The sequence below is a fragment of the Pongo pygmaeus genome, chromosome 11 (assembly GCF_028885625.2).
Source record: "Pongo pygmaeus isolate AG05252 chromosome 11, NHGRI_mPonPyg2-v2.0_pri, whole genome shotgun sequence".
Lineage (NCBI taxonomy): Eukaryota > Metazoa > Chordata > Mammalia > Primates > Hominidae > Pongo > Pongo pygmaeus.
In genome coordinates, this window is record NC_072384.2 from 123345910 (window position 1) to 123490088 (window position 144179).

Genomic DNA, 144179 nt, shown 5'->3' on the forward strand with positions numbered 1-144179 from the left:
CCTGCCTGATGAGGTGGACATCCTCTTTGCACTCTTCCATGTCCAGTTCCTTCATTTTTGTCTCCTTTCTGACTTCTCTTTATTCACTGGATTTTTAAATGTTGGTGATGCCCAGGGTTCTGTCCTTCCAACTTTTGTTCGTATTGTACGTTCTCCCTTGACTGATCCCATCCGTAAACATGGCTTCAGCTACATTGGCTTGAGGACATCTACATCTCTAGCCTGGTGGCTCCACTGAATTTAGATTCATCTATCCATCACAAATTTCCAACTGGATGCACCCAACCATAGTCATCACCTTTTTCCGAAACCTGAGTTTCTGTTTGAATAAAAACACCAACCAACCAGTCACCCAAGCCAGAAACCTGGGAACCCCTCCTAGAATCCCCCCTTTTCTCTTCTCTTTTCTTTTCCTGCACCCTACTTCCTTTTCCTGTCCTGTCAATAGTATCTCCTGTATGTTGCTAATTCAGTCCCTCTTCTCCACCCTCATTGTGCTTTAGTTAATTCCTCTTTATCAAAACTTACCTAGACCACTACAGGAGACTGTTTTTCTCCCTATCTCCAGTCTTAGTCTTCTGCAATTTTTTTTCTCTAAGGAATGCTTAAACAAACAAACGAAATTACATTTGGTCATACTTTTCTTCTACCTAAAAGTGACTAATGCTCAAGGTAAATTTCACAAGATAAATTTCAAACATCCAGGCTTGACATGGCTGACAAGTTTATTCATGTTCTTCATCACATGTTCTCGGGCCACTTTCCTACACACAACTTGAGCTGTAGTCATCCTGGCCGACTCGTAATTCTAAAAATATGCCATTGCCTATCTACACAAATTGTTCTCTCTACTTGGAATGTCCACCCACTCCCTTGTCCTCTATCTCTCTGCCCAACTTTTATGTGTCCTCAGGGACTTAGCTCAAACATCATTTCTTAGAGGTATGTTCTGACAACTGAGCTGATCTGGAAGCTTGTTCTTTGTAACCCTCCCAATTATTAGCCTGTGCAGAACTCTACTTACTCCTTATTACATGGATTTTCTTGTATGGTGCCTTCACTAGGCTAATTATTATAGATGAGAACTGCATCAAGCACTTGTCTGATACATAGGAGGGAATGAAAGACATGTTGAATCAATGCTTCCTGCTTAGAAAATTATTCCATCTCGGCCGGGTATGGTGGCTCATGCCTGTAATCCTAGCACTTTGGGAGGCTGAGGCGGGTGGATCACCCGAGGTCGGGAGCTCGAGACCAGCCTGGCCAACATGGAGAAACCCCCTCTCTACTAAAAATACAAAAAATTAGCCAGGCTTGGTGGCGCATGCCTGTAATCCCAGCTACTTGAGAGGCTGAGGCAGGAGAATTGTTTGAACCCGGGAGGTGGAGGTTGTGGTGAGCCAAGATCCTGCCATTGTACTCTAACCTGGGCAACAAGAGTGAAACTCCATCTCAAAATAAAACAAAACGAAATAAAATAAAATAATTCCATGTCAGTCCAAATCACAAGGAGTTGATAGACAACCCCTCCCAGCAACAACAGTAATGTCCTAAGGGCTCCTTAAGATGCCAGGGTTGAAGAGAAAAGACCAATAGATTGAGACCTGAAAGTCAGAGCTTGTTAGACAGACATTGGAGACATCAAAAGGGCAGTAATGACAATGAGCCTGGATTATTCAGTGCGACCACTCATCCCAGAAGCTGGTGGACATCCCTTGCTTTTGCCTCCCAGTGATACTTCGCCTTTCTTTTAGTAATGGTACCTTAGTATGCCTTAGAGATATCAACCCAATCCCTGTGGTTCATGTGGGGCTGATTCCAGGCTTTCACTCCCTTGATAAGTACAGGTCCTAGGTCTGTCAAATCATAACATTCCATTCCCATTGCCTCAGCAGTTGGTTCAGTGTTAGGCACATAACACAAGCCAGACCAACAACACTAAACACCCGGACATTCTCTGGAGCGATCTGGAAAGAGAGTTTCTTTTTCCAGTGGGGTTTTTGGTGGAAATATAAGGTGGAATTATAAGCCTGCGGTGACTAGTTGCCATTTTTGCCTACATCTGGAAGAAGATTTGAGAATGAGGCCTATGTAAAAGAAAGACGTCCTGAGAGGCAGGAAAACTCATTGCTGCTGGTAATGTTTTGAGTATCTAATCCAGCTTTGCATGACACCAAGCCTGTTTGTTTTGATTTTCTAGTTACATGATAAAATAAACCCCTCCCCCCCCCCTTTTTTTTTTTTTGAAGCAGAGTCTTGCTCTGTCACTCAGGCTGGAGTGCAATGGTGCGCTCTCAGCTCACTGCAACTTCTGCCTCCCAGGTTCAAGCAATTCTCCTTGCTCAGCCTCCCAAGTAGCTGGGATTACAGGTGCCCACCATCATGCGCAGCTAATTTTTTGTATTTTTAGTAGAGACAGGGTTTTGCCATGTTGGCCAGGCTGGTCTTGAACTCCTGATCTCAGGTGATCCACCCACCTTGGCCTCCTAAAGTATTGGGATTACAGGGATGAGCCACTGCTCCTGGACAAATTCTCCTTTTTGAATAAGGAAATTCAATTTGGATCTGTGTTGCTTGCAACCTAAAGAGTGTTTATTAATATAGAAATGAGAATAGCCAACACATCTATAGAAAAAATGTGAATACAGTTGTTCTGTGATCATGTGACATGGATGTGCTTCCTTCCATCCAAATCATCTCACCCAGTGACTCTCTGGGCATGTAGTACAGGAAGGGAGTGGTAGTCTCAAACTACTTTAACTGTGGCCCACTTACATGGAGCATACCTACTCCCCATTCCATTCACCATATTAAAAAAAAGAAGGGTTTTCCGAATTTATTTTGTTTTACATTTTTAATTACTAAGCAAAACATGAATACATTCTTGTTTGAAACATTATAGATAAAGGAGAAAGTCCCCTGACTTTTACTTGACCATTCCCTTCCAGAGGTCACTCTGCATCCAGCTAGTATCCTTTAAAACCTTGTAACTCAGTGTAGGAGCATATAGGAATGTAGAGGTTTGTGTGACATGGTGGCTGTGCAGGTGACAGTGACTGTGATTATGCAGGTTCTGCCCACATACACAGCAAGAGTAAAGTTGAATTAAAATGTCCCAGCCACAAAAAACACTTCCTGTCTTACTCCATCATCCAACCCCAGAGATACCTGAAACCGAACTTTCTTTTAAATCCCCTCTATGTGTTCAGAAATCCTCTCTAAAAGACTGCTATTTAAAACTTTCTTGGGAAGGGGAGGATAAGCTAAATATAATTTTTCTCATATTTTGTTTCACTCATTCAAAATAACTATATAGGTAATATATGAACATGTGCTTAATTAAGACAGAAATACATGGAACAAAAGATAATCTCCCTTTCTTTCTTTCTTTCTTTCTTTCTCTTCCTTTCTTCCTTTCTTTCCTTTCTTTCCTTCTTTCCTTCCTCTCTTCCTCTCTTTCTCTCTTTCTCTCTTTCTTTCTCTGTCTCTCTCTCCCTTTCTTTCTTTCTCTTTTATATTTTACTTTAAGTTCTGGGATACATGTGCAGAATGTGCAGGTTTGTTACATAGGTATACATGTGCCACGGTGGTTTGTTGCACCTATCAACTCCTCAACTAGGTTTTAAGCCTCGCATGCATTAGGTATTTGTTATATGGCATACTTTTCTAGTCCTTTTTGTATTATGTTGGTGCAAAAGTAATGGTGGTTTGCACCAACCTAATATGTACTTTTATTTTATATATGTAATGCAGCAATATATTTTAGAAACTTTTTCAAGTCCGTGTTATAAGATTAAAAGATTAAGCTGTGAAAAACAGTGAGTATGCCATTTGGTAATGACATACAGGATGGGCAAGTTTTGAAGGGCAGGAAGGGTTTAGGAATGGTTGTACCCAAGCCTAAATAGGGAAGGCTGGGCTGGGCCGTGTGGTGTGTTGAACATTTGTATGGGTGGAGGCACTCAGTGGGGCTGTGTCAAAAGCAAAGCTCACTGACTTTCCAATTTTTCCAGACCTGTTTGTCAAATCTTGAGCCTGGGAGGATGGCTGTGTTAGTGGCAGTAATGGAGCTCTAATTGTTTGTATTCTTACTTGCTATTAAAATTCAGAGTTTTTTTTCTTTCTTTCTTTCTTTCATTTTTTACCACAATGCTTATTGTTCCTTTTTTTCAGATAATTCAAGGTAAATACCTTTTTCCTTCCTATGTGGTAATTTCATAAACTGAATCTTTGAAGAATTGTTCTTGTTTTGAGTTCTCTTTTTTTTAATCTGGCAGAAATTTCCTCTTTCTTGTGCTCCACTTCCTTCTTAACTTCTTCCTCTTCCTCCTCTTTTTTTTTTTTTTTCTTGAGACGGAATCTCACTCTGTCACCCAGGCTGGAGTGCAATGGCACCATCTCGGCTCACCACAACCTCCGCCTCCCAGGTTCAAGCAATCCTCCTGCCTCAGCCTTCCGAGTAGCTGGGATTATAGGCATGCGCCACCACGCCTGGCTAATTTTTGTATTTTTGTAGAGACAAGGTTTCACCATGTTGGCCAGGCTGGTCTCGAGCTCCTGACCTCAAGTGATCTGCTCGCCTCGGCCTCCCGAAGTGCTGGGATTACAGGCAGAAGCCACCGTGCCTGGCCCTAATTTAGGCTCAATCTCATGATTACCTATCTAACATTCCAAATGTTTTATGCTGAGGTTCACAGAATGTTGAATACACTTCCAAGAGACTGGAGTATATGGGCTTTGGTGTGATATAAAATATACCACCAGATGGCTGGGCGCAAGACTTTGCCTCAGGAAAAAAAAAAAAAAAAATGTATATATATATATATCTCACCAGGATGGCTGACCATACTGCCTTTTTTTCTGGAAAGTAATATAGTGCCAGGGAGAAAATGATGGGCTATAGAAAGTTAGACAGGCCTGGGTGTATATCCAGGTTATACCACTCACTAGTTTCAAGATCTCAAGAAGGTACCTCACAGGTCTCAGTGTTTTCTTCTGTAAAATAGGGAAATGCCTGTTGGGGTAGTTGTCAGATTAAAACAAAATTATATATATAACACTGATTCAATAAATGAGTACTTCTACTAATTCCAGGAGATAAAGCAAAAAGACAATAAATGAGTCCTGTTTTCCCATCTTAGCATTTTGATTTTGAGAATAGTCTACGGAAATTTTATACTACCCACCAGTCAGCCAAGGCAGAAAAGGAGAGAGAAATTCAGTCAGATGATCTGTCTGAAAGAAAACACTGCTTTATGTTTCTCTTTTGCTGTATTCACTCAGAAACCTGAGCTTGCATGACCTAGTGCAGGAAGAAAAGGAAGCTCTAGAAATATGATTCCTGCTTTACAGAGACAGGATGATAGAATATCTGCAAAACACATACAGGAACTAACATAATGTCTTGCTAAATGTTTGTTCAGTAAAGACATTAACCCCAATTTCACAATGGTAACAACCTACCTTTCTAAGAGTCAATGAATTTCCTTTTAACATTCTCTCATTTTCCTGTTTGTATATATCAGGAAGTTTGAGTTATGAATGACCTCAAACTAGCTTAAATAAATGCAAGCACACGCACACCTTTCCACAGAGTATACTGAATCATGTTACGGGAAAGAATACGGGTAGGTGTTGACCTCAAGAACTACTAGATTTGGGGATCCACATACCCATCTCTTTGCTGGGCTCCACTCTCTGCTTATTGGCCAGATGGCTTCTGAGAGAGAGTAGAGATGAATTCAGTAAACTTGAAGCTTGGATATTCCAAATCAGCCTCTCAGGATACAGATGTAAAATGCCAGGGATGAACTCTAATTGGTCTTCCCTAGACCATCTGACCACCCTTTGAACCAATACCTGTGGTAAGGGGAGAGGGGACGTTTTGATTGGCGGGTTGGTTTCTGTACCCACTTCTGTGGCTAATGCAGATGAGGTTTGATGTCCTGCAGTTCCAGCAGAAACACACAGAATTGGGAGGGGCTATTTTCCAAAGGTAAGACATAGCTTTTAATATAAAAAGTAGGAGGGGGTTGCTGGGCAGACAATACAACCAGAGGTCCATGCTGGAGACAATCTTTTATAAATGATCGAGTAGCTGGAATTTTGTTGTGATTATATAGATTAGAGTTTTGAAATTTTATGTATCACGTTCTTTATTCCCTAGGAGAGTGTATTTGTCACATCATTACTCCTGATAAATGTGTCCTAATGTATTGAGGGAAATTATTATTTTTTAGAGATGCTTTAATAGTGGTAATAGGGAGGGCTATGATGAGGTATCTCACCAAAACCGAAAAATTCTCACTAATTGTTAATTTGGTGGTTTTCTTTCTGTACTTGCTAAAAGTAGCTGATTCAGAAGTGGATAGATGAGAATTTGCAATTTTGTAGTTAAAATGAATGTGTGATGAATTACTTTGATTTTCTTGAATTAATCTCACTGATATAAAATGAGGCTGGGAAGCATGTGACTTCGTTGCATACTCATTGTCATCACTCAGTTTAGTTCCATGACAGGATGGGAGTAGGGAAGGTTGTCTTTAAGGTTAGGTGACACTTTGGAATAAACCTGGTTCTTTTTTTTTTTTTTTTTTTGTGAGACAGAGTCTCACTCTGTTGCTCAGGCTGGAGTGCAGTGGTGTGATCTCAGCTCATTGTAACCTCTGCCTTCCCAGCTCAAACCATTCTCCTGCCTCAGCCTCCCTAGTAGCTGGGATTATAGGCATGCACCACCATGCCCAGCTAATTTTTGTATTTTTAGTAGAGACGGGGTTTTACCATGTTGGCCAGGCTGGTCTCGAACTCCTGACCTCAAGTGATCTACCCGCCGTGGCCTCTAAACTTGGTTCTTTAAAACAGCAAAACAGCCATATACAGATATATATATATATATATATATATATTTTTGGCTTAGCCCAGATGCTCAGGGGCTGGCAGGAGCTCCTGCTTTTTGGATGAGTAGTAAAGAACAGGTATAAACATCAGGTCTGTCTTCCTACCGCTCTTCCCCCAGGCTTTCCTCCATCTATGTGCAGAAAGCTCCACGAGGTCCCTGTTCAGCATGCCAAGGCACTAGAAATCAGAGCTCCTGTATCTGTTCTCTGGGCCTGTCATTTTCTTTTCTCTGTGCCTGGCTCTAAAGTAAGCGGCAAATATATCCACATTTGGTGGTAAAAGGAACTGACAATAATGTTGAGTCAGTGCTTCTCAAACCTTAATGTGCACATGAGTCATTTGGCTAAACTCTTGTGAAAATGCAGATTCTGATTCAGTAGATCTGGGCATAGCTCCGTAGTTCTGGGCTTAAGACTGCTTTTCTAGCAACACCTAAGTATGGCTACTGCTGCTCCTGGTCCATGAAACACATTTTAAGTAACAAAGCAGTAAAGTCACAGGGTTTCCCAAATTTTAAGTAAAGCTGTTTTGTACCTAGGTGAGGTAAATAGGTACTCTCGTTCGACTTTTAGTTAATCCTTTGATACTTCCACAATTTATGCAAGTTTGAGAAATATGCTCTTAAGCAAAGTGTGATGACATAATGAATACAAGATTGTTGTGGTTTAAAGATTACATAGAAAACATATAAAACAGATAAAATATACAACATATAAAATGTTTTCATATTTGTGTGTAGGTTCTAGAAATATTCCCCAAGATCATTAGAGATTCAATAAAAACAAGAATAAATTACTAGCAAGATGCATACTAATAACCTTTACAAGGAGTTTATTTTTTTTTTAGTTTTCTTTTTTTTTTTTAATTAAGTATTTATTGATCATTCTTGGGTGTTTCTCGGAGAGGGGGATGTGGCAGGGTCATAGGATAATAGTGGAGAGAAGGTCAGCAGATAAACACATGAACAAAGGTCTCTGGTTTTCCTAGGCAGAGGTCCCTGCGGCCTTCCGAAGTGTTTGTGTCCCTAGGTACTTGAGATTAGGGAGTGGTGATGACTCTTAAAGAGCATGCTGCCTTCAAGCATCTGTTTAACAAAGCACATCTTGCACCGCCCTTAATCCATTTAACCCTGAGTTGACACAGCACATGTTTCAGAGAGCACGGGGCTGGGGGAAAAGGCCATAGATCAACAGCATCTCAAGGCAGAAGAATTTCTCCTAGTCAGAACAAACTGGAGTCTCCTATGCCCACCTCTTTCTACACAGACACAGCAACAATCTGATCTCTCCTTTCTTTTTACCCACACATACCCCCCTTCTTTTCAACAAAACCGCCATCGTCCTCATGGCCCACTCCCGATGGTCGCTGTCTCTTCGGAGCTGTTGGGTACACCTCCCAGACAGGGCGGCCCGGCAGAGGAGCTCCTCACTTTCCAGATGGGGTGGCCGGGCTGAGGCGCTCCTCACATCCCAGACGATGGGCGGCCCAGACAGGGCGGCCGGGCAGAGGCGCTCCTCGCTTCCCGGACGGGGTGGCGGCCGGGCAGAGGCGCTCCTCACCTCCCAGACGGGGCGGCCGGGCAGAGGCGCTCCTCACTTCCTCCCAGATGCGGTGGCGGCCAGGCAGAGGCGCTCCTCACCTCCCAGACGCGGCGGTCGGGCAGAGGTGCTCCTCATCTCCCAGACAGGGAGGCCAAGCAGAGGTGCTCCTCACTTCCTCCCAGACGGGGCGGCCAGGCAGAGGCGCTCCTCACTTCCCAGACGGGGCGACTGGGCAGAGGCGCTCCTCACTTCCTCCCAGACGGGGTGGCGGCCCGGCAGAGGCGCTCCTCACCTCCCAGACGGAGCGACCGGGTAGAGGCGCTCCTCACTTCCCAGACGGGGTGGCCGGGCAGAGGGGCTCCTCACATCCCAGACTATGGGCGGCCAGGCAGAGACGCTCCTCACTTCCTAGACGGGGTAGCGGCGGGGCAGAGGCTGTAATCTTAGCACTTTAGGAGGCCAAGGCAGGCAGCTGGGAGGTGGAGGTTGTAGCGAGCCGAGATCACGCCACTGCACTCCAGCCTGAGCAACATTGAGCACTGAGTGAGCGAGACTCCGTCTGCAATCCCAGCACCTCGGGAGGCCGGCCGAGGCAGGCAGATCACTGGAGGCCAGGAGCTGGAGACCAGCCCGGTCAACAGGGTGAAACCCTGTCTCCACCAAAAATACAAAAACCAGTCAGGCGTGGCGGTGGGCGCCTGCAATCCCAGGCACTGGGCAGGCAGAGGCAGGAGAATCACAGGAGCCGGAGGCAGGGAGGTTGCAGCGAGCCGAGATCACCGCAGTACAGTCCAGCTTCGGCACCAGAGGGAGACCGAAAAAAGAAGGAGAGGGAGACCGAAAAAAGAAGGAGAGGGAGACCGAAGGAGGGAGGGGGAGGGGGAGGGGAGGAGGGGGAGGGGAGGAGGGGGAGGGGGAGGGGGAGGGGGAGACCGAAGAAGGGAGAGGGAGAGGGAGACCGAAGGGGGGAGGGGGAGAGGGAGAGGGAGAGGGAGAGGGAGAGCAGGAGTTTATTTTTAAAACATTGGTTGTGATGGCATGGTATTGCTTCATTAAAAATTTCTAGACTGGAAACTGTCCTTATAATGGTAAGAAAAATATAAATGATAAAAAGCTTTTATTTTCTTTTGAGACGGAGTCTCGCTCTGTCGCCCAGGCTGGAGTGCAGTGGTGCCATCTCAGCTCATTGCAACCTCTGCCTCCCGGGTTCAAGTGATTCTCCTGCCTCAGCCTCCCTGTAGCTGGGATTGCAGGCACACACCACCAAACCCGTCTAATTTTCATATTTTTAGTAGAGACAGGGTTTCACCATGTTGGCCAGGCTGGTCTCGAGCTCCTGACCTCAAGTGATCTGCCTGCCTCAGCCTCCCAAAGTGCTAGGATTACAGGTGTGAGCCACTGCACCTGGCTAATAAAGCTTTTCGATAGGCAAGATCTGAAAAAGCAAAAGAGAAAAATTAAAATGACTTATCTGTTTTGTCAGCACCTTTGCTGACAAATATTTTAAACATCCTTCCCCTCAAATGTACTAATTCAACAAACACATTGAGTGCCCGTTACACATCAGGCACGGTGCTAGGTGCTGGGTTACAGTGTGAGTGAAACAGACATACTTTCTTGTTTTCATGCATCTTATAGTCCAGAACTGAGCTGTTCAATACAGTAGCCCCTAGCCATATGTGGTGATTGAGCACTTGAAAAGTGGCTGGTCCAAATTGAGATGTGTTGTAAATATTAAAAAACCATGAGATTTAAAGGACTACCCCCCAAAACCTCACTAATAAGTTTTTATATTGATTACAAGTTGAAATGATAATATTTTGGACATCTTGAGTTGCACAAAATATATTACTAAAATTAATATCACTTGTTTTCTTTTCTTTCTTTCTTTTTCTTTTTTTTTTTAAAAGGCGGGGGTTTCCCTATGTTGCCCAGGCTGGTCTTGAACTCCTGGGCTCAAGCAATCCACCCACTTTGGCCTCCCAAAGTGCTCAGATTGCAGCATCATGCCCAACCCTTTTTACTTTTTAATGTGCTATCAGAACATTTTAAATTACATACTTATCTCCTATTCCGTCTCCAGTGAATGGTGCAGGTCTACAGCAGTTGGCTAGTGATTCTCAAACTTTCTTGTGTCTATAAATCAACCCGAAAATCTTGTGAAAATGCAGATCTGGGTCACATAGGCCTGGGTGGGGCCTGAGATTCTGCAGTTTTAATATGCTTCCAGATGATGCTAATGCTGCTGTTCCATGCAGCACACTTTGACTACCAAGGAACTAGGAGATTTGTGAAGATTAAACATGGATTGAAATATGTGATTATGGGCTAGGCATGGTGGCTCACACCTGTAATCCCACCACTTTGGGAGGTTGAGGCAGGCGGATCACTTGAGGCCAGGAGTTTGAGACCAGCCTGGCCAACATGGCAAAACCCCATCTCTACTAAAAATGCAAAAATTAGCTGCCCGTGGTGGTACATGCCTGTAATCCCAGCTACTTGGGAGGCTGAGGCACAAGGAGAATTGCTTGAACCTGGGAGGCAGTGGTTGCAGTGAGCCGAGATGGTGCCACTGTACTCTAGCTTGGGTGATAGAGTGAGACCCTGTATCAAAACAAACAAACAAACAAACAAAAAACTATCCCTCTGAAATATTAATAAGAAAAAACATATAGGAATAAACTCGTTGTAGAAAGAATAACAAACTGAAAACATCACAGAAGAAATCACTGAAGTATATGTAGTATGAGGATAGTTTTTCAGTTAAACTTTTAAGAAACAGTTTGATGTCTTGTGAGATATTTAAATGTTTAGCCAACATTGGTGTATGTACCCCTCTGAACGTGTGCTTGTATGCACAGTTTTCATAGTTGAATTCAACAACTGTGTATTGGGAGAGACATTGTACCCATCACCACATTGGATGGATCTTAGGGATAAAGAAATGAAAGTGATGTGCTCCTTGTTCTCAAACAGCTTATCATTGTGTTACAGAAGGAAATAAACACAACGCACAGTAATATAGCACAAGAAGTACTAAGCTCAGGGTGGTGCCATCTGATATTTTGTTCCACTTCACCTTTCTACTGATAACTGTATTTTTCCTGTGGTGAATTCACACCTGCCTCCCCAGCCACATTCCCTCTCTGTTTTGGAGTGTGGATGGCTGAATTCCACCCTCCCTAGAATCCAGTGGTGGAGCAAGTGAGTTAGGCTGGGACAGACAGAAAGATTGAGTGAGGGCTGGGTGTGGTGGTTTATGCCTGTAATCCCAGCACTTTGGGAGGCCAAGGCAGGTGGATCACGAGGTCAGGAGATAGAGACCATCTTGGCCAACATGGTGAAACCCCGTCTCTACTAAAATAAAAAAAACTAGCTGGGCATGGTGGTGCGTGCCTGTAGTCCCAGCTACTTAGGAGACTGAGGCAGGGGAATCGCTTGAACCTGGGAAGGGGAGGTTGCAGTGAGCTGAGATCATGCAACTGCCCTCCAGCCTGGTGACATAGTGAGACTCCATCTCAGAGGAAAAAAAAAAAAGATTGAGTGAGGAGGGACACATAATCTCTCAAGAGAAATAAGATTTCTGGGAAGAGACCCTGAATTTCCAGTGAGATAGGAGTCTGAAGGGGCTTCTAACCATCTTGCTGCCATGGGAACTTCAGGCTGGAGCAAACACCAACACCAACACCAAGGAAACCGACCTGTGGAACAGACAGACAAAACTGTTCTTTCTGATTATTATTATTTTTTTTTTGAGACAGAGTTTTGCCCTTGTTGCCCAAGCTGGAGTACAATGGCACGATCTTGGCTCACTGCAACCTCTGCCTCCTGGGTTCAAGTGATTCTCCTGCCTCAGCCTCCTGAGTAGCTGGAATTACAGGCATGGACCACGACGCCCGGCTAATTTTTTGTATTCTTATTAGAAACGGGGTTTCACCATGTTAGCTACGGCTGGTCTCAAACTCCTGACCTCAAGTGATCCACCCACCTTGGTCTCCCAAAGTGCTGGGATTACAGGCGTGAGCCACCATGCCCGGTCTCTCTTTCTGATATTTTTGAGCCCAGTCTCAAGTTTTCCCTGAAGGCAGATATACTGCAGGGCTGTTTAATTTTGTAAGCCAATAAACTCCATTTGCTTAAGCAAGTCTAATTTACATTTTCTGTTCCTTGTAATCTAAGGAGACCTAACTGATAACATGTTACCCAAACAATAGATAACTGATAACATAGCTAATAACTGAGAACATGATACCTAACCGATAGCATAAACAAAACACAGAGAATGGGACGAGTAGTTTTGCATGGGAGCCTCACAGACCACTTGATATTTGAGTTCAATGCCTAATGGATCTGTAGATGATAAGACTGTATTCCTTGTTACATTTATGGATTCTGCAAATAGGACAGGATCCCTAAAAATGTCAGGCCCAGTCCACAGGATACAAGAATATGTTCCTAATATCTGGGAGAGGCTCTCGAAAGCTGGAGGAATCTTGTTCGCACTATAAATATCAGCCACTTCCTCACTGGAGCTTAAATGTCACCTCTCCGATTTGTCCTCAGTGACCTCCCCACCCAAAATTGTCTCTATTCCTTTTTTCCGAGTCATCCTGTTTAAATGTCTGAAGAGCACTTTGATTCCGTAATTGTCTTTCAAAATAATATTGTTTGCCAGGCGCGGTGGCTCACGCCTGTAATCCCAGCACTTTGGGAGGCCGAGGTGGGTGGATCACGAGGTCAGGAGATCGAGACCATCCTGGCTAACATGGTGAAACCTCATCTCTACTAAAAATACAAAAATCAGCCGAGCGTGGTGGCAGGAGCTTGCAGTTCCAGCTACTCAGGAGGCTGAGGCAGGAGAATGGCGTGAACCCGGGAGGCAGAGCTTGCAGTGAGCCGAGATCACGCCACTGCACTCCAGCCTCGGCGACAGTGCGAGACTCTGTCTCAAAAAATAATAATAATATTTACTATTTTTATTTATTTATCATAATGATTTTATCTTAGAATATAAAATCCTTAGGGGTCAGAATCTCTTCAGTTTCCGTAAGTGCTATATCTGCAGTGTCTAGCATTCTTGTTGTCTGGTGGCACTTACATTTTGTTGAATTGATGTTCAATTAATTAGAACATTGAATCCAGGCTTGACTTCCAAATATTTTCATTGATATAGAGAAGCCACAGCAGTTCTAGAGAAAAGAGAAGTAAGTTCACTAAGGAACTTCAAAAGAAATTAATATGAATGATTTTGGAGAACACTCAGGAACTATTTATGTATTTCACAATTATATAAAGGCTCTTTATTAGAAAAATGTAAAAAAAAACAACAACTGCTCTGTATTGTCACAAACTTCTAAATCAAAGGGAGAAACAAAGAAGAGGACTTTCACTGGCCCTAAAGAAGAACTTGAACTATCTTCAGGTTCTGGGAAGTAGTATTTTCAGCGCCCAACATATTATGCCTTTCTTCAGCTACCCTACCTTTATCAAGAGGGCAGAGACTGCTGGTTGCTTACCCAGTAACTCTTCTCCCCTTCATGGTTAGTAACAGAACCCTGATTTTATTTCAGATGCCATTGTGTGCTTCTAAGAGATTGTATGTTCCAGCTTCCTTAGTATGTGGTGATATTCTGATCAATGTGATGTAAGACGGGGTGTTGCGTTGAAAAAAAAAAAACTCTTTAAAGGAATTACTAGGAATTGCATCCCTTTTGCATTGTCCTCTTCTTTCTTTCTGATGCCTGGAACACAGATGTGATGGCTAAAGCTCCAGCAGCCATTTTATGACTTTGGATATAGACATCAGACGCTAGTAAGTCACATACGGAGACTGGAAGAACAAAAAGAGAGAAGCATCTTGGGTTGGGTGCCTGATGATTTCATGGAGTTTCCATACTGGCCCTAAATTACCAAGTTCCAGATTCCTCTTATGTAAAATAAAAATCCTTATGTGTTTTAGCTACTATTATTTTGCATTCTTGGTTACATACAACCAAACTTAATTCTAATGATCTTGGTTTTCTCTTTTTAATCAAATATATAAAGTCTATATTATAAAAGATCTTAAGAAATAATAGAGAAACAGCTATTTTGGAGAGAAAATATTATTTCAGAAACTGCCTGAATTCAGGGTTCTTTACATACATACTTATAAAATAGAAAGGCCCAAATAAACGGATAAATTGCAGGGAAGCTTTAGTACGTATAATATAAAAGATTTTATATGCAGAGTCTCATACATAGAACGGCAAACAAACAAGTCCAACAAAAGATTCAAAGAGACTTCTACACACATAAGAGTGTGTAGCTCATAAATGTCCATTTCCTTAACTGGGAATTATTATCAATCAAAATGAAACAGGAATAAGAAAGTATGTGTTGTTACTTTAAAAAGCAAATGCATTTTTAGGATATTTTAATGAAATTCTGATGTATAAGGGCTGGGAATAGGCCCTTTTAATATATTTTACAATTGTCAGGTCCTTGGTTAAAATCTGGATATGCTATTTTATTCTCCAAATGATGAAAAGGGGAAAAGTGCACTAAAAATAATCAAAGGGATAGAAAATAGGTCATTTCGGAAAGACTTTTTTTCTAAAAAAAGATTTGTCTACAAACAAATGGAAAAACACTCTGTGCTCATGGGTTGGAAGAATCAATATTGTTAAAATGGCCATACTGCCCAAAGCAATCTACAGATTCAGTGCTATTACTATCAAACTACCAATGTCATTTTTCACAGAACTATAAAAAACTAGTCTAAAATTCATGTGGAACCAAAAAAGAGCCCAAATAACTAAAAGAATCCTAAACAAAACCAACAAAACCAACAAGGCTGAAAGCATCACTTTACTCAACTTCAAACTACACTACAAGGCTACAGTAAGGAAACCATCATGATACTGATACAAAAAAGACACACAGACCTATGGAACAGAATAGAGAACCCAAACATAAAGCCACACATCTATAATCATCTGATCTTTGACAAAGTTGGCAAAAATAAGCAATGGGGAAAGGACTCCCTAGTCACTAAATGGTGCCGGGATAACTAGCCATCTGTATGCAGAAAAATGAAACTGGACCCCTACTTATCACCATAGGCAAAAATTAATCAAGATAAATTAACAACTTAAATGTAAGACCTCAAACTATAAAAATCCTAGAAGAAAATCTAGGAAATACCATTTTGGACATCAGTCTTGACAAATGATTTATGGCTAAGTCCTCTAATCAATTGCAACAAAAACAAAAATTAACAAGTGGGATCTAATTAAACCAAAAAGCATCTGCACAGTAAAAGAAACTATCAACAGAGTAAACAGACAACCTACAGAATGGGAGTACTTGCAAACTATGCATCCAACAAAGGTCTAATATTCAGAGTCTGTAAGGAACTTAAAAAAAATTACAAGCAAAAGACAAATAATCCCATTAAAAAGTGGGCAAAGTCTGTGAACAGACACTTCTCAAGAAAAGGCACACAAGCGGCCAACAAGCATATGAAAAAATGTTCATCATCACCAATCATTAGAGAAATGCAAATCAAAACCACAATGAAATACCATCTCACAGCAGTCAGAATGACTATTAAAAAGTCAAAAAATAACAGATGCTGGCAGAGCTGCAGAGAAAAGGGAAAGCTTTCACGCTGTTGGTGGGAAAGTAAATTAGTTCAGCCACTGTGGAAAGCAGTTTGGAGATTTCTCAAAGAATTAAAAATGGACATAAAGAAGAGAACAACAGACACTGAGGATTACAGGAGGTGTGAGGGAGAGGACAAGGGTTGAAAAACTGCCTGTTGGATACTGTGCTTATTACCTGGGTGACATGTGCAATTATACCCCAAACCTCAGCATTACACAATATACCCTTGTAACAAACCTGAACATGAATCTAAAATAAAAGTTAGAAAAAAAAGTTTTGTCTAGCTTGGAAAATAAAAAGAAGACAAAGTATTTCATGAATGTGAAGAGTTATTAAAGAAGGCTAGTCAGTTTTTAATCATTAAAGTAGAACAGAATCAAATGACCTTAGGTTGAAGAAATTGCTTATTGATAGTGTTGACAAAATCTGGTGTGATTGAAGGTGGCAGAAGAATCTCAGTCCCTAGAGATCTTTATAAATCCTGGAGGGGATGTAGGAGACATCCCATTGTGATGTCTCGCCCCATGATCAACCATGAGCCTCACTCCTGAAGCTGAGAGCCTGTGTTGAAAAGAAGGACTTCCTAGAAAGACAGAGTGATGTTTGGCCACAGAAACTCTTAGAATTCTTCTCCTGATTCTTTCTTTGAAATTCAGTCACTGGAAAATTCCTTGAAATATATTCCTGGCTGGGTGCGGTGGCTCACACCTGTAATCCCAGCACTTTGGGAGGCCGAGGCAGGCAGATCACCTGAGGTCTGGAGTTCGAGACCAGCCTGACCAACATAGAGAAACCCCGTCTCTACTAAAAATACAAAATTAGCTGGGCCTGGTGGCGCATGCCTGTAATCCCAGCTACTCGGGAGGCTGAGGCAGGAGAATTGCTTGAACCCAGGAGGCGGAGGTTGCGGTGAGCCAAGATCGCGCCATTGCACTCCAGCCTGGGCAACAAGAGCAAAATTTCATCTCAAAAAAATATATATACACATATATATATATGTGTGTGTATATATATATAATATACATATATTCCAGTTTTTTAACATAAGGGGAAACGGCAGCCACTGTTTTTCATTTTTATTTTTTATTATTTTTGAGATGGAGTCTTGCTCTGTTGTGCAGGCTGGAGTGCAATGGCTTGATCTTGGCTCACCGCAACCTCCGCCTCCTGGGTTCAAGCAATTCTCCTGCTTCAGCCTCCCAAGTAGCTGGGATTACAGGCATGTGCCCCCAAGCCGGGCTAATTTTTGTATTTTTAGTAGAGACAGGGTTTCACCATGTTGGACAGGCTGGTCTCAAACTCCTGATCTCAAATGTTACAACTGCCTTGGCCTCCCAAAGTGCTGGCATTACCAGCATGAGCCACGGCGCCCAGCCTAGCAGCCACTGTTGATTGCCCACTTGTAGCAGAGGCTTTGGGTGCCCTGCACACATCCCCTTAGCGTTCCCATGTCTAGGATGTGCTGATGATACCTGTGACACCTCAGTGCCTCTACCAGTGCCTAAGCCAGTGATTTGTCCTTTCTGGGGATAGATCTGTAACCTTGGTGTGAGTTTGCTTTTCCTGCCCACTGATCCTTGCCAGTACCACAATCCGAGGGCTCACAAAATGTCTGATGTGCCATCATAAAATCCTGCATAGCATCATTCTGGGAGTGAGGGCCCACTTTATGGCAGAGGAGCAGCAATGAGCATGTGACAGTGGGACCTATGGGTCCTACCAAGTGCCTCATCACTGAGAAGTGCCACCCAATGGAACCCTTAGAGTCCCATTAAAAACCCAGCAAAGGAGCCAGCTTGAGGATGATATTCTATTGGAGTGGGGCCTTGGCATATATAGTACTTTGAACCAAAGATCAAATGTTACTGTGTCCCCAGTAGCTAGAATACCCTCCCCAAACCCTAGTAGATGATCTGTGATTGAGATAGATTTATCAGGGTAATTTCATTTGCCAGTGATTAGTTTAGGGGAAATGAGTTGAGTGCATCTTTGAAAGATGTAGCTGTTCAATAAACCCATACTGATGTGTAAGGAGAAACTGCTTTTCTCTTCTTGCTTTAGATGTGTTGTGTAAGATAACATTTGGAGCAGTGGCAGCTATCTTATCACCATGAAGAGAGACACAACATAGAGACTGAGAATGGTAGAGTGAGCAAAGAGACAGGAGGAGCTGGGTCTTTGATGACACCATTGAGCCTTTAAAGCAGCCCTGGGGCTGGGCACGGTGGCTCACACCTGTAATCCCAGCACTTTGGGAGGCTGAAGTGAGCTGATCACCTGAGGTCAGGAGTTCAAGACCAGCCTGGCCAACATGGCAAAACCTGATTTCTACAAAAAATACAAAAAGCAGCTGGGCATGGTGGTGAATGCCTGCAGTCCCAGCTACTTGGAAGGCTAAGGCAGGAGAATTGCTTGAGCCCGGGAGGCAAAGGTTGCACTGAGGCAAGACTGTGCCACTGCATTCCAGCCTGGGAGATGGGAATAAACCCTGTCTCAAAACAAACAAACAAACAAACAACCCCCCCAAAAACAAAAACAAAAACAAAAAGCAGCCATGGAACTGTTTCCTCTGGACATTTTGTTAAGTGAAATAACAGATGGTTTTATTGTTGAAGCCACTTTTAGTCCAAAATGGGTAATTTCAGGTGATATTCATGGCAGATGTTGCTAGTTAGGCTTTCCCACATTTATCCCTTCCCATGGCTTCCTTTGTGCTGATAGTGCCTCATTTCCATTCCAGAAGCCCAAAATGCCTCTCTAACACTTTCCCAGCCTCCTTTACAGATAAGATATGGATGTATGACGCAGTTCCTGTCAATGAGATTTGTGGAGGGGTCTGTTGTGAGCCTTCTAAGAAAGGATTTCCTCCTTAATAAAAAGTGACATTTAGGGAACATGCCCTTATTCTTTGGCCAGATGCTGTTGTGTGTTCATGTGATACTTGAAACTGTGGTTGCCATCTGTGACTATGAGTGGACAATCTAAGGATGAAACCAATATGCTGAGAATGACACAGTGAATGATAGGGAAAACCCAGGTCCTCAATGATATGCAGAGTCCTGAACTCACCTTGGGCTTGCCCTGCCTCTTTAGTTCTTTTAATATGACATAATAAATGTCTTTTTTTTTTTTTGAGACAGGGTCTTGCTCTATCGCCCAGGCTGGAGTGCACTGGCACGATCATAGCTCACTGTAGCATCGAACTCCTGGGCTCAAGCAACCCTCCTGCCTCAGCCTCCTAAGTGATTGGTACTACAGGCATGGGCCACCGTGCCTGACTAATTTTTGTATTTTAAAATATTTATTTATTTATTTATTTTGAGATGGAGTCTCACTCTGTCACCAGGCTGGAGTGCAATGGCATGATCTCGGCTCACTGCAACCTCTGCCTCCTAGGTTCAAGCAATTCTCCTGCCTCAGCCTCCCAAGTAGCTGGACTATAGGCGTGCACCACCACGCCCAGCTAACTTTTGTATTTTTAGTAGAGACAGGGTTTCACCATGTTGGCCAGGATAGTCTCCATCTCTTGACCTTGTGATCCGCCCGCCTCGGCCTCCTAAAGTGCTGGGATTACAGGTGGGAGCCACTATGCCTGGCCTATTTTTTTTAAAGATGGGGCTTCTCTGCATTGCCCAGGCTGGTCTTGAACTCCTGGCCTCAAGCAAACCTCCCACCTCAGCTTCCCAGAGTGTTGGGATTACAAGCATGAACCACTGCACCCAGACAATAAATGTCATTTTAAAAACTGTTTTTTGTTGAATGTTCTGCTTCTCAAAGCCAGAGTCATCTGAACTCAAACATGCAGTATCATATGCCACCTTAACTCCTGCCTTCTCCCCCTAAAATTCACCAGAAGTGAAAGAACTAAAAGATTTCTGTTAAAATTTTAAACATCAGCTGGTCTTGGTATTGTACTATAATGATTATGGAAAGTGCTCATAGTATTTTATTATATAGTCACAGACTATTTCTGCCACCCTTCACATGAAACACATCATTAGGTATTCACGAGAATTATGAAGACATCTCTTCTCAATGTCCCTGTTATTTGGACAAATAACAAAACTATAAAAGAACTGCTGTACTCCTATAGATGTTTTCATTCATTTGGACATAATAGTTTCTGAATTTAATTTTTGTAAAAAGTAGGAAAATATAGCCAAATTCTGTAATGCTCAAAAGCTGTCAATAAAAATATATTGAAAACTTTTCAAGAGAAAATCAATTGTACTCATGATTTTTTTAATTAAAAAAATAAAAAAATGTAGAAAGTAGAAATACTACAGGCATACCTGGTTTTATTGCATTTTGCTTTATTGTGTTTTTTACAAATTGGAGGTGTATTAGTCTGTTCTCACACTGCTAATAAAGATATACCCAAGATTGGGTAATTCATGAAGAAAAAGATGTGGCCGGGCACAGTGGCTCACACCTGTAATCCCAGCACTTTGGGAGACTGAGGCAGGTGGATCACGAGGTCAGGAGTTCGAGACCAGCCTGACCAACATGATGAAATCCTGTTTCTACTAAAAATACAAAAATTACCTGGGTGTGGTGGCGTGCACCTGTAATCTCAGCTATTCAGAGGCTGAGGCAGGAAAATCGCTTGAGCCCGGAAGCAGAGATTGCAGTGAGCCGAGATCACGCCCCAACCCCAGTCCCCAGCCTCTCCCTCTCCTTGGGCCTCCCTATCCCCTGAGACACAGGGATATTGAAATTAGGCCAGTTAATAACCCTACAATGGCCTCTAGGTGTTCAAGTGAAACGAAGAGTCACACGTCTCTCACTTTAAATCAAAAGCTAGAAATGATTATGCCTAGTGAGGAAAGCATGTTCAAAAGCCCAGACAGTCTGAAAGCTAGGCTTCTTGTACCAAGTCGTTAGCCAAGGTGTGAATGCAAAGGAAAAGTTCTTGAGGAAAATTAAAAGTGCTACTCTAGTGAATGCATAAGAAACCTAATTAGCCTTAATGATGATATGGAGACACTTTTAGTGGTCTGGATATAAGATCAAACCAGCTACAACATTCTCTTAAACTGAAGTTTATTCCAGAGCAAGGCGTAGCTCTCTTGGATTCTGTGAAGGCTGAGAGAGATGAAGTTGCAGAAGAAAAGTTTGATGCTAGCAGAGTTTGGTTCATGAGGTTTAAGAAAAGAAGCCACCTCTATAACATAAAAGAAGTGCAAGATGAAGCAGCAAGTGCGGATGCAGAAGCTGCAGCATGTTACCTGGAAGATCTAGCTAGGATTGTTGACGAAGGTGGCTATGCTGAACAACGGATGTTCAAGGTAGACAAAACAATCTTATATTGCAAGAAGATGCCATCTAAGACTTTTATAGGTAGAGCTGAGAAGTCAATACATGGCTTCAAAGCTTCAAAGGACAGGCTGACTTTCTTGTAAGGGGCTATTACAGCTGGTGATTTTAAGTTGAAGCCAACGCTTATTTACCATTCTGAAAATCCTAGGGCCCTTAAGAATTACGCTAAATTTACTCTGCTTGTGCTCTATAAATGAAATAACAAAGCCTAGATGACAGCTCGTCTGTTTTCAGCATGGTTTATTGAACAGTTTCAGCACATTTTTGGGAGTATTTTTCAGAAGACATGATTACTTTCAAAATATTATTACTATTGACAATGCATCTGGTCACCCAAGAAGTCTGATGAAGCTGTACAAGGAGATTAATGTTATTTTCATGCCTGCTAACACAACATTCATTCTGCAGCCCATGGATCAAGGAGTAGTTTTGATTTTCAAGTCATTTAAGAAATTTCATGGGGCCATGGCTGCCATAGTGATTCCTCTGATAGACCTGGGCAAAGTAAATTGAAAACTTTATGGAAAGGATTCGCCATTCTAGATCCCACTAAGGACATTCACAATTCATGGGAGGAGGTTAAAATACTGACATAACAGGAGTTTGGAAGAAGCTGATTCCAACCCTCATGGTTTACTTTGAAGGGTTTGAGACTTCAGTGGAGGAAATACCTGCAGATATGTTAGAAATAGCAAGAGAACTAGAATTAGAAGTGGAGACTGAAGATATGTCTGAATTGCTGTGTCTCATGATAAAACTTGAATGGATGAAGAGTTGCTTCATATGGATAAACAAAGTGGTCTTTCGAGATGGAATCTCTTCCTGGTGTAGATGCTGTGAACATTGTTAAAATGACAAGAAATGATTTAGAATATTACATAAACTTAATGGATAAAGCAGTGGCAAGGTTTGAGGGGATTTTTTTTTATTTTTTATTTTTTTGAGATGGAGTCTTGCTTTGTTGCCCAGGCTGGAGTGCAGTGGCGCGATCTCAGCTCACTACAACCTCTGCCTCCCAGGTTCAAGTGATTCTGCCTCAGCCTCCTGAGTAGCTGGGACTCCAGGTGTGCGCCACCATGCCCAGCTAATTTTTGTAGTTTTGGTAGAGACGGGGTTTCACTATGTTGGCCAGGCTGGTCTCGAACTCCTGACCTCGTGATCTGCCTGCCTCAGCCTCCCAAAGTGCTGGGATTACAGGCGTGAGCCATCGCGCTCGGTGATTTGAGATAATTGACTCCCATTCTGAAAGAAGTTTAACAGTGGGTAAAATGCTAGGAAGCAGCATTGCATGCTACAGAGAAATTGTGAAAGGAAGAGTCAACCTATGGTGCAAACTTCATTGTTGTCTATTTTAAGGAATTGTTACAGCCATCCCCACCTTCAGCAACCATCACCTTGATCAGTTAGCAGCCATCAACCCTGAGGTGAGACCCTCCTCCAGCAAAAAAGATTACAACTTGCTGAAGACTCAGGTGATGGCCAGCATTTTTTTTTGCAATAAAGTACTTTTAAATTAAGATATGTACATTGTTTTGTTAAATATAATGCTATTGCACGCTTTATAGTATGAACATAACTTTTTTTTTTTTTTTGAGATGGAGTTCACTCTTGTTGCCCAGGCTGGAGTGCAATGGCACGATCTCGGCTCACTGCAACCTTCGCCTCCCAGGTTCAGGAGCTCTCCTGTCTCAGCCTCCCGAGTAGTTGGGATTACAGGCGCATGTCACCACGCCCGGCTAATTTTTGTATTTTCAGTAGAGACAGGGTTTGATCATATTGGTCAGGCTGGTCTTGAACTCCTGACCTCAGGTGATCCGCCTGCCTTGGCTTCCTAAAGTGCTGGGATTACAGGCGTGAGCCACCACGCCCGGTGAACATAACTTTTATATTTACTGGGAAACCAAACAATTCATGTGACTCACTTAATTTTGATATTCCCTTTAAGTGTCAGTGGTCTGGAACCAAACCCACAATATCTCTGAAGTATCTCTATATATTTCTACTTAGCTTAAGCGTTAAACAGCAAACCAGATGAGAATTTAGAATTTTAATTCCCAGAACTATTTTCTTTTAAATGTAAGTCCATATCCATAATATATATTCCATAATATAGAGATAATGAAGAAAGATATTGTTGGAATTCTTCTAGTCTGTTTTAGGCTTACGGATAGATAAAAAGGTGCAATATTAGTTTTCTTCTCTCGGAAGAAAACCAGTATTTTCCAGAGGATTTCGTGGTTCTAGAAGTACTACTTCTAAAGCCTGCTTCTCTCTGCAGAGCTGCGAATGTCTTTTCAGATAAGAAATTCTGCATTCCATTTGTCTTCAGGATGTATCCTTTGGTAAGATTTCAACAGATTAATGAGCAACTGAACTGCCATATTTTGAAGTGGGAGAACAGTTTGCCTGAGTCAGGTATCCATCCCTTTAGGTTCTCAATTGGCCCTGGGCCCACGGTGAGTGAGCTCTCTTTGCTTGGTGCATCATCGCTCCACCTAGTTCAAGTTCTGGCGGCTTCCTGATTTTGATTCTCTTGGGAAATGAGCCCTGCTTTAGCCTGAGGCTGGCTCAGGAAGGCAACCTTTCACCTACTTAAGGAAAAGTTCACAGGCAAACTAAACAATATGTTGGGTTAAAAAAAGAGCCAATCCTACTACTACTGGGTTAGTGAAAATCTTCTCTCTTATAGTACATGTAGTTGTACTACCTGCACTGGATGCTTTCTTTTCATTGTTTAGTGTCTAAAACGAGAAACAATGGCAAACTCCTTAAACTACAGAACCACTGTGGATTCCTAAGAACGTTCAAAAACAATAACTTGGAGTAAACTTTATTTTTTGAAAAGAAATAGCAAATTTGCATGGTGAGTGCATTTAGAGGAAGACGGGTTATATGCTAGGTCAAGTGAGGCCAAAACAAGAGAAATGATAATGGATAAGCTTTGAGTTTTTGAGGCTCTTCTTGCCCCAGGCAGTTCCAAAAGCCATTTTATTTGGCAGGATTTGACAGCAATTTCTGCAAGAACAGGATAACTAATCCAGTTAAAAACGAAAAAGAATATGCATACTATTTCATAATTTATATTGAAATTTATACATTACAGCAATAATTGTGCCTCTGTAATTTTTTTTTTTTGGTGGGGGGGGGGGCTGTTTTTTCCTGGAGGGACAGAGCTCCTGCAGACCCTATTAGGCTAGCCTCTCCTCCCACGTCGCTGCCGCAGATCCCCGCTCCCCTCCCCCACCCGCGGTCTGTCCCTCCCGGTCGACCCCGTTCCCGCCCCCGCCCCCGCCCCGCGCAGACTGCAGCCAGGTCCGGTCCGCGGCGACTCCGCGGAATGACCCGTAGTAACCTCGCCCCGCCCCGGGCCGCTGGCGCCGCGCTCCCCGGCCCCAATTCGATAGGCCCAGCCCCGCACGCGCCACCGCTCGCGGGCCAATGGGCGGCAGCCTCTCTGCATATGCAACGAGTGCGGGCCGGGGGTGAGCGTCCCAGGCGGTTCCGCTCAACAGACGCTGCTGTGGCGGCGCCGGGCTGCGACACTGCAGTTGTCGACGCGGCCGGGGCCGGGACGAGGAGGCGTTGGACGGGGTCGCAGACGTTCATCCCCTCGCAGTGCGGCCCCGACAGCTTCGCCAGGATCCCCGGGCGGCGGCGCGGGGCGTGAACGCTCTGGGGCTCAGCCAGGCCTGCGCGGGCCCGAGGCCGGAGGAACCGGGATTCCGACGTAGCGGTGAGTGCGGCGCGGGTTGTGGGAGCGGCGGGAGCCGGTTGGCGGCGCGGCCTCCGCGTGCGGTTCGGCTGGGCCGGAGGGGTGCCCCAGCCTCGGGGCCCGGGACCCTGACGTCGGCGCCGCACCGGGCGGCTGGGTGTGCGAGCGGGCGGCCCGCGGCACCAGGAGCAGCGGCGCTCAGGGTAGGAGGCGGCCCGCTGGGGTCCGGGAAGCGGCTGACGTGGGGCCTCGGCCCTGAGCCCACGCGAGCCGGGAGCTGCAGCGCGAACGGCGTGGGGCGGCGCTGACCAGGCAGGGAGGATGCACTGCGTGCCTCCCGGCGCTGTGGGGAGGGGTGGGGAGGCCAGCCCCTTGAATTAAGGGGGCTCTGCCGCGGCAGCAGTGCGGTGTCCGTGGGAGGAGACTCAGCCCTGCGATTTCGGAAAACCCTTGTTTGGCGGGGCGGGAGGGGCTGTTGCTGCGTGGGGTGAGAAGAAACTGGGTTCGTGAGGTGGGTCGACCTTGGTGATTGGTTCTGGACACTATCGTGGTGGTGGGACTGGGATTAAGACTGATGTTTGGGGTTGAGAGTTGCAGGTTTGCTTTTCCCCAAGTGCGTTTTAGTCATACACTGGTGATAGGTTGGGTAACTCGGGGACTGCTTACTACCAGCAATCCTGTGGGGTAGGTGTTATCAGGCTCGTTTCACAGATGAGGAGCCCGAGGCACAGGTTTTCAAATGGTTTGCGCAGGAAGTCTTATACTAGAAAGTGTGCTCTAAGCTGTTGTATAAAAGACCCCTCAAAAATGAAAAGGCTGGAGAAATGTCTTTAAAATTATATGGAAGCTAGAAAGGCAATAGGCTTTGTGAATGAAATTATAGCTGAAAAGAATGACAAATAGCTGGCATTTATTGAGCTTTTATTACATGCCACGCACTGTTCGGAGAGCTTTATGTACAGTGTCTTCACACTGTTAACAGTCCTCTGGGGTGGGGGTTATTCCCATTTTACAGCGGGAGAAACTGCAGATTGGACGAATTAACTTGCCTCAGATCTCAGCTAGTAAGAAGCTGGGATTCAGACAGGCCTGTGTAAATCCAGAGCTCTTAAATCTAAGCACTATATTTTGCTGCCTCTCCTTGGTGGCTGGCTGAATAGTTTCCACAGTGGATTTTAGTCTGGGTGGCCAGGAGAGTTGTAGTTTGATGATACCTTCTTTCATGATCATCCACCTATTTTGTTTCCCCAAATTAGTTCTGAGAGTTAAGGGTGCTGCTGAGTTGCTCCTGAAAGTGTATTAGAAAGGTATTATAGGGGAGAGGTGGTGTGACATGGGAATCTTTTGCGCAGACTTGATTTTGTTGTCTGGCATTTTTCTGGGCAGTTCCTCACACTTGGGGATGAGTAAGCCTTCTCTTGTAATTGTCGCATGCGTTTTCTCTCTAGACTTTTCCTGGTTTCTCTTTTGTATAAAAAGTATTGGTTTTGTAGGATGACATTGGGTGTGGGGCAGAGTGGTCCATTGGACCTAAGGGTCAAGGTGACAAGTCACCTCGTATCTTTGGATCTCAGTTACTGAATTTGTAAGGCTTTAGACTCAGTGACTTAAAGCTTAAATATTCTGAGAGTCTAAAATGTTCTCCTTGAAGGAAGAAAGGAAGAATGGGAGAAATGAAGGACGCACAAATTATGAGGGGAAAATCATCCTCTGTCTGGTTTGGGGTGAGGGTCAGATCTTTAAAGCCTCGAGGTCTGTTTCATTTGCTTATGTGTTTCCCTGCTGTTTGGTTCCAGTTAAGTGACTGTTTCATTCCTCATTTGATTAATTGCATCACCTAGAGCCATTTAATTTTTGTGATATGTCAGGCACCTTATTAGGTGCTGGGAATACAGCAGTGAATAGAGGGAAAAATAGACAAGAAGCAAATGGTCATACAAACGGATAGGTGGTTGCAAGTTTGATAGGTACGATGAAGGAAAAGTATTGTGTGAATGTGGATTATGAGCAAGAATGTGATGTAGATGGAAATCTCGTCTAGGGAGCTGTTTTTTGAATTGACGTGGTGAGATTTTGCTAGAGGACAGTCTTGAAATCTGAGCCTGCAATTATGTACATAATGCAAGAGTTTGGGAAGTTGTCAGCAACAATAATTCTTTTCATTTCACAGTGTCTTTCATACTAAGAATGTCATCCCACCTCTCATTGCAAGATACGAAAATGAGATAGGCAACTTTACAAGTTGTCATTCTGTCTGCCTTCAGGGTACTTAAAGCTTAAATAGTCCTCTAATACTTTCTCCCACTCAAGATGAACTCTAAGGGGGAGTAAGACTCTTTTATGTGAGATGTGGGCTTGAATATGGGATTTAGGTTTTTTTAAGGAAAGCTAGGCCAAGGGTGATAGGCTTTTAAAATAAGGAGCATCATAATTAATCAAAAGTATCCATTGTAGCATACTCTTCACAGGGTCATTTAACTTAAAAGTCTGATCATCTTAGGAGATCATTTTTTTGATGGCTGGATTGGGAAATATAGATTGTTAAAAATACATAAATGTCTCAGTTGAACATGTATGAAGCCAATACAAATAATACATTGCAATATATTTACTTAATGGCCATCTGCATGCAAAACACTGTTCTAGGGGTACCATGTGGAATAAATAAAAATGAACTTGCCAAAGTTCCTGCTTTCAAAGAGATTTCAGTTAATGTATACTAATACCCAAATTTAAGTTTTTTTTTTTTCAAAGTGCTAGCATATGTTGGCTCATTTGACCCTTTTAAGAGCCATATATGATAAACAGAAATACTGAGAAAATGGAGATATAAAATTGTCAGGATATGGTGATAAATAGTAAATGGAGTGGGAGAAAGAGGTGTTAAGTGATTACTAGGTTTCAGACCTATGCAACTAAAGAGGTATGTGTGCTATTCACTGAGCTGGGGCTTACTGGTAGAGAACTAGGTTCTGGATATGGGAAGAGCATGACTTTAGTTTTGGAAGTGTTCAGTTGGAGCTGCCTTTGAGGCCTTTATTGAGGTACTGGTTTTTTGCTCAGAATTGGGGTGGCCATTTACTGTTTTGAAGCCCTCCATGTAGAGGCAGGAGCTCTAACCATGGGTATGGGTGAGATTGCCTGTGGGGAGGCTATAGAATAAGAAGAGAAGGAGGCCTGGGATGGAGCTGGGCAGAGGAGGTTGAGCTTGCCAAGGAGACTAGAGTGGCCAGGAAGGTCAGAGGACAGCCAGAAACAGATGTTCCTGCAGGGCGATGAGTCAGTACTGTGGAATGCTCCTATGAGAGAAGAATTGAGAACCATCATTGGATTTAGCAACATGGAGGTCACTGGTGACCTTTGAAAGAGATGCTGATCTGCAGGTAGGGGTGGGATGGGGAGCAGTGGGAGGTGAGGAAAACGGAGACAGAAACTGTTTCCAATAGGTTTGATTTCAGCATATTTAAATGCTGATGGGAAGGCTCAGTGGAGAGGGAGTGGTTGAATATAGACTAGAAAAGGGTTTGTGCAGAGTTCCTAAAAGGATGGGGTTGGGATGGGACCCAAAGTACAACTGAGGCCTGTGTCTTTGCTGGGAGGAGGGGACACCTTCCACAGTAACAGAATACAGGCGTGTAACTTATGGAGTCCTAAGCAAATGCCAAAAAATTGTCAAGAACTGTTAAATTTCTAAAAATTAGCCCAATTTTAGTTGACTCATGACAGTCTTTTAGAAAACTTTGTCGCAAGAGGATTGTGTGATTGATTTAAAATGTGGCTTAGTCTTAATTTCATCCCTCAATACAGTATATATTTTAATCCGACTTTTGATTGTAATTTATTTATTTTCTGAAAAAGGAGACATTGTGAATGTTAAATCCTGTGATGCCTTCCTTACATGTTTATTTTTGGTTTCATTAGAAAAAAGCTTTCAGATGGTTTCTGTTTTCCTGACATCATAGGTGCCTTAATTCTTTTAAAGTTTAGCTTCTGTTATTATTGGAATATGTTTACTTACATATTTTTGATGTTTCCCATTTTGAAGGATAAAGAATTGGATGATTCAGTAGTTTCAACTGATTTGCTAATTTTTGTTTAGAATTGAAGATACTTAAATAACCAACCTTTTGGATAAGTGGCCTCCAAATACAGCTTTCTGCTTGTTTGTGAAGGTATTTGTTATTAAGGATTCATTCATTCATGTATTTACTTAGTGTCTGTTTTGCAAGGTACTTGGAATTTGGAAATGATTGAGCGAGTTCCTACTCTTAAGGAGCTCACAGTTCACCACAGGAAAGAGGTGTATGAACAAATTACAGCATGGTGCAACAGAAGAAGGTATATGAGCAAATATATTACAGGATGGTATAATCAGTGCAGCAGTGGAATCTGCTAGGAAATAGAGAAAAAGTGCACAGCAGGCACAGAGTAGGGAAGGAAAAGGGGAGACTTCTCAGTGGAGATGATGGCTGAACTAGGTTTTCCAAGATGAACTGGAGTTTTCCCAGGTCAACAGGGAGCCAGGAAATGGAATGTTTTACCTTGATTTTGGATCCCGTGTGTGTGTGTGTGTGTGTGTGTGTGTATACACAGATGTGTATGCATTGGAGATGTTATAACACTACCAAAGAATATTGTTAGAAAAATTAAAAATTGCTTATCTTACTATCCTAACATTGATTGCTCAAGCTGTGAAAGTTGCACATTTTCCCCTGTCCTGTCATGGTCAACTTTTCTGTCTCCTATTTGATGCAGAAAGTAACTGAACTTAATTATATTATTTGGATACAAAGCCTAGTTTTTGTTTTTCTAAATGAATGGTCTTTGGAATAAGAATAATAGCCGACACCTTTATAGTATACTGTGGCCAAATGCTGTTCTAATTTTTATCTCAGCCTTGCAAAATAGGTACTTTTTTTTTTGAGGCGGAGTCTCGCTCTGTCCCCCAGGCTGGAGTGCAGTGGCATGATCTCGGCTCACTGTAAGCTCTGCTTCCCGGGTTCACGCCATTCTCCTGCCTCAGCCTCCTGAGTAGCTGGGACTACAGGTGCCCGCCACCATGCCCGGCTAATTTTTTGTATTTTTAGTAGAGATGGGGTTTCACCATGTTAGCCAGGATGGTCTCGATCTCTGACCTCGTGATCCACCCGCCTCGCCCTCCCAAAGTGCTGGGATTACAGGCGTGAGCCACTGCGCCCGACTGCAAAATAGGTTCTTTTATCATTCTAATTTTTACAGCTGAGGAAACTGAAGCACAGAGCAATTTAAGTGACTTGCGCGATTGTGTGCTAAATGTGTGCTGGATTTCATCCCAGGCACTTTGGTTCCAGAGTCCATGTTCTTAACCTGGGCGCTGCATCTCCCCTCTGGAGTGACAGTTGGAAGTTCATATTAACCTTTGAAGGCATGATTGTATAGGGAAAGGAGCTGTGATGACATTTAGGGGCAGTTTTATTGTCTGTTTTAATTACACAAAGTTGCTGCCCCAAATAAAACTGTCCCCGGCCCCCCCCCCCCCCCCCCGCCCCAGGGAAATCATAAGGAAATTGAGAGAATTTAACTAGAATTTTCTTTTTTTTTCTTTCTTTTTTTTTTTGAGACAGAGTCTTGCTCTGTCACCTATGCTGGAGTGCAGTGGTGTGATCTCTGCTCACTGCAACCTCCGCCTCCCAGGTTCAAGCAATTCTCCTGCCGCAGCCTCCCGAGTAGCTGGAATTACAGGTGCCCGCCACCACACTTGGCTAATTTTTGTATTTTTAGTAGAGATGGGGTTTCACCATGTTGGCCAGGCTGGTCTCTAACTCCTGACCTCGTGATCTGCCCATCTCAGCCTCCCAAAGTACTGGGATTGCAGATGTGAACCACCATGCCCAGCCTAGAATTTTCTTTTTGGACTTGAGCATAATTCCTCAGGATGCTTTCCCCTTTAACCTTCCTTCACAAGAATTGTTATTGACTTTTTAGATTGAAATATAAAGGAATTTGGGATCCCATAGTCTGCTAATTCCATTTTCTTTTCCTGTCTTTTAACTAAAATATAGGCACACTTTCTGTATGTTTGAAAAATATTTCATAAAATTTAATCCACTTAAAGAAACCCACTCCTTTCCCCCAAATCTTACAGCTAACCACTGCTCTGAATTGGGTGTTTATTATTCCTATGTATTTCTGTACAGCTTTATTACACATGTGTGTTTCCTTAGACAGTGTTATAGGATTGTTTTGTGTATTCTTAAACTTTATATAGATGGTACTGCATATATTCTTATTCAGCATACTGTTTATTTTACCCCCACTCAAAATCACTTATCAGTGTGGTTTCATGAATTGAGTTTCAACTCAATTCATCAGTGTGGGTTCATGTAGATTTAGGTCATTTATTTTTACTGTGACAAGTTAGTACATTTTAGGTCTATACCATATTTATTTCTCCTTTGCTCTATTGGTAGACTTTTAGGCTGTTTCCATTTTTTTTGTTATTACAAACATTATTACCGTTAAGTATTATTGAATACAAGTCTTTGTTTTAATTTTTGGCACTGTAGTTAACCTGTGCTCCTTTTTCTCTGTTCTTCACATTTTTGTCTTGGCCTTCCTCTAATCGTTTCATTATTTGAGCTAAGGTACCATTCTTTGTCCATTATACTTACAGTACAAAACTATAATGGGCACTTTTCCTCTAAGGCTCTTTTTAGTAATCTTTATTTTAGTTAACTTTCTTTGCTTTTTTTTTTAATAAAAATACCTTAAAATATAGAAATATCTTGTACATATTTTACAGATATATATTATTTTACTTGTAATTCCGTGCATGACTGTAGGGATAATTCACGTGTACCCTTTCTCTTGGGAAACGTTTCTGTGTTAATGTACATTTGATTTAGCTAATTCTGTATTTTAGTGTTTGTTTCCTTTAAATATTTTCCTCTAAATGTAGTGCACTTTTTTCATTGCAGTTTGGTGGGTAGGAACAGGAGCTCAGAGTTAAGATTGCTTGGATTGGAATCCGGGCTCTACTTTTTAGCTGTGTGTCTTTGGGCAGCGTATTTAATTTCTGTGTCTCAATTTCTTCATCTGTAAAATGGAGATAATAGAAATCTACCTGTAGATTGTTGTGAGATTCAGATGAGGTGAGTGTCTGGCATAGTCATTACTCAATACATATTAGCTATTTTTATTAGTTTTATTTCTTGTTAGAGTGTGCAGTATTTTCTAAGCCTATTTAGTTTGTGGGGTTACCTTCTTTTTTGAAGCAGCATTTTAACATAGACATCTATGCCTCAAGGAAATGTGTGATGTTTTATAACTGTTTGTTAGTGGAGATTGGGAAGAGATACTGTAAACTGTAGCAAACCGTAAGTTGTGGGACATTAACTAGATTTTGTTATATTTTAATATCAATAATTTAGGATTTGGTTGGGCGCGGTGGTTTATGCCTTTAATCCCAGCACTTTGGGAGGCCGAGGAGGGCGGATCACCTGAGGTCAGGAGTTTGAGTCCAGCCTGGCCAATGTGGCGAAATCCCATCTCTACTAAAAATACAGATTAGCTGAGTGTGGTAACGGGTGCCTGTAATACCAGCTACTCGGGAGGCTGAGGCAGGAGAATTGCTTGAACCTGGGAAGTGGAGGTTGCAGTGAGCCAAGATCATGCCATTGCACTCCATCCTGGGCAACAGAGGGAGACTCTGTCTAAAAAAAAAAAATTAGGATTTATCGTGTTTCAATTTTTTTGAAATACGTATAAAGCACATTGACAGTGAGTTGACATGGTGAAATTCTCAGATAATTACCAAGGGTCTACTCTTGTTAGTTTTAAATACCTTTTGTAATATGACCCTGATAATGATTAAGATGGTGTTTCTAAGTATATTATCCTATATCATCAACCTTGTGTTGTTCAGTGGAGAAGGAACCATTGCCATCCGTGTATGTAAAGCTTGATAGGTAAATTTGAGCGAGTGACTTAACCTTTCTCAGCCTTCCATTTCAATTTCTGTAACATAAAGATTTCAATTCTTACCTCACAAGGTTATCATGACTTATGTTAGTTGCTTCCTTCATCTCTCTGGCTCCTCTGTCTTCTCTCGTAACTTCCTTTTTTTGCTGTTTTCCCTATGTATATTCTTTCTTCCTCTTTGTCCCTTCTCTGCCCTTCACAAGTAGTTTTTTGGTAAATGGTAACAAGACATTCTGAACCAGTGTGTGAGTGAACCCATTATATTAATAAAGATACACATTATTTAAAGGGGACTAGGAAATGTTAATTCTGTAAGGACAAGAGGTTTTAGGCCATATGAAGTTACAGAGGAGATGTTGTAAGTGTTAAATGAGCAGTATAAAGGACAGAGAGGTCATGTTTTGCCAAAGTAGCCAGGGAATGGTCAGCTGAGCAAAATGAGACTAATGTTAGATTTGAAGAAAGATTTGTGAGGAAGGTATTCACATAGGATGTCCAGGGGGCAGTGGAGTTTGGAAGATTGGCAAATTAAAACTGAGCCATCAACTGCTTGGGAGGACTCAGGAAGCTGTGAGGATAAATCACATCCCATGGGGAAGAAAGGAACACAGACTTGGAGGACAAAAACAATTAAGACCTAGCATAACCTCTTTATTTATTGATTAAACTCTGAAAGTAGTTGTTGAATGAATTAAACCTTTTAGGAATAGGAAGGGAGAACTAGCAGCTAGCAAATGAAGAGAATTGAGTGGCTCTGAGTTGTTGCAGGAGGAGCTTTGAAGGTCTGGCCCGAGTTGTTTGTAACCCTGCCGTTGAGACTGGTGGTGTGGCATTGTCTGTGCCATTTAGTCTGACTGGACTTCTGATTTTTTTTTTGGTCTGTAATCCTTTCTTGCTTTTGGGGGACGGAGAGGGATCTGCTTCATCACTGTTCTTTTTACCTCCTTTCCCCCCTCCTTTACTTGACTCAGGATTTTTGTTACCTGTGCCATATTTATTTCTTAGGTGTCTTTGACTTTATCAGTTAGCTTTGTGCATTTCCCCATGTATTCACTGATGTGTTTACTACCTGGAATTCAATGGGGTATTTGCATGAGTCTCTTCCTCTTTTGACATCTCAATAAGCAAGATTCTCATGGAAACCATCTCAGAGGCAGTGGGCAGTAAATAGATGGAGGGAAAGATGAGGCAGAGCTGTTTCTCTGCATTCTATATTGAGATGTACAATTGGTTAACAAATAATTACAAAAGAAAATGAGTGCCATAAGAGAGTGCCCTAAGGGGTCAGCGGATGGATAGAGAAGTTCAGGCTGGGATTAGGGCCAGTGGAGGTCTGGGTATCAGAGAATGCCTAATCAATTTAGATGCTAAGAGATAACTAGACTTTGAATGTATGCAGAAGAATAAAGGACATTCCAGGTAGAGCTAACAGGGCAAAATGAGCAAAGGCAGAGAAGACAGGTAAGGGAGACAAAGAGGTGGATGGAATTGATTTGTTTGTAGTGTGTGAAGTAGAGAGTTGGAAGGTGAGAGTTGAAAAGTAAGCTGACTTCAAGTTGTGGAGAGTCTTAAGTACTTGGCAGATGAATTTGGAATTTTTTATTCCTTCTTTTTTTTTTTCCCCCCTTTTGGACAATGAGGAGGGAATTGAGATTCTTGAAGAGAGGATTGATGTGAAATACGGGCTATAAGGGAGTGGCAATGTCACACTGGCAACATGGATGAAGGATGCATTGATGGAGGAGGGGGAGAGGGGACTAGAGACAGAGGAATAGTTAAAGATACAGTTGAATTCTGCCAGGTGACAGGAGTAAGGACCTGAACTGATAAAGTAATGCGTGAGAAAGGGCAGGAGGCAGGGGATGACAGAGGAAGCAGAACCATCAGGACTTGGCAACTGACTGGATCTTTGCAGGACAAAGGGAAGGGAATATTACCAAATGCTTTTAAGTTTTGAGTAGGTTCTAGAAATGGGAAGATTCAGCTTTCCATTTGAGTTGGGAAAGGTGAAAAGCAGAGTGACAGTAGAAGATGTGGAAAGGAGAATTCAGTTAAAAAAATTTATTTTTAAAAATGCGAAGTGGGATAGCTGGGATCTACTCAGGGAAAGCCAGATGAGGGGTCATCTGGGTAGGCGATGGTGAGATCAGGGAGTGGCGGAGAGTGAACAAAGTTCTGGACTTAGATGTTTATAGAACGAGGTGAGAAGTCAGTGAAAGATGCGTAAAGTGCTTATCACTAGGGGCCCAGTAGGCATTGTCTAGGGAGGCCTCAGCTAAGGCTGGGTCTCACAAACATGTGGCATTGGTCCTGGCTGTGTAACTCTCCAGCTGGCAGCCTTGTGAGTAGGAGTGAAGAAAATGCAGTGAATCTGCAGAGAGCTGTTGTGTTTTAGAGCTCTAGGGATAGCAAGTGCTCGGGAGTCCTCCAGGAAGGACGTGGTTGTCACAGAAACATTGGTTCTTGGGACTAGGCTTTCAGGGGACAAGAGAAGCCACAAGGGAGTTGGTGGCCAAGATGGAGTGGGAGAGCAGGTCTAGTGGGTGAGGGGTTGTGGGGTTACTAACAGCCTATTCTCATTCTGTTAATTTTTAAGGCTTGAATTAGTTTTCTAATGATAGGAGTCTTGTTCCTTTGGGACCACAGATGTGAATGTTATTATTATTATTATTTTTGCTTCTCTGCTTTATCTGTGGCATTACTGCTCTTGTGGCATTCCCCCCCACGCCCGACTCCCTTGTTTTTGGTGAACATAGTAGTCACCATAAAAAAGATGTATAATTCTAGGGAAAAACTTAAGTAGGGCAAATGCTCAACAGGGAAAAGTTCACGATTTAGAATACAGGTGTGCCTAAGGTTATAAAATAGGTAATAGTACTAAGACAATTAATTTTTTGTTTTTTTTTTGAGATGGAGTTTCACTCTTGTTGCTCAGGCTGGAGTGCAGTGGCACGATCTTGGCTCACTGCAACCTCCGTCTCTTGGGTTCAAGTGATTCTCCTGCCTCAGCCTCTCGAGTAGCTGGGATTACAGGCGCCCACCACCACGCCTGGCTAATTTTTTGTATTTTTAGTAGAGACAGGGTTTTACCATGTTGGCCAGGCTGGTCTTGAACTCCTGACCTCAGGTGATCCTCCTGCCTCGGCCTTCTAAACTGCTGGGATTACAGGTGCGCCTGGCCGACAATTACATATTTTTTATAGAAAGAAAGTAAAAGTATCTTAGGAAAATTTAAATAAATTATTATTCTTAACATCTGTCATCCATCCGTTTATCTATCCATGTGATGGATGCTCCCACCGGGTACTTTGCTAGTGGACGCCAAGGATAGAATGATGAATAAGACAAATATGGGCCTTCCCTGGTGCATAGAGTAGGAAGCATTAAGCAGTCCCAGAGTAATTATTTAATTACAGCTGCAATAGGTCCTGTGAAGGCAAAGTTGTGGGGTGCCAAGGGTGGGGAACTGGAGTAGGCTGTCTTGAGAGGCTTCTCTGAGGAAGTGGCATCCAATTGATCTAGGAGAAGGGGGATGGTGTGTGGTGGGGCAGTGGGGCGGTGTGGTGGTGGGGTGACTGGGCCGCTTTCTAGGCAGAGGCTTGAAGCAGTGTGGGGTGGGGTGGGATGGTGACTTGGCTTTGGGGAAAATCCACAAGAAGGGCAGGAGTTTGTGCAGAGGTCCTCTGAGATGAAGCTGGATGCGAAAATAAATGGGCCACAGCATGCATGAGACAGGAATAAAAATAAAGCCGTCTCTTACAAGCCATCCATTGAGAGTAGACTGGGAAGATCAGGGAACTTGGAGGCTTGACTGTGCCAACTAGTTAGCAATATCTGTATCAAGTCAGCATATTTCTTTGGTCCTCAGTTGCTACAAAAAGTTTAAATTTTATTATTACAAAATTCGGAAACAGTTAACTTTTTATGATTTGAATTTTATGATTAGCAATGTTACAATTTACCAAAATTATCTTCAGCAGTATTAAAATGTCTATAAATATATATAACAATATACCTGATCACATATTATGTCGATTTTGGTATTGTTCACCTATTAAGGCCAATGGGAAACTTTTCAGCTAGATTGGATATTATTTCATAATTCCATAGAGTTGTATGTTTTGAACAGAAATATTTTTAGTGTCTTCTCTAAGTTTACTATTCAGTTTCTTGTTTAAAAGATCATAAATTGACCTAGTGTTTCAGGCATGTCAATACTGTTGCTGTATAAATTTGTAGAAATTATAATGAATTTATATATTTGCTTTAAGTTTTTCTTCTAAGAATGTGTGTTTGATGAGAAAGTTTGGAAAATACGTAAAAGCATAAATTCTGCATTCTAGATATAGCCAGTGCTGAGGTGCTTTCAGTCCTGATACCTATTTGTGTGTATGTTAACAAAAGTGGAAATATATTGTGTGTAAATATTTAATTCAGTCCTGATACCTATTTGTGTGTATGTTAACAAAAGTGGAAATACATTGTGTGTAAATATTTAACCTACTTCTTCTCATATATCATGAGCAACTCCCATGTTATTGAATGTTTTTGAAAATACTTTTAGTGGTTGTATAATAATCTACTATATGTACGTAATGTACTTTACCATTTCCCAATTATTAGATTTGCATATTTTCATTACCCATTATTATAAATAGCAAATGGAAATTCTCAAGTAAATTTGTTTTTCTTCATTAAATATTCACAGAAGTGGAATTGTTTGGTCAAAAGGTATGAAAAATTGAAAGGCTCTTAATAAAAATTACAGTTGCTTCCCAGAGAGGTTGTACTTATATCTGTGCCTTTTAGTTTGAGTGTGTCTTTCCATTGCACCTGTACTTGGATTTATTTTTTTATTTTTATTTTTTTTTTGAGATGGAGTCTCACTCTGTCACCCAGGCTGGAGTGCAGTGGCGTGATCTTGGCTCACTGCAACCTCCATCTCCCAGATTCAAGTGATTCTCATGCCTCAGTCTCCCGAGTAGCTAGGATTACAGGTGCACACCACCACACCCCACTCATTTTTTTGTATTTTTAGTAGAGACCAGGTTTCACTATGTTGGCCAGACTGGTCTTGAACTCCTGACCTCAGGTGATCCATCTGCCTCGGTCTCCCAAGGTGCTGGGATTACAGGCATGAGCCACAAGGTGCTGGGATTACAGGCGTGAGCTACTGCGCCCGGCTTTGTACTTGCATTTATATATTGAAAACCAGAAGAAAGATGTTGTTTCATATGAGTAATATTTTGTATAACTAAAAAAAATTTCTTGGCTGGGCGCAGTGGCTAACGTCTATAATCCCAGGACTTCGGGAGGCTGAGGAGGAAGGATCGCTTGCACCCAGGAGTTTGAGACCAGCCTGGGCAGTATAGGGAGACTTGGTCTCTATAAAAATAATAAAAAATATTAACTGAGTTGGATGCTGTGGTTCCAACTGCTTGGGAGGATTATTTGAGCCTGGGAGTTCAAGGCTGCAGTGAAAACTGTGATCAAGCCACTGCACTCCAACCTGCGACAGAGCAAGAGACCCTGTCTGAAAAAAAAAATTAACAACCCGAATATTTATTTTAGTTAAACCAGTCTTAATCTAGACCTGATTTAAATAAAAAGCAATAATTTTGCTTATTGGATATATCCTGCTGAAGGATTTGGAGAAAGAATAGAAATTTTATAGATTTACAGTTTTTAAATTACATTGGCTCACTACTGTAATCCCAGTACTCAGGAGGCAGAGATGGGAGGATTGCTTGAGGCCAGGAGTTTTGAGACAGCCTGGGCAACATAGTGATAACCTGTCTCTACCAAAAAAAAAAAAAAAAAAAAAAAAAGATATAAAAGTAAAAAATGAATTGAAGAATTAAAAATTTTCATTTATGTGAAGATTTGAATGGAGAGGTGAAGTTAGGAATAATTGTAAAAATTTAGCTTTTGATTTACTTTTTTTGCGTTATGTATAACCTGCTAATGTTAAAGAAAATATATACAAAGTGATCAGAGCAGTGCCTGGCACGTATTAAATGCTCAGTAAATGTACCTATTGTTATTGTTACTTTAAAAATTTCTCCTTCCAGCTCTCTGAGGATTAGCTCATATAATACAGTGTCTCTCAAAGTTTTTATCACTGATAAAACTTTATCACTGATCTTAATCACTGATAAAATCAAGAAGGTTGGGGGCGGAAGGAATGGGATTTTTGTTTTTTAATAAAAACCTTTGGAGTGGTGGGTTGGAGGGAGGAACCTCATATCTATTCGTCATGATTCAGATCAGGATAATAATGAGTTGATCTGTATAGTGCCAGTTGAAATCTTGATTTTTATTCAATGAAATACAAAAATTGATTGGTTTGGCTTTTCACTGATTGATTTATGTCCCATTCTGTATTCCTTTTGGTTCCTGGAAAAGAATAGGAATAATTTCTGTAAATTTGACCTTATTGGTATTAACTTTCATATGGCAATTTTAGAAAGAAGTGCCTATGGAAGATGACTTATTGGTGAGGCTTCTTTCCTCTTTAATTGCATTACATTATAGCGCAGAAATGATCACATCTATGAACCTACATGGCCTTAGTGATTGCCTCTTGACTGGTTGTTGAATGAGCTGATATTGACCAGAGTTTCTACCCCTCCTCCCCTCCCCTTTTGGGTTGTCCAGTTCAGTGTCATAAGCACAGACATAATTCCTTAGCTTATTGCTGGGTTTTTTTTGATGATGTTTCTTTTCGTTTTTCCCTGTTTTAAAATTTTATTCATAAAATCAGCCAAAATTTACTGAACATATACTAGGTAATACTTTGTAGGTTTCTTGGGGTTCATATTTCAAAGATGCATCATTAGAGTGTTTACCTCGTTGAAGTAGATAGAAAGTAAAACAGTAAACATACAATCCATAGTTAAAAGTGCTAATGTAGATGTATGTTCAAGGTGTTTTGGGTTCTTAGAGGGCTGCAAGTGGATATTAGAAGACTTCATAAAAGAGGTGACATTTGAGCTAGAGTTTGGACTGTTTCACCAGTATAAAAGTATTGGGATTAATAAGCAGGGGAAGGAGCAATAGTGTGTGATTTGTAAATCATAGGAGCAGCTTTGATTCTGGTACCCCTTCCCTACCCTCATGTGGGATAGCTTTTCTCAACAGATGTTTGAGCAAGAGCTAGTTATTGCCTTATGGGTTTTTTTTGTTTGTTTGTTTTTTGTTTTGTTTTGTTTTTTGTTTTTTTGAGACAGAATCTCAGTCCTAGGCTGAAGTGCCATGGCACAGTCATGGCTCACTGCAGCCTCAACTTCCCCAGCTCAAGTGATCCTTCCACCTCAGCCTCCCAAGTAGCTGGGACTACAGGCGTGTGCCATCATGGCCAGCCAATTAAATACATTTTTTTTTGTAGACACTAGATCTGTTTTGTCCAGGCTGGTCTTGAACGCCTGGACTCAGGCATTCCTCCTGCCTCAGCCACGCAAACTGTTGGGATTACAGGCATGAGCCACCATACCTGGCCCTACTTTATGGCTTTAAAATATTTTCTTTATGCCTATTTAAATTATAGCATATAAAATAGTATTTATAAAAGTATACATTTATTCATACCCGCTATGTATCACATACTCTGCTAGATTCTAGGAAAGCAGAGAAAAAAAAAGTCCTTGCTTCAAGAAGCTCACAGCCTATTGTGGGGAGACAGAAAAGCAAAGTTAAAATACAGTTGTAATAAGTTACGTTAATGGTATGCCTGAAGTGTTTTGGAAGCTCATAGGAAGGACATCTAACCCAGCCTTGATGGAAGAGGGGAGATAAATGATGGAGGTAAAAATAGATGGAGAGTTCAGTCAAAATCTATATTCTTTTACTTCTGGATAGAGCATAGTTTTTCTGAGTTAGGGGATTGGAGATGGGACCCAGGGGACATACCAAGCATAAAGGCATGGGACAAGAACACACATGGGGAATGCTTGGGGAACGGAAAGGGTGTGTTACAGGATAAGTCAATTAACAATAGAGATCAGGCAGGGGGAGATCAAGGGGATTGGAGTTGTGGATGAGGTCAAAGGATTGAAGTGAAAGAGATGGTGGAATAGGACTGGTTATGGTAAGAGTAGTTTTGGAGTTTTATACTTGAGAGATGGTTTTGTACTTAGATTGTTTAGAGGGTGTTTTTTAAAAGTTAGTTTTGTGATTTTCCTTGTAATGAAGAGGTGGAGCAGATGATAGCCCAGATGGAAAGTTCCGTGAGGGCAGGATCAGTTGAATACTCAGGGTCTGTTTATGTAAATCTGAACTTCGGTATTGAGAATGAAAAGCATAGCACATTCGTAGATTTACTTTTTTGGTGAGAAACATCTATATTGGTATTTGTTGTTTTTATTAGATACTAACTACAGTGACGGCTACATATACACTTATACCTTTATAAATACCTAGTTCAGAAATGATTTTGTAGGCATGTAACAGTTTCTGTTCTTTGCATTGATGTTTCTGGGGAGAATGGTGGACATAGTGTAAAACTGGCATATGCCTATATGTTATATACTACATCATGTGTTAGAAGATTACATGCTAGAAATTTGGATGGGACACTACCCAGAATCGTGAGTCACTATTTGGGAATTGCCCTTGATGCATGGATAATTTACCCATAGATAATTGGGAGCTGACTCTATGTATGTGTATTTAAGTTAATAAAATTTATTTGTATTATATGATGCCAGAGTATAGGCATGTTAACTATAGGTGATTACAGTTTTTGTTTCTTGTTATTAATTTCAAATAGCTTTAAGAAATAATTATATTTGCTGTCTTTCTTAGATAAGTCAAGAACATAATGTGTTTCTTTTGGGCTCCTTCAGGGAGAGTAAGTTTAATTTATTCTTCCACTAGAAAGAAAGATACTGTGCTTTATTCACTGCTGCACACCCAGTGCCCAGTGTATAGGAGACACTCACATTTGTTGAATGAATGAATCAGTCTCTGCATCCCTGCCACCTAGCACAGTAATGGACATGAGATACTGAGTAAGCATTTATTAAATTGAGTTGAAAGATTTGAATATATTACCAGAAAATTTTTGGAAGGCCAAAAATCTCACATCAGAATGCCCAATATATACTTATTAATGGAAGCTCAGGAATTCCTGAAGAATGGCTTTTCTGTTGATAAATATGTACTAACTGGTTGAGTAATATATGCTAATGTAATTTAAAAAAATTATGTGATTATGAAGGCAGGAAAGTGATGGATTGTTTCAGGCCAGGCCCACTGCTTGCTGTACTTTAATGTCATTGCTGCTTGTTGCCTTCTCTGCAGCCTTGTTGACACTCCTGACAACAAGTGTTTGTCTTTGGCTTCTAGGGCAGTGTTTCCTGTTCCTTTACCTTTCTTGTTTGTTCTTCTGGCATCTGCCCTTAATCCTTTATCCTACAATTGAATATACTGTTTCTGAGGAATTCTGTGTTCTATGAATAGAGTCAATGGTGACTGTGACCTCTGCATCTTCAGCTGTTTGGAGCCCCAGCCCTGTATTTCTAACAATATACTGAATCTCTCTTCTGGTCTTTCCCACAAACTTAACATCCAGCCCTATATTCATGCGCTCATATTTGTGTCTGTTCTTGTATTCCTCATTACATGCCACCATTCTTTCATTCTGGAAATGTAGACTTTTAATTTTCAGAGCCCTTACTCTATACATCCTACCTGACAGGTCCTACTAATTTTACCTCAGAGAAGCCTCTACAGTTGGTCCTGATTCTTCTGCGTCTACTGCCTTAAATTCTGCACTTCATTACTTGGGCTGTGGTAATAACCACATACCTGGAATCCCTTTCGGTTTATTTTCTGTGTTGACCCAAGTAATCATTATTAAAAAAACAACAACACACATTTAGGACTGGGAACGGTGACTCACACCTGTAATTTCAGCACTTTGGGAGGCCAAGGCAGGTGGATCACCTGAGGTCAGGAGTTCAAGACCATCCTGGTCAACATGGTGAAACCCTGTCTCTACAAAAAATACCAAAATTAGCCGGGCGTGGTGGCGGGTGCTTGTAATCTCAGCTACACGGGAGGCTGAGGCAGGAGAATCGCTGGAACCCAGGAGGTGGAGATTGCAGTGAGCCTAGATGGTGCCACTATACTCCAGCCTGGGGGACAGAGCGAGACTGTCTCAAAAAAATAAAATAAAATAAAAAACAAATTTAGTTAAATGCTTTACTTGAAAACCGATCTCATCCTATCTACAACATTTTCATTGCTAACTCCCCCCATATATTTCCTGTGTTCCAGCGATCTCAGGCTACTTGTGATTACTCACTCTGTGCTCACTCATGCCTCCCTGTTAGGCAGGAGCGAAGGAGGACTAAGAGCCTGGAGGGATTTATTCAGCTTTGTCTGTGGGTAATTATACTCATCCTGAATCTTGATAGATGAGTTTATTTTGACAGTCCTCTTAGCTGCTTCTGTCTCTCCAATTCCATACCCCATTCCAAGTTTTGGACAGAAGAGTATGATTGGACCAACACATTCATGTTTTTGATACAGGCTTCACTGGTCACAGGTCTGCTGGATACCTGTGGATGCCCACATTTGCCGTAGTCTGCGGTGTTGGAGATGGGGACAGAACAGTATCACATATGTGAAACAGAGCCAGTGCTTCCCTTCCCAACAGTCATAGGCCAGGCAATGTGGACTGTGGGTTGACATCACTGGAGACTGTTTCAGAATCAGAACAAAGACCAATAATAAACCTTTTTTTTTCTATTTATGGAATATGGGAGCTGTGGAAGAGAGGTATTACTAGGCTGGTTGTTTGCTTCAGCCTAGTAATACCTCTCTTGATGTATAATAATTAATAAATAATTAATCAATAATAACCAACGATTAATTAATAAATAATTTAGCAATAATGATTATTAATTAATTAATAATTAATAATTATTAACAATAATTAGTTAATAAATAATAATTAGTAATTATATATAACAAAGATGCTTCTCATCTTTCCAGGACTTAATTTAGCTACTACCTCAGTTAAAATTTTTCTTTGATGCCGTGCAACTTACTGAATAAGTTTTTACCTGCTGATCTGCAATGTCACTATTGCCATATACAAAAGTCCCATGATTATTTCTGGTTTTAAAATTCTGTATTAAAACAATTCGTGTTTTGATATGGAATAGGGCAAATATGTATTAAATATGCCGTTTCTCAAAGTTTTTTCTTCTAGATAAATGTTAGAATTAATATATCACATAAGCATACAAAACAAACACGTAAGAAAAATCCTAGTGGGATTTTAATTGGGATTGCATTTGGTTTATGGGTTAATTTTGGCAGAATTAACATTTATCCTTTCTACTCAGGAACAAGTCTGTCTTTTCATATATTCAGGGTTTTTTTGTGTGTGTCTGTCAGCATTTTACACACACAGACACCCATATGTAAATATGAATGTTATATTACATGACGAATTTTAAACTTGTGTTTGCTATTGTGACTGTATTTCCATTTCAATTTCTAACTGGTGATTAATAGTATATTAAAAAAATTGTCAATTTTTGGCCGGGCGCGGTGGCTCATGCCTGTAATCCCAACACTTTGGGAGGCCCAGGTGGGCGGATCACAAGGTCAGGAGATGAAGACCATCCTGGCTAACACGGTGAAACCCTGTCTCTACTAAAAATAAAAAAAAAAATTAGCCGGGCGTGGTGGTGGGTGCCTGGAGTCCCAGCTACTCAGGAGACTGAGACAAGAGAATGGCGTGAACCCGGGAGGCGGAGCTTGCAGTGAGCAGAGTTCACGCCACTGCACTCCAGCCTGGGTGACAGAGCGAGACTCTGTCTCAAAAACAAAAAACAAACCAAAAAAAAAACTGTCGATTTTTATTATTTACTTGGTATCGAAGTATTTTTGTGAATTCTCCCTCTGGTTGGATATTTTTCAAATGATTTCTTCAGATTTTCTTGTCAGACAGGCACTTATCTGCACACAATAACGACTCTGTCTTTTTCAGTATTCATAACTGTTTGTTTATTTTTTCATTGCATTGGCTGAAGTGCAGTGCTGTTCAGAAGACATGCATTGAGAGCCGTAAATGTAAGCCATATATGTAGTTTTACATTTGTAGTAGGCAATTGATTTCAATACATTTTATTTAATGTAATATATCCAAAATCTTATTTCAGTGTATATGTTCAATATGAAATTTATTAATTAACTATTTTATGTTCTTTTTTTACTACTAGGTCTTTGGAATCCCATGTGTATTTTACACTTAGATCACATCTCAGTTTGGACTAGCCACGTTTCAGGTGTGCAGTGGCGCTTGTGGTTACCGCATTGGACAGCATAGAGTTAGAGCCTTCTTGATGTATAATAATTATGATCATAGTTGGCCTTGTTGTCCCTTACTTGGATGGAAGTTGCTTTTCAGTATGATGTTTAATGTTGATTTCTGATAAATATACTGTTTTTAAGTTTAAGCAATTTTGTTTCTGAATAAGATGTTCCTTTAAAACTTAATAATTGATATTCACTCCCCGCCCCACCCCTGAGATGGAGTTTCACTCTTGTCGCCCAGGCTGGAGTGCAATGGTGCGACCTTGGTTTACTGCAGCCTCCACTTCCCGGGTTCAAGCGATTCTCCTGCCTCACCCTCCTAAGTAGCTGGGATTACAGGCATGCGCCACCACCCCTAGCTAATTTTGTATTTTTAGTAGAGATGGGGTTTCACCATGTTGGCTAGGCTGGTCATGAACTCCTGACCTCAGGTGGTCCACCTGCCCAAAGTGCTGGGATTATAGGTGTGAGCCATTGCGCCCGGCCTCACTTTTCTTAAATACTTAAGAAAATATATGGTGATGCTCACACCTTTCCCCTCCTAGTTAGCCTGTTAAATATAGAGAATGGTAATAATAAAGAATTCTCATGGTGAAGCATCTTTGCACTCAGAGTAAACAAACCATGCTTGGTTATGGTGTATCATTCTTTTAACTCAACTGGATTAGATGTGCTGACATTTTAGGATTTTTTCCCTCATATTCTTTAAAGAGATTGTCCTATGTGGTATGTCAGGTTTTGGAATCAGCATTATATTAGCTCTTGTAAACTAGGTAACAAAACTTCAGATCATTCTGGCTTAACAAAATTGTTTTAAAGCTTAAAGGAATATATGCACATGATTGAGGACTTTTAAATTTCTTGGCAAAATGTATTTGTGGAATGTAAATTTTCTAAGTCCTTGCAAGTCTGAAAATTTCTTTATTCTACTTGCAATTGATTGGGAAATTAGCTGAGAGTAGAATTCTAGGTTAAAACTTTCCCTTAAAACTTTTAAGGCCTTGTTCATAGTTGCCTACCTTCCTGTGTTTCTGAGACATCTGATGCCATTATGATTCTTACTCCTTTATAACAGCTGTCTCCAAGCTTTTTGGCACCAGGGACCCAGTTTCGTGGAACACAGTTTTTCCATGGACGGGGGTCGAGGAGGCAGTGGGGTGGAGGATAGTTTTGGGATGAACCCTTGCATGTGCAATTCCTGCTCCTGTGAGAATCTGATGCAGCTGCTGTTCTGACAGGAGGCAGAGCTCAGGAGGTAATACTTGCTCACCTGCTGTTGCCTACCTGCTGTCAGGTCTGTGGCCCGGGGGTTGAGAATTCCTGCCTTACAGGAAGGGTGACCATATATCCTGATTTGTGTGGAATACCTCCAGATCATGGTTTGTTTTTTTTTTTTTTTAAGACAGAGTCTCGCTCTGTCGTCCAGGCTGGCTGGAGTGCAGTGGCATGATCTTGGCTTACTGCAAGCTCCGCCTCCTGGCTTCAAGTGATTCCCCTGCCTTAGCCTCCTGAGTAGCTGGGATTACAGGCAGGTGCCACCATGCCCGGCTAATTTTTGGTATTTTTAGTAGCAATGGGGTTTCACTGTGTTAGCCAGGATGGGCTCGATCTCCTGACCTTGTGATCTGCCTGCCTTGGCCTTCCAAAGTGCTGGGATTACAGGCGTGAGCCACCGCATCCGGCCCAAATCACACTTTTTAATAGTACCTCCTTTTATTCTGATAGGTATCCTTGTTTGTTGGTCAGTTATAGAATCACCTTATTTGTAGGTGGTTTGCTGTTTGTTTTTTTTTTTTGAGACGAAGTTTTGCTCTTGTTGCCAGGCTGGAGTACAGTGGCAGGATCTTGGCTCACTGCAACCTCCCCCTCCTGGGTTCAAGCGATTCTACTGCGTCAGTCAGCCTCTCTAGTAGCTGGGATTACAGGCATGCGCCACTATGCCCGGCTAATTTTGTATTTTTAGTAGAGATGGGTTTCTCCTTATTGGTCAGGCTGGTCTCGAACTCCCGACCTCAGGTGATCTGCCCGCCTCGGCCTCCCGAAGTGCTGGGATTGCAGGTGTGAGCCACCACGCCCGGCCAGCCTTTTGTTTTTTTAGGAAGATTTGAGGATATTCTTATACTCTGCGCTTTGAGAATTTACGTGGCTCTGTCTAGAAGTCAGTTATTTTTTCCCTCATTGATCTGCCCAGTCCTTTCAAACCGAAGACTAGTATTTATCAGCTCTGGGATATTATATTGCAGAGTGCTTTAGGAATTTCTGCCTCTTTTTTCTTTTTTTCTTTTTATTTCTAGGACTCCTTGTAATGGAACTTGAATCTCTTGGATTAATGTAACTCCTTATTTTTTAAAATGAGAATTAAATTTTCTATATTCTACCCCTTGCTTTTGCTGTTCTTTATCTGGAAAAGAGTCTCCACCTCATTTTCTGACACTTGTTACTGACTCCTTAATTTCAGCTGCTATTAATTTCAAAGAGCTTTTTCTTATTTTTATTCCTTTTGTTAATATATAGCATCGCATTCTTGTTTCATAGATGGCAATAGCCTCTCTTATGCCTTTGAGAATATTACATAGACATATTTTAAAATTTCCCACATTTCCTACATTGTCTGTTTCCACTGAGGCGCCTTTTGTCTGCTGTTTGTCTCTTTCTTTGATAGTGATGGTTTTTCACAAATATCTGGTGATTAAGAACTTTATCTTCTGTCTGGATTTTGAATTTTTAAATGGTTTTCCTGTTTCTAGTTTCTTTTTCCACAAATAAATTCTCAACATTGGCACCAGGTATAATATTATGAAACAGATCCAAGTATGTCATCCCCCTGCTAATAAAAGTTAGAAGACTTTTAAGGGATCTGGATAATGTTTCAACTACTTAGGGCAGCAAACATTCACAGCGGCAGTGAGGCATTTGTCTTCTAGGGACACTGCAACAAATCACCACAGATTGGGAGGCTTAAAACAACAGAAATTTATTCTATTAATGTTAATAGAGACCAGAAGTTCAAATCAGTGTTACTGGGTTGAAATCAAAGTATCAGCAGAGCTTTGAAGGCCCCTGTATCAGCAGAGCTTTGAAGGAACAGGGAAGAACCTGTTCCTTGCCTCTTTCAGCTTATAGTGTCTACTGGCATTCCCCATTATCAGTCCAATCTTTCAGGCCAGCATCTTCAAATCTCTCTGTCCATCTTCACGTCACCATCTCCTTCATGTGTGTCCAATCTCCTTCTGCCTCTCTCTTTATAAGGACATTTGTGAGGGCATTTAGGGACCACTGGGTAATCTAGGGTCTTTTTCCAAATAAGGTAACATTTGTAGATCCTAGGGATTAGGGCCTGATACCCTTGAGGTCCTTTTTTCAGCTTACTACAACTACTTAGAGTCTTCTGAAATTTCTCTTTTCTTGTATAGTTCCCTTCGTGTTTACAAATAATTGTTATTACTGCCTGCAGTTATTGTCTGCTTGAACAAAAATACATGCATCAACTCAGTTGATAGTGATTTCCTTGACCTTGTCTTCTCCACCCTAGACAAAAGGCTGCAATTGCCTGTTTTCCTAATGCAGCTGATGCACTTCTCATAGTTTTTGCCATGTTAAAGTGATTTGTCAGGCTCTACCACTGACTAGGAATTTTTTTTTTTTCAGTACTGTAGTGTCATTCTTAGAATGCAAAGTGTCAGGTCTGGAGCTGAGTAAGGCATTTAATAAATATTTGTTGAAGAGATTTTTTTTTGATTGTAATGCTTTATATTATTTACAAACTTGGTAAATTAAACTCCTTTAAATATTTCAAATGCATTTATACATTAATGTATTTTCTTTTTTTTTTTTCAATTAAGTATTTATTGATCATTCTTGGGTGTTTCTCAGAGAGGGGGATGTGGCAGGGTCATAGGATAATAGTGGAGAGAAGGTCAGCAGATAAACACATGAACAAAGGTCTCTGGTTTTCCTAGGCAGAGGTCCCTGCGGCCTTCCGAAGTGTTTGTGTCCCTAGGTACTTGAGATTAGGGAGTGGTGATGACTCTTAAAGAGCATGCTGCCTTCAAGCATCTGTTTAACAAAGCACATCTTGCACCGCCCTTAATCCATTTAACCCTGAGTTGACACAGCACATGTTTCAGAGAGCAGGGGGCTGGGGGCAAGGCCATAGATCAACAGCATCTCAAGGCAGAAGAATTTCTCCTCCCAGATGGGGCGGCCGGGCAGAGGCGCTCCTCACTTCCCAGACGGGGCGGCCGGGCAGAGGCGCTCCTCACTTCCCAGACGGGGCGGCCGGGCAGAGGCGCTCCTCACTTCCCAGACGGGGCGGCCGGGCAGAGGCGCTCCTCACTTCCCAGACGGGGCGGCCGGGCAGAGACGCTCCTCACCTCCCAGACACGGCGCCCGGGCAGAGGCGCTCCTCACTTCCCAGACGGGGCGGCTGGGCAGAGGCGCTCCTCACTTCCCAGAAGGGGCAGCCGGGAAGAGGTGCTCCTCACTTCCCAGACGGGGCAGCCAGGCAGAGGCGCTCCTCACTTTCTCCCAGACGGGGTGGTGGCCGGGCAGAGGCGCACCTCACCTCCCAGACGGGGCGGCCAGGCAGAGGTGCTCCTCGCTTCCCTCCCGGATGGGGCGGCCGGGCAGAGGTGCTCCTCACCTCCCAGACGGGGCGGCCAGGCAGAGGCGCTCCTCACTTCCCAGAAGGGGCAGCCAGGCAGAGGCGCTCCTCACTTCCCAGAGGGGGCAGCCAGGCAGAGGCGCTCCTCACTTCCTCCCAGACGGGGTGGCGGCCGGGCAGAGGCGCTCCTCACCTCCCAGATGGGGCAGCCGGGCAGGGGCGCTCCTCGCTTCCCAGACGGGGCGGCCAGGTAGAGGTGCTCCTCACTTCCCAGATTGGGCGGCCAGGCAAAGGCGCTCCTCAATTCCTCCCAGACGGGGTGGCGGCCAGGCAGAGGCGCTCCTCACCTCCCAGACGGGGTGGCTGGGCAGAGGTGCTCCTCGCTTCCCTCCCGGATGGGGCGGCCGGGCAGAGGCGCTCCTCACTTCCCAGACGTTGGGTGGCCGGGCAGAGGTGCTCCTCGCTTCCCTCCCGGATGGGGCGGCCGGGCAGAGGCGCTCCTCACTTCCCAGACGTTGGGCGGCCGGGCAGAGGCGCTCCTCACCTCCCAGACGGGGTGGCCGGGCAGAGGCGCTCCTCACTTCCTCCCAGATGGGGTGGCAGCCGGGCAGAGGCGCTCGTCACCTCCCAGACGGGGCGGCCAGGCAGAGGCGCTTCTCACATCCCAGACGATGGGTGGCCGGGCAGAGACGCTCCTCACTTCCTAGACGGGGTGGCGGCTGGGCAGAGGCTGTAATCTTAGCACTTTGGGAGGCCAAGGCAGGCGGCTGGGAAGTGGAGGTTGTAGCGAGCCGGGATCACGCCACTGCACTCCAGCCTGGGCAACATTGAGCATTGAGTGAGGGAGACTCCGTCTGCAATCCCAGCACCTCGGGAGGCCGAGGCGGGCAGATCACTTGAGGCCAGGAGCTGGAGACCAGCCGGGTCAACACGGCGAAACCCCGTCTCCACCAAAAATACAAAAACCAGTCAGGCGTGGCGGCGCGCGCCTTCAATCCCAGGCACTCACAGGAGCCCGAGGCAGGGAGGTTGCAGCGAGCTGAGATCACGGCAGCACAGTCCAGCTTCGGCAACAGAGGGAGACCGAAAAAAGTAGGAGAGGGAGACCGAAGAGTGGAGAGGGAGAGGGAGAGGGGAGAGGGAGACCGAAGAGGGGAGAGGGGAGAGAGAGAGTGTTTTAACATTTATTGAGGGCCAATTACATACCTAGTAGGACCTGTCACCTTGGGCCATTTAATAAACAAAGCAGGGTAAAGTAAGCATGGCACACAAGTTTCCCTAGGGCATATTTCTCAAAAGGGATTGCTGGGTCATAGGAGTCTACATTTTCAGCTTTTGCTAGATGCTGCCAAATTGCTCTCTTAACTGGCTGTACTTCCCTAAGAGTGCTAAGATCTGTCTTGTTTGCCATATCCTTGCCAACGCTTGTGAATTTTTTTCATTAAAAAAATTTTAATGTAGGAAATGATACTGTTTTAATTTGTATTTCCTTGATAATTAATGAGGTTAACCATTTTTAATAAGTAATAAACAATGTGGAATTTTCTGTTAATATACATAGCCTGCTTTCTCCTGTTGCTCTTTTTTATTTATAGAAATTCTACAAATATGGATATGAATTATTTATATATAGCACTGTTCGCTTTTACATGTGAGGAAACTGGCACAAGAAATTATTAATAACAAGAAGATTTCTAAGTTATTTCCCCCTGGATGAATAGATGCATGACCTTGTCTGGAGTCATAGCTAATAAGAAACAGCAGGGATTTTGAACCCAGTAGTATCTGAGTTTAAGGTCTGTCTTTTTTTGAGACAGAGTCTTGCTCTGTCACCCAGGCTGGAGTGCAGTGGCATGATCTCAGCTCAGTGCAACCTCTGCCTCCTGGGTTCAGGTGATTCTCTTGCCTCAGCCTCCAGAGTAGCTGGGACTATATGTGCATGCCCCCACACCTGGCTAATTTTTGTAATTTTGGTGGAGATGGGGTTTCATCTTGTTGGTCAGGCTGGTCTTGAACTCCTGACCTCAGGTGATCCACCCGTGTCAGCCTCCCAAAGTGCTGAGATTACAGGCGTGAGCCACCAATGCCTGACTTTAAAAAAAAAAAAAATTATTTATTATTTTACTTTAAGTTCTGGGATACATGTGCAGAACATGCAGGTTTACATGTATACATAGGTATACACGTGGCATGTTGGTTTGCTGCACCTTTCAACCCATCATCTAAGTTTTAAGCCCCGCATGCATTAGGTATTTGTCCTAAAGTTTTCCCTCCCCTTACCCCACCCACCTACAGGCCCAAGTGTATGACGTTCCCCTCCCTATATCCATGTGTTCTCATTCTTCAACTGCCACTTACGAGTGAGAGAACTTGTGGTGTTTCTTTTCTGTTCCTGTGTTAGTTGGCTGAGAATGGTGGCTTCCAGCTTCATCCATGTCCCTGCGAAGGACATGAACTCATTCTTTTTTATAGCTGCAAGGTCTGTCCGTTTTTACAAAAATTAATAATGAATTAAAAGTTAATGAAGCAGTGGTGTGTTGAATTAAGTGATTCAAAAAAACTTAGCGTTTAGCTCTACTTGTTAATATATTCTTAAAAATAACTATATAATGACTGCTAACCTATTTGCTTCACAGGTGATAGAGAAAATCATAGGAAAAATTTGAAAATTTTTAAAAAACAATGTGTTAATATCACCACGTATACATCTTAATACTTATTCTTTATCATTATCATGAGTAAATGAACTCAGCCTTTATAGTATACTTTTTGAGTTTTGGAAATACCTTATTTTTTATAATAGAGTTTATTTTTTAGAGCAGTTTTAGGTGTACAGCAAAATTGAGAGGAAGGTGCAGAGATTTCTCATATACCCCTTCCCCTACACAGGCATAGCCTCCCTCTTTATCAACATCCCCCTACCTCCCCAGAGTGCTACATTGGTTATAACTGATGAACCTACACTGACACATCATTATCAACCAAAGTCCATAGTTTACATTAGGGTTCACTCTTAGTATTGTACCTTCCGTAGGTTTTAACAAATACATGATGACGTGTATCTACTCTTATAATACATACAGAATAGCTTTACTGCCCTAAAAGTCCTTTTGTGCTCTGCCTATTCATCCCCCTCTGTGCCCTAACCTCTGGCAACCATGGATCCTTTTACCATCTCCATAGCTTTGCGTTTTCCAGAATGTCATATAGTTGGAATCATACAGTACATAGCATTTTCAGACTGTCTTCTTTCACTTTGTAATATGCATTTAAGTTTCCTTCATGTCTTGTCATGGCTTGATGGCTCATTTCTTTTCAATACTGACTCATTTTCCATTGTCTGGATGTACCACAGTTTATATTATCCATTACTTCGTTGAAGGATATGTTGATTGCTTCTAGCTTTTGGCAATTATGAATGAAACTGCTATGGACATTCATGTACAGGTGTTTTTGTAGACATGTTTTCAACTCTTTTGGGTAAATACCAAGCACTGTGGTTGCTGGATCATATATTTGGAGTATGTTTAGTTTTATATGACACTGTCAAACTTCCATAGTGGCTGTACCATTTTGCATTCCCGCCAGCAATGAATGAGAGTTGCTCCACATCCTTGCAAGCATTGGGTGGTGTTAGTGTTTTGGGTTTTGGGCATTCTTACTGGTGTGTAGTGTGTGTACTATATGTTTTTGAAGAAAGGTTACATGATAAAAATTTTGTTTGCTAGTGTGATAGATTGGCGTTTCCAGAACAACTCACCAGAAACTTTTCATGTGAGGTTTAGAAGTAAAATACTTCCAGGAAAAAGTTGGCATTCGGCTCTGATTAACTAGACTATGAGTAGTAATGCTTGTCTTTTTTATGTTTGTTTTGACAGGTTTTGACACAAGGGCACATATCTTCAAAGCACCTAGTACCTCCTACCATTGTCAACTGGTAAAATATTTAATTTTTTATTACAATAGATTTCTTTTGTTATAAAATAAATATTAAATTAAAACCAATTATGGCTAAACTGACCAAAAAAATTGTAATTCTCATTTTATGATTATAGAATTATGAAAGTTTATAGAAGATAGTTTTATACTTACTTTAATTCCGTATAAATCAATTGGGACGTTAAACCATGTCATTGAGCAATATTGTCTACCTTCCTTTCCTTAACTTGAATTTCACTAAGTATCTGCAAGGGATTTGAACTCAGTGGCCTCTTTATTTTGGATAGTTTAGCATGAATTAGACCATTTTAATATGTGATGGTCATTTAAAATTTGTATGAATGTTACTGTAAATTTCTAACTGGACATTTTAGTAGAGATTGTAGTTTCAAGGGCTTTTTGTCAACCCATAGAAGGTTGTGCATGGTTATTACAGTTGTCATAGGGCATAAGAACTATAGCATAATTTTATTCTGTGTCATCTGAAGTGAATTAGAGTTTATGAAATTTTAGGGCAAAAATTTAAGGACGAAGGTTTTTAGCATTCTGTGAAATGAGAATAAAATTGAGTAGGACTGCTATAGGGAATAGTCTATGTTGGTAAAGTGCTTTGATGACATAAAGGCAGTAAGCATTTTATCCATTAGAATCATGATAGTTGACATCCTCCTTTTCAGAATCTCATTTCGAAGTCTTTTTTCACATCAGTTGAATTTATTAATCTTAACATTTTTAACTGATTTTAAAAGGAAATCACACAAGTAATATGTTTATTATTAAAAACTGTAAGCAATGTAGGAGCATCTAAGTAAACAGGAAACTCCTACGTTACCCTGGTTCTTTTGCTAGGGATTATCCCTTATTTTCAGAGTGTATCTTTCCAGACGTTTTGTTTGCATATCCAAGATTGCCATCTTTTAATGAAGTAGGTGTGATGGAAAAAGGAATATACTTTGTCCACTTTAATAGTACGCCTCACTTTGTTTTAGACATGTCTGTGCCTACATCTCTTTGAGGGATATACGTGATCAAATTAAGAGTGCTTTAGAAGTAACTAAGTAAACCCATTGTAACACAGTACTCTTCTACAAATTTCTTTTAGTAGTTAATGGGTTATGGGAACTCCAAACTTTGAATTCTTAGCTAAGAATGCATCAAGAGAGTTTAGTAGATTTCCAATAAAATTGAAATTGCAAAGATAATTATGGCATATTAAATGATAGATTTTAAATAGGAAGACATTTGTAGAAATGACTGTAATTACTGTTGAGGATCAGCTAGGTTTGGGTAGGTGAAGAAGTGGTTTTGGAGCTTCAGTGCATTTACGTGTGCTCAGTAGGGTACTTAGGATATTTGAGGAGGGAAAAGGCCGTCAGAAACTGATGTGGGAGGGCGGTGCACAGGGAAGAAGTACTATGGTACAGTGACAAAGATAACTTTGTCATAATTTTGCCTAAAAAGAGAAATAAGACTCGTAATCATGTTATATAGGTTCACTGTGCGATGAAGTAAAGGGAATGTCATGAACTACTTGGGAAACCCAGTGTCTTGAATCCCGAAACTTAGAACTCAGCCTTTTCATGTTTGGGAATTGCTTATATTCAGAAGTCCCATGATTTAAGAGATAATGTAAAAATGGAAGTTAATTCACATTTGTACGTGTCCTTTGTGCGATTGTCGGATTGAAGCATTTTAAACTTCTTAAGAGATGTAGCTAAGCAAATTTGGATTTGTATGTGAAAGTGACCTAGATGAGAAGTATGGAAGGAGACGGAGACAGCAGCAAGTTTGCTCCTCCCTTGGTTTCAGAGGAAAATGTTTTTTAAGAGCTGGGCCAGATATTTCTCATAGCTACTTAAGGTGGATTCCTTTTTTCTGTGTCTTCTGTTTTTTAAGTGTAATCTGGTTTTTGAGCACTTGCAGAAAAGCTGCAGAGGCCAGGGAACGACACAGCAGAGAATGGAGGTGAGAGGGAAGACAACTGGTGATCTTACTAGCTTTGATTTTGAAATGTGTTGTTCAGGAATAGCTTTTCTTAGTGGTAAAATAATTGGGAATTTGTAGGAAGAAGAAAATATGTTGTAAAGAATTTAAAGATAAAAAAGCGAGTAATATTTGAATACAACACAAGACTATTGACTAAAGGAAGTAATTGGATGTTTAAACCTCATTTTTAGCTACTTAACCTTTACATAGTACAAATGAAGGCAATATGTTAATTGTGATGCAGGTTATTTATTCTTTATATTTCCACAACGTACTTATAAGTTCTAATTATATGTTATTTGCCTTTTCTTAACTTTGTTTTTTTAGCTGGTCCATGCAAACTACAGATAAGAAACTGGGCTTTTAGGGGTGGGAAGGGGAATGGAGGAAGAGAAAAGGAAACATCTAAGTAATCTTACTGAATGATATATAAATTGTTGAAATTAAAGAAAATATATTCTGGGTAGAGTTAGCTTGCAAAATTATTTTAAGCTATTGTAGCTCTTATAAATAGAATAAGCATTTTAAAATCATCTTGAAAATCTTCAGAAACTTTAATTCTTTTACATTCTCAAAGGTTAAACATAACCAGAAGAGCTGTCTTCTCTCAAATATGCATACTTTGTTCATTATATTTACTTTTGCTAACTTTTTTTATATGTTTGGAACTGTTATATTTTTCCTCTGGCCTTTGAATTTTCTTTAATTTTATTTTTTATTTCACCCTGGGGGAAAGAGAGGTAGGTAGATTTGTTTGTTTGTTTGTTTGTTTGTTTTTGAGACAGAGTCTTGGTTTATGGCCCAGGCTGAGGTGCAGTGGCGTGATCTTGGCTCACTGCAACCTCTGCCTCCCAGACTCTGGTGATTCTCGTGCCTCAGCCTCCCAAGTAGCTGGGATTACAGGTGCGTACCACCACACCTGGCTAATTTTTATATTTTTTAGTAGAGACGGGGTTTCTCCATGTTGGCCAGGCTGACCTTGAACTCCTGGCCTCAAGTGATCTGCCCACTTCAGCCTCCCAAAGTGTTGGGATTACAGGCGTGAGCCATTGTACCTGGCTGAAAAGAGGTGTATTTAAAAGTGAATTTGTTACTTCAGCTAACACAACCTTCACTTAAAAATTAGGCTGTCTGTTCATTCTCCTTAGTACAGGTTCATGTAATGCCAAATGTGGTACGTAGCTGGATTGAGTTGGAATTATGAAGATCCTCAAATATTCATTAGCCAGGTTGATGTCATTAAGTAATCTAATAGTTCATGTTCTCCTGAAATACTTATATAGCTGGCTTTCTCATTAATCATTTTGTAGGAAATGATTGGAATAAATAAGGAGTAGTACTAAAAGAGTAAAGAATCCTATTCAGTATTGTCTTAATTTTGGGAACTCTAGGCATCAGTAGAATATAGTCTTAAAATCGATCTAGTTGAACTGCATCAATATTAATGGTGAGCAAATTAATATTTAGTGACCTGCTCAAGATCTCTTAGTAATTGGCAGCAGAGCTCAGTCTAGTCTAGTGTATGTGTTTATGCACATATGCATGTGTGTATATGTATTTAAAATCCGTGTTGTGTATCTAACTGAAAAAGATATATATTACCTTGCCTGATTTCTGTTTCCTATTGATTTTTATCTAGAAGAGGGATAAAAGCTGTTTTTTAAAGAAATAATGAGTCTTGATCAGTTTTGGGGAAATTGAGGGGACTGTATTTATAGTTCAAGGAGAGTACTCAAGAGTCCTACTGTTATTTCCGCTGTCATACTAATAGGACTGAAACAGTTTTAAAATTACACTGGATAACTGAAACTTAAAAAAATTGGCTTTGTTAAACTGCTTTTTCATTTAGATATATTAATGGGAAAGACTTGCTATAATAAATGTTCCTCCCTCCCTCTTTTCCAATGTATATCTTTAATGCCAACATTTCATTTTCTGAGGTTAAAATAAATATAGGCTTAATAGTTTTCTTAAAAATAAAATACCAAATTATTATTTCCTCATAAAACTTCCTAGTTGTAAAGTGGAACTTTATCTAATCCAGATAGTAATATGACTAAACCTTCTAATAATGTTTTTAATTGATTTCCTGTCCAGAATCTTTTTGACAATTTTATTTTTGTATTAAGGAAGTTCTTGCATGGATTAATGATCTCGATTTCAGCCCTGTAGTCATTGCGATGTCATACATTGCAACTATGTGGTCATAGTTGAAATCTTTGAAGTTGTTGAAAGATTGTGTTAGTATTTGAGGATTTGGAGAGGAAAAATCCTTTGTCTTTACTAAATACATAAGAACCAGTGTATTACACATAATAAGTTAGTCTGTGTGTTGTTGGTATTTGTAAGAATTTAAAACAACTTTCTTACTTTTAGGTCTGCTTTTTTGGGGAGGGAGGCAGCAGGATATATAGTAAGTAAATGTTTTAAAACCATTCTCTTGAACTAGGTATGTATTTTTATTATGTGTTTAGCTTTGGATGCCTGAGAAGCAAACATGTTTGTGAGAACCAGGGTGCCCCTCTAAAAAGAAACTCTTTCCTGATAGTAAATAATAGTCTGTGGTTGCACTTTCCATTATAACTCTGAGAGATTAATTCTGGGTAGGAAATAGTTCTTTCTGCCCTTCTTGACCCTGGTTTCCTATTTCATAACACATGATTTGCGTCATTCATCTGGGACTCTTACAGTCTCTGTAGAGTGTGTATGACTGTCACCTAACTTTTGGGGAAAGGAGAATCTCAAAAGTAGTGTATTAAAGGGTACTTTTTCCTCCCCAACAATAAGGTATTAACCATAGAGTTTATTAAGAGAGTGTGGGGGCATTAAAAAGTTTGGACATGCCTTGGAGAGACATGTAGGTTAATATCCTACCTTACCTGCTAGCTGTAAGTGCCTTTGGGTACAATCTATTTGAAATTGGGTTTTGTGAGAATTAAATGAGATAATATAAGAAGTTCCCTTCACTGTGCTTGTTTGCCTGCACTCAGAATTGTTTCCCATTTATTGCAAGCTTGGTGAAAAATTCCAGCCACATTTCATACTAGCAAATACGGATTCCTTGGTATCCAGCATTGTGCAAGCCACTCATTTATACTTCATTAGAGATAAAATGCTAAGCCACATTATTATTATTGTTATTTGCAGATATGAACAGTTGTATGGTATTGGTGCCTGAGTGTAGTAGGCTGAAAGAAAAATACAGAGGATGAAATCAGATTGAGTGGTGGGCAGGACTAACTGAGAAGTAAATTGTGGCATATCAAAATGCACCGTCTGCAGTATTTTCTCCTTTTCTGTCCTCTGTTCCCCCCGTCCTCATCCTCTGCTGCCTTTGACTTTGTGGGAGCATTTCTAAATGTTGGGGCTCTCTGCCTGCTCTGCAAGTTGAGTTTTCAGGTTCCTTTTCATGATGGTGGTGGATGTGAGGGGCATAAAATGTCTGCTTGCTCTATTAGTAGGGTGTGAATATAATACCATTGTTGACTTCTTGCCTCCTGTAGACATTGTACATGTCTTAGATTCTGAGAGTGACTCCTGTTTTCTTTGTTCAGTCCGTGAGTTTTGTGGAGGTTAATTTCACAGGTCTGCCAATTTTGGGTTGAGGTACCATGTTGTATCTCTCTTGTGCCTAAGAGATTCTTGAAACCCCAGATCTAAGCAGGTAGAACCATTTGATACATTAGTCTGAAAGTGATCCCTGTGGCAACCAACTTTTTTCCTGTTTTTCTCTTAGGAAAACACGTCATCTCTGATGGAAGCTTTTCTTCCTTCTCTCTTTTCTCTTTTTCTTCCTTCTCTCTTCTATTCTTTTCTCTCCTCTCCCTTCCCCCCATTTCCACCTCCTTTCCCTCTCCTTCTTCCCTCCTCTCCCCATCCCTCCTCTGCCTCTTCTCACCTCACAGGGTTGTTTTTTTCTCACAGGGTTTCTTTCTTTCTGACTTTGTCTTTTCACAAAGTCTTGCTCTGTTGCTCAGGCTGGAGTGCTTTGGTGTGATCACAGCACACCACAACCTCAACTTCTGGGCTGGAGAGATCCTCCCACCTCAGCCTCCTTTGTAGCTGGGACTACAGTCATGAGCTACCGCTCCTGGCAGGAGGCTTTCATATGAGCATTTGTAGCAATTTTTGTTTTGAAAAATTGGGAGTTGTTACAGGGCATTTGACTATGATATTAATAATATTCTTTAATAGCAATTTTTAACATAAAATTTTATTTTAACATCCACTTCATACGTTTTGGAAGTATATCATCTGAAAGTGATTTCCTGGCTGATGGTTAAGCTCCATTACTTTACTTACATTTGTTTCATAACACGAGATCTGAATGACACAAAATCCTGTCTGGTCTCCTTTTCCTCCACTCTTTCCAAGTCACCTGTGTTCTTCCTCTCAAATAATAGAGGTCGTACAAAGAAGAGATCTTCCTTGTGCTTGATCATTATGATTTAAAACAATTGCTAATTAAAACATAAGATGTAAATAACTCTTTGATGTAATGCATCTGACCATTTGCATAGAACATTTTAAAAACACATTTCAAGTGTTTGAACCTAGCTATTTATCACACAATTTTATATTTCAAGATTTTGTTTGCTTTATTGTATAAGTAGTAATAGGTCATTTTCTTTTAATGCTGTTAAACTTAATTCATCTTGTTATTTTAATTAGCAGTTGTGAGAATTTAGTGAAGTTTGGAGTTGTTAAATTCTTCATGGTGAAAGATTAATGGACTTAGACCTGCATTTAAATATTTAGGGATAATTTCTTAAAAACCTTGACTTGCCTATATCTTTTTCTATAGTCAGGCATGAAGCCAGGCATGCCCGTGTGTACATTCTTCTCAGTTGGCAAGGTATCATAGAAGTTCTTCTAGGTCAATGCATGTACATGTAGCTTACTTTTAATGGCTGCATAATAGTCTGTTCAATGGGTATATATGTTTTTCAGGCATTCTTTGATTAATGAATCTTTAGATCATTTTCTATTTTTGTTTTTTTGCCACTGAAACAGTACTGCCGTGTCTCCCAGGTGTGTGTATGTGTGTGTGTGTCCAAGTTTTATCTTCAGACTGTATTACTACTAGTTGCAGTTAACTACTCATCCCCAAATCTGTAAATATGTCTTCCTGTGACCCTGACACTACTCTGTCGTGATTCTTAGTGATTTCAATATCCTTCTAACACTGTGGTCTTATTATTTCATACTCCAGCCTGCCTTTGCTATTCCTTTTCCATGACCATTCATTCTCCCACTCTCCTAGATGACTATTTTATACTTTCTCCTCAATTTTCTAATACCTTCCTTTCTGTCTCCCTCCCATCCAATGATTTTGCTTCTTATTACTCTGAGAAAATAGAAGCACCCAGAAGAAAATCTTCTACAAGCTCCTATTCCCGCACATCTGTGTCCCTGTTTCTCCCACCCTCTCTCCTCCTCCAGGGTGTGGCTCTCTTCTGCATAATACTTTCCTCTGCTGGTTCATAGCCATCAGTCTGCAGACAAGCTCTACTATTTATGTTTAAAACAAAAGAACCTCTTTTGTCCTGGCCTGTTACCATTACTTTGTTCTTTAGAGCTCTTTCTACTTACTGTCTTTCTGCCCTTTCTTGAACCCTCTTCAGTTGAGCTTTGGTCCTTAACACTTAAGCTCTTTTCAAGTTTAAGGTCAGTGGAGACCTTCACATGATCAAATCCAGTATTTAACTCCCAGGCTTCCTCTTTTATTTCCTCTTTTTTGGCTTCCCTATTCATACTCTCTGCCCATTTTCCTTGTGTTGCTTGACTTTTAATTTATAGGCGCTCTTTGTATATTTTGTCACCATTTTTTCCTGGACACTTGTTTTCCTTTTGATTCTTTTAAAGTTGTGTTTTGTCATACAGAAATGTTAAATCCTCTGGGTTTTATAGGAGAATAAATCTATAAGAATCAATGAGAATTTTGAAAAACGTGGGTAGTGAAGGTCTTACCAGATATTTAAAGCAGTAGTTCTCAAGTATTAGTCTACAAAAACCTGCATGGTTGCAATTTAAAAATGAATCTGCCACAGGAGTTTTCAATTTTTAGGTATTGGGGCAGTAAGGAACATAGGGAGGCATATCTGAGGAATCTTCATTTTAAATGACCTCCAAGGTAATTCTGGTATGATTGGTCCATGGGCCACATTTAAGAAACATTGCACTTTGGGAGGCCGAGATGGGCGGATCACGAGGTAGGAGATCGAGACCATCCTGGCTAACACAGTGAAACCCTGTCTCTACTAAAAATACAAAAACAAAATTAGCCGGGCGCAGTGGCAGGCGCCTGTAGTCCCAGCTATTCGGGAGGCTGAGACAGGAGAATGGCGTGAACCCGGGAGGCGGAGCTTGCAGTGAGCCGAGACTGCACCACTGCACTCCAGCCTGGGCAAAAGAGTGAGATTCTGTCTCAAAAAACAAAAACAAACAAAAAACAAACAAACGAAAACAAAACAAAAAAAGAAACATTGCTGTAAATTTATATTTGGTATAAAGGGGTATTAGCAAAGTAGTAGGCAAATACATGGCAGGAACAGAATGGTGTTTAGAAACACATCCAAGTGTGAATGAGAAATTATTAATGAAGAAGACATTTTGTCTATTTGAGAAAAGAGTGGTTTATTTAAAAATGCTTTAGGCAGTTTATCTGAGAGGAAAGAATTTAGCTTTCACTGTCATACAATACAGAAAAATAAACTCTGTTGAATTAAAGATCTAAATGTAAAAATTAGGTGTAAACACTGGAAAAAATACAGGAGACCAATAGTTTAACCTTTGGATAGCTGAGGCCTTTTAAAACTAGATTGGAAACCTAGAAGCTATGAAAGAAAGATTGACAGATTTAGCTGTTCAAGTTTACTTTTACTTTTGAAAGATAATGTTCTGTCTAACACAGTGAAATCCCATCTCTATTAAAAAATACAAAAATTAGCTGGGCGTGGTGGCGGGCGACTGTGTCATCCCAGCTACTCAGGAGGCTGAGGCAGGAGAATCACTTGAACCTGGGAGGCGGAGCTTGCAGTGAGCTGAGATCGCCACTGCTCTCCAGCCAGGCAACGGAGCAAGACTCTGTCTCAAAAAAGAATAAAAAAAAAATATATAAAAAGAGAAAGGTAATGTTACAGGACAGCGGTCCTGATCTAGACCTGAAGGGAAGGTTCTCGGATCTTGCGCAAGAAAGAATTCAGGGCGAGTCCATAGTGCAAAGTAGAGGCAAGTTTATTAAGAACATAAAGTGGCGAAAGAACAGCTACTCCGTAGACAGAGTAGGATACTCCTGAAAGTAAGAGGAGGAACGCGCCCACCCTGGGTACAATGCTGGTATACATGGGAAGATGTGCTCTGCTACAGGGTTTGTCATAAAGGAATAATTTTCTTAATTACTATATTTTGCAAAAATCAATGTTATCTTTAAAGCAAAATTAGGAATGCCTTTGTTCTCCAGATATCGGGATATCTGGACACTCCCAAGTCTGGATCTGTTTTTTAAACATTATTAATTTGTTTCCTTAACTGGAAACACCCAGAGGCTCGGAATGCCTAATTTTCTGGGAATGCAGCCCAGCAAGTCCCAGCCTCATTTTCCTAGCCCTCACCAAAGATGGAGTCGCTCTGGTTCAAACGCCTCTGACAATAATACTCATTCTAAGGTATAGCAACATAAAGTATCTATGACTAGTTCTAAAGATTTTTTAGAGCCACCTAGCAAATAAGATGCAGTTGTCCAAATTTGTTACTTTACTTAATTTATCTAGAACATTTTAGAAAAATTAAATGGCTTAATTGAATGTGGCTGGTATCACTAGGCTGCATTTGATGCCCTTGAATACTTGCTCTGTAGCTCTCCCCTCCCTTGGCTTTTGCAACACTGTCCTCTCCAGTTTCTCCTTTATTGGTTTCCTCAGTGGTACTTTCTCCTTCTCGGCCCCGTGGATTGGTTTCTTTTCAAAGTTTTCTGTCCTTGAGCTTGATCTTGTAGATTTCCTATGCGTTCTGTTTGGGCATTCTCATCCTTCTCTTTATGGCTCCAAAATGTGTGCCTCTAGCTCTGGCCTCTCTTAAGTTTCACAGTTTATGTATATTTGGATGACTTACAGGAATGTTAAACCCGTATTTTCAAGACTGTATTTATTTTCTTTCTACCAACTATCCAACCACTGACCACCTATTTTACTTCTTGTATTTCTGTCTTGGTGGAAGGCACCAAGATCATTTTCTCTCCTTGTATTGTTACAGCTCTAATTCATGATTTAATTCTGTATTGTATTCAGATACAGAATTCGTTGTTGGGAAGGACTAGGGGAACAGCTGTAACATTTGCCACCCTCAGAAGCTGCTGGTCCTGTGTCACACCACCTTAGCCTCTTGATCGAGGAAGGTAAAGAATTACTTTCACTGATTTTTATCTAATTTCTTTGCCTCTAGTTTCTGTTGCCTTCACATTGTCTTCTACATATAGTTATTTTCTAAACCTGCATTTGTGTACATTAGAATGCAAACTAAGTTCTTTTCAAAGGGCACAACAGTTCAACTTCGTCTCCTCCCGGCCCTGCTCTTCTGGTTTGTTTTTTGTTTCTTGAACAAAAGACAAACTTTTTGGTGCTTGGTCAATCTGTGTGGTGCCATCACTTCTAAAGCTCCATCCCTACTCCCACTCCCCTACACCATCTTCACTTGTCCTCAGCCTTTTAAGATCACAAAAAATTGCCATTTGATCCAAGAAGATTTCTCAGAAAATGCCAGAACTAGTCTCTACCTTTTACTGTACTCTTCCTGAAGCATCATTAATACTTGATGATTAATACTTACCTTTAGGTTGTATGATCCATTTGAGTTAACTTTTTGTATGGTGTAAGGAAAGGTTACAACTTCATTCTTTTGCTTGTTAGTTATTTCGGTACTATTTGTTGAAAAAACTTCTTTCCCCATTAAATTTTCTCACCACCCCGTTGAAATTCAGTTGTCCATAATATAAGGATTTATTTCTGGATTCTTGAATTGACTCCATTGATCTATTTGTCTGTCCTTTTGCCAGTACCATACCGTCTTAATTACTTTTCCTTTGTAGTAAATTTTGAAATTAAGACATATAAGTCATCCAAGTTTGTTCTTCTTTTTCAAGATTGTTTGGCTGTTCTGAGTGCTTTTAATATCCATGTGAATTTTAAAATCAGCTTACTTATTTCTGTCTAACAGCCAGCTTTTATACAGCTGAGATCTTTTTTAAGCTAACCTTAAATTTAATGAGCTAGTTATTTAGGTCCAAAAGAAAAGGCCGGGCATAGTGGCTCACACCTGTAATCCCAGCACTTTGGAAGGCCGAGGTGGGCGGATCACAAGGCCAAGAGATCGAGACCATCCTGGCCAACATGGTGAAACCCTATCTTTACTAAAAATACAAAAATTAGCTGGGCGTGATGGAGCACGCCTGTAGTCTCAGCTAGTCGGGAGGTTGAGGCAGGAGAATCACTTGAACCCGGAGGCGAAGGTTGTAGTGAGCCGAGATCGCGCCACTGCACTCCAGCCTGGGTGACAGAGTGAGACTCGGTCTCAAAAAAAAAAAAAAAAAAAAAAATTGAACTCAAATATTGTTGAGGTACCAAATATTCTATCATCTGAAACCTCAGTGGTAAACACAATACCCAAATTTAACATATTTTTGCTACTTGTTAAATACATGCGTGTAAATATATTCACTTAAGTAAACTAAGTGGACAAAATTAGATAACAAGTCTTTCTTCATATCCAACTTATTTAACTTGATACACTTTCCAGCTTTCAACATAATTGCAAATTTTTATAATCTTGTAAGATAATGTTACGTAATTCAGCTTGTCAGTATTATTCTAGTGCTATTAGCTATATTAATTACATAAGGACATTGGTGTAAGGGGACTCAAAAATTCACAGGTTTGGGTAGAAAATGAGAACTAGACAGTGATTTCATCACTATAAAGTTAGTTGTTACTTAGCGTCCCCTAATGCTAATGTATGGCAGATCCCTGTAGCCATAAATTGCATTCTGGGCTTTAAGGGATTAAAATATAATTCAAATCCTTCAATAAAATCATACCATTCACACCATTACCTTTGAAAATAAATACTTGGAATTCTCGTACATACCTTAGATTTTGTTTGTACATGCCATTCAATTTATTGTGATGCTTTTAAAAAGATATTGATGCAGGATTCTTGCTCCTTAGTTCAGCTAAATCCAGGTTCTTGTTTCATGACCAGAAAAAAATTAGGCATGTGGACACATTGAAGGATGAGGAGGGCGGAATTTATTAAGCAAAAGGAGAGCTAGTAAAGAGAGGGGTCCTGCAGGCAGGTTTCTACCTCACAAATTGAATACCAGGACCACCACACAGGAGCTGAAGAGTGCAGACTCCTCTGCATAAGGCACAAATTCCTGGCGGCTCCACCCTAGGGCATTATTCAGAAAGAATCAGTCAGGAAACGGTGGGCAAACTGGGGCAGACTTTCTCCCTCTGGGTCACGGGTTTCAACCTGGACCAGCAGTCCAGTCTTTCAGCCTTCAGGTTGCTTTAGGCTTGAAGGTGAGGTTTCACCGGGGACCCTACCCTATCTGCCTAGGTATTTGTCTGCCTCCAGCCTCTATCAATATGGTACTACAAATAGAAGGAAGAAAAAAAGTTAAATCACACTTTAGGAAATTACAGCCTAGTAGCATCAGTAAAAATGGTACTGTATTAGTCATGGCATGAAATACACGTAAAATCGAAGGTTGATTTTCTTTTTTTCTTTTTGAGATGAGGTCTGGCTTCGTGGCCCAGGCCGGAGTGCAGTGGCATGATCTCGACTTACCGCACTTTTCGTCTCCTGGTCTCAAGTCATCCTCCCACTTCATACCGCCTCTTGAGTAGCTGGTACTACAAGTGTGTGCCACCATACCTGGCTAACTTTTGTAGTTTTTGTAGAGACAGGGCTTCGTCATGTTTCCCAGGCTGGTCTCAAACTTCTGAGCTCAAGTGATCCATTTGTCCTGGCCTCCCACAGTCCTGGGATTACAGTTGTGAGCCACATGCTGGCCTGTTTTTCAACTATTGATTGCTTTCAAGTTGCAAAGTGCATTGTGAAACACTCAAAAGATGTTGCTGGGATTATTGAGTTCTTTTGATACTATATAAATAAATGACAGAGTAACACCATAGTTATATGATTGGAACTCAAGAAATATTAAATGATAGGATTGAAAAGAGTTATATGAGTCATTTGTCCAGAATTTATAAATTTTTTTTCTGTATCCCAATGGAATAAATTTAAACTATGTATATTCTCTGAAATAGTCTTCCAATTTGCCCAACATGCTTGCTTTCCTGGCTAGATATTAGCTAAAAATTAACAAAAACAGTCTTTTCCCCTATTACTGTGTGGTAAAGATGTAAAACCCTTTTTGCCAGCAGGGCTGCCCTCTACTGGACTATTTAAGGTATTCAGTGAGCAGGTCAATATGACTGTTTTACAAGAAGGTAACACAGTGGGTATAAATGTAAACATCCCATATCCCAAACAAACTGAAGTTCCCTGAATAGGTTAAAAAAAAAAGCCCTTTAATAAACTTACCATTAAAACAATTATGGTCGGCTGGGCGCGGTGGCTCATGCTTGTAATCCCAGCACTTTGGGAGGCCGAGGAGGGCGGATCACCTGAGGTCAGGAGTTCGAGACCAGCCTCAACATGGAGAAACCCCGTCTCTACTAAAAATACAAAATTAGCCAGGCATGGTGGTGCATGCCTGTAATCCCAGCTACTCGGGAGTCTGAGGCAGGAGAATTGCTTGAACCTGGGAGGCGGAGGTTGCGGTGAGCCAAGATCACGCCATTGCACTCCAGCCTGGGCAACAAGAGCGAAACTCCATCTCAAAAAAAAAAACAAACAAAAAAAAACAATTATGGTCATTTTGAGAACTGGTAAAGAAGTTTATACAGTCTTAGTCTCCATTTCAACCTTGGAGGCAGATCTGCGGCAATGAGAATAGTAATGTATAGGAATGGTGGGTATGCTCTGAAGTCAGTCTTTTATGATGATTTGTATGTTAATACAAATCATGTTTTTGTGAGTCCATTCATGCTGTGGATGTCTTCTTAGGCATAAACATAGGTCATAGTGGACACATACTGAATAGGTCGTATCTGTTAAGTCTCTTGCTACAAAGCATCAAAACTTTTCAGAGCTATTTCCTCTGTGAAAATTCATTTTAAGTAGCAAGTTGTTTTTTTCTGTGGTTCATTCCCATGCCTGAGATTTGCAGTAATGTAGAACTAGTTTACCATCACTGCTGAAACACTCATAGAAGGTTCCAAATTCCTGGTCCAGGGAAAAAGCAAAGCCTGACTCACATAAATAAACAACTGAGGTTGCAAGTTTAAGGAACTTTTTTGATGAAGTCAAGGAGTCTTTGAATGGTTTGAGTTCACTCTACTGCCTGCTTCTTTGTATTCATAATAGGAACATGTCCCACAGCCTTTAGTAGGATGTCAGATTTTTCTTGATGTTGCCAGCAGGATCCTGTGTCCCAGGGAAACTACAGTGGAATAAGGGGGGTCTGAAGTGCCTGTTTTGGGGAGACCTCTAGAGTAAGTCCTTTGCTGCCAGCAGCAGTTAAGGGAGGTAGCTGTGACATGGTCTTCAGCTTCTGCCATCTTGTTAGGTCCCAGCTGAGATTTTGAAAAGGATTGTTCAGGGGTGGTAAGGGCTCAAACAGGCCTGCCTCAGCCTCATGATGAGCCACTGCATCTGGCTAATTTTTTTGTATGTATTTTTTGAGACAGGGTCTTGCTTTGTTGCCCAAGCTGGAGTGCAGTGGCAGGATCACAGCTCATTGCAGCCTCGATCTCCCTAGGCTGAGGTGATCCTCCCATCTCAGTCTCCCGAGTAGCAGGGACTACAAGTGTGCACCACCACACCCTGCTAATTTTTCTCTTTTTTGTAGAGATGAGGTTTTACTATGTTGCCCAGGCTGGTCTTGAACTGCTGGGCTCAAGCGATCCGCCTGCCTTGGCCTCCCAAAGTGCTGGGATTACAGGCATGAGCCACCATGTCTGGCCATGATATTATTTTTGATTCAAAAACAAATATGCAAAATTAAATTTCAGAGAGAGAAGTTAGTTGGATAACATCTTTCTTCTGGGTTATTAGGGTATGTTTATTCTTTGCAACTCTGATGTTCTAGGTGTAGCAAGACCGTTTGTTTTCATTTTGCCATTTTCCTGTACAGAAAGCTTTAATGTCTCCCTATGACCTTTATGGCAAAAACCGAATTCCCTTGATCGGTCTTTGGATTACTACATAATACATTGTCAAATAAAATAGCCTGGAATGGCGAACAGAGCCTGGGGCTCAGTTGGGAGTCCTGACTTCTCACCAGCTGTGCATGAGCAAATTTGGAGGTGTTCCTTAACTTGTAAAATCGATTTGGATTTTTAGTATTTTAAGCATGATTTCCTTTAGTTCTTTTTTTTTTTTTTTTCCCGGAGTGCTAGAATTCAGTCTTTTAGTTCTTTGAACGTATTTATAATAGCTGCTTTGATGTCTTTTCTACTAAGTCTGACATCTGGGCCTTCAAGAACAATTTCTGCTGCCTGCTTTTCCCTTCTTTCTGTGTGTCATACTTTCCTGTTTATTTGCATGCCTCATGATTTTGTGTTGTAAACTGGGCATTTTAGATAGTATTTTGTAGCAACTCGGAATACTGATTTTCCCTCCCCTCTTCCAGGGCTGCTGCTTGTTGTGTTGTTTTCTTATTTGTTAACTGACTTGGCTGAGCTATTACACTGAGGTTTGTTTATTCTGCACAGTGTACCCTCTGATGTTTCTCCTCAAGAGGGCACACTTGGGCATGCACATAGTTACCCTGGACTGCCCGTCTTGAGAGATGATAGCCGATTTTCAGCAGGGCTTTCTTTAACTCTCAGATCTCCTTGTTAAGCTTCTGCTTTCATTGGTATCACCACCCAGCAACTATTCTTCACTAATTGCTAACTGATTGCTTTATTGTTTTGGACAAAGCTCTGGGCCATAAATTTCCCCGCTTGTGATCCGGTTAAATTAAGATACCCTTTGTGAAGGGGTTGTGTTTGATGGCAGTCTTCGAGGCTTGTCATGTCAAGAAGGAGGATTCTTAGGTATCTCTTTCCCTGGTTCTCTGTGAAACTTCTATAGTAGTTGGTTAGTCTTTCACTTGCTGCTGTCACAGAACTACCAGCCTCATTTTTTTTTTTTTAGATGGACTCTTGCTCTGTTGCTGGGCTGGAGTGCAGTGGCGCAATCTCTGCTCACTGCAATCTCCGCCTCCCGGGTTCAAGCGATTCTCCTGCCTCAGCCTCCCGAGTAGCTGGGACTACAGGCGTGTACCATCACGCCCGGCTAATTTTTGTATTTTTAGTAGAGACGGGGTTTCACCGTGTTGGCCAGGATGGTCTCGATCTCCTGATTTTGTGTTCTGTCCTCCTTGGCCTCCCAAAGTACTGGGCAGCCTCATCTTAATTGCTTACCACCAATGTCTGTGTTGTTTTTGACAGTGCCATTGGGCATGAACTTTTCCATTCTTTGTTCTGAATATAGTCAGTCTTAGAAATTGCTAAGGGGCTCTGTGTTCTTACAGCCTGCTTCTCCAGCCTGTGCAGAACCTTTGTGCCATTGTTCTGGAGTTGGGGCTGGGGACAGCAGCTTGATTTTCTTATAGTTACATCTGTTCTGTGAGTGGTCTACTAGGCCATCAATGTACCCATCAGTCTTCTCTGTTTGGAGCTTCTTGGCCTGCATGGAACCTCTGCCTTACAAGAGGTGAGGCAAAGATGATCTGTGCTTGGTGTCCTTGGCCTGATGCACCTGGGGTAGAGCTTCTGCCCTAAGACTGGGGACTGGATGAAAGAGAAAGGATTCTTCAGTTCTCTCATCTATCTACACTTGTCTGGAATAGAATTTCTGCAACACAGAGCTAGGGGTAGGAGGTGAAAAATGCTGGCTGCTTGCGTCACTTGGGAAGAAATCGTAGTCCTGGATTTGGAGCTGGGTAGGGTAACTAGTTAGTAGTTCACTTCAATTTTGTTTCTTCAAGAATGATGGCCAGATGTGGTGGCTAACTCCTGTAATCCCAGCACTTTGGGAGGCTCAGGTGGGAGAATTGCTTGAAGCCAGGAGTTTGAGACCGGCTGGGGCAGCATCATGAGACCCTGTCTCTACAAAAAAAAATTTTGAAAAATTAGCTCAGTGTGGTCACACATGCCTGTAGTCCCAACTGTTTGGGAGGCTGAGGAGAGAGAATCGCTTGAGTCCAAGAGTTTGAGGCTGCAGTGAGCTATAATCTTGTACTGTACTCTATCCTGGGTGAGATCCTGTCTTTAAAAAAAAAAAAAGGTATTATTACCCACCTGCCACACAATGGCTGTTCCCCTCTGCCCGGAGTGCTCTTTCTTACCCAAATAGGCACATGGTACACTCTTTCTTCCTTATGAGTCTCTGTTCAGATATCACTTAGCTCTAGCACCTCTCCAACGTTGCCCCAGTCACTTTCTATTTTCCTTACCTGGTTTTATTTTCCTCATAACATTTATCACCACCTGGCACGTACACATGCATGCATGCATACATACATACATGTTTGCTTGTCTACCTCTCCCAGTGAATGTGTAGGTTGCATGAGAGCAGGAACTTAGGCCGTTTTGTTTACTGTTACTTTTGCAGTGCTTAGAACAATATCTAACATAGTGGATTTTCAATAAATCTGATGAATGCAAAGTACAGAATGACCAAAGTATACTGCTTTCTTGGGTCGCAGTTTAACCTAACTTGAAAACTATCTGTAGAGCCATTGTGGAAAATGAATTTTTTGTGTTCGCAAACTCCAGTTGCTCGTTGCTGACTAGAGTGAGAATGGGGCTCACAGGGAAGGAATGCGGTGATTATTTGGCAGTGGCTGCTGGGGCTGTGAGAGAGGATGGATGTGTCATATTTGTAAAGTACTCGCCATCCTTAATGCAGTGAGATGCTAAAGCACAGGAAATGGGTAAATTTTTGGTCTTCCCCCAACCCTCTTTCTGACTTGCTCCCTTTTTACTACTGGGAAATGTTTCTGGATACTTAAGGTTTTGGTTGGAACAGCTGCCTGTTTACAGTATGATGTGGAAACTTTTCTTGTAATTCCGTTGTTAATAGATATTGTACAAATGAGTCTCTTAGAAATATGAAGACATTGTAGGGGACCAGTATGGTAGCTGCTGCCTGATAGAAAAAAAAATCTTCATTTGCTGATGTAACTTTTCTTTAAATTATTTTAAAATGATTTTGAACTAACGCCTTTCTTTTTCTTCCTTCTAGATTCTCGCTGAAGTCTGTTAATTCTACTTTTTGAGTACTTATGAATAACCACGTGTCTTCAAAACCATCTACCATGAAGCTAAAACATACCATCAACCCTATTCTTTTATATTTTATACATTTTCTAATATCACTTTATACTATTTTAACATACATTCCATTTTATTTTTTCTCTGAGTCAAGACAAGAAAAATCAAACCGAATTAAAGCAAAGCCTGTAAATTCAAAACCTGATTCTGCATACAGATCTGTTAATAGTTTGGATGGTTTGGCTTCAGTATTATACCCTGGATGTGATACTTTAGATAAAGTTTTTACATATGCAAAAAACAAATTTAAGAACAAAAGACTCTTGGGAACACGTGAAGTTTTAAATGAGGAAGATGAAGTACAACCAAATGGAAAAATTTTTAAAAAGGTAAGATGATCTTTCATTGCCTTTGAATTCCTTCTGAATAAAATATCCTATTAGAAATGAAGTAAAGGGCAAGCACAGCCTGCCTCCATTAGAATTTGCTGTTGAAGGAGAAACAGTGTAGGAAGGGGGCTAGACTACCTTCTAATTTCTTCCTGTACTTACCAGCACTGATATGTTCTGAGTTTTCAGAAGGACATCGCGACCCGGTGGTGTGGAGCTCTTCCCCAGTGTCTACCAGGATTTGGAATGTCTAGGGCAGTTTTGGGTATGAAACCATACTCCCTGTCTCTAGAGCAGCTGGGTGCTAAAAATGGCTCCAGGTTTTGGGGTGGGACCTGCTGTGTTAAATGTGGCTTAGATGTGGGTTGCAGTGAGTGCTTCATGTCTTTGTACTTTGGCTGTGGCAATTGCATGGTTCTTAAAACATTTCTTTTCAGAAATATGGAGAAACCTGCCATTGTTGATTTGAAACAACGGGCAAGATGTTCTTAGAGGCAGTGTAACAGCGATTAAGAGCCTGGACTCTAGACCCAGACTATAGGTCTGAATCTTGGCTTTGCCGCTTACTGGCTTTCTGACCCTGGAAAAGTAGTTTAACTAATTTGCCTCAGTTTCTTTTTCTGTAATATGAAGATAATGATCATTACTGACACTCAAGAGCCAAGCTGTTCTAAGAGCTTTACATATATCATCTTAAGACTCACAGTTAGTTGTTATTATTTTCACTTTACAGATGACAGCACTGAGGCACAGATAGTTGAGGTAACCTACCCCAAGGACACTACAGCTAGGGAAGCTGGGACTGGAATCCAGGCCTTCTGGCTCCAGAACTCATACCCTCCATTCTTCACTGATCACAGCTTTCATGCTTGTGAGGATTGAGTGTGTGTGTATATATCTGCAATGTGCTTAGAAAAATTTGTGGCACTTAATGTAAATGCTCTAGCTTTTATTATTACATTACTATTATCTTGAGAATTCAATGTGGAAAATTATAGTAGAAAATTCAATGAGGAAAATTAGATCATGGCATAGTGTGCTTCACTGGTAGTACAGAAATGGCATGAGAATGCTGCTTATGAACTTGGATATGTGACTTCCTTATGAGCAGTTCTTGAAACTCTAGTAAGTTAAAAATTGGAGATAAAGTATTTTTTAGAGGGGGTACAGTGAAGTGATGTGTAGTTGGTTGATAATTTGGTTAGGTAATAGGTTTAATATCTTTTAACCATTTCCAGCTACCTTGATCCCCAACTGCCTTTTTTTCCTGTCAGTTACAAAGAAACCGTCAGCTCTTGAAAGAGAGTCCAAATAACTGCAACTATGGAATGAAAAACTCAGAGCTCCTCTTTTACTGGAAGGCTAGAGGGATGTTGCTTAACCTCCTCTATATGGCCCATTAATTTTGCCACTTAAACAAATTTCATACATCATTTTCCTCAAAACATGAAGGAGATGCCAAGCAAGTAATTCCTAGAAACTAAAAACATTTTAACTCGACAACAGAATCTGTAAATTTCCTCACCTTTAAATAGAGTAGTTGTATATCTTGTTTTATCTGAAACCATCCTGATTTATACTTGTTGCTGTGATATTAATAGTACCCCCTTACGGTCTCAAAAGTGCCCTAGTTTGGATAGTTATGTGGTCACCTTATTTTTAAGGCATATTCCCTGTTTCTTTTGCAGACTTAGAAAAAACTGAATTTTTTTCTATTTAAGATCTCGCTGAAGTTAATAGCACATTTCTAGAAATTGAAATCATGAGTTAAGCATGTTCGATTTTTCTTTTCTAGCCTATGGATTGTAATTTCCAAAACATTTTATCATAATGAAGTTTGCTTTTGTCATATTTACATATTTAGCACTGCCTTTTTTTTTTTTTTTTTGAGATAGAGTTTCACTCTTGTTGCCCAGCTGGAGTGCAATAGTGCCATCTCAGCTCACCGCAACCTCCGCCTCCTGGGTTCAAGTGATTCTCCTGGCTCAGCCTCCCGAGTAGTTGGGATTACAGGCATGCGCCACCACGTCCGGCTAATTTTGCATTTTTAGTAGAGACAGGGTTTCTCCATGTTGGTCAGGCTGGTCTCGAACTCCCAGCCTCAGGTGATCCGCCCACCTCGGCCTCCCAAAGTGCTGGGATTACAGGCATGAGCCACTGCGCCCGACCAGCACAGCTTTTTATGGCACTCTATTCTTCAGTCTGTGTTTGAGAAATCGGGTAGTTATGAGAAGGTACTGAAAACAGTACATTTTTATGTGCAAAAGTTTTCTACTTTTCTATCTGCTTATAGATTTATTTTTTTGTCTTTGATATGCTATTTGAATTCAAAGGTTGGATTCTCTTTTAGTCTAAGCATATATACAGAAGTCTTATTTTTCAGGAAGCTTAGTTTTTCTCCAGTATCCCACACATATTTTATTCATTTTAATGTGGCTAGTATTGTCTTTCAGTCGTCATTCAGTATGTACAGCAGCAAACTAGTTCTCAATTGTGTAAAAAGAAGAAAAGCTTATGTGGTGAATATGAAATTTCTTCCTAATTCATGTATCAGTATAACTGGACAAAATAAAATCCTAGAGCTATGATAGTTGTTTCCTAAATGTGCGTGTGTAAGTGTATGTGGCTCTTTCCTGCTTGTCTTAACCATAGTGCCTTTGTATTCAATGATTATTCAACAAAGCATGAAGTATTTGAACTCATAAAAGTTAGGAGGTGAGACAGACTGTTTTTTAGCAACTTTTCCTGTCTATAGTTCATTACCGTGAAGTTTTATTTAGTTAGTACAGGAGGTTTTGCATTTCTATATGTCAGAAGATCTGCCTACTAGCATTTGCTATGAAATTGGCATTTGTGGTTCATCAAACTTTGTTCAGAAGGCTGTGTCTAGACTGTGACTTGGGAACATGTTATAGTTTTCTTTAGGTTCATTGGGAAAGTAGAATTAATTTTTAGATTTTGCATATAATAAACGAAACAAGTACTTTCTCTTGGCCATACTCAAGAAGAAAGTGTGCAGTGTCGCTGGTTAGCTGAGGCTTTAGTTTCTGTTCGTTCTGTGTTGCAGCTGTGGCAGTGATCTGCAGACTGCAGAGTGGGTATCTCAGCTGCATGTTAAACATGCTAGGCCTTTTTTGTTTTCCCCTCTCTTGGTTTCTTGTTACACCCATTGCATTGTGTCAGTGGCAGCATCTGCCTAGGATGTTGAAAAGGGGAACTTTCACAACTGGTGGGTTAAGCTGTGTACTTTCTGCCATTAGTGCCTGCTAGCTGATCAAGCTCAGTGAAGTGTGTCTTCATTAAATAGTTTCCATATTTGAAGATAATCTTCAACTGGAAAAGAAAACGAATGCTGTAGCAATATTTAAAATATTTTTTGAGGAAGACTTTTGGGGATTAACCCCAGAATGTTGTATCTGATATGGTTGAAGGAAAGATGCACAAGCCTTATTTCAAATTAATGAACTTTGAAGCTTTGTTTCCATCTTATCCCAACAGTCTATTTTGAGGTCCTGAGGGGAGGATGAGTGGACGAAAAAAGGCAGTGGCAATGACCCTGCTCTCATTGTGTCCAAGATAGAGTAGCCACCAGCTTCACTACGACCAGATTCTTCCTGGGGGGACAGAAAAACAAAAGGCACTTGGTTGCTTGGCAGGCCTTTTCAGGATCCTTTTAAGTTTCATATGGTTTTATAAAACTGTAGCAGAGTTAAGAGCTGGAACCTGTGTCAGCATCACCTGATTCCAGTGTTCCCAGCAGTAAATGCATTGCACTAACGTCTTGAACAGTGAAATGATTTCAGGACAACTTTAAAATACATGTATACCTGAAATAGAACAAAGCTGCAAAGACTAAAAATAGAAACAAAAAAGAGTACAAGCTGGCTCATATACTTTGTGAGCTATCAGAAACACTTAATTTTTTCTTAGGTATTTTACAAAAATAAGAAGAGAATGAGGGATTATGTAATAATGGTGCTTAGTGAAGACTTCACTATGACATTCCTTCTAAATTGATCCAAAAAGATAATAGAAACACTCATTTATGTCCTTGTAAGTTGACTTAGCTTTCTTTTCCTCTTTCTTAATGCCGTCTTTTGTGTTATTTCTTAGTCACATTTTTTTACCCTGTTTGTGTATGTGTATAATACTTATTTTCTGATTTGTTAGGACATTTGCATCATGCTATATGTAACAAATTATGGTCAGTCTCTTGGCTGGGATTTGTGGGTTGGTTATTATATTACTCTTCTCTTAGTTTCCCCTTCCAAACTGTCCCTCTCCTTTCATCCTATTTATTAAAGGCACTGCTGCATACCAAATTGTTGAAGCCAAAAAATCAGGGGTGTCTGATTTACATCTCTTACAGCCTCCCCCCGCCTTTTTTTTAGCAGGCCTCCTTGCTTCCACCCTTGCCCCCAACTGTGATTCACTCACACACAGCATAAAAATGATTTTTCACAATTGTTAATCAGGCCACCTTACTCACCTGCTTAATAAGACCCTGACTTCTTTCTACAGTGCAGTTGAAGCATTGTGATTTTATGCTTAATCTCTGGAATGAGTTTGCCTGGGTTCATATTCTAGTCCCATCACTTATTAGTTACATGATTTTGAACAAGTTATATTTACTCTACGTCCCGTATTCTCTTGTGTAAAATAGGGATAATAATAGTAACAGTTTTTTACAGGTATGGTAAGAGTTTAATAAGTTAATACTTGCCATGTCCTTAGCATGTAGTAAACACTAATAAAGGTTAGTTACCCTCATTATCATTATCATGATTATTACAACCATCCAGATCTCTTGAATATTTTTACTCTGTGGCTCCCCTCAGAATAATTTTTTCATAATGATCTTCAGTTGCACAGAGAATGGTTAAATGAAGCCAGGTGTACTTCACTGAAGAAGACAGGAACGTGTGTAATTTTGAAATATTTCTAAACAGTGAAAGTAAAGCAAGTCCTAGTGCTTAAAGAGGTTTTCAGTAGGAGACAAGATTACCACCTGTAAGTAGAGAAGGAAGGGTGGAAGGTTGTGTGTGTGTGTGTATTTTGAGACAGGGTCTCACTCTTGCCCAGGCTGGAGTGCAGTGGTATGATCATAGCTCTCTGCAGCCTTGAGTTCCTGGGGTCAGGTGATCCTTTTGCCTCAGCCTCCTAGGTAGCTGGGACAACAGGCATGTACTGCACATCTGGCTAATTTTTATACTTTTTTAGACATGGGGTCTTGCTGTGTTGCCCAGGCTGGTCTTGAATTCCTGGCCTCAAATGAGTCGCCTGTCTCAGCCTCCCAAAGTGTTGAGATTACAGGCATGAGCCAGTGCACCTGCCCAGAGGAGGCTATTTGAATAGAGAGAAGGTTTCAGAGGTATTTCAGAGGGTGAGAAAACGAATGGACCAGGGATGTATAATAGGATTGCTTCAGGGTGTTGAGGTCCTGGATTTAATAAGATTGGCTGTTCTGCAGCAGTATTCAATGATATTGGCAAGGAATAAATAGTTTAATCTTGTCTTGGGCTAGCCATAGGGACAAAGTTAGGATTAGAAACTTTTCCAGCACAAATCAGATAAAATATAGAGTGGGTAGTGTCCTCTAAATGAAATATCTATGAAAAACGTAATTACTAGATGATTCAGTGGTTTAAAGAATTAAAATCATGAGATTCAGATTTTGTTTTATATTTTATTTTTTACATATGTGGAAATCTTATGCTCATTTGATCCCTTTGCCACATGGTGGCATCATTGCATGAGTTTACATATTTAGATTATATATCAAACACATTTTCAGAACACACGTAGTCTTTGAAATTTATAAATCCTGTCACTTACATATTAGAATCTGGAAGGTAGTGCATTCTTAACCTTTAGAGTGTAAAATTCTTAATAATTATAATCCAGTTCCTGCACGTTTTGGCCAAGTTGTCATCTGTCTTCTCACCCCCACAGAGCTCCTTTTGAAGTCATTGGAGCTCCCTGTGCTGAGCATTTCATGGGGGTAAAGAGCAAGGTGAGAGTTTGGGACCAGTAAAGTAAATAAGTACCATCTTAAATGCAGTTGCTTTATCCATCAAAATAAAAATTTATTTCTTAAATGTGTAATTGCATGGGACACTAGATGGCAGCATTTATCCTTTTCCATTTTTATCTTTATCCAACCTCTTCTAGAAATTTCTTAAATGTTTACATTTATAAAATGAACATGGTCAGATGATTTTAAGGTGTTTGAGATGTATATTACTGACACAGCCATGTTTGGGAATTAATTACTTATATTTTTGCAGAGAGAGGAGCTTTTTATACAATCTGTATGTAATTAGGGATTTATGGTTTTGTCTAAGTTGAGGAAAATTTCTAAAGACAATATGTTAAAAAACTTTAAAAGGGAGTTTTTACTAATGCATATTTGGTATTACCAGCACTTATGATAAACAGATAAAATATTGAAAGCCAGGTGGTGCCAGTAAGCATTTAAGGCTTGAACAGAGGGACTTTGAATAATATAACTAGTCCACCTGGTTGTGTAAACAGAAACTTGTTTACTTTGCTTTTGCTTTTCCAGAGTTTGATACGGCAATTCAAGTTCAGCAGTCATAAAGATTTCTGTTAGCTTGGATAGAGAAAGTTTCTGTGAATCATATTATACCGTCTGATACTGACATTTAGGAATTCCTCAATAGAGAGAAATTAAAATTTTGGCATCTGTCGTACTTGGTACTAGGCTAAATATTAAGTTAACACCTAAATCATTTAAATAGATGAAATTTATAAGTAGATTATTAGTATATGACCATTTGGCCAGGCAGTTGACCTTTACGAGCCTATCAAACTCTCAATATTTTTGAAAACCAAAAATAAAGCCAAAAAATCCCCCAGTTACAATATAAGATTTGAGTTGTTATAGAAGATGTCACAAAATAGCTAATTTTTAAAATAGATATTTTCACTCAAACTCAGTTTCTAGCTTTTTATTAAAAAAACAATTCTATGCAAACGTAACTTTCTGGTTCATCATAACATTTGGGCGATATTCTGGTTTCTTTCTGTAAATTATTATTTTGATTACATTAAAAAGTATTTTTCTTTTTGTTTTATCAGGTTATTCTTGGACAGTATAATTGGCTCTCCTATGAAGATGTCTTTGTTCGAGCCTTTAATTTTGGAAATGGCTTACAGATGTTGGGTCAGAAACCAAAGACCAACATCGCCATCTTCTGTGAGACCAGGGCCGAGTGGATGATAGCTGCACAGGCGTGTTTTATGTATAATTTTCAGCGTATGTAGACTTTCTTATCTTCTGGAAGAATGAACTTACAGATATTTATTGAAATACTTTACTCTGAAGAGGTTAAAATTCTGATGTTAATTTTCACCCAGTGTCCAGTTAGTGGAGAACTCTGTTGTGACTTGGAATTTTTGGTTTATTTTGGAAAATAAATCAATTATATGACAAATTGTACCATGTTGCAGTGAGGCTTGAACCTCTTAATGGGAGACTTTCAGGTCTTGAGAACTAGACCTACTCTTAGGGGCCATTGTTCCAATACCATTTCTCAGGAATCCTCTTTAGAAGTTACTGTCATTTTGTTCTGTCACCTCTATCAGTAACAAGAGTTGACCTCCGAAACACTTCCATACTGAAACCTGGTGAACTTCAAGGTGCAGGTTAAACAATAGAGTTTTCATATTGTAATTATTTGAGTGGTAATTGTGGTGGCTCAGTCTGTGAGATAGTTCTGGAAGCGTAAGTTCAGTGGTCTTGGTGCCAAAATGTGACAGTAATTTGTGGATGTTTAGTCTCATCCTTCAGATGAAACAAAATACACTTTCACCAGATTTCTTGCTGTAAATTCCTCCACTTTTTCTTTTTCTTTTTTTTGAGATGGAGTCTCACTCCATCACCAGGCTGGAGTGCAGTGGCACAATCTCAGGTTACTGCAGCCTCTGCCTCCTGGGTTCAAGCAATTCTCCTGCCTTAGCCTCTCGAGTAGCTGGGACTACAGGTGCATGCCGCCATGCCCGGCTAATTTTTTGTATTTTTAGTAGAGATGGGGTTCCACCATGTTGGCCAGGATGGTCTTGATCTTCTGACCTTAGTGATCCGCCCACCTCGGCCTCCCAAAGTGCTGGGAATATAAACGTGAGCCACCGTGCTAGGCCTCCTACACCTTTTCTTTTAAACAAACATTCCATTTTTGTTTTCACAGGTTTGGATTTACATTGTTTCTTTTGAGGAGCTTTAAAAGAATTATTTTCAAAGTCATTTTGTATATCTTTTTTGAGTTAGGCAGGAAGTAAATAAAAATCTACATTATTCATGTTATGTAATTTCAGCATTTCTGAGAATGTTTGTCTTTAGATATTTTTGCTTGAGAATAAACAGTACTGCCACTTGTTTGTGCTCTTTTCTTGACTTACACCGTAAATCTGACATTCAGTGTGTCATCCTATTTGTATATGTTCTTTTTCACGTTGTAAAACCAAATGGTCAACAATTAAGAATTTGAAGTCTTAGAAATCAGTTATAATTCCTTCACAATGTGGTAGTCCCAGAGTAACATCTGTAAGTGAAGCAAAATAAAAATTTAAATATCTTCATCTTTAAAAATTGGAAATCTTGGGGCATTTAGGGGAGGATGAGTAGGGGTAATGTTGATTAGTATGGTAAGATAACTTTAAAAAACGTAACACTTACAGACTATTAACAGTTTAGGGCTCCTAATGCTTTATTATGATTCATCTCCACATTCAGAGACTTTGCATTTGTAGTTAAATGTTTGAATATTTGACTGGCTGCTGCTTTTCCTTTTAGTTGTTACATTATATGCTACTCTAGGAGGTCCAGCCATTGTTCATGCATTAAATGAAACAGAGGTGACCAACATCATTACTAGTAAAGAACTCTTACAAACAAAGTTGAAGGTGAGGACTCTAGTTACTTTCTAACTGTCTGATACTTTAGAATTTTCAGTGTCATGAGCCCTATTATTAATACTTAGTTCTTTTATGACTTTTAAGTCCTTAATCTTTGTGGACTTTTATGAATATCGTACTTTATTTTTTCCTTTAGAAAATAAAAAGTCAATTTTGTATATATTCATGTATAAGTAATCCAGAGTCATAAATTAAGATGCCTGTGTCTAAATTGAAGAAATTACGACTACTTTTTCTCTTATTGTGCTCATCTGTTTTCTAGTTTACTTTTAGTAAATTTGTAATTTTGAAGGGTTATATTTTAAACTAGTAATTTTTATTTTACTTCTGAAGCATTAAGTAATTACAAGTTTTCAGAATTGTTTGAAAGTTAAAAAGGGAGACTTTTAATGAAATTACAGTAAAAAGAGGTTTCTTTGGTCTCTAGACAACTCCCAGAAATATCTGGGCTATTCTTTTCTTTTTGAACAAGTTTACATGTGAATTTTCTCCTCCTTCCCCCATATATTTTTATGTAGTCTCTTGAAAATATGAGGGGCTTCTGGTTTCTCTACAGTTTAGGCAACTTGTGTTTATATGCCCATTTTGTAAGGCAGTACCCTTCTTGATCAGGGTTTTACCAAAGGCCAAGGGTACACACAGTGAATCTAATGCTATAAAATAATAATTTAAATTCAGACCAATACTTACCCATCTGTAAAAAGTGATATTATGCCAGTGTACCCTTTCTTCTTTCTTTTTTTGAGGCAAGAACTTACTTAACAATTCACTGAATATGGTAAACTACTTTTCTTATTTGCTAAACTTCTTGAAAAATAATGAACATGATGAATGTTGGTGTATTTCTAGGATATAGTTTCTTTGGTCCCACGCCTGCGGCACATCATCACTGTTGATGGAAAGCCACCAGCCTGGTCTGAGTTCCCCAAGGGCATCATTGTGCATACGATGGCTGCAGTGGAGGCCCTGGGAGCCAAGGCCAGCATGGGTATGTTACACTTTTCTAATTCCTTACCTGTGCTTGCTGGTGACCATGTTCTCCAGAATTGTGCCAAAGTTTTGATTCTGAGGTTAGCTTACATGACACATCAGTTTTCTAACATCAGTTAGGAAAACAGGTCCCTCTAGGTATACTTTCATCTAGTCGTTAAAGTTTTAAGGAAAAATATAAACATTAATTATTAATGTTTTAAAAGTAGTATTTGTTTGAAATTTAAAATATTTGACATTCAGTTTTTTTTTCATTTCCTTTTTATGGTGATAATTTTGGGTGGTTTAAAGTTAGTTTACAAATAATGCCATTAATCTTGTCCTATATGATTACCTGTAAGCGTTAACAGAGTGGCTAAACCTGGAGGCCTCCTTTTACTCCCTGTTCCAGTTCTTCCTTTCCTGAGGTGAAAACCTTACCCTCCAACTAGCACACCTAGGCATGGTGACTCTACAAGTTCCTACTCTCAAAAAAGCGTCAGAAAATGTTAGCTAGTATACTAGTGTTTAGAGATACTGCAAAAGCTGCTGGGATGCTGGGACTGTATTTCCTCTGTAGTTGGAAACCTAGTAATTAATTAGATATAAGCATTCACTCAGCTCAAATTTTAGCCACCTGGAATTTGAGTGGTAGTGGGATATTTAGATGCAGATATATTGTGGACAGTGTGTGTAAAAGTCTAGTACTCGAGTTATGTTTGGACTTAGAGATTTGGAAGCTAGAAGCAGTTAGGTTTTAATTATAGCTGTGGGAGTAGGGGGTGAGATCACCAACAGGGAATGGTAGCTTCAAAGGCTACTAAGGACTAGTCAGAGAGGAAAGAAGAAAATATCTAGTAGTATGTGGTTCCTGGAAGCCAAGGGAAAGGAGATCTTGGTGAGTCATCAGGATCAGGGGCTGCATGCAGAGGTCAGATGACACAAGGATTGTAATTTCCAAGAAGTGGTGGTGTTGGAGAAGGGTGCTGTGGATTGAAGGAGTGAAGGGCTGATTTGGAAGTAAAGACGTCCAAGTGTAAACATTATTTAAGAAATGTATCTTGACTGACAGGAGAGGAAGGATATTCTATTGGGAGTACGTTTAAATAATTTTTTCACACTCATTTAGAAGTCCACATGTAGAGTAGTTCTGGGAGTGGTTCAGACATATCAGCAATGCCAGCCATGAGCTATCTCTCTTTGTTCTTCTGCTGTGCCACCTCTATAGCTTGTCAGCTGTTGTCCTTAGGCTCGTACTCTTCTGATTTCAAATGGTTCACGTTGTCTTTTAATGCAGGACTCTGAGTGTAACCAAGTTAGTCACCACTCTGAAGCAGTGAATGGTTTTTAGCAAACACTTAGATACTCTAGTCCAAAGCTACCTTTATTTCTTAGTTGAATTACTGGGATAATCTTGTCTCCCTGATACCTTTTTTCCCCTTCTAAAGTTAGCCACACAGCAGCCAAAGTGATCTTTTTTTCACAGATAATAACATACTCCTGTTCAAAACAACATTGCTTTACATCCAGAACGTAATCCAGAGTTCTTCCCATGGCCTTTGAGGTCCTATGTGTGGTCCCTGATAGCCACTTGACCATTGTTTCTTGCCACTCTTCCTCTTGCTCACTCTGTTCCAGCCACACTCCTTGCTGGTCTTTAGATATGCTGAGCACATTCCTACCTTTGGGTCTTTGCATTTGCTTATTTCCTTCTAATTAGAACACTCTTCTCCCAGTTCCAGGGTTTTCATGGCTCCCTTCCTCACTTTATTCAGGCCTTTGCTAAACAAAACTCTACAGAGACACTCTCCAGACTTTTCCATCCAAATAGCATCTATTGTCATCTTCTCACCTTGTCTTGCTTCAGTTTTCTTCGTAGGTTAATCTGTTTGTATATCCCAATAGAATATATCTCCCATACGTGTAGGGACTTGATCTATTTTGTTGATCTCAGTATAACTAATATTTGTTGAATTGAGTTAATTTAACTCAATCGATTGAGTTATTTATTTGATTGAATTGATAATGAAAAGAAATTGTTGATACAGCTGAGTCTCATAAAAGTGTATGTGTTTGTTTTTTCTCTTCAATGCAGAAAACCAACCTCATAGCAAACCATTGCCCTCAGATATTGCAGTAATCATGTACACAAGTGGATCCACAGGACTTCCAAAGGGAGTCATGATCTCACATAGTAACATTATTGCTGGTATAACTGGGATGGCAGAAAGGATTCCAGAACTGGGGTATGTCATAGTAAAGTAACATTGAGTAGTTAAGTATTTATGTCTGTTATAATGTTAGCATTTGTGTCATTTTATTAATATATGGCTAATTTAGTCCTTCAGAGTCTGTTTGTAGTAGGCATTTCCTTAAAAAATAAAAAAGGACATTAAAATTAATGGCAAAATAGTTATAGTTGTGAGGTTGAAAATATATCATATAGATATGTTTTAAAAAGTACAGAACTTAAATTTTTATAGTTGTAAATTCTTTAAGTTGTTTTAATCAGCTTGTATTTGCTGCTGTAGTTTTTTTTTATATCTAAATACAATTCAGGTGAACAGGTAACTTAATTTATCCACTAAGTATTTGTTGAGCTTCAGTATTCAGTCTCTGATTTTTCTTGTTAATACAAACTCCAGTGGTAGCAGCAGAAGGTAGAGTGGAGTGGGAAAGAGACTGATGGAGGAAACCAGATGGAAGTTTGAGGGACTGTCAAGGAAACATTGCCAGAGATGCATTGGTATTCTGATGACCGACAGGGTACAGTGGTTGGATATTTTTGATGCTTTTATGCACAGAAATTACAAACATACACGCACACACACTCTCACGTAATTGCTATGGTATTGAACTTGGGGATGGAGGAATGTCTCTTATGTATGCATACATTTCAGAAAAAATTAAGTGCAACAGTTTTCTTACAGGTTTGCCTCAGTTACCTTCTATATTTTGGTTATGGGGGCAGCACTTGAAGTATATACAAATACTTACACATTTTCTGTATATTAAGATCTAATTTATTACATAATCCAATTCCCACAACAAGAGTCTTATCTGTAAAATTTCTGGCAGATAGTTGTGGATTCTACTTTAACTCTTCTGGTTGGCAACCCACTAGATGTAAAGACCATTTCCTCCTTGGATGATTTCTTCTGTTCTTCAAAAGAACCCTATATTATTATTTGTTTAAGCCACTGTTTCTTCTGCCTCAGTACTTTGCTTCAGCAACGCTTATAATTCCTGAGTGCTTTTAAGTAGGACGGGAAACAGCACTCCTTCCTGCGAGTGTCCACCTCCTTGCTTTTAGGTTGAGCTGTAATTCTTTTTCCCTCACATCCCCAGCATCTGTCTGTCCTCTGTTTTCATCTCTCTCTCTCTCTTACAAACACACACACACTTGACCAGCAAATTGATGCCCTGGGGCCCTTCCATGTGCCTTCAAGCTTGCTCCCATTATAGGGCACTTTTGGCATAGATAGCACCTGACTTTTGTTTCTGACGCCTCCCTTTTCTTTTAGAGAGGAAGATGTCTACATTGGATATTTGCCTCTGGCCCATGTTCTAGAATTAAGTGCTGAGCTTGTCTGTCTTTCTCACGGATGCCGCATTGGTTACTCTTCACCACAGACTTTAGCAGATCAGGTAAGTTCAATGTGTGCGACTTGAAATACTAAAAAATCATAGTGAATTTTAATGCATTTTTTTCAGTCAGTATGACAGTATATTATGAGAGCGATGGTTCATTTTAAAATGAGCTTTAGCCTTTTAAGTGCTTCTTAGACTATAAGTACATTAAAATAATTTATAATAGGCTTTTTGATCTAAGAATACCATTGAATTTTGAAAATAAGGATCACTTTATATGGATCACTTTTTCTTATTTTGTAGTCTTCAAAAATTAAAAAAGGAAGCAAAGGGGATACATCCATGTTGAAACCAACACTAATGGCAGCAGTTCCGGTAAGAAGTGACCCTTATTTAATATTGAGTATTAAAGAAGTATCACCCGCTACAAAGCATTAGTGCTAGTGAAAAATATATTGTTGACAAGGTAGTTTATGTAGGATTTATTCCTTATTGATTATGAATATTGCCTTAGGCGCCATGGGATTTCTTCAGTCTTGTTTTAGCTTGCTTTCTTATTTACGAAGCACTCAATTTCAGCTTCTATGTGTAATTATCAACTCCTTTGCCTAAATACCTTCTTGTTAAAATAAAAATTATTTTCATGATATCTGTTTGTGAATTCATTGACACTTGAAGCCTATTGAGAGCTAGGAGGGAAAGTGTGAGATCACCTCCTTTTAAGCAAGCTGTATAGTTACCTCCTGAGTCCTCAGGGAAAGTCTGGCCTAAACACCAAACAAAGTGACAGAGAAGCTGGTGCAGCTTTGAATGACTTAAGAGGGGCTGTTCATCCTCACATAATACAGGGGCCTGGGAATAAGACAAGGGAAATGGGGCAGCAGTGATTTTCTGGCTCCTTATAACATAGGCTGAATTTGTTTGGAAGTGATGGGAATTATTGTCGGGTACCTAAATGCTTACGTCAAGAATAATTACATAGTTACTTCAAAGTCAAATATAAATAATCAGTAGTTTCATAGTTTCTTTCTATAATTATAGTTTCTTTAGTATCCTACTTAAATTCTTAGTTCACTTAAAAATGACGTATAATTTAAAGTTATGGAGGAAACATTATTTTAAGTCATTAAAATATACTTCACAGTAATGGACCTAGCAAGCAAAATGCAGCACAGACAAGGAAAACTTCCTGGTGCAATATCGAAAGACAAATAGCCAAACAAAAACCCCCAAACGTTGCATGGTCTTTTTGTGAGCAAAGAATGTGGTACTGTATATTTTTATAAGATAAAGTTAGGATATTTTGAAAAACCATTTCAGATGGTTGTTCATTTATTTTGTGAGTAGGTTTTAGTTCAGAATTAGTAAGATAAGCAAAGCAATATAAAGAATATCTTACAATTTATATGAGTGTCTAGATATATTTCTGCTTTTAAAAATTACTTTTGTGGAAACTTCATTTTTAAACTACTTGTGGTTCGGTTTTAAAAGTTTGATCTTGACAGGATACATCTTTTTGAAAAATTCACAAAAGGTTTTTTTCCTTCTTGCTGAATCACATCCACAGTTGAGGAATACTTCTATTAAAATGCCTTAATATTGCTAGAAATATTAATCTGATGCTAAGTGAATATGTAAGGCAGCTGTTATCATTATTAACTATGTTAAACTCATTTTTATACATTTAGGAAATCATGGATCGGATCTACAAAAATGTCATGAATAAAGTCAGTGAAATGAGTAGTTTTCAACGTAATCTGTTTATTCTGGCCTATAATTACAAAATGGAACAGATTTCAAAAGGACGTAATACTCCACTGTGCAACAGGTAAGTAAAGACTACCTCCTTCTTTCTCCTCTTGATAATTTAATCATTTAGTTCACATTAATAGTCCAATTAATTGAGATAGTTATAAGAAAGAAATATATTTCATAAAGTCAAGAGAACTCTTTAAAAAAATCCATCCCAGGCCGGGCGCGGTGGCTCATGCCTGTAATCCCAGCACTTTGGGAGGCCAAGGTGGGTGGATCACGAGGTCAGGAGATCGAGACCATCCTGGCTAACACAGTGAAACCCCGTCTCTACTAAAAATACAAAAAGAAATTAGCGGGGCTTGGTGGTGGGCGCCTGTAATCCCAGCTACTCAGGAGGCTGAGGCAGGAGAATGGCGCAAACCCAGGAGGCGGAGCTTGCAGTGAGCCGAGATTGCGCCACTGCACGATCTGTCTGCCTGGGCGACAGAGCGAGAATCCGTCTCAAAAAAAAAACCCCACAAAAATCCATCCTGGCTGAACACGGTGGCTCACTCCTGTAATCCCAGTGCTTTGGGAGGCCAAGGCAGGCAGATCACCTGAGGTCAAGAATTCGAGACCAGCCTGGCCAACGTGACAAAACCACATCTCTACTAAAATTACAAAAATTAGCTGGAGTGGTGGCATGTGCCTGTAGTCTCAGCTGTTAGGGAGGCTGAGGCAGGAGAATCGCTTGAACTCACTCAGGAGGCAGAGGTTGCAGTGAGCCGAGATCGCGCCACTGCACTCCAGCCTGGGCGACAGAGTGCGAGACTCTTGTCTCAAAAAAAAAAAAAAAACAAAAAAAAAAACATCTTGACATGGGAGGATTGCTTGAGGCCAGGAGTTCAAGACCAGCCTGGGCAACATAGCAAGATTCCTTCTCTGCTTAGCTGGGCATGGTGTGTCATATATCTGTAATCCCATCTACTTCAGGGACTGAAGTGGCAGGATTGTTTTGGGCCCCCAGTGGGAGGATCATTTGGGCCTGGGAGCAATGACTGCACCACTGCACACCACCCTGGGTGAAAGTGAGACTCTGTCTCTTTAAAAAACAAGCAAACAAAAACAGTATGAGCAGTTTAAAAAACCTGCAATGTTATGAAAAGTGTGTTTTCACTTAAGATTTTGCTATTTGTGAGTTTATATTTTCTGTGAACACTTAGGTAGTTTTAATTATTTTGAGAAATAGTTTCTCTTTTACTTTTATATTTATTTCAGTATGAATATAATTAAATGTTTTGTGTTTAAAGCTTTAAATGATCAGTTTTGTTCCAACCGGTATTTGTGTGGTGTTAATAGAGTACATAGATTTATGATTTGATCATAAAATAGCTTAGAAGTTAGAAAAATGGAAGTATGACATTCAAAGTATTTTTTATGGTAATATTAATATAGTTTTCAGATGCTTCACATAATTTAGAACTTTGTAAGTTTTTTTCCTGCCTTATGTTAGTTATTTCTTCAGCGAGTTGTAAAGTCGGCCCTCTGTATCGACAGGTTCCACATCTTAGATTCAACCAACCGTGGATCGAAAATATTCTGGGGAAAAAAACAATAAAATAAAACAATATAACAGTGAAAAAGAATACAGTATAACAACTATTTACAATGAATTTATATTGTATTAGGTATTATAAGTAATCTAGAGATAATTTAAAGTATTTTGGAGGATGTGTGTAGGCTTTATGCAAATACTATGCCATTTTATATAAGGGACTTAGGCGTCTGAGGGTTTTGGTATCCAGAGGACTGGATGCCAAGGGGTAACTGTAAAAGCTGATTTGAAAAGTCTGTTAATACCATTTTTAAAAAATGGTCGCCGTGTAGTCTTCACCTTTTGCAAAGGCTGTTTTTTTTTAAGTACTGCCTCTCCTTTTTGATCAAGGCAGTATGCAATCTTTGTATTAGTGTATTTTCAGAAACATCAATTAGATGTTTAACTTGTTTCCCTTTTTAAATGCTTCACAGATAATTCACTAGATTATTTTTAACAAACACTTCAAAGCTTGAATTAGTGAAACTTTAAAAACAGATTGTTGTATACAAATTATACAGATTTCTAATAAAGTACATTAAAGCAAAAATTAATTTGATTTTAATATATTTCATAAAGATGATAGGATTGTTCAGTATTAATATAATATATGATAAATATTTTATGTAAATAATGACATAAAAGTGGCCATAAGCAAGGGTTTTCCTGTCACTATACAAAACTAAACCTGACAATTCAAATTCGAATATTACTTGAAAAGCTCTTAAGAGGAAATCATAAATTCTTTACCTGGTTGAACTTCAAAAAATTAAGATTTGGGGCTCAAGAGAATCTCCAAATTGGCTGTGTGACCTTGGATAAGTAAGTTAATCTCAAAATCTCTCATATCAAAACTGGGGGATTAGTTTAAGTGATGTGGAAAATCCCATTCAGTTTTAAAATCCTGTGGTTCTCTGATTTTTTTCTTTAGCTTTGTTTTCCGGAAAGTTCGAAGCTTGTTAGGGGGAAATATTCGTCTCCTGTTGTGTGGTGGCGCTCCACTTTCTGCAACCACGCAGCGATTCATGAACATCTGTTTCTGCTGTCCTGTTGGTCAGGGATACGGACTCACTGAATCTGCTGGGGCTGGAACAATTTCCGAAGGTAGTGTTCTCCATGGTCAGAGGCTGGAGTGTGATGCCAGGCGTTTTTTTGGGGTATGGGATATTTTCTGCAAATATATAGGAGAAGAGTAGTAAGGTGTTTGTGAGGCAGAATAATGGTAGATTCCAAGTACTATGATCATTGATATCAATTTTTAGAATGTATTAGATGCATCTAGAGTCAATAATTTATCTGGAGAAGTTTTTATATCAAACTCTGATAGGTAATATTAAAAACCACTTAGCATTTTGGAAAAGAAACTTTAGTAACACTGACTGTTTTGTGTACATTTATTTTCTCACATCAGTGATTAAATTTCTTTTTATGTAGAAAAATTAAGGTGCTTTTGTTTATTTGTGTAGGTAAGTATATTAAGGCTCAGGTTCAGAAATGTTTATGAGGATTTCTGTAAGTGTTAGAGAAGGAACTAGGTTCAGGTCTAGGGAATATTATTACCAGAGTTTATCATGTGGTTGTGTTTGAGGAGGAGATCTACCAACTAATCAGCAGTTCTGAGATGAATCGCATAGGGCCTCATGCGTCCCTTTTATGGGAGAAAGTTATTTTGCTTTCTGGTACAGGATACAGCTATGCTTCTCCTACTTTGTATTTGCTATATATGGATAGATACAAAACCTCATAACTGATTTTTCCCTATTTATTTTGAGTGCCTCTTTATACCATTTTCATGTGTTACTTCATTTTTCTGTTTTTCAGTTACGTTCTCTGTGTTTCATATATTTTTGGAAGCTAGTTCTAAGTCATGTTTTGTAGGAAATAAGCAATCTTAAATACATGCATAGGGGATTTCTTTCTTCTGAGGATCCTTAATTTCTTCTATTTTTAAGATTCAAATTGAATGATTAATCAGTAACAGTTTATGTTGTAAATAAAAGTCTTTAAAATGTTAAATATCAGCCTTTCATTTCTGATATTTGGTCTTTGAAGAGGAAACATAATGCAATAGTAATTCATAATAGTGGAGGGTTCTTTCCTCACATCCTTGAAAGCCACCAGTCTTATTCTTTAGTCTGGCTCTTGAGCTATTGCTGTATTAATTTTGAATAGGGTGTGATAGCATAAGCTGATGGAAGCCTGCAGAGGTCTCACTTTGAAGTGGTGATACATTACATGGGAAAAGATTAGAGAGGTGTTTTGTACTGCACATCGGTGAGGCCTAATAAGAAAGTAGAATAGATGTAAACCATTGTTTTCATCATCCTTTAAGACAGGGGTTTCAAACTCAAGAACCAGGCAGCTACCTATTTAAATGAGTCAAGTGGGCCCTAATGTAAGACAGTGTGTTGGGTAAGGATTGATTCTGAGGGAACAGGAGCAGGCATGCCCTCTCTAACAGAGGCCGTCAGTTCTGCTGTACCTGAAATGTGGGCCCATTGTTGCTGGCGATTCCACACTTACATCTAAAATTTCCTGATTTTTAAGAATGGCAATAACGAATTTTTAAAAAAAAATTAAAACAAAAAATAAATGAAGAACCCTCAATTTAGGCCAAAAAATATGACTCTGCAGGCCTCAGGGCCTGTGCTTCACCAATATGTGACTTCTGCTTTTAAGGATTCTCTGGGGTTATCTCAGCCTTGGGATAGATAATCATTTTTGGTAATTTAGAAAAATGAAGCAATGTATTAGCTACTGTTCTCAAATACCCTTTTTTTCATTTAATTCCTAGTGTGGGACTACAATACTGGCAGAGTGGGAGCACCATTAGTTTGCTGTGAAATCAAATTAAAAAACTGGGAGGAAGGTAATAAATTATTTTAACCACAGAGCATTAATTTTTAAAATATTAAACTTTAAAATTAGAATCACTTTAAAATTAGTGCTTCACTTTCTTCCTTTAGAATGTAAACACCCATAAGTGCTCATTTTTGTCCTTTGTAATAGACGTGTTTTATCTCGAACTATATGAATGTGTTTATTTTTCTTGTTTCAAAGATGTTTCTGAAGAACTGTAATTGTTTCTATTTACTTATTATGTAGATGCAAGTAAGAATTATGGCAAAAACTTGAGAAATGTACTAGTAAGTGAATAATGTCAATAAATTAGGAGTGATCATAACTTTATTTTGCAGAAGTAAAATTATAAAATTTATTTTATGAAATTGTGTATTTTTAAATGATTTTTTTCTTTCTTTTTTTTTTGAGGGCTTCAACCTTGTATTATTAGAAGGAAATTTTCACTGTAATTCCATAAAAGTCTGTTTATCCTCATGCCATTTAAAATAATGGTCACTTAAAAATTTATTTGATCCTGTTAAAATATACAAATTATCTGTGTTTTATTGGGATGCACCTTTCCTCTACATCAAGTAAAGATAAAGATTCTGGCTGGGCGTGGTGGCTCACTCCTGTAATCCCAGCACTTTGGGAGGTCAAGACGGGCGGATCACGGGGTCAGGAGTTCGAGACCAGCCTGACCAACATGGTGAAACCCTATCTCTACTAAAAACACAAAAATTAGCCAGGCGTGGTGGTGCGTGCCTGTAATTCCAGCTACTTGGGAGGCTGAGGCAGGAGAATCACTTGAACCCGGGAGGTGGAGGTTGCAGTGAGCCGAGATTGCGCCACTGTACTCTAGCCTGGGCGACAGAGCGAGACTCTTGTCTCCAAAATAAAGAAAGAAAGAAAGAAAGAAAAAGATTCTAAAGCTTGGATGTCTTTTAGCTCTCTTTAGCAGAATTAGTGAGAATATTTAATAAATTTAGGCTTGGAGTCGTTTTGAAATTATCTGTAAGAATAAATCTTAATGTGTAGTAACTCACTTTTTTTTTTTTTTTTTTTTTGACATGGAGTTTTGCTCTTGTTGCCCAGGCTGGAGTGCAGTGTCAATGGTTTCAGCTCACTGCATCCTCCACCTCCTGGGTTCGAGCGATTCTCCTGCCTCAGCTGGGATTTCCCTAATAGCTGGGATTTCGGGCGTGTGCCACCACACCTGGCTAATTTTTGTATTTTTAGTAGAGGTGGGGTTTCACCATGTTGGCCAGGCTGGCCTCAAACTCCTGACCTCAGGCAATCCACCCTCCTTGGCCTCCCAAAGTGTTGTGATTACTGACATGAGCCACTGGCCCAGCAGTAACTCATTCTTGTATAGGGATTTGTTCTATTAATTGCATGACTTAATACTTTTATCAGTTTATCAATATGATATTTAAGACGTTGCAGAATCTTTCAAATAATTTGTCTCTTGTGTTTATAATTTTATACAACAAATGGAAGATGTTGGATTTTAGAGTTTAATTTTTTTCTTGGAATAGAAGTTTGAAAACATAAATGCTTATGGTTTAGCAACTGAGATTTTGTGCCTACTGTTAAATTGATAAACTTTGTTCATTCATAGTGTCTGCCTTTTTTCCTTTGGGAAGTTCTGATTGGATTAAAATAAGATGACTGTTTAGAAACTAATAGTTTCGGATTTTCATGTGTTGTGTTTAACTCAACTCAAAATAATTAATTATTATTTTATTAGGTGGATACTTTAATACTGATAAACCACACCCCAGGGGTGAAATTCTTATTGGGGGCCAAATTGTGACAATGGGATACTACAAAAATGAAGCAAAAACAAAAGCTGATTTCTTTGAAGATGAAAATGGACAGAGGTGGCTCTGTACTGGGGATATTGGAGAGTTTGAACCCGATGGATGCTTAAAGATTATTGGTAAGTCATCTAATATTTTTTTGAAAATGAATGTTTCTGAAATAGTTTACACAAGAAGTACAATATATTTAGAGAAGGCGTTTAATAATATAAATCTTTATGTAATCTTAGTTTGGGTTGTTGCATCACTCCTGGAATATAAAATATTACGGACTGTGGAATTTGTGAGGCCTGACATGTTATGAGTTCTCAAAGATGGTTCAGCAGCAGTGGTATTTTAAATCACTCTTAGATAACTTTTAGTCATTCTTTCCTGCCTGTGTTTCTGACATCTAGAGATTAGTGGATGGAGCTCTCACAGTCTGAACTGCACCCTTGCCTTGCCCAGGAGAACAAAGGAAAGCCAGGCAGCTCAAATACTATGACTCATATGGGTTGAAAAATACCTTATTCTGCTTCTCCTTTTAGGTTCTTTTTTAAAAAAGTTAATGGCCTTTCAGTTAGCCGTGCGTGGTGTCTTTGTCGAGTGCCTGTAATCCCAGCTACTTGGGAGGCTGAGGCAAGAGAATGGCATGAACCCGGGAGGCGGAGCTTGCAGTGAGCGGAGATCGCGACACGGCACTCCAACCTGGGCAACAGAGCAAGACTCCGTCTTAAAAAAAAAAAAAGTTAATGGCATTTCTGTCCCAGTCTTGCTAACTAGAAACCTGGGAGGAGACTCAAGACTGTTCTCTTCAGTCAGCTTCCCATGCCTATTTTATATCCCACTAGTTTATTTTATGAGCTGTGTCTCAAAATCATACTCTTCTCTGTTTCTCTTACCTGATCATTGGTCAGGCCTGTACCTTCTGCCACCCTCTCCCAATAATTTCTCTGTTGCCATGCTTACCCCTTAAACACCCCGCTCACTGCCACCATGTAATTACTAAACATGGATCTTACTGGCCACAGCCATTTAATGTCTCCTAGAAGCTCAGTTCAGGGTGCCCCTGTTAACATTGTTCGCCTCTTCACCTTCATCGTCAGTTGTTTTCCTCCTCCTCCTTGATGCAGCTGAAATTAGAGCTGATGTTCTTCTGGCTTTTGCCAGTGTTGTTCCACCTGACCTCTCACTCTTCCCTTAGGACTCGGCTGAAGCAGCTGAGCATAGTGACTCAGGCCTGTAATCCCAGCTACTTGGGAGGCTGAGGTGGGAGTATCACAGGAGCCCAGGAGGCCGTGATTGTGCCACTGCACTCCAGTATGGGCAACAGAGTGAGACTCAAAATCTCAAAACCAACCAACCAACCAACTCTCAGCTCAGGCCTCACTTGCAAGAATTTTTTCCGAATCCGCAGGTTGGAGAGTCTTAACACTTAGCACTACCATTGTAGTACCAATGTATTGAAGTAATACGTTTTTGCATTATGCATGTCTCCAGATAGGTTGTGAACTTGCAGATGGCATTGAATATCTTCTTCACCTGCCTGGTACTAATGGATACCAGGAATAAACCTGTTCAGAAGAACGTACTTGAAGCCCTGCTAATGGAGTCCATTAAGTAGAAGTTAATTGTTTTTCTTTCTTTCTTTTTTTTGAGATGTAGTCTTGCTCTGTTGCCCAGGCTGGAGTGCAGTGGCATGGTCTCAGCTCACTGCAACTTCCTGGGTTCCGCCTCCTGGGTTCACGCAATTCTCCTGCCTCAGCTTCCTGAGTAGCTGGGATCCTTACAGGTGTGCGCCACCACGCCCAGCTAGTTTTTGTATTTTTAGTAGAGACGGGGTTTTACCATGTTGGCCAGGCTGGTCTCGAACTCCTGATCTCAGGTGATCTGCCCGCCTCAGCCTCCCAAAGTGCTGGGATTACAGGCATGAGCCACTGCACTTGGCCTGTTTTTCTGTTAAAAGCATGTATTTAGCAGTACAAAAATTAGGGCCTAATTTTAATATGTGCTTTTAATTTCAGCATAACCATTAATGCTTAATTTTGCAAAGTTTTAAATAATTTGATAGCAAATTACTTAGAGAATGGCCCATATTTATGTATGTATTAAATGTTATTAATATTATTACTCATTGTTTTCCCCTCTCCACTTTTCTTTGTTTTGCAGATCGTAAAAAGGACCTTGTAAAACTACAGGCAGGAGAGTATGTTTCTCTTGGGAAAGTAGAGGCAGCTTTGAAGAATCTTCCACTAGTAGATAACATTTGTGCATATGCAAACAGGTAAGAACGTGGAACTCATACTACTTTTACTTAAAACATTTGATGTCCATAGACATTTCCTACCTGTATGGACCTTCTTAGTAAAAATGTTCCGAGAGCTCTTCCTATCTGTTACTTGTGGGAATGGCCTCCTTCTCATTACAGCCATTAGCTGACTCTTTTCCTTGTAAGGCTTCCCCTGATCTTTCTCTCTGTCCCTGTTTTCTGCTTTACATCTCACTGTAGTGTCCCATGTAGGGAGGTGAAGAAAATAAAACCTTCCTTCCTGCTGCCTTGGTACCCCTACCTACCTGTCCCTCAGCAGGGGAAGCTTCACAGAACTACTCCAGAGGAATGGGGAGTAAAGAAGTGGCAGTGAGGAGTGTGCTGCTTACTTACCCCCGCTCTACACTTGAGCCTGCTCGGCACTCCAGGCAGGTCTTGGGGCTCCTATGTAAGCTGTGTTAAGCTGCAGCCTAAATGCACAGCCTCCCCACCTCATGATGATGAAAAGGCAGCTGGGAACCTGTCTACGACAGTTGACATGAATTATTATGGGAAAATAAAATCTGTTATCAGAAAAACTAATTTAGAAACAGGCGTTGGGGGTACAGCCCAAGTTAGAAATGAATTGCATTTATTTATAAATGATTCTGGTCTTTAGCCATTTAGTATTTTCTTTAGTGATGATACAGTTCTGAATTTATTTATGTGATAGTAACCAGAAGTATCTTCTTCCTGATGTTACTGTTTTATGGCCTTCAAAAAAGTATCTACCTTCATTGGCTATAGTCAGAGTTCCTCTATCAATACAAATTCTCATGATAACAAAAGAAAAAAAAATATATTCACATCATTTTGATTTGTTGCTGAATTTTTTAGATAGTTTTTAATTTATGTTAAATTTTAGTTTTTTAAAACACGTGCTATGAAATACTGATAATCAGGGTTTAAAGGTGAATTTTCTAATATTCGTAACTTTCTTTTAAAATGTTTACATGGCAGTATTCATAACAGTTTTTCATAGTTGAAATTCGTCATGAAATGTCAGATTGAAGTTTATTTAGCAATGAACTCTGCCAAAGCATTGGAAAATATTATGAATCAAACAGTAAAACTGGCAGTTGCATGAAATGGGTATGCCAGTGCCAAGTATGGCACATGCATTTAAAAAAAACAGGAGTTATTTACTACTTGTCACTGTAATAACTGCAGTTAACACAGTTTACCATTTTGTTCCTTATCTGTTATCCTTTCTATATTTCAGTTACCATTCTTATGTCATTGGATTTGTTGTGCCAAATCAAAAGGAACTAACTGAACTAGCTCGAAAGAAAGGACTTAAAGGGACTTGGGAGGAGCTGTGTAACAGTTGTGAAATGGAAAATGAGGTACTTAAAGTGCTTTCCGAAGCTGCTATTTCAGGTGAGTATTCGGTTAAACTGATACTAAGAACTGAGATGGGAAGAGTACTTAGATGCATTCAGCCTGTTTTAAGGTTTAGGGTTCATCACTTTCTGCTCAGAAACCATTTCTACCATTAGTATATGGAAGAGTAAACTTATCAGTCCCCCATTCAAACTCTGCTACACAAATTAACCACTCCCACCAACTGATGTACATGTATCTTGAATGTTCTTGTCTCTGCAACCTTTGCTTTCTGGGTTGACCCTTTCTCTTAATGTCAGCTGTTCTTCAAGGCCTTGCTCAGTTTTCTGGCCACACTAGCCCATAGTGATCAGGCCAAAACTCCTTTTGAAACTAAATACAATGTTAGAGTACTGGTAGTTGGTTGTACTAATAGTTTCATAACCATTTTTGGTGGGGTGAGGAGTGCCCAAGACTAGTTTAATATTGTTGGTCTAATAAAAACATCTGTGTCTTTTGAGTTGTTGTGTCAAGCATAAAACAAGCATGAATTATTTTTTATTTTTTATTTTATTTATTTTTTTAAGAGACAGGGTCTCTTCTGTTGCCCGAACCAGAATGCAGTGGCACAATCATAGCTTACTGCAGCCTTGAACTCCCAGGCTCAAGCGATTCTTCCCTTCAGCCTCCCAAGTAGCCGGGACTACTAGTGCATGCTACTATGCCTAGCTAATTAAAAAAAAAATTTTTTTTGTTTTGTTTTGTTGTTGAGATGAGGTCTCACTATGTTGGCCAGGCCAGTCTTGAACTCCTAGGCTGCAGCGATCCTCCCAACTTAGCTTCCTGAGTACCTGGGACTACAAGCATGTGTCACCATGCCAGGCTCCAGCATTTACTTTTTAGTCTCTTCACATTTCAGTCATGTCAGATTCTACGCAGTCTTTTAAGTCAGCCCTGTGGTACATGCCTTATTGATTTTGCTCATAGTGTATATTCCTTTGGAAACCACTCCTGAAATATTTTTAATCTTTGAAGGCTGAAACCTTGTATATTATTTCTATGTTTACTTTTACAAGTTAGAGTTAATACATCTTTTTTTACTCCCAAGGCACTTTATGTCTTTAATTTTGCATATTTCTTTCTTTTATTGTAGTAAAAATCTCATAACATTCAATTTACTATCTTAACATTTTAAGTGTACAGTTCAGTAGTGTTAAGTGTATTTACATTATTATACAACTGATCTTTAGAACTATTTCATCTTGCAACACTGAGACACTGTACCCATTACTAATTCCCCTTCCCTCTCTCCCCCTTCCCTCCACCTTTTTACTTTATGTTTCTAAAATTTTGATTACTTGAGGTGCTTAATACATGTGGACTCATACAGTATTTATTCTTTTGTGACTGTCTTATTTAGTGTAGTGTGTCTTCAGGGTTTATTCATATTGTACCATGTGATAGGATTTTTCCTTTTTAGGGTGCATAATACTCCATTGTATGTATATTGCACATTTTCTTTATCCATTTGTCTATGTTTGGACATTTGGGTTGCTTCTACCTCTTGGGTATTGTGAATAATGCTGTGATGAACATAGATGTGCAAATATGGCTTTGAGATTCTGCTTTGAATTATTTTGGATATATACCCAGAAATGAGATTGTTAGATCCTATGGCAATTATTAATACTATATTTAATTTTTTCAGGAAACTCCATACTGTGTTCCTTAATGACTATTGATTTACATTCCCACCAACGGTATTAAGGGTTTCCATTTCTCCACATCCTCACCAACATTTGTATATTTTTTTCTAATATCCATTCTAACAGATGTAAAGTGATATCTCATTGTGGTTTTGATTTGCATTTCTCTTTTTATTAGTTACATTGGGCATCTTATATATACTGGTTGGCCATTTACATATCTTCTGCAGAAAATTGTCGATTCAAGTCCTTTGCCCATTTTAAAATCAGGATTCTGCCCCCCACCCCCGTAGTTGAGTTGTACAAGTTTCTTACAAATTCTGAATTCTGAACATGTATTAGTCTGTTCTCACACTGCTGTAAAGACATACGTGAGACTGGGTAATTTGTAAAGGAAAGAGGTTTAATTGACTCACAGTTCTGCATGGCTCGGGGAGGCCTCAGAAAACTTACTGTACAATTATGGCAGAAGGGGAGAGAGAGAAGCAAAGACACATCTTACATGGCGGCAGGCGAGAGAGCAAATGAAGAGAGAGAGAGAAAGCAAAGGGGGAAGAGCCCCTAAAACCATCAGATCTTGTGAGATCTCACTCACCATCACGAGAACAACATGGGGAAACCGCACCCATGATCCAGTCACCTCCCACCAGGTTCCGCCCTTGACATGTCAGGATTATGGGGAATATAATTTGAGATGAGATTTGGGTGGGGACCCAGAACCAAACCTTATCAGGACATTGCATTTATTTGTGTCTTTTAAAATTTCTTTTAGCTAGATTTCATAGTTTTCAGGGTACAAGTCTTTCACCTCCTTGGTTATGTTTATTCCTAAGTATTTCCTCCTTTTTGATGCTACATTAAATGGTATTGTTTTCTTAATTTCTTTTTCAGAACAGTTATTGTTAGTGTATAGACATGCAATTGATTTTTCATGTTGATTTTTTTTATCCTGCAACTTTGCTGGAATCTTTATTAGTTACAAAGGTTGTGTATGTGTCTTTAGAGTTTTCTACATATAACTATTTTCTTATTGATCTTCTGATTGTTCTATTCATAAATGAAAGTGGAGTATTGAAGTCTCCTACTATTATTGTATTGCTTTCTATTTCCTCCCCTAGTTATGTCAGTGTTTGCTTCATATATTTAGAAACTCTCAAGTTACGTGTATATTTGTAATTGTTATATCATCCTGGAGAATTGATTCTTTTATCATTATATTGTAATTAATGTCCTTCTTTGTCTATTGTGACAATTTTTGTCACTTAATAAAAATTTTTGTCACTTAAATAAAAAGTCTGTTTTATTTAAGTATGGCCATCCCCTTTAGGTTCTTATTTTCATGGAATATCTATTTCCATCCTTCACTTTAGGTTATGCATGCCCTTAGATCTAATGTGTGTTTCTTGTGGATGGCATATACTTGAGTCTTGTTTTATATTCAGTTGGTCAATCTGTATCTTTTAATTGGGCATTTAATCAGCATTTACATTTCAGGTAATTATTGATATGAAAGACTTTTCATACCTATTTCCATTTTGTTAACTATTTTCTGTGTATCTTGTAGCTTTTCCTCTCTTGCTGCCTTCTTTTGTTTTGTTGATTTTTTGTGTGTATAATTACATTCTTTGATTCCCTTGTCTTTTATCTTTGTGTATGTTCTATAGACATTTTCTTTGTGGTTGTCAATGCAGTTACATAAAACATCTTAAAATTATAACAGTCTATTTTAGTTTGATAACAGCTTAATCTTCCATCTCATACAAAAACTTGACTCCTTTGTAACTCTGCTCCTCCCTCAAAAAAGACCTTTTTATTGTGTAGTCATTAATATAGATTCATAATTACTTTTTATGTCTTTGTTTTTTTAAATTCTATACAGATTTAAATGTGACTTATGCACCTATATCAAATTACTTTCAGAATTCTATATTTGCCTATGTATTTACCTTTACCAAGGAGTATTGTAGTTTCTTATGGTTTTGTGTTACTGTTTGTTTTCATTTTGCTTTAACTTGAAGTTCTACTATCATTATTTTTTTGTAGGACAGGTCTAGTGGTGATAAACCCCCTCTACTGTCGTTTATCAAGGAGTCTTAATTTTTCCCTTATTTTCAACGGACAGGTTTAGGTTACAGTATTCTTGGTTGACAATTTTTTTTTCTTTCAGTATTTTGAGTACTACTATTTTCTAACCTGCCAGCTTTCTGCTGATAAATGATAGTTCAATGAGAGCTTCCTTGTATGTGATGAGTCATTTTTCTCTTGCTGCTTTCAAGATTTTTTGTGACTTTTGACAGCTTGATTACGAGTGTGTTTTGGTGTAGTTCTCTTACTATTGGAGTGTTTTGAGCTGCTTGAATTTATACTCCCATTTCTCTTCTCAGATACTGGAAGGTTTTGACCATGATTTCTTCAAATAGGTTTTCTGCTCCTTTCTCTCTTCTTTTTCTGAACTCCTATAATGAGCATTTTTCCACTTGATGGTGTCCCATTCATTCCTTAGGTTCTCTTCATTTTTACATTTTTCCTCTCAGTAATTTCAGAAGTCCTGTCTTTGAGTTCATAGATTCTTTTTTCTACCTGGTCAAGTCGTTGTCGATCCTCTAGTGAATTTTTCAATCCATTTATTGTATTTAGTTCCAGAATTTCTATTTGGTTCTTCATTTTAAAAAAATTTCTTTCATTTATACTTACATTTTGTTCATGCATTGTTTTCTTGGTTTTTTTTGGGTGTCTGTCTGTACTCTTTTGTAATTCTGTATCCACATAGCTTGTGGGGAATATCCTGGTTCAATGACATAATTTGTCTTAAACTTTATTATTTTTTAATTTCTGAAGTAAATGTGCTCTGCATAATAAATTCAAGGAAAACAAATAGGTATAAAGGAAAAGGTGAATTTCCCTGTTTCCTTTCTCCTGCATACCAGGCTCTAGAGGTGTGGAGTTTATAGCTTGGTATGTATCCTTCTCCTCACATTTAGGTGCATATAAGTTTATGCAGCCTGTGCTGGAACTTGTCTTTTTTTTTTTTTTTTAAACCTAACAATAGGCGTTTATGCAGCATATAATGAAGTTTCAGTCAGTGACAGACTGCATATATGACAGTGGTCACATAAGATTATAATATATTTTTACTGCCTTTTCTATGTTTAGATACGCTTAAATACACAAATACTTGACCATTGTGTTACAATTACCTATGGTATTCAGTACGATAACGTGCTGTGCGGGTGTGTAGCCTAGGAGCCATAGGCTAGATAATGCAGCCTAGATGTATATAGTAGGCTATACCATCGACATTTGTGTAAGATACACTGTGATGTTCCCATGATGGCAAAACTGCCAAATGTGATGCATTTCTCAGAATGTATCCCTGTCATTAAGAGATGCATGACTATATTGGATACCCTATTAGATACCTGTCTAAATCTAATTTTTTTTTTTAAATGAGATGGGGTTTCGCTCTGTTGCCCAGGCTGGAATGTAGTAGCATGATCATAGCTCACTGCATCTTCAGATCTCCTGGGCTCAAGTCATCCTCCCACCTCAGCCTCCTGAGTAACTGGTACTACAAGCGTATGCCACTGTACCCAGCTCATATTTTTTATTTCTATTAAAAAAATTTTTAAGTTACTTATTTTAGAGACAAGGTCTCGCTATGTTACCGAGGCTGGCCTTGAATTCCTGGCCTCAAGCGATCCTCCTGCCTGAGCTTTCAGAGTTACTGGGATTACAGGCATGAGCCATCATGCCTGGCTCTAACTCATTTTCAATGACAGAATTATATTCTATTTTGTTCCTATATCATATTTTATTTAACTCATTTTCCTCTTGATGGGGACTTGTTAAATAGTTTATTGTTTTACTTATGTTTGTATTTTGAGGAATAGATTCTTTAGAAGTGATATTCATGGTTCACTTGTTGGTTGTGCATTTTGATGGATACTCAAAAAGTGGGGAAGTTACACCATTTGCTAAGAACTTAAATACCTTTTCTTTCTTTCTTTTTAAACCATCTTAGCAAGTCTGGAAAAGTTTGAAATTCCAGTAAAAATTCGTTTGAGTCCTGAACCGTGGACCCCTGAAACTGGTCTGGTGACAGATGCCTTCAAGCTGAAACGCAAAGAGCTTAAAACACATTACCAGGCGGACATTGAGCGAATGTATGGAAGAAAATAATTATTCTCTTCTGGCATCAGTTTGCTACAGTGAGCTCAGATCAAATAGGAAAATACTTGAAATGCATGTCTCAAGCTGCAAGGCAAACTCCATTCCTCATATTAAACTATTACTTCTGATGACGTCACCATTTTTAACTGACAGGATTAGTAAAACATTAAGACAGCAAACTTGTGTCTGTCTCTTCTTTCATTTTCCCCGCCACCAACTTACTTTACCACCTATGACTGTACTTGTCAGTATGAGAATTTTTCTGAATCATATTGGGGAAGCAGTGATTTTAAAACCTCAAGTTTTTAAACATGATTTATATGTTCTGTATAATGTTCAGTTTGTAACTTTTTAAAAGTTTGGATGTATAGAGGGATAAATAGGAAATATAAGAATTGGTTATTTGGGGGCTTTTTTACTTACTGTATTTAAAAATATAAGGGTATTGATATGAAATTATGTACATTTCAAATGCTTATGAATCAAATCATTGTTGAACAAAAGATTTGTTGCTGTGTAATTATTGTCTTGTATGCATTTGAGAGAAATAAATATACCCGTACTTATGTTTTAAGAAATTGAGATCTTGTGAATATATGCCTGTCAGTGTCTTCTTTATATATTTATTTTTTATTAGAAAAAATGAAGTTTGGTTGGTGATGCATGAAACAAAATAGCAAGAGAGGGTTATAGTTTAATAGTAAGGGAGATAACACAGCATGTGTAGCACCAGTTGATAATTGGTCTCTAGTAGCTTACTGTGAAAATGTTCAATGACGTCTTCTATTCATCTGTTGAAACTAGGAAAATATCCAAACTTAAATGGAAGCAATTCTGAAAGAGAGAGTAGAATTTAAAAAACAAGAGTATATAAAGTTATTCTTTGAATATTTCATTGACTGTATGTACATTGAGTTATCTATATTTGTAAACAAATTAGTCATGGAAAATTATTCTATCCCAAAGTCTCCTTTTAGTCTAGATAATCATTATTTCATTTTAAAATTAGTATTTTTTGTAGTTTGCACTGATGCGTGTATGGATGTGTGTGAGTCAGTGGTAGCTTATTTAAAAAGCACCTTATCCTTCTCCCGTAACCTTTCTACACTAAAAAATGAAATAATTTAGAATGCATTTGATGATAGCATTCTCACTAAGACACATGAGAATTTAACTTTATAACCACGTGAGTTAAGATTTAATTTATAGGTTTTGATGTCAGTGTTGAAGTTATTTGTGATTCAGAAACATTGCTTGTGTGATACATAGTCTCTTCATTTATTACTGCTTGTCTGTTATTTCTGGATTATCAAAAGCAATAGTGCACCAATTAAGATGTGCTCAAATCAGGACTTAAATCATAGGCACCACATTTTTCACGTGAGACTAGCTACTTTGTTGATTCTCAGTTACTGTAGGCATCAAAAGGGAAAAAAAAAAAAAAAAAAGCAAAAAAAAAAAGATGAACCTAGGTCTGTGTAAAGTAAGGGGAGTGTTAGGAGCAGCCAGGACTGTATAGTGTGTTTGGTTGCATCACAAACATCGTATGTGGAGACATTGCAATACAGTGTTTTGTTTTGTTTTCAACTTTTGTATTCTTGTGTATTTGTATTATGTTTTGAATGCTTTTCTCTTTTCATAATTAAATATTAATGTTTGGGGTAACTGCCAAGAAGAAGTAAAAATATTAAATGGAACTTCTATATGAGGATGCTGTGATCTAAAAATTAAATCTCGGTGGGTGGAGAGAATTTGTTTCTGTTGCCTTGTCTTTAGAATAATTGTTTGCTTTCAGATGATTAAAAAAAGGAGATTGTATCTAGGAAAAAAGTGTTAATGCTTCAAAGGAGAGATACTGATAATTGTGACTTGAAATAGTGTCAGATGAATATGTAGCTGATCACTGATTGAACCATCTAATGAGGCAGGCTTAAACTCTATCTAGTTTCGTTTGTTTTCTCATATGAAGTTTATAATTCCTTTCAGTCCTAAAATGTCAGATGCCAGGTGTCAAATGCCACAGTAGAACATGAAATTAAGTAGAATCCCCTTTTAAACAAATTTCTTTGTAAGCAAAACTATCTTTAGTGACTTAAAAAATAATATCCTCTAAAATTACCCTTTCAAGAGGAAAACATTGTTCAATGAAAAAACCACCCAATTATGACTCATATAAGAAATACTGGCTTAACCAGGAGATATTTGGGGAGGAAAACTTTAAGGAATTTCAAATTGCTAAATCTAATACAAATATCTGACAATAAGATATAGATCTAAAAGAATGGTTCTTAAGAACTATTGTTTACTGGGAATAAGCTAAGCTGTATGAAGAATGTTCCAGTTAAGTTTAGCAACTTAGAGCAAGACTGGTGGCCACCTCCATTTTTTTCCCACTGCTCCTCCACTGACATCCTTCTTAGCAGAAACTTCATGAAAAGGTTTTTGCTGACACAGAACAAACCTGAAAGTAGTATCTACTTTCTAAATACTACTTTGCTTTTCAGTAGTGGATTTGATATTTATAATGTTCTCTAAAGCTTGCGACTTTTTCAGCAACGTTTAAAAATAGATTAACCTGGAATAACTTACTTGTTTGCTGCTAAAATACTCAAGATTTTGCCATTTTTAAACAACTAGTCCCTGTGATACAACTTTGAAAAAATTTTTAAAAATCTCTGATGTGTGGGCTCCTTTTTTCCCATAAGAATAATGTACATCTGTGATGTTTTACAGGGGGATCCACTTTTAAACAGTGTACATATTGGACCACACTGAAATGTCATATATCCTTTCTCTACTTAAAATTGGTTATTTACTGTGAGTTCATTTCTGATGTATTCTTGGTTGTTGCTGTTTTCTGCCTGAAGACATGTATATCATAAAGAGCTACATGGTATGGACTATTTATTTGTAATTTGACCTAAAGTTTGAAGAATAAAGATATATAAAAGTTGAAGTTTCTGATATTAAAGCTCTTAATATATTGGCTTTTTTTTGGTTTTGTTTTTTAAGGAAAGCTCTTCCTATAAAAGTGAAACTTTAATTGACATTCCCGAAATACTTGTTGAAGAAGGAGTTTGGGGAATTTTCCATCCTGGCCTAACAACCTAACCAAAGGAGAACTTTTTATTCTATAAATTCTGTTAATAATCTATTTCCTAGCCTTTTTATATTCTAACTTTTCCCTAACCCTTCCCGAATTCCTCCTTTCCATTCCTCCTTTTTGGTTCTGACTGCCCAGAAGATATACTGTCAGCATTTTAAATTCCAAAATATTCATACAGCATAAAATCTTGAATAGAGATGGTAAATTAAAATTTGGCATCAAAATTAATGGGGTGGAATCTACAATGTGGCAGAAATATCTAAACTTTGTGCCAACATTTCATCCAATAATTGTAGGAGGAAGAGTTGTATCATGCTGTATTTCAGAAACTAACCTCCCTCACCCACCCCATCTTTGACTGCCAGTCAATATTTGTGGGTGTATGTAACTTTATCATAGCATACTTTTGTCTCTGTGTGTAATCCTGTAACAAAACCAGTTAAAAGTTTCTTTACATAAACATTTGGCGGCATCTTTCTGTGTGTTTTGCATTAACTTAGACAGTTGTGCCTAATTTCTCTTCATTAACTTTGCTCAGGTTATTCTTTTAAACATTGGTAACAATATTTCTACCATACCAAATATGCAAATGATTTTAGGATGAAGCTGGTCTATAGTGTCATGGAATGGTTTTTATGGCATAACATAAAACAGGTTATATGCAGATCTATAGCCTGATTGTATGTAATAACATTATCTTCAATCTGATAAAATCTGCCTCTGATTTCTTCCTAATTAGTTGGTCCACATGCAAGCATATAGTCTGCAAGGTCCTGTCCATTTCAGAATCGCCTCTGTAAACCAGATGTCTTAACATGGTGCATGCATGGCCCCCAGAGGAGGTGTTCGGTAACTGGTTTTGAGTGAATTAAAATGTTAACGAAATTATTATAACAGTGCATACGTATCCTCTAATGTTACATGCCTATTTCAGGTTTGGATTTTTCAAAATGCTTTTCAGCAAACCCTTCCCCATTAGTGTCTTTATTTAGTGATTTTGAATTATGTTGCTTTTGGTGGGATTCATTCAAAAGCAACTTCCTGCATTTGGTGATTTTTTTCTTAGATTCATTCTCATTTGTTTGTGAAGAAAGGTGGTTCTGTGTGGGTTTTTTGTTATTCTATAAAAAAGTGACTTTTCTGCATGGATTACTTTTATAGAAACAAGGTTTGTCTCCCATATGAATGTTTTGATGCTGAAAGTTTTTCCATGTTAGTGCAGTTACAGTTTTTCTCTCTGGAATGTACCCTCTCATGTTGAGAGAGCGAAGAGCTATAGCTACAGGTTTTCCCACACCGTCTGCCTTTGTAGGTTTCTTCCCAGTGTGAGTTCTTTCGTGTTTAATCAAGGCAAGCTACAAGGGAAAAATACTCTACATTTACCACATTGGTGGAGTTTCTCCAGTATTAATTCTTTACTGGTTGCTAAACGACACTTTTTGCTTAAGATTTCTCCTCTTTCTTTATATTCATAGGTTTTTGGTTTTTTAACTTATATGAACTCTCACATGTTGAATAAGGGAGGAGCAGTCTTTAGAGATTTTAGATACTTTATGTTCACAGGATTTCTCACCTGTATGATTTTTCTCATGTTGATCAAGGCAGTAGTTCTCAAACTTTCTGGTTTCAGAACCTCTTAATAATTTATTTCAGAGGACTCCAGAATGTTTGTTTTATGTGGCTTATATCTATCAATATTTCTTTATAAAGGGTTTGTATTTTATCATGAAACATGTAGAAGTAAATCATTCACTTTGATTTTTCTTCATGACCATAATCATATTAAGAATACAAAAGGTATAAGAGAGTGGCACAGGATAAGGGTTCATTAGGAGGGCTGTATAGATGCCTTCCCCACCCCTGACTCCCAAGAATAAAGATCATAGCTGTCAGAAGAACATAGCTTTGCAAGATTTGTTCTGTGATAAAGATAAAATTCCACACTTTTCCTCAAAATAGAAATGAAAAACCTGTAAATATGTTGTCCAAATAATTTGATGCCCCAACTTTCAAAATGTTTATGTATAAAAGCCTATAGCTCCAACACCCTGCCTAGCCCTGCCACTTTGTCAACCTTATGGCCATATTCTGGGCTCTGTTATCGCTCAGAAGGCCCTCGTCTGGAATCTGGGAAGAGGAGGATGTTGAAGACTTAAAAGTCCGAATGCCTTTAATGGGGGCCTGGAAGGATGGGGCTTCAGGCCTGGCGGGAAAGGAATGGTGTTGTGTGGGAAGGTGCTCACATATAAAACATGCAGCTCTAACAACCCAGCAATGTGCTGCCCTTGAAGCTCCCAACCCTGCTGTGGGTCACTCACCCCGTCTGAGGACTTCCATGAGTGGCCAGGGCACAGTCCCTTATTCTGCTAGATGCTCTGCCTGCCCTGTATGATACCTCTCTGCTCAGCCTTAGCGCTAATGCCATCCTGACTCCAGTCCTCTCTTGGTTTGAATGTTTTGGATGTCTTGAGAGCACTGGGGCCGAACTCTGAGAATCTTTTCTCTCTTTTTTTTTTTTTCCTTTTTGAGACAGTGTCTCACTCTGTGGCCCAGGCTGGAGTGCAGTGGTGTGATCTCAACTCACTACAACCTCCACCTCCCGGGTTCAAGTGATTCTCCTGCCTCAGCCTCCTGAGTAGCTGGTATTACAGGCACCCGCCACCACGCCCAGCTAATGTTATATTTTTAGTAGAGGCGGGGTTTCACCATGTTAGCTAGGCTGGTCTCGAACTCCGGACCTCAGGTGATCCACCCGCCTTGGCCTCCCAAAGTGCTGGGATTACAGGCGTAAGCCACCATGCCTGGCCTTAGAATTCTTTTAAACGTTTCCGCAGTGTAAGAAAAGATGGCCGTTTGGTAGCCATCCAAATCTGTTGTTAACAGATCAGCAGCTCACCTCATGTAGGAAAGTGAGATGCACCAGAGGCTGAAAAAGGTTCCTATGGTTTGCCCACTAATTGCACATCTAGGAATCTGTCCTTAGAAAATACTCAAGAGATGCGAGTTGAGATTTCTTCCAGGAAGACCTTCATTGTGAAATTGTTTATAGTAATCCATCAATTGGAAACAATTTAAGTGCACTAAAGTAAGATATCAGTTAAATATTATACACTATCCACTTGATCATAGAGGCACAAAAAATGTTTATACAGCTTTTTATATTGTGAGAATTTCATACTATGAATTTTATGGGGGGCAGAAAGTAGGAATCAAAATTTAATAGGCACTTTATGTCATAATGTGTGTGTGTGTGTGTGTTGTGTGTATATTTCATAAAGTCTAGAAGGAAATCTGTGAACATTGGCCAAAAATTGTAATTGACATTTTTTTCTTCATACTTTCAAAGTTCTTTACATTGGCTTTACTTACTCCTACAATAAAAAGTCAAGCTTGTGTAAAGAAGCCTAGCTTAAAATATGGACCATAAGCTTTAAAATTTTTTATCTTAGGAAAATTATCAATTGTTAAGAAAAAATATTTGAAGCTATCTTAAGGGTTCTAGTGAAGAAGAAATTAGAAACCCTTTTATTTTCTAATCCCATTTATATTTATATATTTTTTGAAAGTTCCCTTCAACTAGACACTTGTTTATCAATCTTGTTCTGTTTGTTCCATCTTTATAACATTATATATGGGTATCTGTGCCTGTCTTCTGTATGTACATTTTTTTTCTGGTAATTCTGCCCATGTTCTGCATATCTTTATTTTCATGTTCTTAATCTGACTTTTTTCTCTTATTTACTGCTTCATGACTCAATTTTAATTTTTCTGTAACTGAATTATGTAGGACCTTGGCCCCTAAATAGCTCTTTTCAAGAAGATTTTCTTCTTGTGTGTCCAATAGATTTGCTATGCCCTTTCTCCTCCTCCTATTAAATACAAAACTTTATTAGTATCAATATCTGATATAGTTTGGTTGTGTCCCCACCCAAATCTCATCTTGAATTGTATCTCCTGCAATTCCCACATGTTGCGGGAGGGACATGGTGGGAGATCATTGAATCATGGGGGCAGTTCCCCCATACTGTTATCGTGATAGTGAATAAGTCTCACGAGATCTGATGATTTTATAAGAGGTTTCCCCTTTCACTTGGATCTCATTCTCTCTTGCTTGCCACCATATAAGACGTGCCTTTTGCCTTCCACCATGATTGTGAGGCCTCCCTAGCCATGTGGAACTGAGAGTCCATGAAACTTATTTTTCTTCGTAAATTACCCAGTCTCAGGTATGTCTTTATCAGCAGCGTGAAAATGGACTAATACAATATCATATTGTATATTTTTCTGTAGATCATCCATTTTAAAAAGAGGAGATGATTTGCTAATTTTTAAAAACAGCTCCTATAAGAAAAGGGAAATTTTGAAAAGTGCTTTTCTTCTATCTTTTCCCTGAAAATTGCCCAGTTCTTCTTTGCCTTTCAGTTGTTTTATTGGCTGATTCTAGCTCTGGGTCTGGTGTCAGTGTTGACCTGTGATCCCTCGTCAGGGCCAGTGCTGAGACCTGTGGATGATTGCACCAGATGTCCTTTACAGACCAGGCTTGAGGCTCCCTGCTACTGTGATTTTTTTTAAACTTATTTGGAATGTTAGACAAACAGATGTAAAAATACCATATTAGTTTTTGAAAGATTTTCTTATTTAGCATAACGTGAATTTATGCTCATTATAAAATTTCTAGTAATTTGGAGATATAGACTAAAAATGGAAATCCTCCCTATACATACAGGATTTTTAGAAAACATATAATGAATTAAATTTTGTCTCTCCTCCTAAATGTATGTGTTGAAGTCCTCATCTCTAGTACCTCAGAATGTCAGTAAATTTGGAGATAGGGCCTTGAATAAGGTGATTAAGTTAATATGAGGTCATTAGTGTGGCCCCTAATCCAATATGACTAGAGTCCTTGCACAAGGAGATTAGGACACAGATCTCCACAGAGTGAAGAGTGTGGGATGCCAACCCAAAAAGAGAGGTCTCAAAAGATACCAGCCCTGTTGACACCTTGATCTTGCCCTTCTAGCCAACAGAATTGTGAGAAAGTAAATTTCTGTTGCTTAAACCACCCAGTCTGTGATTTTGTTACGGCAGCCCTAGCACACTAATACAGACCGCAGTTAGATCCTGGTTTAGGTTCTATAACTTGCCTTTTTTATTGTGAGCATACGTTGGACATCTTCCTATGTCAGTACGCATATAATGGACTTGATTCATAAATAACCTTGTTAACGGTGAGGCAATATTCCACAGAATGGATGTATCATAATGTAAACCATTCTCTCATTGTTAGGCACTTAGGGTATTCCAGTTTTTACCATTAGAATCAGTGTGACAACACAAAGCCTTTACTCACATTTTTGTGCTTAAGGGGAAGTTCATCTACAGGACAGCTTTCTAACAGAGGAATGGCTAGGTAGATCAAACCTTAGCAGTTTTGTAAACTATCCAATTGTTATTTGGTTTTGAGTGTACGTGTGTGTGTACGTACATATATATCTCCTGACTTCTCAGATAAATTTAATTTCCTGAGGAATGGGTGTTTTAGTGATTCTTTGTATCCTCCAAGTCTAGTGTCATATGATTTTCTTCTAAGAGATTCTGAGTGAATGTTGGGTATACTATCATTTTCATTAACTAGCCTTTTATCTTCAATTAGCTAAAATGTGGGTGCATTTTAGCTAAAGATGGTGTATCGTGACACAGGCAGATCCTGTCCCTGGGAGGGCAATATCATCATCCTGTTCTTGAGACTTCAGGCATTCTGGCTATTTCTAGTTTGGTTTGCATATTAAAATGAAGGCCACATTTCATGCTGAAGTTTTCCATCTAAGGATTTTTTTTTCCTTTTAAAAATAGCATTATTGAAGTACAATTTACATACCATAAAATTCACTCATTTCAAGTGTATAATTCAATGATTTTTAGTAAACCATAGAGTTGGGAAATCGTCACTATAATCCAGTAATCCAGTTTTAGGCCACTTTAGCCTTTTCATCAATTAGCCTTTAATCATCGATTTAGCTAAAATGCAGGAAAGAAGGGGAAACATGGTGTGTAGTGTGACCCAGGCAGGTCCCGTCCCTCTGAGCCTTTGTAGATGCTGTATTAGTTTTCTTTTCTCCCTTTTTTTTCTTTTTGAAATAGGGTCTTGCTTTGTCACCCAGGCTGGAATGCAGTGGTGTGATCATGGCTCAAGCAATCCTCCTGCCTCAGTGTCCCAAGTAGCTGCGACTACAGGAGCACACTGCCACATCTGGCTTATTTATTAATTAACTAATTAATTAATTTAATTATTTGTAGAGAAAGGGTCTCACTATGCTGCCCAGGCTAGTTTCAAACTCCTGGCCTCAAGTGATCTTCCCGCCTCCACCTCCTAAAGTGCTTGGATTACAGGCGTGAGCCACCGTGCCCGGCCCTGTGTTAGGTTTTTTTTGGTCATGTGTCTCCTTTTTCTTCCACCTCCTTCCTTCCTCCCTTCCCTCCCTGCTAATAAACAATAATTTCATATGCCTTTTGAGTCATTTGAGAAATTGTTTTGTTCTACCTTCCGGGAATATGCTAATAATGAGTAAAATAAAAATGGGCAGGAATTTGATGTAAAATCCGAAGGCAGATTTGCGTTTGTATATCTCATCTTCTCTCCTCTGCGGCATTTACAGGAAGCAGCAGGGCTGCGTGGGTGATAGATGTTGCTGTCTGTGACCGTCTGCCGCCCATTCCTCTTCTTTGAATCACCAGCCTATGGGCTGTCCACCATGCAGCTGATGTTCACCAGCTCTGTAGCTTCCATCTCCCCAAAGTGGCACGGACACAGAGCCCTGCTCATACACAGTGATGGGAATCTGGTGCAGCAGAAAACAAAATTTCCTTATTTTTTCCCCACCCCAAACCCGGCAATACTGTTTTCACAGGTAGAGAGGATGAAGAATGCAGACTCACCATAGCAAGACGCCCATGATCAGCAGTCACCTGTGTGTCTGTGATGTCAAGGCCGACAGTTAGATATGATTACAGATATGTGAAAAAAGGACAGTTTTTTGATTGTAGTACTGGTAACAAGAATTGCTTTTTGAATTTTATAATTGGGATCTCCTGTTTTTCCCCCCTCCAAGTCCTTCCTGCTTTTTCTTTGCTTTTAAGGATACAGAAAGATGATCACTTTTATTGGAAAAACCTGTTGAGAAGCTATGCTTGCAAGACATTAGCAATCCTCATGCTTGTGAGTTCCGGAACATTATACAGGCTGGGCACGGTGGCTCATACCTGTCATCTCAGTACTTCGGGACGCTATGCAGGAGGATCTCTTCAGCCTAGGAGTTCAAGACCAGCCTGGGCAACGTAGGGAGACCCCATCTCTACAAAAAAAAAAAAAAAAAAAAGCCAGATGTGATGGTGCACACCTGTGGTCCACTAGGGATGCTGAGGTGGGAGGATTGCTTGAGCCCAGGAGGTTGAGGCTGCAGTGAGCTGTGATTGTGCCACTGCACTCCAGCCTAGGCAACAGAGTGAGACCCCTGTTTCCAAAAAAAAAAAAAAAAAAAAAAAAAACAAAACAAAACAGCAGAACAACAGGACACAACAGTTAACTCAGAATTTGCCAAATATTTGATACGTTACCTCCATAAATCCGCATGACAGTGACACAAAAACAGGTGTCCTTATTCATGCTGTCTTACAGATGAGGAAGATGGGGCTTACAACAGTTAAAAGAGTAAGTGACAGCTAGGTTGGAACCTTGTCTGTCTGAAGCTCACTGCACACTAGTTTGATGTGGTCTGGTCCCCCAGACTCCAGCCTTTTGACTAATGCTGCCAGACCTTCCTGAGCCATCCTGTGGGTCTTGGCTTGTTGACTCCAAACCCCTCAACCCCACCCCAGCGCCTTGCTGACCCATGATGCTTTACTGTATTCTGCCCACCTGGTCTCCAGTTCCAAGCATGGCACTGACCATCTGCCCTGAGCAGTTAATAAAACAACATTTGGCTGCTGGCTTGCCACCTGCCTGGCACTGTGCCAGGTACCTTTTGTAGCACCAAGTATAAATGGACACACTAGATATGTGCAAACATAAAGACTGCTGTATCCTTAGAATGGAGTTTTGTTAACTTTGGCTTAGAGTAGGCAACATAATTATTCTGTCCTTGAGACTTCAGTCATTCTGGCTATTTCTAGTTTGGGTTGCATATTAAAATTGAGGCCACATTTTATGATTAAATTTTCCATCTAAGGATTTTTTCTTTTTTAAAATAGCTTTGGCCAGGCGCGGTGGCTCATGCCTGTAATCCCAGCACTTTGGGAGGCTGAGGCGAGTGGGTCACGAGGTCAGGAGATCAAGACCATCCTGGCTAACATGGTGAAACCCCGTCTCTACTAAAAATACAAAAAATTAGCCGGGCATGGTGGCAGGCGCCTGTAGTCCCAGCTACTCAGGAGGCTGAAGCAGTAGAATGGCGTGAACCCGGGAGGCGGAGCTTGCAGTGAGCCGAGATCGCGCCACTGCACTCCAGCTTGGGCGACAGAGCAAGACTCCATCTCAAACAAAAAAAAAAAAAAAAAAAAAAAAAAAATAGCTTTATTGAGGTATAATTTACATACCATAAAATTCAATCATTTTAAAAGTGTATAATTCAATGATTTTTAGTAAATTATAGAATTGGACAATCATCACTATAGCCCAGTTTTAGAACAAGTTCCTCACCTCACAGCAATGCCTCATGCCCATTTATGGTTATTCTGGGGGCTTTATTTGCTCCCTCCTGGCCCCTGGCCCTGGACTTTTAAATAACTTCACAGGGAAGGGGCAGGATTCGCACTGTAGACCCTCTGGCTTTTCCTTGTTCCCTCTCCCTGTGGTATCATTTCCAGCTGGTGTGGGACATCATTGCTAATAGCCTGGATGTTGGTTCTTTAAAAAAAAAAATTTAAGTTCTGGGATACATGTGCAGGACGTGCAGGTTTGTTACATAGGTAAACGCGTGCTATGGTGGTTTGCTGCACCTATCCGTCACCTAGGTATGAAGCTCCCAATGCATTAGCTACTTTTTCTGATGTTCCCCCTCTCCTCGCCACACTGACAGGCTCTGGTGTGTGTTGTTCCCCTCCCTGTGTCCCTGTGTTCTCATTGTTCACCTCCCACTTATGATTGAGAATATGTGGTGTTTGGTTTTCTGTTCCAAAGGATGATGGCTTTCAGCTTCATACATGACCTTGCAAAGGACGTGATCGCATTCCTTTTTATGGCTGCATAGTATTCCATGGTGTATAAGTACCACATTTTCTTTAATGGATGTTGGTTCTCTCAGCCCCTCGTGATGTTCAATGCTGGCTCCTTCAGGTGAACTCAGACACCTGCAGCCTGTCACCTGGTGACTTCCCCCCGAGCCTCCTGCTGTGGGGCATCTGTGGGAGCATGACACCCACCGCAGTCCCAACAGGGTTTCTATCCAGCCTTTCTTTGGGTCCCTTTCACCTTGATGGGGAGGTTCTGGGGGAGCAAAAGCATACTGCCATGCCCTTAGCTACCTCTGGCATGTCCTTAGCTACCTCTGGCAGCCTTCTCTGGGCCCATGTTTGCCCAGACACCTCCTCACCTCCATGTCCATGCCCATGCCTACCTCTGCACTGGGGAAACGGCCGTCGCAGTGGTGCTGCTTCCAGGGATTCTCCTGGGTCAAGAGGCTGCACTGTCATCTTTCCAGTGTCTCTGGAGTGGCTTGCTGGTTGGTCCAGCTGTTATCAAATTGCTAGGGAGGTGTAAGTGCACCCTCCCATGCTACCCCAGGAGATGAGTCCAGGGTCAACATGCTAAGCTCCCTAGATCCCTCCTTTCTGCCCACTTTTTTTTTTTTTTTTAATTTGCAAAAGATGTCAAAGCAGATCTGCCTCTTATGCATTGTAGTGTGAACTGAGATCCTTACTCCAGGAACTGGGCTTCTGGAACTGAGCCCTGTAGAACATAGACTGCTGTCGCCAAGTGCTTTGTCCACAGTAATCCTTCCTCCTTCTGTTTGGGTCTTTTGCATATCAGTGTTACAAGTCCGTGTTCAACCCTAGGTTTGCGGAAAATTGAGGCTCAGAGATGTTAAGGAGACTTGGCATGGCCACACAGCAGACATACACACAAACTCGTCTTACTCCTGACTTGGGAGGAGCAAGGAACAAAGAAGAAAGCAGCAACAATCTATTTGCCAACAGCAGGGAAAGAGATGAAAATGATGGTACAGTCCTATGATGTTTTATGCAGTCGTGAAAATTCACCTGTTTAAAAATATTTGAGTATCTGTAGCAGTTAGAAGTCGTGGACTAAAGGGAACTTACAAGCATGCTGAGTAAAACATTAAGGACAGCATGAGCTGTGTAAGATGCATGCATTGCACAAAGCTATGTGCATTACAGGAGCGCATACAAATGAGGAGAATGGGATGAAGGGAATGAAGGTAAGAAGTACTGTTGCTAAGTACAAATATAACACACACAAACGTGTCATTCACTGGGGAATATGACTGATTCAACCCTCTCCACCTTTAAAAAATTTTAATAGCAAGAGCAATGATTATAATATTCCAAAACCAGGAGCATATAAAAGTGTATAAAGCATGATCTGATCCTATCCTAATTTTATGAAAAGGCACATATAAGTGTGTACACAGATATAATGAAAACTAGCCTATCATCTTCTGGTTTACAGCTTTCAGCATTTCCCACATTTTCTTGAATGAATTTCATTCTATGTTTTTTGAATAGAAAAGTAGCAAGTTTAATGGCAAAAGGGGTGTTAGTCTGGCAACTTCCCCCCGAAACTGTAATTACTGTGTTGTAAGTTCCTTTTTTGTAAGGGACGCCAGTCTCCCTGGACTGGTGTTTAATACAGTTTGAACTCTAATAACCAGCCACAATTCTGTGCCACCTTTAGAATTCCTGAGCTAACATTTTTTGTTGGCTTCTTTAAAATAATTTTATATTTTAAAATAATTTCAGACTTACAGGAAAGTTGCAAAAGTGGTATAAGAATTCCAATATGTCCTTCATCCAAATTCTTCAAATGTTAACATTTGACCATACTTGCTTTATCATTCTCTCAAATTTTTTTCAGAACCATTTGAGAGTAAGTTGTAGACATGATACTCCTTTACTCCTAAATATTTTAGAGTGTATATCCTAAAAACAATGACATTATCTTATATGGCCAAAATTACCTAAATCGGTTAGTTAACAATGACATAGTACTCTTTTCTAATTTATAGATTTTATTCAAATTTTTCTAGTTGTCCTGTTAATGTCCTTTAGGGCAAGAAAAAAATAAGTAAATAAATAAATCCACCTCCCCTTGGGGGCCAGGACTCAATTAAGATTTAGGTGCTAGATGTACTCTTTCCTACTGGGGGAGGGGGTCACTCTTTCTAGGCTGTCTCAGAGGACAGCATTAATAAATACACATACGTATTCACACACACACAGACACGTACACACCCTATATTACTATCTGTATCTGTCTTCATTTCTTCTTTGCTTTGTTCTGTCTGTCCATCCATCCATCCATCCATCCTAAAACCTTGAGTTCATACTGGTAACTCCAATACTAACCCAGCAACACAAGGTTCATTCTAGCCTTCTTTCTTTCCATGTCTGTAACACTCTTCAACAGTTATAAACCTGGCTCCCCTTATTCAGAATAGAGTCACTTAAATCCTCAATCTTAGAACACACAGAAAGTCATTTCATTTTTTTTTTTTTTGAGATGGAGTCTTGCTCTGTCACCAGGCTGGAGTGCAGTGGCGCCATCTCGGCTCATTACAACCTCCGCCTCCCAGGTTCAAGTGATTCTCCTGCCTCAGCCTCCCAAGTATCTGGGATTACAGGCATGCACTACCATGTCTCGCTAATTTTTGTATTTTTAGTAGAGACAGGGTTTCACCATGTTGTCCAGGCTGGTCTCAAACTCCTGACCTCAAGTGATCCTCCCGCCTTGGCTTCTCAAAGTGCTAGGATTACAGGTGTGAGCCACCGTGCCTGGCCAGAAATTCATTTCAGAATTGCTAACCATATCACTGTGGAAAGTGAAGATATGAACTAGAATTCAGTGTTTGTTTACAGTTCATTTTTGACTTTAGCTTGAGGGTATATGGTCAAAATTCTGAATTCAAAAGTTACTCCAGTAAGTGTTCAACCCCCTTCAGTGTATTTATATTATTTACTTGAAAATAAATTAATTTATTTCTGCTTACTTTCAATTTTGGGTATTTTCCTACTCCTTCTCATTTAATTATCTATCTCTCTGTCTATCTACCCATCCTTTTTATTTGGATATGTGAAACATTAACGTGATTCTACATATATGCTATAACATAATTATACCAAAAGGTATACACTCGGGAAATTATCCTTCCCCTAAACTCCTCACCCTGCTCCCACCCCCACCCTTTAACCCTCATTACTATTCACCTCCTGGAAGTCATGGTACCAGCCAGGGTTCTCCAGAGAAACAGAACCAATAGAAGATTATACATGATTGATTATGGGAACTGGCTCACACTTATGGAGGCTGAGAGATCCTACTCTGTGTCACCTACAGCCTGGAGAACCAGGAAAGCCAATGATGTATTCAGAGTCAGAAGGCCTGAGAATGGGTGTAGCCTGGGGGTGGAGACCTATTAATAGATTTAGATTCCTAATCCATTTTGAATTTATTTCAGTATGTGGTCTAAAGTGTAAATTTAATTTTCTCTTAATCTAAATGGCTAATTAGATATGCAAGTACTGTTTATTAAAAGGTCAATTTTGCCCTAGTGATTTGAGATGCTGCTTTGTTATATGCTGAATTTCCATATGTATTTGGGTCTATTTCTGGACTTTCTATTCCACTTCATTAGTTTATCCATTCATGCACCAGTACCACACTGTTTTAATTATGGAACCTTTACAGTATGTTGCAATGTCTGGTAGGGATAGTCTTTCCTTGTAGAATTTCATTTTCAATGTTTTCTTTTCCAGTGTTTAATGGTCATTCTTGCATGTTTGCTTTTCTATATAAATTTCAGTATTAATATCTCTAGCTACATAAAAATACTTGCTGGAATGGATATTACATTTATAAAATAAGGATACCTGATATCATTATGATATTGATTCTTCCTATTTAAAAACAAGGTGTGTTCTCACTTATTTGTAGGATCCAAAAATAAAATCAATTGAACTCATGGGCATAGAGAATAGAAGGATGTTTATGAGAGGCTGGGAAGGGGAGTGGGGATTGTGGGGGAGGTGAAGGTGGTTAATAGGTACCAAAAACAAAGAAAGAATGAATAAGACCTACTATTTGATAGCACAATAGGGCGACTATAGTCAATAATAATTGTATTTTGAAAATAACTTAAAGAATGTAATTGGATTGTTTGTAACTCAAAGGATAAATGTTTGAGGGGACAGATGGATACCCCATTCTCCATGATGTGCTTATTTCACATTGCATGCCTGTATCAAAACGTCTCAAGTATCCCATAAATATTTACAATGGCTATCTACCCACAAAGATTTTTCAAATTTATAAAAAATAAAAAATAAAAATATAGTATGTCTCATTCGTTCAAGTCAACTTTTCTTTTAGAATTGTTTTAAAATTTTTTCTTATGTAGACTTTGCACATTTCTTAAGTTTATTGCTATACCTTCTTTGTTGCTATTGTGAATGAGGTTTTATCATAAAACTTTCTAATTGGTTATGGCTTATGCATATGAAGACTATTGATTTCTGTACATTAGCTTTATTATCCTGCTATCTTATTTGAATCTTTTGAGCTAGTTTTATCACCGATTCTCTAAGATTCTCCAGGTATTCTTGCATGTCATCTGCAAATAGCTATAGTTTTACTTTTTTTCAAATTTGTATGATTCTGCTTAGTTTGTCTTATCTAGCTGTACTGTCTAAGATTATAGTACATGTTGAAGAGTAGTGGAGATAGTACAGATAGCTTTCAACAAATTACTCAATGTTTCAGAGGGCTGATTTCCTACCCCACTTTCTCACTCCTTCTTGGCAACAGAACCCCAAACTTACTCAGTCAGCAGTGGGTTCAGCTAAAGAACTGCAATCTAGATGTAACTTTACCTGGGTGTGATAATGAGACTAAATTTTGGTAAAAGTGAAATAAGTGGAATCATTATATGGTACTTTAGATCCTTCTCCTTCACCACTTTGCTACTACCTGGAATTGGGACGTAATGGCTGGACCTCTAGAGGACATTTTGGGCCACAAGGTGACTTTGAGAATGGAAGCCATGCATCAGGATGGCTGCATTAGCAAGACAGAAAGAGCCTGTGTCCTTAATTATCAAGGAGCCCGATACCAAGCCAAGACTGCCTGCCACTGGACATTTTTACATGAGATAAAAAACAAATTTTTAACTTGTTTATGTTACTATTTCTTGGAGTTTCCAGTCACATGCAGCCAATCAAAATTCTAACGGAGTTTTGGTTTCTTCATCTATAAAGTGATAGTATTTTACCTCACTGAGTTATCAGGATTAAATGAACTAGTTCATGTAAAAAAATGCTGCATGTAGCAGGCACATTAAAAAAATCTCCCATGATTTTGTGAGGTTTGAATGAGCTCTGTATTTGAGTGGCCTTTGTAAGTTGTCAATGGAAGGCCAACAACTTCATCTGTGCTTTGCACCTGTTCTCTTTCTTCTTTCTCAACTCTTTTATGATCAATTATCCTTTCATTTCTTGAATAGCTTACCTCTCTCTTTCAACTTGACTCTTCATGTTGATTTTAAACATTTGTGAGTTGTTCCCATTAAATCAAAACTGTCCCTTGTCCCTTCCAGCTATGATTTTGTCTTTCTCCTATTCTTCAAAGTCAAACTTTTCAAAATAATGTTTTCTTATCTGATGTATCAGACAATGTTGGCTGTCCACCCAGACCTTTGAATCCCTGCTTTGTGTGAGTGCCTGCCCCACTTCAGCGTGCTTTTGCTTCTAACACCCAGCAGTATGGCTTCATGAGGACTGCCTTTGGGCTATGAGAACCACTCAGCTCCCACCTCCACCCTCCACAGATCCAGAAGGCCTTGGAATATATTCTAGGTAATTCCAGTACATTCCAGAAGTTCCTAGAATTTACTCAGGGTGACTCAGGGACAATGCTTGAAAGCCACACTCCCTCACCTCAGGCTGGAACAACTGACACGCCAGAGCTCCCCAGTGGGATTCGGGATCCGTCTGAAGCCACACTCTGCTGGCGTTTCCTGAGATTGCACCTTGGTTGGCTTCCTTCTCTTCTCTTCTTGGTTCTCCTTTCCCTCCCCTGACTGGCATTTTCTTGGGGCATTTTAATCAATCACTTGCACTTGAATGTTTGTCCCAGTCTGCATCTGAAAAACCTAACCCGAGACACCTAATCTCCATCTTCTCCCCTCTTATTCACTCTCCAGCCCAACACAGTCTGGCTTCTGGGCCCATCACTCCAGGAAGCAGCTCTTTCAGAGAGCTGCCCAAAGACGATGTCACTAAATCCAGTGCACACAGTTTAGTTCTGTCTTCCTTGACTTCACAGCACCATTCAATGCCACAGACCCATGGTTCTTGAAGCCCAGGTCTTCCCTGGTGACCTCCCTGGCTTTCTCCTACATTTCGTGGCCTTTGTTCAGCTTGTCCTCTTCTATCCAGCCATTGAAACAGAGGGAGTTCTTTAGGCTCAGTCCTCTTTTCCCAGGTGGTCTCACCCAATCTCAGAGCTTCATTGCTACATGAAGGTTACCCACACATGTCTGTTGCAGCACTTTCTCTATTTGCTAAACATCTCTGCTTGAATGTCTCAAAAGTACCTCCAAGCTAAATTCATAATAACACTGTCCACAGAAGCAAGCTGGTCCTCTTGCACTCTGCTGTAATGCGGTGAGAGTATAGCACTTCTCCATCTGGCTAGAACCTGGGAGTCATGCTTGACTTCCCCCTCACCCTCGTGCACGTAGCCAACCAAGCACCAACTCCTGTGTCTTGTGCCTTCTGAGTCTCTCTTGAGTGAGTCACTTTTCTCTACCACCACCTCCACTACCACTGTAGTCCCTTCTGTCATTGACAACCACGTTGATGGTAAAAATAGCCTCTTCACTGGCCTTTCTGCATTCATTTCTACACTCCTCTAATTTTTTCCCACATGACTGCCAGGCTGATCTTTCCAAAACATAAACTTAATTACATCTTAAAAAATAACTTGCCAAGATATAATTCACATACCACACACAATCCATTTAGAGCATAAAATTCATGCTTTTTAATATATTCACAGAGTTGTGCAAACATCACCACAATCTAATTTTAAGACTATTTCCATCATCCCAAAAAGAAACCCTGTACTCATTAGCAGTTACCTCCTGTTCCCCCACACCCCATTCCTGGGCAACCACGAATCTACTTTCTGTCTCTGTGGATTTGCCTATTCTGGACATTTCACATAAATATAATCATATAATACATAGTCTTTTGTGACTAGATTCTTTCACTTACTATGTTTTCAAAGTTCATCTATGTTGTAACACGTATTAGTACTTCATTTTTTTTGGCTGAATAATATTTTATTGCATGGATATATCACATTTTGTTTATCCATTAATCACTTGATGGACATTTGGGCTCTTTCTCCTTTTCAGCTGTTCTGAATAATGCTTCTGCTTCTGAGAGGTTCACATATAAGAGTTTTTATTATTTTTTTGAGATGGAGTCTTGCTCTGTTGCCCAGGCTAGAGTGCAGTGGCACTATCTCAGCTCACTGCAACCTCTGCCTCTGGGGTTCAAGCAATTCTTGTGCCTCAGCCTCTTGAGTAGCTGAGATTACAGGTATGTGCCACCACGCCTGGCTAGTTTTTGTATTTTTAGTAGAGACGGGGTTTTACCATGTTGGCCAGACTGGTCTCAAACTCCTGATATCAAGGATCTGCCCACCTCAGCCTTCCAAAGTGCTGGGATTACAGGCATGAGCCACTGTGCCTGGCCTCACATATAAGAGTTTTTGAGTGTAGATGTGTTTTCATTTCTCTCAGATATATACCTAGCAATGGAATTACTTGACCATATGCTAATTATATTATATTCTTTTACAAGCTTTTCAATGGCATTTCATGGCTGTTATGATAAATTCAGTCTCCTTTTTCTTGGTGCCCAAGTTTCCATATAGTCTGACCCTCACCTGCCTTGCTGCTGGTGTGGTCCTTGGATAGGCTGCACAGAGTCCCTACTGGGGCACTGCTTAGTGGAGCTGTGAGAAGAGGGCCACCATTCTCCAGACCCCAGAATCATAGATCCACCGACAGCTTGCACCATCCACCTGGAAAAGCTGCAGACACTCAACGCTAGCTTGTGAAAGCAGCTGGGAGGCAGGCTATACCCTGCAAAGCCACAGGGGCGGAGCTGCCCAAGACCATGGGAACCCACCTCTTGTATCAGCGTGACCTGGATGTGAGACCTGGAGTCAAAGGAGATCATTTTGGAGCTTTAAAATTTGACTGCCCCGCTGAATTTCAGACTTGCATGTGCCCTGTAACCCCCTTGTTTTGGCCAATTTCTCTCATTTGGAATGGCTGTATTTACCCAATACCTGTGCCCCCATTGTATCCAGGATATAACTAGCTTACTTTTGATTTTACAGGCTCATAGGTGGAAGGGACTTGCCTTGTCTCAGGTGAGACTTTGGACTGTGGACTTTTGGGTTAATGCTGAAATGAGTTAAGACTTTGGGGGACTGCTGAGAAGGCATGATTGGTTTTGAAATGTGAAAACATGAGATTTGGAGGGGCCATGGGTGGAATGACATGGTTTGGCTGTGTTCCCACTCAAATCTCAACTTGAATTGTATCTCCTAGAATTCCCACATGTTGCAGGAAGGACCCAGGGGGAGGTAATTGAATCATGGGGGCCAGTCTTTCCAGTGCTATTCTCATGATAGTGAATAAGTTTCACAAGATCTGGTGGATTTACCAGGGGGTTCCACTTTTGCTGCTTCTTCATTTTCTCTTACCATGTAAGAAGTACCTTTCACCTCCTGTCATGAATTTTGAGCCCTCCCCAGCCAAGTGGAACTGCAAGTCCAATTAAACCTCTGTTTCTTCCGGGTCGCATGTATGTCTTTATCAGCAGCATGAAAACGGACTAATACAGATGGATTTCTATTTCCTCTTTTTGCTCCAGGACGTTGGGCCACAGTGGGCTTTTTTTCATCCCCTGTCTTCACTAAACTGTAGGTCTGGAAAGTTCTCTCTGGGCGTTAAAATTTTTTCAGTTAAAATATGACATAGATATCAACAAAGAAATGGCACAGCCTATCCAAAGACCATATCAGCAACTGAATAAAATTTCACTGGTGGTAGGTAACTTCTCAACAGTGGATGAGCTCAGGAGGCTTATTGGAAAGTGAACTCACCAGGGATGAGAATGTTGTTTCTCATGGAGCAAGGAACCCCAAGTTCTGCCACAGAACTAAATTACTCTAGGGTAAAATGATGTGTATTTCTTAGGGTCAGAAGCTCATAGCTTGGTTTTGTGACAGGACACCACCACTGGCTTCCTGTCTAATCCCTGCATGTGCCTCAGAGGGATTAGAATATAAAGTGAGTGTATTTAATTAGAATATAAAGTGAGTGTCTCCTCCCTTCCCCTAAACTATGAAACAAGAACATTTTACAAAGAGGATGCTTCTTTGTAATTCCCCCAGTGGGTTTTAAGGAATAAGGAGATAAACTTAGCTGCACTGAGAGCAAAGGTCTGGCTGCCTTCTGAACGCTGAGGCTTCCTTTTTGCAGTTCTCTAAACTCCAGGACAGGAAATTTCTGCAGGATAGGCTGTGGAGCAATAATGCTAACCCCTAAAGGAGCCCCTGGGTCATCCTCAAGATCTCTTGCAGACCAGAGGAACCTTTCCAGACTCTGGGAGCAGCTTGAGTCTTGTCTTGGAGCTGCTTCACAAGGCCAGACGCACATTCTGTGGGGCCCCTGTGCCCGAGCACCATGGTCGCTAAGGAGTAAGGCTCCTCATTGAATCACACATGGGCCTCTGAGTCAGTCTGTTTTCATGCTGCTGATAAAGACATACCTGTGCTGGGCGTGGTGGCTCACACCTGTAATGCCAGCAGTTTGGGAGGTCAAGATGGGCAGATCACCTGAGGCCGGGAGTTCGAGACCAGCCTGACCAACATGGAGAAACCCCATCTCTACTAAAAATACAAAATTAGCCGGGCGTGGTGGCACATGCCTGTAATCCCAGCTACTCGGGAGGCTGAGGCAGGAGAATCACTTGAACCTGGGAGGCGGAGGTTGTGGTGAGCCAAGATTGTGCTGTTGCACTCCAGCCTGGGCAACAAGAGCGAAACTCTGTCAAAAAACAAAACAAAACAAAAAACAAAAAAACCACATACTCGGGACTGGGTAATTTATAAAGAAAAAGAGGTTTCATGGACTCACAGTTCCACATGGCTGGGGAGGCCTCACAATCACAATGGAAGGCGAAAGGCACGTCTTACATGGCAGCAGGTAAGAGAGAATGAGAGCCAAGTGAAAGGGGAAACCCCTTATAACACCATCAGATCTCGTGGGATTTATTCACTACCATAAGAACAGTATGGGGGAAACCACCCCCATGATTCAATTATCTCCCACCAGGTCCTTCCCACAACATGAGGGAATTATGGGAGCTACAATTCAGGATGAGATTTGGGTGGGGACACAGCCAAACTATAGCAGCCTCTGAGGGCTAATCTCCTCCCATTCCTTCTCCTTCCCCTGTTCCAAGCTTGCTCTTACTTTCCCCCTATCTGTCTCAGTCTGGGGTCATCAGAAGCAGACCTTAAGATGAGGGCGTGTGGGTGACAGGTGGAGGATGCACTCCCAGGTTCCCAGGAGGGCATGGTAGGAGCAGCAGAGCAGCAGGAGGCCAAGTGTGGGAGTGGTTCTCCCATGTCCACAAAAGGAAGCTCCCACTGAATCCTGAAGGGGGCCGTGGAGGGGAAGAGATGCTCTAGCCAAGGCCCAGGAGTGGGCTGTTACATCCCTGTCCCCATCCATTGTAGGCCAAGGGCCTGAGCGGGTGGTCAGCTCAGAGCTTCTCCATTTCCACTCCCTGCACCTGGGCCAAACCTGCCCCAGGAGCCCTGGCTGCTGAAGAAGATCAACAGGTGCTGGCGAAAGCACAGGAAACAAGAGCACAGGGAACAAGGTGGGAAACACAAAAATGGTAAAAAGGGACCCGAGGGGAGGAGCACGGACAACATCCCCTTACCCTGCTAGGGTGTGAATTACAGTTAAAGGTCAAGGCCAAGGACTTCATGTACATTCCCCGCACACTGCTGAAGTGTGCTTGAATTCTCATTCTTTCATTCCACTGCCAGCTCCCATGGGCAGGTCCAGCTCCTTTGTGTAGGAGCCATAGTCACAGCTTCAGAAGTCTCTTTCCCTCCTGACTGCTCCAACTGCTGTCAGCTTTATCCTCTTCAAACACCACCTTCACTGTGTCATTTTCTTTTCAGAAATCTCCTATGGCTTTTCATTGCTTTAATGACACAGTTAGAAATCCTGGCCAGGTGTGGTGGCTCACGTATGTAATCTCAGCACTTTGGGAGGCTGAGGCAGGAGGATCCCTCAAGGCCAGGAGTTCAAGACCACCCTTGGCAACATAGTGAGACCCCTGTTTCTACAAAAAAAAAAAAAAATTAGGCATGGTGGCACATGCCTGCAGTCCCAGCTACATGGGAGGCTAAGGTGGAAGGATTGCCTGAGCCTCAGAGGTTGAGGCTGCAGTGAGCCACAATCTTGCCACTGTACTCCAGTCTGAATAACAAAACAAGATTGTGTCATATGAAAAAAAAGAACTCCTTTACTTAATATTTTAGGCCCCTGAAAATCTAACCTCAACTTACCTTTCTAGTCATAGAGTCCTCTTTTTAATTGTGAGAACTCTCATCCCTGGTGAGATTTATGAGTGAGGGACTTAGAGCCTGGGGTCATCATAGGTGTGAATTCTACTCTAGAATCAACCCCCGTGTGACATGAATGCATTGCCTCTGTCTCCTAGACTGAGTGTCCTGAGCTATACATGAGAGCTGTGAGATGGTTGTGAGGATTCCACTGGGTGCAGCATTAAAGGGGCTTAGAACAATGTCTAAAGATGCCAATGCTAGGGAAATGGTGGTTGAATCTGAATCTATGCAGCTTCTGTAGGCATAAATCATGCTCTTTCTGGTCTGCATTCTTTGCTTGCTGGGCTTTGTACCTTGAGACCTCTCTTTCTTCCCACTGGTCAGAATCCTGCACATCCTTCAAGGCTGGGCTGAAAACTTCCCTCCTCTGTGCCGACTTTTCTGACTACCTGAATCCTCAGTGATCCTCTCAATTCTTACTGTCTTCTGTTATGTCTTTGATAATTTCTTTCTCTCTCTCTCTCTCTCTTCTGGTTTCTCTTTTTTTGTATTAGTTCTATTAGTCAGATACTGGATCCACAGATTGGTCTTCTAGGTCTCTTATTTTTTTTCTATTATCTTTTTTATCTCTTATTTTGAGATCTGTTTTTTGGGAAGTCATCTGGATTTTATTCTCCAACCCTTGTAATGAATTTTCCTATTTTTGCAGTCATTAAAACATTTCCAATAGCTCTTTTTTTGGTATCTGATTTTTCCTCTTGATATAGCATCTTATTTTTGTTTCATGGGTCTAATTTCTAATAAGAGGATTTTATTTTGAGTTCTATAGCCTAACTTTGTTTTGATTGGAGTCATTTAAAAAACTTGTCTCTATTCTGAAATAACTGCACAGTCTTCATCCTTGTTCATTTAAGTTGAAGTGCGAGGCAATGAAAAATCACGCATGTCAACGGGATCTGTCAGGTAGATGGTTTTGCGTCTGGGAGATTGAGGGCATCCTAAATGCCAGAATGCAGAGATGTTTCCAGTGGGGCTATTGATTTGTTTCAAGGAGGACACTTTGGTGCTTAGACTGGGGAGTAAGGTGGGGTAGGCCAGGGAGATGTCTGCTTTCTAGTGTGCTGAGAGTGTGCAGTGGGACAGGGCAGCCCATGTCCACACCTCCATTTCACTGCCTTCATTATTCTTTCTGTTTCTGAGTGCTGAAACCTGTCAGAGTCTGGCAGGGTAGATGGGCGTATCGCTTCCCATGAAGACTCTAGGCCACGGTTCCTCTGATCTACTTCATCTGTTTTCATCCATCTTCTAGTCATTTGTTGAATTTTTATTCAGTGACAGCCCTCCTTTTACTTTCTTTATTGTTGTGCATTAAATCCTTTTAAATTGTCTTGCTGTCATTTTAAAGAGAACCCAGCTGAAGGTGGAGTTAAACAGCCTTCCATTTAGAGCTGGAATTCCCCTGTTCTATCCTATTTAATGAGCCATTCAAATCAAGATAGTTTTCTGTTGATGGGACTGGCTTTTCAAAAAGGCACAACTAGATTATAATCTAGAATGGGGAGGAAATAATGCTTTATTTTTTGTTTTGTGGAGGCTAGCCCAATATCTTTTACTTGGTAGGTGCTCAATTAATGTCTATCAATTGAGTTTGCTTTAACATTTAAGCTCTACCATTTTTTTTTTGTTTCACATTTTTGTCTGCTCTCACAAATGTGATTTCTCTTAGAACCAACTCAAACATCTGGAGAGCCATTTGTATCTCCATTTTTATGGCCTTTTATATTTTCAGTCTTGACTATGCACTTCTACAGGATTTGAAAGAAATGAGAAAATACAGTAAGTACCCTATGTGGAGAGATTCATATTCCATAACTTGTCTTCAAAGTTATAGTCCTCTTGACTCACTTCCCTTGCATGTAAAAACATAACTTGGGCATTTTATTATCCCTTATTGCTTGCTTCTCATTTTGTTGCTGTTCAATAGGGAAAGTAGGTTGTTTCCTCTTGTAATTTCCAGAGTTCTTTGAGTTAAGGGGTGATTTTTCCTCCCTTCCCCATGGCTGTGAACACGTGGATGTGCACATTTGCACGTGCCCTCACCCCCGTGCATATCCCAGTATACTCTGGCCATTTTTCTCTTCAAAAGAAAACCAAGTTTCTGATTTCAGGTCATCCAAATAGAAACCATCAAGCAGAGCAGCGTGACATGGTTCTTAAGTCCCATAGGTCATGTTTTTGGCAAATAGCTGTGTCCTGTAACTGTCATTCCCGTCATGTCCAGCTTACCAGTGAATGCATGACATTTTCTTGGCCTTGGAATGTTCCATCTCAATTAAAACTAGAGGGAAAAAAAGCCATTCTTCATACTGTTAATACGAGAAGAGTACATCATGGAGACTTTTCTCATCGAACTGTAGAGGAAGAGCCTGCCCTGCTGGGGCCTCTTGGGAGAGATACCTGGTTCAGGATGGAACCAGCTTAGGAGGACTGGAAGAGTCCTTTTAGTTTGTATTGTGTATTCAGAAAATTTATCGTAACGTCTTTTCCTTTTGTACTGCTGTAGTCAATAAAACTATATAATTAATTAATTCACACCTATTCAACACATGTTTTGCACAGAGTAAAATTTAGCAAAATACACAATGCAATAAACATAGAATTAGACAATATAGTAGAAGGGATATATATATATATTCCTTTTACAAATATAAATTGTAATAAATATTTAAATTTTTATATATATATATATATTTAGGGCTAAGAAAGACATGACTTTGAATAGTAACCCAGTACCGTTTTCTATCTATCTATCATCTATCTATCTATCTATCTAGCTAGCTATCATCTATTTATCATCTATTCTATCACTGTGGTAAATATATATAACATAAAGTTTACCATTTGAACCTTTTTTTGAGTGTACAGTTTAGTGGCAGTAAACACATTCTCAGTGTTATGCAATCATTGCCACTATCCATTTCAAGAACGGATGCAAAAGCATCACCCCAAACTGAAACTCCACACCTGTTAAACACTAACTCACCATTCCTCCCTCCCCATAGCTCCTAGTAGCCTCTATTCTACTTCTCATCTCTATTAATTTGCCTATTCTAGGTACCTCAGTGGAATAATGCAATATTTGTCCTTTTGTGTTTGGCTTATTTCATTTAGCATACACATTTTCAAGGTTTATCCATGTTGTAGCTTACATCAGAATTTCATTCCTCTTTAAGGCCTAAAAATAATATATTTTCTGGGTGCTGTGGCTCATACCTATATTCCCAGTACTTTGGGAGGCCAAGGCAGGAGGATCACTTGAGCCCAAGAGTTTGAGATCAGTCTGTCAACATAGAGAGATCCCATCTCTACAAAAAAGTTTTGAAAATTAGCCAGGCATAGTGGTGTGTTCCTGTGGTCCCAGTTATTCGGGAGGCTGAGGCAGGAGGATCACTTGAGCCCAGGAAGTTGATGCTGCAGTGAGCCATGATTGTACCATTGCAGTCCCACCTGGGTGACAGAGCAAGACCCTGTCTCAAAAACAAAACAAAACAAAACAAAACAAAACAAAACAAAACATTGTATGTTTATACCACATTTTGTATATTCATTCATCTGTCCATTGGTATTTGGGTTATTTCTACCTCTGGGTTATTGTGAATATGCTGTTATGAACATTAGTGTACTAATATCTGTTGGAGTTTGTGCTTTCACTCAAGTATATATTGAGAAGTGAAATTACTGGATCATATGGTAGTTTTATGTTTAACTTTTTGAGGAAACACCCAACTGTTTTTCACAGCATCAGCACACCATTTTACAGATCAGGAAAATGAGGTTCAGAGAAGTTAAACTACTAGCTCAGGATCACATACCTGGCCTCTAATGAGGGTTATTAAATTTAGGTTTGTAATGTGGCTGGATAGTGTGTTCCATAAATGGGCTTTCAATAAATCTTTATTCTCTTCCCTTCCCTTTCTGACGCTAATTCCTCTATACTGGTCTAAAGTTTAAATTTACTTATGAGTCCACACTCTTTCTTCCATTTTCTTAACATATTATGAAAGCAAACAATTTCCCTGATTCTGGCTAAAATGATTCTAGAACTTTCTCACACCTCAGAAGTGCATGCTTCTTTCAAACAAATCATGCGCTGTTTACAAATTATGGCTCTTTGTCCACCGTCTTTCCCCAGGCAAGCTTGGGTGGCTGTAGTTAATATAGTTCGAGGGTCTTGAGGTAGTGGAATTGCTGTACAAACCCTTGGAGTGTAGAATTTTCACAATGAAGATGGATCTGGCCTTTTTCCCCTCTTCAATCCCAAACACACAGGATGGAATCAGTGAATTCACACTACGCATGGGTAGGCCGAGTAGGAGGGAAATTGTAAGGTATGTGCATTGGAATTTGGAGGGTCAGGTGGCCTTTCTTGACCCAGACCTGCCTTCCCCACTAGGTGACTAGCGGCCTTTGTCTGCCGTCATTCTCCACCTCCTGCCTGTAGGTTGGCTGTTGGTCATTTGGGTCGGTATGACTGGATATTTGGGCCGGTATGACTGGACATTAGTGCTCCTCTCCCAGGAGTGTTTACATCTAAAACCTGAGTTCTGACAGTGGAATAAAAGGCATATTACAGAGGGCCCACTGGACTAGGGGGTGGTGTGCCGGCCTCACATGGTGCTGCTGAAATCATGTCTCCTAGGACAGCCCCTTTAGATACTGAAGACTCATCTTACCTGCACAGTTTCCTGATTCAGAGAGTGAACTAGATGCTGCTGCTAAGGGAAAGACACTCTGGGAGAAGCCAAACCGCATGGAGCCTTCAGTTCTCTCCTTACTGGGCCAGGAGGAGGAATTTTTTTTTTTTAACTGAAAAAAGGGAATTACCAGCTTAAAACACAACCAAGAAGCCTTTAGCATTGAGGACTGGTGAGTAGAGGAGGTATTCATTTTGGTGTGGGGAGGAGACATCAGTAAACGTTTCTTTCTCGCGTACACACACACGCACACACACACACGCTGGGACATAAAAGACGTGTTTCAGTAGGTGTCATTCCCAAGCTGTCCACAAGATGGTGCAGAAACCCTGCTCACAGTCTGTCCTCCAAGGGCACCACCTCTGAAGAGTGATTTGCAGCCTCTGCCAGGCTGCTGGTAAATTGAGGTTTGGATAGCAGCATGAAGCTTTCACCGCGGTGAAGATACCTTTGACATTTTCGGGATTCTGATTGTAAATTCAATTAAAAATCGATTGGGTTCCAGTAAACAAAATGAAATGACAAATGTGTACAAAAGCTCCTTGTGCAGGGCTTAGGCTGGAAGAGAGATGGAGGTCATATAGGAAGGTGTGGAAGGAGACCTGGGCAAGCTGCTGTGGGTGATACGGCACCTCCTGATCCCGGGGAATCTTGAAGTCTGCGGGGGGTTCAGCTGTGCATCACACTGGGCATTTACCGTGGATGGCACTCGTCTGCGTGCTGTGGAGACAGTCATACGGAAGAGTCCCGGTCTTTAGAGAGCTTGAATCTGACAAAAACTCACACCAGAAAAATAAAAGAGTGTGCCAGATGGTGGTCAGCACTACGGGAAAGATATTACAGCCGACCACTGGAGGTGCAGGGTTTCACTTTTAAAGAGCGTGGCATCGGAGACCTCTCGGAGCCGGTGACATTTCAATAAGACCTGAAGGATTGATGGTGTGAGCCACGGGGGTTTTAGGGAAAGACCATTCTAGGCAGTGGGCACGGCAAAGGCAATGGTCCTGGGGTTGGGAGGTGCCTGGAGGAGGCAGGCAGGACCCAGGAGGCTGATGTGGCTGCTGGGGCAGGTGAAGGGGCAGGGCAGGACATAAGTCAGAGAGATTCTAATGGGGGAAAAGCCGGAGATTTCGAAGCTGAGTGATCACATGAGACCTTGCAACGTAGTATAAGGACTTTCGACTTTACTTTGGAAATCGCTGGAAGCCATTGAGCGTTCTGAATAGAGGCGTGGCATGATCTGCCTTGCATTTTGTAAGGATCACTCCGGCTCTTGCACTGAGAAGGTCCTACAGGCAGGAGCCGAAAGACCAGTTAGGAGACAGCTGCCATGTCTGGGTGAGAGATGGTGGTGACCAGGGCCAAAGGGAATGAGAGTGGAAGTGAAGAGAAGTGGTCAGATTTAAGATATCTTTGGAGCTAATAGAGTTGGTGGTAGATTGAATGAAAATTTGAGAGGCAGAGAGGGGTCAGGGATGACTTTGAGGTTATTTCCCTGAGCAGTTGGGCAGATGGAATGGCAATTAACTGAGATAATTTGGAAGAGCAGGTTTTTAGGGGAAAGATCTGGAGCTCAGTTTGGGGTATGCTGAGTGCGGGATGCCTTTCAGATGTCCAAATGGAGATGTTCAGAGCTATGAACCTAGAATTCAGGGGCAGGGTCCAGTCAGATATAAATCTGGGAGTAGCAGGTCTGAAGATGATATTCAAAGGCATAGACTGGAGTGACAATGGGTAGACAAGAGATAAAGCCCAGCACTAGTGTGCTCCAATGTTTAGAGTTTGGGGAGGTGTGGAGGAGCCAGCAGAGGTAACTGAAGAGGCTGGACCAGTGAGGTCAGAGAAAACTCAAGCCCGAAGAATGTGGTGTCCTGGAAGCCAAGTAGGTAAAAGGTCAAGGAGGAGGGAGAGGTCTACATGTCAGCACGGCCAATGTTTGGGGCTGGATAATCCTTTGTTGTCAAAGGCTGCCCTGTGCATTATAGGATGTTTAGCATCTTTGTCTTCTTCCCACTGGATACCAGTAGCACCTCCCTCCCTACTGTGTCAACCAAAAATGTCTCCAGACACTGACTGCCACAAATCCCCGAAGGACAAAATCTTCTCTGATTGAGAACACTGTTCTATCTCAAAGAGTGAAGAACTAAATTCTAGCACAGGAAGCTCTCTCCTCACCCAGGGCAGAGGAAGCTACTGGAGAGGCTGACACGTTTGAGTTGAACTTTGAAGGTTGGGTAGCGCATTGACAGAGAGTAGCTGGGGTTGAGTGCGGAAGGCAGCTTAGCCTGGGAAAAGTTCCTGATGCTTGACAATGTCCCTGCACAGAGAACCAGCATCACTTTTTGAAGCCACGGAAATAGCGATATCATTTTTACCATCTCTTGCTTTAGGCACAGGCATGGTTTCCATGACCTCTGTCTTCCCAACAAAAGAAAGGAGGTTAAATGAATTTTTTTTTCTAAAATATAATTTAGGGAGATTTAGGCGTGACCATACATGTCACACTATTTAAAAAATGTTATTAAAAAAAGAAAAAAAACCTTCACCCCTGCCCTCCTCAGCTCTCCCACCTCCTACCCCTGGCATCTTTCCAAATTATAAATGAGAAGCTTGTCTTTCCCTCAGGTTCCATATATGAGACCAAATTGTTTCTTTCCATCATTGGAATATAAATTATTGCTTTGTTTAAATTTGATTAAAAATCTCTCCCTTCCTTTCAACACACACACAGTCACGTACACACACACACGCACACACACACACACACACAGAGAGAACTGAAATACAACTTTGGTTTTTTAAAAATTTATTTTAAGCATCTACTCCATGGTCTCATTAGGAGTTTTACTGAGCACTTATTGGAGCAATTCTTTTTCTGGACCTTTAGCCAATATGTCCAGGGGACGCACTCATGTTGCATATATAAGAATCTCAACAGAAAAAGTATTCAGGGTGAGAAGGGGTGAATTGGGTTTCACTTTGAGAGGGGGGAGGTTAAGATATGACTCAAGGTCAGTTTAAGTGGAAAGTGTAAGGACTTTGGAAGAAGGGAAAGACTTTTGCAGCAGAGGAGAAGGGAAACTCCTGGGTAAATAGGAGGGACTGTCTATCAGCGTTATGTTATCTTCTTGTTGGGCAAACTTCCTAATGGCAAGTTATAAGGAAATGCGTTAATTAATGAACATGACATTCAGATGCAGACTCTGTACATCTGGGCATGAAAATGGCCTGTTTCAGGGGTTCCCAAGACTGACCTCTCATCATAATCATCAGGGATGCTCAAAAGGATGGAACTCTCCCCTAAAAATTCTGGATCTGTCCACGTGGGGTAAGCTCAAGGCATCTGTAATTTGTAGAAGTTTCCCAGGTGCTGCATACTAGTCCTGGACTCCACATTGCCATTTGGGAATTATTTGCCTAATTTTAACAGAAATGAAGGAGCTTCAGGTCTTAGCCAAGAAAGAGATTCTGTAACTTTGTGAACCTGACTTCCCCTTTTTTTTTTTTTTTTGAGATGGAGTCTCACTCTGTTGCCCAGGCTGGAATGCAATGGTGCGATCTTGGCTCACTCCAATCTCCACCTCCTGGGTTCAAGTGATTCTCCTGCCTCAGCCTTCCAAGTAGCTGGGATTACATGCATGTGCCAACACACCCAGCTAATTTTTGTATTTTTAGTAGAGACAGGGTTTCACCATGTTGGCCAGGCTGGTCTCAAACTCCTGATCTTGTGATCTGCCTGCCTTGGCCTCCCAAAGTGCTGGGATTACAGATGAGAGCCACTGCACCTGCCCCCCCATTTTTTTTAAGTCAACAATTTGGTGGCTAAATGAAGATGGTAAGATCTGAGCAGATATGTGGTTCAGAAAATACATTTTTGACTTTTTATTGTAAGGAGACTTGAGTTGAGCATGTGGCAAACTTCTCCTTTCCTGTTTTCATCCCTCCTTTTCGTCTTGGCAGTGAACCCTATCATCCAGCACTATTTGTGCTTTGGTCTGTGATGCTCTGGCCAATGACCCTGGTGTGTGGGTCAGAGCCAGTAAGTGAGACTCTGCTTGTGCCAGTAGTTTATACACACTGATATGTGTTTGCCATTCATATGAAGTGATAGTGACATCATGCCTTCCCTCTTTTGACCTCTCTTGAAGAAATGCCCACTTCTCCTAGTGTCCTCTTCAAAATATCCCTGGTAAGTAGGGCTGGATAACCCTATTCACCAGGGATGGGAAAAGCCAAGAGTTTCCCAAAGAATGGCCACTGATACTCTGGCAACAAACCAGCACCAATCCAAGAGATCCTTCTATGCTAGCAATGGAAAGAACAAGACAAGTGGAGGACCCCTCTTCAAAGATCGTGGCTTGCTTTGGAACCATAAACCTACAACGACATGTGATATTTAAAAGAGGTCCTTTTTAAATCTTAATGGCCCCCTGACAGGTCCTCAGTAGCCTCGGTCACAGAGCTGTCTTCTAAGCACGTAGGTTGAAATCTGTATATATGACCAGCTCATTTGGTATCTTCCTCTATCAACAGGAATCTCTTCTCTCCTTGGATGAAGTAATGAGACATGGTTTACACTTTGTAAAGACAGATGGCTAAGTTATAAGACATTTTCACAGGCTGCTAGTAAAAATAATGATAATATTAGCTGATGTCTGTTAGCACTTCATCAGGAAGCAGGCACTACATGAAGCCTTTGCATGCAATATCTCATTTAATTTCCTCAACAATCATATGAGGTGGGTACTGTCATTATCACCGTTTTACAGATGGGTAAAGCGGAGGCTCAGAGGGGTTAAGAAGCTCGCTTGAGACTGGCAAGGGGCAGATCTAGGAGTCAGACAAGTTCTGCTTGACTCTGAGTTCATGTTCTTAAAAACGTCTTTGCTTTGCTGTCCTGTATGAGCTTTTGACACATTTGTTGCACAGTAAAAACAATGGGGTCCACATGTATTCTGATCACTGTGGATTCCTGCACATCTTACCAAGAACATCTGTCTGTACTTCAAGACTGCTGACCTTAACATGTCTGTTGCTGGGGAGGGGGAGGAGGAAGAACGCAAGAGGATACAATTCTTTATTCCTTCTGCTTTACTGCATCACCCAGATCCCCACATAAAGGATCTATTGAAGAATAAAATAACCCGTCTTATTTTTCATCATCTAATCACCCCAGGAAATCAAGTTAAAGATTAAATTCTGAACGCACCGATGTTATTAGTCATCACCATCGAGGGCTTTAGCCCATTAGGTAATATCAAGCTCCTGACAGGTCACTGATTTCTTAATTGGCAGCTTGTGACTCATAGCTAAAGAAGGGATGAAAAGCTCTATGATCCTGCAATGTCCTAATTGCCAATTGAGTTTCTCTCAGAGGGCACGCTCTGTGTATTTTGAAAACCTCATGCTTCCACCTGCAATTTCACGATCACCCAGGAAACTTTCAAATGTCTTCAAAGATGTTACTTTCCCGTAGGTGTTATTTCCACTAATGAGACCAGAGGGCAAGGTGACCTTGTCTTCCTCCTTCTGAAACTTTGTCTTCATCCTTCACTGTCTGCTATTTACTGCCACAGGGCTGTCTTTACCTAGTCCCTATTTCTCTGAAATTCTTCTTGAATTTTAAACACTTTATTTTTACCTATTTCAGAGAAACAGCAATGCCTCTGGCTCTAAGACAATGCATTTGGGTACAGCTGGCTGCCTGCAGGGTGAACCTCACCCTCCAGGGTCCCTCTTCACAGCAGAGGAGTGGCTCAGGCACCAGGGCCCAGGCGCTGGGCACACCTGCTACATTCCTCCAACTGTGAGTAGCCATGGGGGAGCTGGGGGCACACAAGATGAAAAGAACATTTTTTTTTTTGAGACAAGGTCTTGCTCTGTCACTTAGGCTGGAGTGCAGTGGTGTAAACATGGCTCACTGCAGCCTGGACCTCCTGGGCTCACACGATCCTCCAACCTTAGCCACCTGAATAGCTGGGACCACAGACATGTGCCACAATGCCCAGCTAATTTTTGTATTTTTTGTAGAGACAGGGTTTTGCCGTGTTGTCCAGGCTGGTCTTAAACTCCTGACCTCAGGTGATCCACCTACCTTGGCCTCCCAAAGTGCTGGGATTACAGGTGTGAGCCACCGTGCCTGGCCAAAAGACCTGCTTTCTGTCTTCAGAGTGTTTACAGTCTAACGTAGAGGAAAATAAAAGTCTATAAAATAAGCCCAGTACAAGAAAAAATGTAACAGATTTCTTAAAAATATCTTCACCAAAGTGCTATAGAAATTAAGAGAAGAAAATGGTATTTTCATACAAGCCATGTCAGATGCATTGCAGAAGCCCCCTGCTTTCAAAACTCTTCTCCAGCACAGTATAAATACACTATTAAGCCTAAACCAACCTGACTCTAATTTTTCCCTACAAGTGAATGTGTGTTTAACAGCCCAGGTTGTTCCACTTAACGGCAGGTGTTGCCCAGTATTGCCTCTGCTTCATTCCGTTCCTTTCTTCTCTGCATTTGGCTTGGTGCCCCTGAAGGTCACTCTGTTGTCCAGCTAAAGATGGTGAACGTTCCCTCTCCAGGCAGAAGCAGGCCATTGGGTGGGTATTTCTGAAGGGCTCGGAACATCCTTCCAGAGGGTCCCCAGATTGCTCTGGATTCTGACAGTGGTACCTGGACATGATACTCAAGTTTCCTTGAATGGAGATGTGATGCTTCTCCAGCAAGTGTTAAAGTTACCCAGATACTTCTGAAACTTGTGAAAAGATATGGCTTTTTCATGTGTGTTATTTTCACTAATGAGACCGGAAGGTCTTTCCCCTCTATCACCCTGTCTCCATCCTTCTTTATCTATGTCAACATGAAATAATCAAAAGGATCAGAATCCAGTTTTCAAGAGTTTATTCAAGTGAAAAGCTGGGAATAACCATTTAGAAGACACAAACTCCAGAAAAATGGGTCCAGTCCTCCAAAATTAAAAGTTACCTTCCTGCTTATGTTGGCAGAAAACAAAGAAACTTGATAGGATTATAACATTTTCTATACAGGGTTTGTTGGTGATTTACAACAATTTAATTCATTATAGTTTGTTTTCTTTTCCATAGGGCTTGTTTTCATTTTCTTTCCAATTTAAAAGAATGTATTCAACATTCCGTCTTTAGAAAGTGTGATAACCATCAAGTCTTTGCGTGAGAAAGGTAAGAGGGAAGTTAATCTATAATGAACATCAACTGTAAAGAGGGAAGGAGTCTTCCCTGCCTCCCTTTAGTCATTTACAACATTTTAAAAAACAATGCAAGTAAGGAAGACGTCTAATCTATAATGAGAGAAACAACAGTTATACCTGCCCAGGTTACAGATGCCTCTCAAATGACTCAGGCACTGTAGTCATGTTTCTTTAAAACTCAAAATAATTTGGAGTCCCCACAGCCTAGATTTTATTTTCACATGTGCAAGTCATTGAGAACTACTCCTGTCTCCTTGTCCCTCCCTATACCATTTCCTCCCCCTTCTCTGAGTTCTTTTTCCCAGTCTCCTTTGCTGGGCACCTCAAAACCCCCACTCATCCTTACATGCTGAAGTCATCCAGGATTTGCTTCCAGATTCCTTGCTTCTATTTCTGAACCCACCTGTTCCTTTTAACCATTTGCCTGGTTTAATTCCCATTCCTTTTCCCCTTGTATGTAAAAATTGAAGTATGACTTACTTGCCTTAAAGTGCACACTTCTTAAATATATACGCGATGAATTTTTACTTATATGTACACCTACGCAGCTGCCAGTTAAACCAAGGTTAGAGAATTTTCAGCTTCCAGAAATGCTCCTGCATGACCATTTCAGCCAGTACCCCACAACGAAGCCTCGATTCTGACCTCCACCATCATAGGTTACTTTTACTTTTGGACTTCATATAAATGGAATCATACTGTGTGTACTCTTCTGTCTTTAATTTGTTTCATTGAACATTATGTCTATGAGATTCACACATGTGTCAGTAGCTTATTCTTCTTATTTGAAGTGATTTCAGATACTCCCTACTGATAGCATTGTTTCATGAGCATGAGGCAGTGGGGGAAGAGGAAAATTACAGATAAAAATATAAATAACACCAAATCTGCTGACTATAACGGTTTGAGAATTCCAAGGGAGTTTGAGAATTTTGAGACTGTCTCAGGCAATGAGTCTTTGGTGGTTAAAGTAAAGCCAGAACTGTTTCCAGCCATATGACCCTTTGAGACCAATGGTACTTTAGAGTTAGGGGAAGTTGTTTACCTGGGAGATGATAATGTCCACATCTCAGTGTCCAGTGCCCTGGTGTTGAACACCTGGACACCTAGACTAGTACTTTCTATTTTGAGCAAAGATGGGACCTTGTGCTCCTGAGACCTTTAAATTTCTGTGAGGAGCGAGTGGATATGTCGGTGCACCAGGCATTGAGACTACATGAATACTACATCTTGCAAATGCATTTATTGCCACTTTTGTGGTCTGCATAGATGCTCTTCTGATTAATAAATATAAAAGTACTAGATGTATCATTGACTCCATTGTTTTCTGCCTTTTAGATAGCTTTTTTAAAAATGAAGCAAAACGAAAAGTATGATGACATTCATGTAGAAGCGTTTTGGAAATTTTCTGGTATTAAGATATGTTCTTTTATACTTAGAAAGGTTAGAAACCATCTCGGTTTATTGTACCCAGAAAGTGTTTAGGGCTCAAAATGTGCTCGTTGAATGTTGAACAAACAAGGAGATGGGGCTCCTGGGAGAGTAAGTGACTAGACAAAGGTCTCAAAGCAGTTAATGGAAAAATTGCACAGGAAGGCAGGTCTCATGCCATCAAGAAGGTCTAAATTTTTAACCCTAAGGTTTTGAATAGATAACGGCTCCTGGGAACCATCTTCTACCCTCCTTGTATGTCTGGGTCTTTCTAATTAGGCTTTCTCCCTTGTGTACCAAATTCTCCCACAAATCACTAAAGATTTTATAGGCCTTAAATTGAAAACAAGATGATATCATTTTGTCATAGTGCACAAGTTAGTAATAAAATAATGTGATTGCTTTTTAGTGATTTGATTTGAGAAGTTTGTAGAGTTATTTGTGCCCAGACAGGTTAACCAGTAACTGCTTAGCCACCTTGTCTGCATTCAGTTCACTCTTTAGAAGGAGCAGCTTTTGACTAACCTCTCCCCATTTCCCCCATCCCCAGCCTCTGGCGGCCACTCTTCCACTCTCTTTCTACGAGTTTGACTTTTTTAGATTCCACATAGAAGCGAGATCATACCGTATTTGTCTTTCTCTGTCTGACTTATTTAGCATCATGTCTTCCAGGTTCATCCAAATTGTCGCAAATGGCAAGATTTGCTTCTTTATGGCTAAATAATATACAATTATATATATACACACACACAAACACACACACATATACATGTGTTTCACAATTTCTTTATCTGTTCACGTCAATGGACACTTACGGTGGTTATACTTTGGTTATTGTGAACAGTGCTCCAATGAATAACGGAGTGCAGCTATCTCTTTGAGCTATTGATTTCATTCCTTCTCAACACCACACACAAACACACACACACACACACTGGTAAGTAGGTGAGGTGATGGATGTATGAACAAAGTTGATTGTGGTCATCATTTTTTCACAATACATACATATATCAAATCCTAATATTGTACATCTTAAACTGATAGAGTTTTGTCAGTCAGTTATACCTCAATAAAGCTGGAAAAAATAAATAAAAAGAACATCCTGCTGGCTGTCTCCGTGGGGCAGCCTGGCCCAGCAGAGCCACTCTCCAGCCACTGCACATGCGTGTGTCCCTGTAGGAAGCCACTGCTGTTCCTTCCTGAACAGTGCAGCTGGTCCCTGTGAGATGTTGCTATCCTTGGGGAATACCTCAAGTGGCTTCTGCAATGTTCAAAGGCTTCTGTGACAACCTCCAACCCACCTCTAGCCCTCCAAAGATTGTGCTGGACTCTGCCTAGAAGGGTGAGTGAGGTGCCTATTTTTTCTCTTGCCCAAAGACCCTCCCCTTCTTCCATGTGTGCCTAAAGCTGTCTTGAGGCACCGGAGAGCCCCTGTCCGTTTTTCACTCATGTCTGCTAAGCCTGTGTTCACAGAGCAAGGTAAACCCCGCTGGAGAAATAGAATCTGCTTTCAGCTTCATCTGCAGAACTAGGTCACTTTAGTCTTTTGCTAACCAGATTACCAATAAAAATTGCCTGGAAAAAGTTGGAGAATGAGGTTCAAAAATGAAACAACATTAAGACAAAGGATAAATCTGTGATAATTTCTTGAGTATAGCATGTTTCTATTTCTGCTTCTGTGGTTCAGATATTAAAGACTTAAAGTAAATCTCTTTGTTGTAAGATTAAAGAGAATTTCCCATATTAAATAAAATTAAAAGCTTGGATTAAAGGAAGCAACACTATCAGCTAGTTTCTTCCATTGGTTGCATCATAGACATCTTTGAACCCCAGGATTTAAGATGGAGCAACTTCCAAAAACTCTTGTCCTTTTAAGCCATTTCTGCGGTGACACTGAGGCTACTGGGGAATCTGTTTGGCCAGTGGAGGGCACTTCAGCCTCTTGCTCTGGGTGTAATCACTTTGCTTTTCACACATGACCTGGCAGAGCTGATGCAACTCTAGTGCCTCACACAAACAGTTCCATTTGCAACCTACTGGATTGTGTCATTCATCTCTTTTTGCTCTTGCATTTCCTTCTAATATTGAAGGTAGACTTGCCGGCTTGGAAACCTGATATCTGCGCTTTGAAGTCTAGGAGGAAGAAAAAGTCTTGAAGCCAGGACAAGATGGCCTGCAAAGGGATCAGGTTGTATTATGACCAAAATAAAGACTTTTTAAAGACTTTTGAAGCCTTGTTTATGCTATCAGGGCTCCAATTTAAAAGATGTCACTGTCAGTAGATGTCTTCTGATTTCGAGAAGCACACGTGATGAGTTCTGGGTCACTCACCTTCCCACGGCGTCCTCGGTGTTCCCAGCCTCGTTGTTGCTCTCAGCCAGCCTCAACCAAAACCACTTCCTCTGGAAGCCTGCCCCTTCCCCCACTCCCATTTGTGAGTCTTCCCAGCTGCCCTTTTCTAGTGTTTCAACCACGGTCCCCCACCTGCCTCTCCCTCTACCTGCTCCCTTAACAGCTCCACCTTGCCCCTGCTCTTAAGGGTGAGCAGTAGCTACAGGTAGAGAAATACTTATGTCATGCTTTTATTTTTGGACTCCCCAGTAGACCTCAGTGCTTTATTCAAGGAGGACATCAGCATTGATTTTCCCTCTCAGCAAAGTGCTTTAAAGGTGAAAGTGCCTTTTCACAGAGCTGGGGCCACCTTACATCATAGCCTTGGAGCCATTTCTGTGTGGCAGAGAGAAGGCTACCCCCTCCTTCTCCACTTCCCATCTCCATTGACAGCCTTCTCTTTGAAGCTGATGTATGCCTCTGACTTTCTGCAACCCTGAACTTTCAGCATTGTGTTTTTCGGCTAGCCATTCTACAGCTTGATCATCTGAATGCAGATATGCATAGAGGTTCTGCTCGTGACCATGTGACCCACCTTTGTATCCTGCAAGAGCAATTGGGATTGGTGTGGAGGATGAGAGCTGGAGCTCTGGAGTCAATGTGCCTAGAGGGAATTGTGGATTACTAGAGTGTAATCTTCAGCAAGCTAATTAATGGCTCTGTGCCTCAGTTTCCTCCTCTGCAAAATGAGGGT

The 144179-nt window shown here is 40.3% G+C and overlaps 1 protein-coding gene across 5 annotated transcripts; it reads left to right on the forward strand.

Moving 5' to 3' along the window:
• Positions 1 to 24748: 24748 nt before the first annotated feature.
• On the forward strand, positions 24749 to 104263 carry ACSL3 (acyl-CoA synthetase long chain family member 3). Of its 5 annotated transcripts, XM_054477628.2 has the most exons (18): positions 24868 to 25137; positions 53887 to 53945; positions 58310 to 58346; positions 64222 to 64328; positions 72293 to 72710; positions 79812 to 79989; positions 81526 to 81635; positions 82497 to 82635; positions 84712 to 84862; positions 86141 to 86264; positions 86511 to 86582; positions 87896 to 88035; positions 90467 to 90639; positions 92330 to 92404; positions 94127 to 94318; positions 96348 to 96462; positions 97709 to 97866; positions 103537 to 104263. In XM_054477628.2, the coding sequence occupies exons 5-18, from the start codon at positions 72333 to 72335 to the stop codon at positions 103692 to 103694; spliced, it is 2163 nt and encodes a 720-aa protein (XP_054333603.1). In that variant the 5' UTR covers positions 24868 to 25137; positions 53887 to 53945; positions 58310 to 58346; positions 64222 to 64328; positions 72293 to 72332; the 3' UTR covers positions 103695 to 104263. The 5 variants fall into 5 exon arrangements, with proteins under 5 accessions (XP_054333601.1, XP_054333600.1, XP_054333603.1 ...); XM_054477625.2 differs by lacking the exon at positions 58310 to 58346 and having other exon boundaries at positions 24778 to 25137; XM_054477627.2 differs by lacking the exon at positions 64222 to 64328.
• Positions 104264 to 144179: the final 39916 nt, after the last annotated feature.

Excerpts from the sequence above, each read along its gene's own strand:
- ACSL3 (XM_054477626.2), top strand. The coding sequence starts at position 72,333 with ATGAATAACCACGTGTCTTCAAAACCATCTACCATGAAGCTAAAACAT. Across the intron at positions 86,265-86,510 it reads CACAGACTTTAGCAGATCAG|TCTTCAAAAATTAAAAAAGG; the intron begins GTAAGTTCAATG and ends CTTATTTTGTAG. Across the intron at positions 88,036-90,466 it reads AATACTCCACTGTGCAACAG|CTTTGTTTTCCGGAAAGTTC; the intron begins GTAAGTAAAGAC and ends TTTTTTCTTTAG.